The sequence below is a fragment of the Lagenorhynchus albirostris genome, chromosome 8, assembly GCF_949774975.1.
Source record: "Lagenorhynchus albirostris chromosome 8, mLagAlb1.1, whole genome shotgun sequence".
Taxonomy (NCBI): Eukaryota; Metazoa; Chordata; class Mammalia; order Artiodactyla; family Delphinidae; genus Lagenorhynchus; species Lagenorhynchus albirostris.
This window is the reverse complement of record NC_083102.1, coordinates 18165873-18310051: the sequence shown is the minus strand read 5'-3', so window position 1 is coordinate 18310051 and position 144179 is coordinate 18165873. Positions and strand designations below refer to the sequence as shown.

The following is a 144179-nucleotide window of genomic DNA, read 5'->3' as shown; positions in this document are numbered from 1 at the left end:
AGGATCAATTGTCTATAGGTGGGAGATAGTCATTCTTTAGGTGAAGAAACAGAGTAATCATTAATAATATCTATCTGTAAATAAGATTCTATTTGTCTCCTACCTGGAAACCAGAAGCAAGAGGAACACAGCTTTGACAGGGAGTCGTCATGGAACTTAGAGTCGAAATTCTTGGATGTTCTTATTCTTTTTCCATTTCCCTCATGCATCTGCTCACTCTGTAATGCAATAAGAAAACCACCACAGGGGTTAAAAATACAGCAGAACAATAGAAGTGTGCAAAGTGGCAGGCTTACGTCAAGCTAAATTTAACCAAACCAAGTCAAGTTAATGCAGTTCAACCAATGTGTTGAACGGTGCACCAACCACCTGCTTAGAGCAAATGTACAGAACTAACAGTGAGATGGCGGGGCAAGGGCAGGGATGCACACGAGGGAGGATGGGAAAGTTTTCACAGAGGGGGTCCTATTTGTACTAGGTAAGTTGGGCAGCATGATACAGAGAGTTTGGGAAGGGCATTCTAAGAAGTGGTTACCTTGACATGAATGAAGATGCTGAATCCAGGAAATGGCAAGTATCTTGGCATCAGTGGTCAGGAAGGCATTGGGGAAAGAGAAGGGACAGAGAATGTGGCCAGAAAGGCAGACTGGTCCAGACTGCATAGGTCTTGAGTGCCAAGCAAAGGAGCTTTAACTTCATCTTGTGGATGTGCACTATTATGGGAATTGTCTCAGAAAATCAGAGTGTGTCCATTGCTAAGCAGTGATTAAAGTGCTATCAGCAATGCTGCCTTGAGGAAACAACCATGGAATTTTCACCAAGTGAGTGGATGGTTCTGTTTACTCAGCACTGATTGGTGTGAGTGGACATACCATTGGTTATTATAGGTGTCATTCTTTTGTTTGAATGTTAGGGTTATTTCTTTGTTCACGTCTCTCAATGTTTTCTTAGTATCTAACAATTTCTAAAATTCTTGCCTAACTTAGCTATGCCAAGGGAATTCAGAAGAAAGTATATTTTTGTTCTTTATTGGCTGGAATTGTAAACTGTACTCAGGGAAATCTGGGCATGGTGGTGACAAAGACATTAAATATTAGAACTTACGGAGGAAGGAGAAACTTGGGGGACTGAATCAGGCTGCTTGGTCAGTTTCTCCTCCCTACCTAGAGTTTTCATTCATTCATTCACTAAATACATATTTATAAATATATTTCTTTTAATAATGTATATTATTTATACATATAATACATATTTAAAATACAAAATTTATTTAAAATATTTATATACTAGGCATCCTCTTCTCCACAAAAATTTTGTGGTCCTCTGTTTTCTTTAAATGAGAATCACACTGAGAACTGAAACCATCTATGACACACAGCTTACTGTCTATGTCTACATTAACATGAATTTACTTTATTCATCAGCCTACTCTTCCAGGAGATTCTTGCCCAGGAAAATTAAAATTGAAGATAACATTATTGTTCATGTCAGGAAAATAAAAGACCCATCAACTCTTAATTAATACACAACATTAAATGACAGTTTATACCCTGAAAATCTTTAAATCCTATCCTCAAAACCTTTACCTTTCTGGATCCACCAATTCTAGTCTATTACATTCTGATTCTTCCCCAGTTCGAATCAAGCTCCACCTCTGCCCCCTCCTCCTTCAAAAGACCAGACTTCAAAAGTCTCAATAAGGGACTTCCCTGGTGGTCCAGTAGTTAAGAATCAGTCTTGCAATGCAGGGGATGCCGGTTCGAACTAAGATCCCACATGCCATGGGGCAACTAAGCCTGCGCACCACAACTAGAGAGCCCATGTGCCACAACTACAGAGCCCACGTGCTCTGGAGCCATCACGACAACTAGAGCCAAAATGAAAGATCCCACATGCCGCAACTAAGACCTGACGCAGCCAAAAGATAAACAAATAAATATATATTTTTAAAAGTCTCAATAAATATTCCAACTTTGCCTGTCCCCCCTGAGATACTAATGAGACTCCATAGAGGCAGCATTCTCCCTTACCTCGGTCAGGTCAGCATCCTCTTATCAGCAGGTTGTTTTGGTCTTATTTTGGGAACCTAGCATTCCAAAGAAGCCTTTCTCTTAAATTAGTAGAAATATGAATGTTTGAGCTGGAAAAGTGTATGTGGGAAAAGGTTTTAAGCGATTGAATTGATTGATGTGCAGCCTTGCCTAGAAATCAGATCGCAAGAGTAGGAAAAATCAGATGACTAGGTAAAAAAAAGAATTTGAGAGATGCATGGAAATTGTTAGCAACAAATGAGAAGAAGCAAAAGGAGTGTAGGAAGTTAGATCCTTTTGGAAAATGATTAGACAACTTCATCTTTTACTAAACAAATATTGTGATTATTATCTAATTATTAAGAATAAGCTGTGGACTAGGCCATAAACTTGGATTGTTTTGAGAATAATCTAAATATTATAGCAGTACTAAAAAGTAGAGAAATGGAATTTGTTTTGTTATTGGGCTTTTGTAATATGGTACCACAAAAGCAAATATTTAGACTGGTCAGTTTAATACTTTCAGTGGAAATAAGCTTTTATTGTTTGTAAATTAGCACATTTTCATCTCAATCTGCCAGAGGTTTAACACATATTGTGTAAGTACATGTTTTTACAAATTTATAAAAATATAAATTTTGTCATGCATAAACAAGTGCATTCTCGTAAATATGATCTGAAAATTTTTAGTGTTGTGGAAACATGTAAGTTTAAATTTAGCTTAAAAATTTTAGTACAAGACGGAGTGTTCTTCAGTTGTAATTTAACTTCGTATTTATCCCAACACGTTCACAGAATAATTGTAATAAAGTTTATGTGGAACTGAGGAAACGGAAAATTACTTGTAAATTGAAAATCCACTTTGCTTTTAGATTTGTGAATCAAGAAATTACTTTTTGGACAACTTCAAATTTAAATTTCCTCATAAATGTGTCAACTTTGACATGACCCAGTTGTAACATTTTTTCAAGATAGTTTCTTTACAGGTGAATCATTTGAATTTATAACAGCCAATGATATGATGCTGTCAAGAGGATTGAACTTCTGGTTGAAGGTTGATACATCTCGATTGTGGCAAAATCAATCATCAATCAATAAACAATCCTTTTATATTTTGATGAATTCACATGTGGATGCTTTCTTCCAAAGTATTGATAGAATCCTCTCAGTCCTGCACTGAAAGAGGAGAGCCTGGCTTATTCATGTAGTATTATTTGTTTGATAAAGTGGGTTGATGTTATTAGACAATAAAAGGGTTAAAATGTGGCTGGTATGTGCAAGATGTTTTTAGGGGGTTCCTGAAGCCAAAACTATTTCATAGTACTTCTAAGACAGCATTTTCCTTTTTGACTGTCATTCTCTTACAAGCATACAGTGGAGTTTTCAGAGGTTACATGGCATGCAATGTTGCAACAGAGTTAAATGCAGAAGATATGGGAATTTGGCTGTCTTCTCTTAAACCACACATTAAAGAGTTTGTAAAAATGCAAAATAATGCCAGTCTTCTCACTCAATTTTTGTATTTGAAAATAGTCATTTTTGCCTAAAAATATGTTATTTGTATAATATGTCATGGTTTTATTATTGCTATTTTTAATGAACTAATACATCAAGATTTCTTAATTTTCTCAGTTTTAATTTCTAACATAGCAAATATTAGTTAATATAGCACACATTAAACTAAAGCCCTTCAGGGTCCTCAATAATTTTTAAGCATATAAAGGGGTTCTGAAACCAAAAAGTATGAGAACTACAGCCACAAAGTTCTATTACTGTTCCCCATTCAATGAGGAATCATTTCCAGCATCCCACACTGTTGGCCACCCAACCCAAGAAAAGATGACGAGTTCAGAGGTTTGGGAGGTAGCTTGCCAGTTTGTTGGACAATCATAACGTCATAATGTCTCTATTTTGTGCCCCATTGAACTCCTGGAAACATCTTCTTTTTGGTCTTAGTGCTTGCAGTCATAAAAGTTTCATATTGTATGATAGTTCTTCAATTTCTGAAGACAGTATCATCTCTTGTGCAGTTTATTCTCCAAGCATATTATTCCTATTTCTTTAGTGTATTCTCTGTCTGACATGATTTCTAACCTTCTCATCAGCACACTTCAGTTTTTCATGGTCTCAGCACACATAGGAAGAAAAGAGAATTTCTCTGGAAAGGGATCTTACCAGAGCCAAGTGTAATGAGGCAATAGCTTTCTTGACTGGTCATTCTATTTTTTTATACTATTATTTTTCTTACTGAATTGCTGGTAGCCAATCGTTATCTCTTTTTATTATGAATTTCTCCAAGAATTAGGTCCCTCCATCTCTCCTATTCTGTGTTTGTGCAATAGAGTCTTTAAACCCTAACCCTGATTCAAATATCATTGTGTTGGGTTTGGTCCCAAATTTTAGCATAGCACATTTTTTATCTTCTCTTAGATGAAAAATGGCAAAACTTTATTCCATTATTAATCTTCTTCCATTCTTGGAATAAGAAATTGTAATAAGAAATTTTAAAGCAAGTAAACCAGCAAAAAACTGATGTTGTATTAGAAATAGAAAAGTTAAATAATACTGATAATTATGACCTACCTATTCAGTGTCTGTGGAAAGGGTAAAAACTGGAGTGGGAGCGGTTTCACATCTTTTTAGGATTACCCGAAATAATCTTATCTTTTAGGCAAATTGCCTGAAATGACTGTACCAGGAAAAAGTGCATTACTGGCTTTTATCTCCAAAGGGAATGCTAAACAAATCATCTTACTTCACCCTCCTTCCTAGATCTAATTTTAAGCACTGAATGTACTGTGTATTTATAGTTATCTTGACCCCCAGATGAATTTGTCTAACAGGAATTATTAAATTAACCTTTGAATCTCATTGGCTTTGTTGTGGGGCAAGTGAAAGTTATTTGGCATTCACCTGTCAAAGGCAAAGTGTACAAACCCTTCAGAGTGTCTCGCAAGGGCCAGGTAGGAGAGCATAACTCTGTTTGTTCCGTTCAGGTGACTTTAATAACTCAACTTAATAACTCAAGCTTTTAAGTTGAAAATCCAAAATCAATATCTATAGTATCAACTTAAAGAAAAATGCACAACATAAGAGTTGTGAATTTAAGTTTTATTCAGGGACTTACTGAGGACTATAGCCCAGGAGACAGCTTCTAGTAGCTCTGAGGGAACTGCTCCAAAGAGGTAGGGGAGAAGTCAGTTTATATATGAATTTTTTTCACTAGGAAATACATGCAGTCAAGTATATATCTTGGTAAAAGATCACAAAGAACAGATATCTCAAGTTAAGGATTTTAGTGCTTTTCTATGTATAGGAAGATGCAAGAATCTGGGGTCATTGAGATTCTTCCTGAGATACATCCAACTAAGGGCCTGTTTATCCAAAGCACAGAGGCCCTCATCCAGTGTTTCTTCCTCTCAGGGTGCACTGTCTGGCAGTTGCAGTGGGTTACAATTTAACCCTTGTAGAACTGGTGGGTTAAAGCTGGCATGTTTTAACTGGTGGGTTAAAACAACACTCTTTGGTGTTTTTTTTTTTTTTTTGGTTCACAATAGTAACATTCAATACAACTTTTAACAAAGCTAGCTAGTGCGCTATACTCTTCACATTTGGATAAATTGCTCTGAAGAATAATCTCAAATTAAAACTAACATTGGTAAATTTCAGTGAACATGAAACCTTTTTTAACAGTTGCATTGAGGGCCTTCCCTGGTGGTCCAGTGGTTAAGAATCCGCCTTCCAATTCAGGGGACACGGGCTCAATCTCTGATGGGGGAACTAAGATCCCACATGCCCCAGGGCAACTAAGCCTGTGTGCCGAAACTAGAGAGAAGCCTGTGGCTGCAACGAAGATCCCACCTGCTGCAACTAAGACCCAATGCAGCCCCCCCAAAAAAAAAAAGTTGCATTGAGACTGTGTAGGTTAAAAATGTATACTTTAAATCCTAAAGCTACCACTAAAAAACAAAGCAAAGAGTTTTAACTAATAATCTCACGAAAGAGATAGACTGAAATCATAAAAGATACTCAGTTCATCTAAAAGATACAGAAAAAGAAAAAAGAGAACAAAGAACAGCTGAGACAAATAGACAATAAATAGCAATGTAACAGATTTAAACCTAACTACCTCAATAATCACATTAAATGAAAATGGTCTAAACACCCCTATTAAAAGGCAAAGATCATCAGATTGGATAAAAAGCACAATACAACTATATACTGTTTATAAGAAGCATTTTAATTATAAGGAAGCAATTAGGTGAAAAGAAAAAGGGTGAGAATTATATTCCATGCTAACACTAATCAAAAGAAAGCTTGAGGGACTATATTAACATCAAACAAACTTACCTTCAGAGCAGATGATATTTCATGGATAAAGAAGGTTATTTCATAATGATAAAGAGTTCAATTAATCAGGGAGGTATAACAACACTGAACTTTTATGTACCCAATAATAGACCTTTAAAATATATGCAGCAAAAACTGATAGAACTGAAAAGAAAACTGCAACTATAAGAGATTTCAATATTCCTTTTGTAATAATTGATAGAACAAGTAGTCAGAAAATCAGTAAGGATATATAAAACTTAAACAACACAATCAACTTGATCAAATAAAAATTTATAGAATACCCCACCCAACAACAGGATAATATATATTATTTTAAAATGCATATGGAATATTTACCAAGATAAACAATAATCTTGTCCATAAAACAGGTCTCAATAAATTTAGAAATATTCAAGTCATACAAAGTATGTTCTATGACCAAACCAGAATTAAGCAGGCTCATGAAAAGATGCTTAACATTGCTGATCATCAGGGAAATGCAAACAAAAACCACAATGAGATATCACCTCACACCTGTCAGAATGGTTATCATCCAAAAGGATGCAAATAATAAATGTCGGTGAGGATGTGGAGAAAAGGGAGCTCTCCTACATTGTTGGTGGGAATGTAGCTACTGTGGAAAAAAGTATGGAGGTTTCTCAAAAAAACTAAAAATAGTAACTACCATATGCCCCAGTAATTCTACTCCTGAGCATATATCCAAAAGAAACAAAAACACCAATTCGAAAAAATACATGACCCCAATGTTCATAGCAGCAGTATTTACAATTGCCAAGGTATGGATGCAACATAAATGTCCTTCAACAGATGAATGGATAAAGAAGATATGGCATATATATATACAATGGAATATTACTCAGCCATAAAAAGGAATGAAAGTTTGTCATTTGCAGCAACATGGATGAACCTGGAGGGTATTATGCTAAGTGAAATAAGTCAGACAGAGAAAGACAAATATCATATGGTATCACTTATATGTGGAATCTTAAAAATACAACAAACTAGTGAATAAAACAAAAAAGAAGCACACTCACAGATATAGAGAACAAACTAGCTGTTACCAGGGGAGGGGGAGGGACAACACAGGTGTGGGGGAAAAAGGGTTATTATTGGCTTTTATGGAATCATGTATGTGAAACTTTTGAAAATTGTGAAGCACTACAGAATTTAAAGAATCTTTCATTCAATTAAAAAAAATTAAAAAATTTAAAAAAACCCTTACAACATAACCAGTCCTGCAAACCTATAGTAGATGCCATAATATTGTATTATTTGTCAGTTAAAATATACTTATATTCCATCTGATACAGACACAAAGGTGATGTATTATTTAACTGGCAAAATAAATCCTATGAGAGTGCAGAAAGGAAGGAAGCAAGGAAGGAAGGAAGGAAGCAAGGAAGGAAGGAAAGAAGGAAAGAGAGAGGGGGGAGAAAGAAAGAAAGAAAGAAAGAAAGAAAGAAAGAAAGAAAGAAAGAAAGAAAGAAAGAAAGAAAGAGAGAGAGAGAGGAAGGAAGGAAGGAAGGAAGGAAGAAAGAAAGAAAGAAAAAGAAAGGAAGGAAGAAAAAAAAAGAAAGGAAGGAAGGAAAGAATGGAGGGAGGGAGGGAGGAAGGAAGAAAGAAAACAGAAATATTTCTGGAGAAACCTCAAATAAATATTTGGAAACTAAATAATGCATTTCTAAATAACTCATGGGTTAAAGAAGAAATCAAAGGTAAATTAGAAGGTATTTAGAACTGAATGAAAATGAAAACATACCATGCTAAAATTTATAGGATCCTGTTAAAGCAGTACTTAGGAAGGAAATTTAAAAGGCTAATACCTATATTAAACAGAATAAAGGTCTCAAACAAATAAACTTAATTTCTACCATGTAAAACTAGGGGAAAAAACAAACCCTGAAACTTGAGGTGAGAAGAAAGGAAATAATAAAGGTCAGAGCAGAAATAAATTAAATGGATTACAGAAAAATAATAGAGAAAATCAAATGAATCCAAAATATGTGTTTTTTTTTAACATAGATCAATAAGATTGCTTAATCTCTAACCAGATTAATCAGGTTTAAAAAGAGAGAGAGAGAGAGAGAAGACACAGATTACCAATATCAGGAAGGAGAGATGTGATACCACCACACATTCTACAGATATTAAAAGGTAATAGTGTATTATGAACAATATTTTGATAATAAATACGATGATTTAGATAAAATGAACAAATTCTGAAAAAGGAACAAACTCTCAAATCTCACAAAAGAAGATATAGTTACCTGAATAGCCCCATATTTATTAAGGAAATTGAATCTACCTCTCTCTGCCAAAAAACCCTCCAGGTCCATTGATGAATTTCACCAAACATTTAAGGAAAAAATAATATCCACTTTACACAAATTCATTCAGAAAACTGAAGAAGAGAATACTTCCCAACTCATTTTATGAATTATGCTTTTCTCTGGGTATATGCCCAGTGTGGGATTGCTGGGTCATATGGTAATTCTGCTTTTAATTTTTTAAGGAACCTCCATACTGTTCTCCATAGTGGCTGTATCAATTTACATTCCCACCAACAGTGCAAGAGGGCTCCCTTTTCTCCACACCCTTTCCAGCATTTGTTGTTTGTAGATTTTCTGATGATGGCCATTCTAACTGGTGTGAGGTGATACCTCATTGTAGTTTTTTTTTTTGTTGTTTTTTTTTTTTTACATCTTTATTGGGGTATAATTGCTTTACAATGGTGTGTTAGTTTCTGCTTTATAACAAAGTGAATCAGTCATACATAAACATATGTTCCCATATGTCTTCCCTGTTGCGTCTCCCTCCCTCCCACCCTCCCCATCCCACCCCTCCAGGCTGTCACAAAGCACCGAGCCAATATCCCTGTGGCATGCGGCTGCTTCCCACTAGCTATCTACCTTACTGCGTTTGTTAGTGTGTATATGCCCATGAGTCTCTCTCGCCCTGTCACAGCTCACCCTTCCCCCTCCCCATAACCTCAAGTCCGTTCTCTAAGAGGTCTCAGCCATAAAAAGAAACGAAATTGAGCTATTTGTAATGAGGTGGATAGACCTAGAGTCTGTCATACAGAGTGAAGTAAGTCAGAAAGAGAGAGACAAATACCGTATGCTAACACATATATATGGAATTTAAGAAAAAAAAATGTCATGAAAAACCTAGGGGTAAAGCAGGAATAAAGACTCATTGTAGTTTTGATTTGCATTTCTCTAATAATTAGTGATGTTGAGCAGCTTTTCATGTGCTTCTTGGCCATCTGGATGTCTTCTTTGGAGAAATTTCTATTTAGGTCTTCTGCCCATTTTTGGATTGGGTTGTTTGTTTCTTTAATATTGAGCTGCATGAGTGGTTTATATATTTTGGAGATTAATCCTTTGTCCGTTGATTCATTTGCAAATATTTTCTCCCATTCTGAGGGTTGTCTTTTCGTCTTGTTTATGGTTTCATTTGCTGTGCAAAAGCTTTGAAGTTTCATTGGTCCCATTTGTTTATTTTTGTTTTTATTTCCATTACTCTATGAGGTGGATCAAAAAATCTCTTGCTGTGATTTATGTCAAAGAGTGTTCTTCCTATGTTTTCCTCTACGAGTTTTATAGCGTCCGGTCTTACATTTAGGTCTCTAATCCATTTTGAGTTTATTTTTGTGTATGGTGTTAGGGAGTGTTCTAATTTCATTCTTTTACATGTAGCTGTCCAGTTTTCCCAGCACCACTTATTGAAGAGACTGTCTTTTCTCCATTGTATATCTTTGCCTCCTTTGTCATAGATTAGTTGACCATAGGTGTGTGGGTTTATCTCTGGGCTTTCTGTCTTGTTCCATTGCTCTATGTTTCTGTTTCTGTGCCAGTACCATATTGTCTTGATTACTGTAGCTTTGTAGTATAGTCTGAAGTCAGGGAGTCTGATTCCTCCAGCTCCGTTTTTTTCCCTCAAGACTGCTTTGGCTATTAGGGGTCTTTTGTGTCTCCATACAAATTTTAAGATTTTTTTGTTCTAGTTCCATAAAAAATGCCATTGGTACTTTGATAGGGATTACACTGAATCTGTAGATTGCTTTGGGTAGTATAGTCATTTTCACAATATTGATTCTTCCAATCCAAGAACATTTATTTACATGACACTGCAAGATATGAAATTCCACATAGAAATAAGAAACCCATTGAGAGGAGAAGCTTCATACAGTATGTACAGTTTGGAACTGTTCAAGTAGAGTTTCGTTGTAAAAAGTGCTACAATGACAAACCGCATTTAGAAAGAGTTCTTAGTAGAGAAACAGTGAGACAAACTTATACCAAACATAGTACACAACAAACAACTTTTTTTGTGTGTGTGTGTGGTACGCGGGCCTCTCACTGTTGTGGCCTCTCCCATTGCGGAGCACAGGCTCTGGGCACGCAGGCTCAGCGGCCATGGCTCACGGGCCTAGCCACTCCGCGGCATGTGGGATCTTCCCGGACCGGGGCACGAACCCGCGTCCCCTGCATCGGCAGGCGGACTCTCAACCACTGCACCACCAGGGAAACCCCATAACAAAGAACTTTATGCCTCAGATGTGCAATCTAAAAGTTGAAGGTCCCAGCAGTGCCATCCTGAACTTGGAATGTAATACTCTCTTAGCAATAGCCCATGAAATACAACTTTCCTGATCCCCAGACAAAATAAGCAAACCCTACTCTCCTCTTCCTTCAACTCAACACAGAAAGGCATTTACTCTTAGAATTGTTAAAATGTGCCTAATAATCTTAGGGTTTGTTTAAGCTCTTGATTTGCCTTGGTAAACTATCATACATATTATATGCCTGGCTGGGCTTTTGGAAGCATGCTCCCTGAATAATACAATATCTATTTCTTTCTCCTTTTATTTTCACACCCAATTATTCTCTAAGAGTCATAGATTTGTTGTTCAGGTGTGCTTTTTCCTTCTTTAGTGCAGTGTTATCTTTCTATTAAGTGTGCTTTCTTACAAGAACACACATCCTTCATTTATCAAATTCCGATTTATTTGTATTAAACTACCTAGTTCTCATTCCTATGTTTACTCCATGCAATATTATTTTGGGGGCATCTGAGGTCCTAAGTAGGGTGGCTAATTCATCTTGGTTTACCTGGGACTTTTCCGATTTTAAAACTGAAAGTCCTGGGACTTCCCTGGTGGTGCAGTGGTTAAGACCCTGCCTGCCAATGCAGGGAACACAGGTCCGATCCCTGGTCCGGGAAGATCCCACATGCCGTGGAGTAACTAAGCCCGTGCGCCACAATTACTGAGCCTGCGCTCTAGAGCCTTTGAGCAGCAACTACTGAGCCCTCGAGCCACAACTACTGAGCCCACGTGCCACAACTACTGAAGCCCGCGTGCCTAGAGCCTATGCTCCGCAACAAGAGAAGCCACCACAATGAGAAGCCCATGCACCGCAACGAAGAGTAGCCCCAGCTCACCGCAACTAGAGAAAGCCTGCGCACAGCAACAAAAATCCAATGCAGCCAAAAATAAATAAATAAATAAAATTTTGAAAAACAAAAAAACCTGAAAGTCCTGTGATCAGGAACTCTCCATGGTCCCAGGCAAACAGAGATAGTTTGGACACTTTAGTAAGAATTATTCCTGACAAGTGACCTTATCATATTTATTTAAGAAGTTTAAGCTCACTTCTCCTTTGCTGCCTCTTGTCATGTTTTTTTCATTGGATCCAATTTTACTGAGTTTCCTTCCTTTCCAAACTCTAAGCATCATAATCTATTAGAGTTGCAAGGAAACAGATATTGTCCGGTCAAACTCATTGATCTACAGATGATCAAACTAAGCCTAGAGAGAAGTGAGCAGCTAAATTTACACCTTGAAATCCTGTGGCAGTTATGCCTTACAACCATAGTATCTATAATAGTCATAGTGGCTAATACTTCTATGTCCTCAAGTCTTCCTGCTTGGTGGGGACAACTTGTCCTTTAAGATTAAACAAAAGCTTTCTCAGATTCAGATCCCATCTAATGACAAGTACCCTGGCGTCTCTCCCAACGTCCCCAGGATTCCTGGTGTTCTCTGTTTTGCTGGGACCTCTAGGTCAGTCCCTGGCTCTGCTGATTTTCTGATGCTGGACATGTGCTCACCTTCTGTGTGGGGTGTTCTTTTCCACACAGTGTTGCTGTGGCTCCACTGCCTGTGACTTCAGCAGTTGTGGGCCTACTTTCCCTTCCAGTGTCCTTCCTTCCAAAGTCGTCATCATTGTGTTGACCAGGTCACTCTATGGCCATGCTCACCGAGGGTCCTCTTCCTGCCATCGCTAAAATCCTTATTGGGCTTTCCCTTTTAGTGTCTTTTTTTTTTGGCCATGCCGCGTGGCATGCCGGATTGGCATGTGGGATATTAGTTCCCCAACCAGGGATCGAACCTGTGTCCCCTACATTGGGAGCGCAGAGTCTTAACTGCTGGACTGCCAGGGAAGTCCCCCTTTTAGTTTCTTAAAATGATTTTTCTTTAGCTCATCCCTCAGTGTCAGACAAGCACATCTCTTCTAAAACTTGGAGTTAGTTTTGTTGGTCCAGATGGAGGACAACTCGAGAGTACATTTCTCCCACCCCAGTCATTCTTTGAATACATAATCAAGTCAGCATCCCTAAGCCTTGACACCTCAACTTGCTTCTACCCCAGGAAAGTTCCCTGCCCACCCCATACACTGCCCCTCAAAAGTGAGGCCGGGTCTTTCCTTCTCTTTTTACACCTGATTATTGGTTCCAAAATGTCCCCTTATGGCTTTACCCAGCAAATGGATCATAACCCCATGCAGAGGCTCTTGAGGCCCCCTCAGCATTTACCTGGGTCCCCACAGGTGCAGACCATGCTTTCTCAGGATCCCACTGCATTTAATGATCTCTAATAATAATATCTATAATAATTCCCAAGACCCAGCTTAGTTGCACCGATAACAATGTTCACGGTGTTACTATAAGAATAAAGCGATTTCTACCCCAAGCCCTAATCTAGTTTTGCTCATCTAATTTATGTGATTATATGCTGAAGAGAGATGCTAGAATTACAGAAACACCCTGCACTGATTAGTTGCTTACTCTTCTGAGGGAGCAGGGGTGAGCTGCTTCTTTATCCTACAGTAGACACAGGACTGTTTTCATTTCTCGACTCTTTTCTGTTAACCTATATCAGTTTGGGGATAATAAGAAACTATGTTCAGGCCTCTCAGATTGGTCCTACCCTGACCCGAGGAGCAGACTCGGTGGGCTGTGGAGGGCTGCTGGGGGGGACACTTCCTCTTCCCTGTGCCCTTATCACTCAGAGTCGGCTTCGGCTCAAGCTTTGAACCTTTATTCTACACCTCAAACAATCCCCCATGAATAAAACACATCAATCTCTTTGGGGACAGTGTCTCCCTAGGCCAACTTGTCTTTCCCTAGGAGCTGGCCATCAGGCACTCCTAGGGGTGTCCTGAAGTTCCCATCAGAAAGGCCTGCTCAGCCTCTTGCATTCTGGCAATGAGAGCGTCAGCCTCTAGCCTGGCTGCAGGTCAATGCCCCTCCCAAGAGGGCTCTCACACCCAGCCAACACTGGGTAACACCGGCAACAAGGCAGAGTCATCCAGGAAAGGTCTGGTCCTAAGTCAGCTCCCAGCCACAGGTCACTCTGTCTCTCTCTGAAGAGCTGATAGCTGGTCTGGGTGCATCTACTTGGAGGTAGGCGCTGGCAAGGGAAGCAGAGCTGCTCTTATACATGATGTGCTGCGCCTGCCTATGAACATGACTTTGAACGTGGTGTACTAGGTCTGACCCAGGAGATGAATGTGATAAAAGTCAGAGTGAGTAGGAGAGCCATGGAGATGTAGAACAGAAATTCAGACCCAGCCTGGGTCCATAAAGGTGCACAGATTTTACTCAAAAGCACAGGTTGTACCTACCTCAAGCGCTTCTGCGGTTGAAGAATGATCCGTTATGTGCCTTGCCAGCATCTCCCCGGTTTCCTTCTGTAAAGCCTTTAAAGATCATCTGGAAAGGTGTCCCCGGTCGCTTTCCCACTGTGCCCACCATGGATACTGTATCTCCTCAGTTCTTAACTCGTTCATTTACCCATCGGGTAACGCTGACTGTCTTCATTGGAGCGAGCGCTGAGCTGAGAGAATGCAAATGCGCGTGGCTCCTGATCTCAGGAAGCTTCGGGCCAGTGGAAGAGGCTAAAGCTCATACGCTTAGCAAGGTGCAGGTGGTCTGAGCAAAATGCTGAGAAAGCACAGAGGATTTAGTGATTGACTCCCGGCTGCTGCCCGGAGGGGTCAGGAAGGGCCTCACAGGGGAGGAGACGTGGTGTCTACACCTAGCGGAGGAGAGACCCTTGCCAGGTAGGGAAGGTGAAGACAGGTGTCACTGGGGATCTCACCAATGGTATAGGACTGTCACCACCGCGGCCCAGGCAGTCTCTGACCTCAAAGTCGACAGGTGGCTTCATCACCCTGGGGCCGCCCAGTGATGCCTCCTCCTCCCCTGCTCGTAGGCATTTTTCACCCCACACAGGCCGTTTTCTTTTTCTTTTTAAATATTTTAAAAATTTTATTTTATTCATTTATCTAATTTTTGGCTGAATTGGGTCTTCCCTGCTGCATGCAGGTTTTCTCTAGTTGCTGAGAGCGGGGGTTACTTTTTATTGCAGTGCGTGGGCTCTAGGCATGCGGGCTCAGTATTTGTGGGGCATGGGCTTCAGTAGTTGTGGCTTGCGGGCTCAGTAGTTGTGGCACACTGACTTCAGTAGTTGTGGCACACGGGCTCAGTAGCTGTGGCACACGGGCTCTAGAGCACAGGCTCTGTAGTTGTGGCACAGGGGCTTAGTGGCTCTGCAGCATGTGGTATCTTCCTGGACCAGGGCTGGAACCCGTGTCCCCTGCATTGGCAGGCAGATTCTCAACCACTGTGCCACCAGGGAAGTCCCCACAGGCCGTTATCTATCCTCACCCAGGAAGCAGAAGACTCTGGGCCCATTCATTCCTCAAGGACTGCACTCACTCTATGTGAGGCCCTGTCCCAGGCCCTCTGCAGGGGGAGCAAAGAACACGAGGCCTTGGGCCTGCACTGAAGAGCTGCAGTCATGTTAGGGGCTGTGCAAGGCCATGCAAAGGCGTCAGTGTGAGTCACAGAAGCAAAGGCCATGGGTTTGTCATGAGGGTGCAGGGCCTTCCACATGTCATGGAACACAGTACTGAATATCACAAACACTAAAACTAGCTTTCTCAACTTTTCTCTGATTGTTTACAAGTAATGTGTTTACCCTGACAAATCTTGTTAGACTCAGAGGTTCAATGGCCAGGGTTGCTATGTTGATGGCAATGCACATCATCCATCTCTGATGTCATATCAATGATTCAGTGTTCACGACGTCAGTTTTTTCAATGGACATTATTTACCCAAGAACTCACCATCACCACCGTGACTATAGTTTTGTTGCCACTATATACTCCATTCTATTTTTCATTTGAAATATTGGTTGAATGCCTACCCTAGGTCCAGCCCTTTTCCAGGTGCTAAAATTCAAAAGCAGGGGCCATAGGAAGAGGCAAATACCCTTGAGATGAGTGACGTACTCAGCGCCTTCTCCCCATATACTCTCCCTTGGAATCCAGCCTTCTCTGCAGATGGAATAACAGACCTGCCTCATCCCTCAGACCTTCTCTACCAACTCACCCTCAAGATTTCAACTCAGCTCCAGGCTTTTTTTTTTTTTTAAATTTTTGGCTGTGCTGCTTGGCAGGTGGGATCTTAGTTCCCTGACCAAGGATCAAACCTCCTCTCCTCCCCAACACCCCCTGCAGTGGAAGCCCAGAGTCCCAATCACTGGACCACCAGGGAAGTCCCATCAGCTCCAGGCTTTTAAATGCAAATAGCCGGAAAGACGTAGCTCAAGGATCCATGGATCATTTATGGCTCAAGGTGGATACATTTCCAGTGGGTGTGATTACGAAGAAGAGAGCAGAGCACCCATGGGGTCTGGGCTTGAGAGACCTGGAGCATTCAGGTGAGTTGTAGGGAGGAGGGATTGGGGAAAACGACACACGAAGGCATGCCCTGTTGACAAGATGAGTTCATGTTATAATTGCTTCTTAGTGTAGAGGAAACGGGGAAGAAAGTGCCCAGCGTGAGGGAACAGGGACACAGAAGGGAGGGAAGGGAGGAGGGAAGGGAGGAAGGGAGGGAGGGAGGGAGAAAGCAAGTGCTCCTATTTCACAGATACCTCCAAGTCTGGGCCTGGAGCAGGCCTGTTATCAGTTCCTCCCCTTCTCCTGCGTGTACTTCCTGAAGGAAGGGAATTCGGGAATTCATACGGTGACTTTCTTCCTGTCTTGTATTCTTTTTCTAACCCCCTGCCCCATCCCCCCACCCCACCCCGTCTCCCCGCAAAAGGGAGAGGGAAGGAAGGCAAAGACTAAAGGCAGGGCTGAGAGGAATGCGGGGGAAGATGCCTGGGGAGGTGTCAGCAGGCTCCTGCCTCTGTTGTCTGAGCACAGAGCGTCTCGCACCTGTGGGAGCATCCTTCATCCCACACTGCCTTCGGAGAGGCCGAGCTCTTCCCAGGCCAGCGCCCTGCATTCACACAGTATCAGCAGCAGCTCCCACAGTGACAGCCATTCTTCCCAAAGGGTCTCTCCCACAGTCCCGGGGCCGGGCATCCATCTCCAAGGACCCATTTGACAGTCCTGGGGAAACACTCTCTCACCAAAGTAACTATGAGGCTACAACTTAAAACCCCTTATTCTGCAGAAAGACAAATCTCCCCTGAAGAAGCTCCTGACAAGTACTCACCCCACAAAAGGAATTTGCTTCCATCTGCTTTCTCCTCCACAGCAAGCCAAAGACAACTTCTTTGGACAGGGAGAGGAACTCTCCAGACAGAGCTCCTTCCTCAAAGATGCACTGAGCAACTGGGGGGGAAAGCACAAGGTGTGGGACGTGCTCCCTGTGGTGACATAAGGAAGAAAAAGGGGCTGGCTTGTTTCTTTCCACTATTTTAAGGAATAAAGTTCCAAGTGGTAATACACAAAGCAATCATTTTGGACTCCTAAGCCATTGATTTCTGTATTTATGCAAACCAGCTCTGGACTGTGGGCTGTGGACAGGCTTTCAACGTCTTTGGGGATCTGGCCCCAGTGTTCCCCTGCTCAGCAGTTACCTAAAGACAAACGTAGCTGGATGGGTGGAAACACTCTGAGGTCCTGAAGAGGGAATCTCACAGCTGTTATCCCCAGGCCACACCACCGGCCCTCTTCCAGCCTGAAAGCAGCAGGAAAGCCTGTGTGGTGCTGTAGGGTGCGCGGGTGAGGGTGCGGAGGGAGGCTGGGGTCTGGGTGGCTTTCTGGGTGGGGGGGCGTATGCAGAGAAGGGGTGTTTATCCTAGTGCTTTTCAAACTTCCACATGAACGCAAATCACCTGGGAATCTTGTGAAAATGCAGATCCTGACTCAGTGGATCTGGGGTGGGGCCTGAAATTCTGCATTTCTGACAAACTCCTAGTTCAGGCTGATGCTGCCAGGCCCCCAACCATACTTCGAGAAGCAAAAGAGGGACAAAACAGGAGGTGGTGAGGATTCAAAGACAAGATTTTCCCGGTTCCGAAAATGGCCTTGGTCTAGCTCTGGGCCTGGGCCTGAGTTCCCGACTGTGTTCTAAATGGCTTTTAAGTGATACACCCAAGTAGGCTTCGTTAAAGCTAGTTTGTCTCTCCCCAGAAACGATACCTGAGGGCCAGTTTTGTGTTAGATTTGTCTGGAAAGCCAGGTATGTAGGTATGTGCTGGCCTCTGCTGGTCAAAGTCTGGCATGCACATTCAGCTGGATGGGGCAATTTGGGGTCCACGTCCAAAGTCACTAGATTCAGTCCTTCAAAGGCGTAGGTTCACTCTGTATCAAGCCTTTAGATAGCCACATTTTCAAGCTTTAACACAGGTTACTATTGCAGAGTTGGTTCTCCAGACTACATGTTAGATTTGTTAGGAACCCTTCATAGCCTTTTAGTACTGGATGGTGGGTATGTCAGAATGACTTTGAAGTTTTTTTCCCCAAGAGACAAGAATACCATTCCAAGCTGTTCTGGCAGGCAGCCCCTTCTCTCTGCTGAGAATCACCACAGCACTGTTATTTTTCACATGAAGAAACTGAGGGCTCACAGAGGCTAAGTGATAGGGCACGTTGACAGTGGAAAAGCTGGCCCTAGAACCTCTCATGGCATCTGCCCACTCACATTTGAGTCCAGGTCATGGCTCTGTGTGAGGAGCTGGTCAATCCCCTTCAAGACTAGCATGGAGCTCCCCTTCAGAGCTACACCGACCCCTCCTGCCCAATAAATCTGTTTGGTCAGAAGGAGGGAAGAACGGGCAGCGGGCAGCCTCTCTTAATTTTTTTTTTTTTTGCGGTACGCGGGCCTCTCACTGTTGTGGCCTCTCCCGTTGCGGAGCACAGGCTCCGGACGTGCAGGCTCAGCGGCCATGGCTCACGGGCCCAGCCGCTCCGCGGCATGTGGGATCTTCCTGGACCGGGGCACGAACCCATGTCCCCTGCATTGGCAGGCAGACTCTCAACCACTGCGCCACCAGGGAAGCCCTCTTCTAATTATTTTTAATGCAACAGCTCAGCTGTGGCTGTCTCCAGGCTTCCCTTGTCAAGGACAATGCTAGTAATGACCACTGAGAAACCCTAGAACTGGGAATTTAAGCCCCAGGACTTGCCTTTAAAGATTACCATGAAAGACAGGGGTGGAAGGGATCATGAGAAACCCCTCTTCTTGTAAATAAAAACAAGATCCTTCAATTTCCATCTTACGATGAAGGGCAACTTCAGCTGTGATCTGAAGCTTTGTGCACGTAACCCAGTTAATAGAGATTCACCAGCAGGCCACAAGGGACCTGTTGACCGACTGTGGGGAAATGGGCCAAAAAGAAAAGCACGGGACAGTACGGCTTCCAGCAGCCAAAGAGAAAAGAGGCAAAAGACAATTGACTGGTGGGAAAAAAAAATCCAAGAGGCCAATTCGGCTCTCTGTCTTTTACTGCTTACCCCCCTTCAAAACTGTTTTATGCCTTCTCCTTTCTCCTAAAATCACCAACACTTTTCCTTTCAAATTTAGCGGATGATCTCCATGCATGTTTAGAGACACTGATACATGGAGAAAATAGACAAGCACCACCTCCTTCACCCTACTGTCATGTCCACCACCTCCCCGCTCTGCTGTCCTACACCCAAGAAAAGCTTCCTTCCCGTTGCAAAAGGAGACATGACTGTGGTCCTAATGAGGACTTTCTAAGGGAGGAGAAAACAAGAATAGTTTAAGGGAATCAGTTCCCAGATTCTCATGGAGCCCCAGCATTGCCTAAGCGGGTCATGGAGACATTCTTGCTATGTAACCAGCCCCCGTGCCATACTCCTCTGGGGGCCTCACCAATACCAGGGGCAAATCATGCATATAACCACGGAGCTGCATTTCTTATTTCGTAAGACTGTTCAGGCTAATTCCAGGCCTGGTGGAATTAACCCTAACAGCACAGTCCACCCCCAATCTGCAGTCAAAGGCCTTTTTATGATAAAACAAACACTCTTAGTTTGACAGTACTTATTTGCCTTGTAACATTGCCTAATCAGATAGACATCAAACAGTACATACAGATTCCAAACATTTTCAATAGCCGGTGAGGGGTTCTTTTTAGATTTAAACAAATAGGTGAAGCATTCAGGGATTCTAGCATAAACTATCTCACATTTTTGTAGTTAACTGTACAAATTTTTACCTCCCTGATCTTTAGCTATTTGCCCTTTATGCTATACGTCTGTTGAATGGTTAAGAACTGTAATCAATCATTAATTAAATCTAAATCTTCAGACCAATTCTCCTCCATAGAGATAATGTCCTTCAGGGGCTTTAATTCAATTTCCCAGTAAATGTGATTATCATCATCAGTATTATCATAAGTATCATTAGCTTCAATGACATTAATTTTATCTATGCTTCCTGAATTATAGGAAGTAGTACTCTGGATATAAGGTTACAATTTGAATCAGATATAAGCACATTATAATTATTCTTTTCCCTCTCAACAAAATCTCTCTTTGCATATGGTATATGAATTACTTTCCTAATGCTGCTGTACTACAAACTTAATGGCTTACAGCAATGCAAATTTGTTATCTTACCCTTCTATGGGTCAGAAGTCTGACATTGTTCTCACTGGGCTGAGAGCGAGGTGTTGGCAGGGCTGCTTTCTAGTCTGGCGGCTCTAGGGGAGATTCTGTTTCCTTGCCTTTTCTAGCTTCTAGAGGCTGCCTGCACCCTTGGCTCGTGGCCTCCTTCCTCCATTTGCAAAAGCCAGCAATGTTGGGCTGAGCCCTTCTCATGCTGCCATCTCTCGGATTCTCTTCTCATCTCTCTTCCTAAGCTCTTCTACTTATAAGGACCCATGTGATGACATTGGGCCCACCTGAATAACCGAGGGTAGTCTCCCCATCTCAAAGTCAGCATATTAGCAAACTTAATTTCATCTGCAACCTTAATTCCCATGTGCCGTGTAACCTAACATATTCACAGGTTCCAGGGATTAGGGCGTGAATACCTTTGGGGGTTTCATTATTTCACCTACCATTCCTTATGTATTATTTCTCCACAGAGTACGAACTTGAGGCCATGTCTTTGTTATTCCAGGATTCAAAATGTCTGAGTAAAAAAATAGAAAGTCTTGAGTACACAGCCAAATTCCCTTCCTCTGGGTATATGGCTTAAATAAATACTCCTGCCCAATAAGAAAGGTCCACAACAGGATCTATGGGAAACATTCTTGTCCTGTGTAGAATGTGTCCAGTGGAAAGAGTAATAAAACAACTACCTATAAAAAGGGCACCAGGTCCAGACAATGTTAAGGATGAGTTTTAGAAACTTTCAAGGAACAGATCATTGTCATGTCATATAAGTTGTTCCAAAATATAGGGAAGAAAAAAAGAGAGATTGAAAGAAGCCAGCCAATTGTTTTATCAGACTAGAAAACCCAATAACAAATAACTATTATTCAGTGCACAGCATGTTCCCTCCGGTGCACGCAAGGCCCCTCAATTTGTCATCTGTTCTCACTTCCATTTTTTTCCCTTTGCCCTTCAACCCTACTGCCAGCACCGTGTCGCCTTCCCAGACCTTGTCACGGGCCAGCACTCTAGTATATTTGCAACCTTGTAAAATGGGTTTTGATGCCTGTGTTTTTAAATTCCATAAACAACATGCTGTTAAAAAAAGTGTAGGGCAAGAAAAGAAAACTATTGGCTAATCTCATATGAATTTAGACACAAAATTCTAACTACTTTTCCAGTACACACCTTGTTATATTACATGTACTATTATGATCACATGTCCAAGATATTGTTCAGCAAAAAAGTTGTCAAGAAGGTGCATGATATTATCCAAAAATAAATAAAGAAGTAAATAAAATGTGTCCAATTACCATGAGTTGCACGATGGGGGAAAGAATTGTTAGCACTCAGTCATGGTGCTGACTCTCGGAAAGAGGGTCTCAATGGGCTGCATTCCCCAATTAAACATTTTCATGGACTGGGGAGCCTGTAAGTCCCTCACAAGCATTCACTTCGGCTTCTGCTCTGAGCACCCCTGGCCATGGTGCCTGGGATACCTCAGACTCCATTCGCATGAAGACATCTAATAACCCAGCTTGTGTGGACCTGCCAGCTTGTTTTCATTGCTGGGTTTGGGCATGTTGTCTTAATATCTGCCCTAATTACAGGGCCCATTTTATCAGTGCTGTGTTATCATCCCAGGTGACTTGCTATGTTTGTCCTCCTCCCTGGAATAGGATGCCTTCCAGGTGCCCTATCTATGTTATAAGGTCTTTTTCTGCAATACGTCTTTCCTCATGAAAAATGAATTCTGCCTGGCCCATTTCTCCTAGCCCACCTCCTAATTCTCTTAAGGTCTCTTATTTTGAGTGGGCTGAATGCTGTTTGATCCTCCAGACATGTTGTTGCTGGTGAGTACTAACTGTTTTAATACAGTTAGGAAATAAAGTGAAGACCCCGAAAGATTGAGTTCCTCAGGCTAAGATCAAATGGGTAGCAATGACCCCTAAGTGACCTCATGTTTGTAAAAGGCCTTGGGTTTACATGGCCAGATGGGGTTCAAATGCTAAATTAGACTCACAGGATCCAAAATGGCAATGCACAAATCTACAGGTTATTGTAGGAAAAGGACACAGTATAGAACAGCATCAAAGTAAGAATATCCATCACAGCCGAAGCCTGCCTCACAGCAGAGGGTCTGCAGAGACTCCTGAGCTCCCATTTTTCTCCCACTATCAGGGCTGTGCCAGGACATACTTTGTCTCCTGAATCAAGAACCACCAACTTATGTACAGAATCCCTTGGAATGAGGGTGTCCAAATGGGATCTCAGACAATGCTTCTTATACCTTACTGGCTTAATCAGCATTTTCTCGCTGACATAACTGGCAGTAAAGGAAAATTTACACTGAGGTGTAAAACCGTCGATTTCATTGTTGTCAGCAAACAATGCTGACATACTGGTATGAACTGTCTTGAAAGTCCTCAGACCCAAGGTTACAAAGCAACACTATTAAATCATCATTTTCATGCCCAGTGACACACAGCCACATGCCACGTAGCCACATTTATCATTTTATGTCATTCAGGCCTACGGAGTTAACTCTCACAGCACACATGGATACAGAAACTGCTTTTTAAATAATCTCCATTTGTCTTTTTTAGAGATGAATTTCCAGTGAAATTTTACAGATTTTAATGATTTATAAAAATTTTAAATTATATTTATGTTTCTTTAAAAAAATCATTTTTGTGCTAATAGTAATGCTAATGATAACTCAATTCAGAAGAAAAATTTCCTAATCTTTCAAATTTCATGGTCACAGGAAATAAAATATATTAAAATTTTAAATCTCTATTTTTGTTGGAGAGAAACATGATCTAGTGAACAAGAAAAATGCTTCGAGCATAAAAAGGTGCTAATTAGGATAAAATTCCGTGAGGGTGGAAGCCTGGAATTATGAGTTAAAGGAGCAAGAGGCAAGATGAAAAGTTTCTAAATGTTAAAGAAAATCTTACATTTAGGAGTGAAGTTTTTGTTTTAAAATGTCGATATTGATAATCAACTGGGATTATGTCCTTTGCAACTCTTTCAAAAATTATATATTTTGCAACATTTCTTTGGACAAAAACATTAGATTTCAACATAAAGAGTGTGAGAAGGTTCATATTTTTTTCCAAATCCTCTTTGGAAAAGTGTGAAACATTGGAAGGTGTTGCCCTAAAGAAATTTACTCAGGTGTATTAGAAGAACTGTCAAAATTTTTCACAGTAGCATTTTCAAAATAGCCAAAAAAAAATTTTTTGTTAAGTGTAACAAACCAAATGGCCATTAAGAGGATTGACCCTTGGCATGAGCAAAATATGCCAAAGGGCAGGTGTACCCAGGCACTCCAGAACTGGTCTAGTGCAGTGGTTGGCACACTACAGCCCATGGCCCAAATTTAGCCTGTCACCTGCTTTTTTGTTTTTTAAGATTTATTTATTACTTTATTTATTTTTGGCTGCATCAGGTCTTAGTTGCGGCACACGGGATCTTCGTTGCGGCACGTGGGCTTCTCTCAAGTTGTGGCACGGGGTCCGGGATGCGTGGGCTCTGTGGTTGGCGGCAAGCAGGCTCTAGGGGAGGCGCGCGAGCTCAGTAGCAGCGGCGCGCAGGCTTAGCTGCCCCGCGGCCTGTGGGATCTTAGCTCCCTAAGCAGGGATGGAACCCGCGTCCCCTGCATTGGAAAGCGGATTCTTTACCACTGGACCACCAGGGAAGCCCCTGTCACCTGTTTTGTAACTAACATTTTCTTGCAACATGCCAATTCATTTACGTACGGTTCATAGCTGCTCTCATGCTACACAGCAGAGTTGAATATGTGGACACCACGTGGGCCAAGCTAATTTGCTCATTGGATAAGTTTTGGCTTTTTACAGAAAAAGTTTTCTGCCCCCTGGTTTAGTTCATCAAACTGGGGGTGTGGAGGCGAGGCGGCAGACACAAGCATCCTTTATTTTATTCTTTTTAAAAAATTCTTTAAAAAATTGAAGTCTAGTTGATTTACAATGTCATGTTAGTTTCAGGTATACAGCACAGTGATTCAGTTCTCTGTATATATGTTATTCTATATATATATATATTCTTCTTCATATTTTTATACATACATTATACGTTATTATAAAATATTGAACATAGTTCCCTGTGCTGTACCGTAGGTCTTTGTGGGTTATCTAGTCTTTATAGCTTATTCATACTTTATGTTTATTTTTTTGTAGGTACGAAATGTGGTATGTATTTTTTATTTATTATAAAATATCAAAGAATACCTTCTATTTCCATACAACACAAAATTCTAAGGAGGTCGTAAGAGCACCCTGGACTATTAGAGCATAATATTTGAGGAGTAAGTTTTCTTTAGTATTGTTTCTCATTGTGTGCTCTGCAGTTCACTCGCGTCAAGGATGATCTACTAACAAAAGTACGTAGAAATGGGAGGATGGTGTTCCAGGATCAAAAAAGTTTAGAAAAACCACATCTATACCTCCACTTCAAGATTCACAATGCACATGATTAGTGTATTAAAGGCTCTGACAAGTCCTGTGCAAAAGTGACCTGTTTATACTTGTTTAACCCTGAATTTTCAAAAAAATTTTGAATACATCCTTTTTTTTTTTTCACACAACATCTATTCCCTGGGACACACTTTTGGCAACTCTAATAGCAGTGGGAGGAAGAGAGGTCCGGAGAGGAGCAAAGGGCAATGACAGTGGTTTTGGGTGATTCTATATGGTTCTGTTTCTGTGGAACAGAAAGGTATGGATTGAGATAGGAAACACTTTAAAGAAAGAATCAATAATACTAGAACTATATTTGAACATGAGGAAGGAGGCAGGGAGATAGAACATGACCATTCTACACATTTGCGTATCGGAATGAATGGGGACAACTGAAGGGGAGAAGATTGTGGTGGCAGAGGCTGGACCAGTCCCTCTGTGGCGCAGACTAAGTGCCTGCTGCCAGATCTGATGAGGCTGCTGCCTGTGCTCCTGCCGGTCAGGGAAAGGCAGAGAGGGAGCTGAACAAAGACTCTAGTAGATCAGCATGAATTTATTGCTGGATAAACCCACCTTCGCTCTCTTCTCCCAGGAGAGAGGGCAAAGCTCACCGGCTCTGCTGATGAGGTCTTCAAGAAACCTATCAGCAAGCACACTCTGCTTTGGTTCAGAAAGTTTCCAGTTATTTCTTGTTATTACAGAATGGGACAGCCAACAGATTTCCCTTCAGTGTGCTCATGTACTGTGGCCTGAGCCAAGGTCAGGGTTGGTGTTTGTGGAAAATGTTGTAAGAGGGCTTTGCATCCGCTGCTGTTTGTGCTTTTTTTCTGAGCAGAATGTTGGAAAGGAGGGAAGATTCTCTGATTATTGGACTTCAGCCTTATATGTCAAGTGGGCCAGAAACTCTGAGCAAAGTGGAGGAATGAGGTAAGGACGAAACTGTGAGAGAAAAAAAACGAACACAAAAAAGTGCACTTGTCTGTCTTTGATCCTGGCGAGTGAGAAGAGCTGGAGAGCTGGCGAGCTCGTGGGGATGGCCCTTGGAAATGTCCTTATCAGCTGCTCTTCCTCGGGTCCAGGCCCCACTCCTGCCCTCAGGACCATCACCATCAAAACCCCACGGCTGATCCCTGTCCCGTGGAGCCGTCTAATCTTCCCTAAATACAGCCTTTTCCCTTATTTTCTTCTGACCTTAAGATTGTCCCTGAACCATTTATGAAGAATACCTGTTTTTGAGCTTCTGAACAAAATAACAGCTTAAAGCCATGCTTTCTCTTAGAGTGCACTAAGTCACGTAGGCTCAACTTCAAGGCTCACCAGCCTGAGCCTGGGCCTGCTCAGGCACCTGGGGGCCCTCGGCCTCCTGCCCTGGCCTCCCTGGCCTGTCCAGGCTATCTGCCTTGTTCTGTGAGAACACTGTCCTGACGCCACAGCTCTGCTCTTGGTGGCCCCCAGCCCTTGAGGGGCCAAAGCCATGCTGTGGCCTGTGGGGAGGGATGGGCCCGAGCCCTTCATACCCCTCCACTACCTGTGTGGGGAACCACGACCTCCGGGAGGGCTGGGTCTGCAGTCTGGCATTGAGTGGCTGGCCCATGGTGGACACTTAGTGGCTTAATAAATGTCGGGCAAAAAGTGAATTGATGAGAGTGGCAGCACCATCACCTGTGTGCCTGTTCCATCTTTCGCTAGGTGAGCAGGAAAGGACAGGAAGTGAGAGACTGAGGGAGGAGGGCCAGGGGCAGTGGGGAGTACGAAGGAACATGCACGCTTGCTGTTGGCCTTGTAGATTGCTTATAGTTTTGATCAAGCGACCTTTCTTCTGAAGTCGAAACAGTGGAGCCAGATTTCAATGGCAGTTTATCATGAAATTAGATCATCTGAAGGCTGGCAGGAAGAGATGGGGGCAGGAACAGAAGAAATGCCTGAACCACGAGACCAGTGATGGTTATAGAAAGCTCTAACACTCAGACATCTGTACTTCTGCACTATTTACAAGGCGATAATTATTTGTAAAGGGGGCAAGAGGACTGACATCTTGGAAGGGGTGGCCTTTGTGTCAAGTGCTCTACTTAATTTATTTAAGAGGAGACATCCCTTAATTGAACTCAGATACTCAGCAAAGGAAATGTTTGATCATTACCAAAAGTGTTGGGGGAGGGGGAGCAGCCTGATAGTAACATCCTGTTTCTCTGTCTGCTCCATTTCTCCCACCTGGGTCTTCTCCAGCCATCATACTACAACTATCGAGGCACCCTCTGACCTCTGACCATCTTGCCCCAGCTCCTGTGTTAACGCTATCAGGGTGGCAGGGTTTTTATGGAATATACTAAAAGCCATGGGCCACCAGCACCGGGGCATGGAGTTATCTTGCTTCTTCCGGGCTGGCGTTGTTCCCTAATTCTTTAGGCTGCAGCCAGTCTGAGAGAAGGTTTGGCTTCTCCCTACTTAATCCTTCAGTGTCCTCTGAGAGCTGTGGGAGCCTTGTGCTGGAACCCTGTCACTCTTCCTGGCCCCTCCACTCCCAGCCACCAGATCATACTGTTTTTCTCTCTTTTAACCTATTAAAACATGATCTAAGAATGGGACTCCTTTTGATCGTAAGGTAGATTTTTGAAAAAGTGTTGTTAGATTCTATATTTTAACACCGTTAAAATTCTATATTTTTACACCAATACCCATATGTGTATTGGCTTGTAGTTTTTTCTTTTCCTTCCAGTTTTACTGAGATATAACTGACATACAATGCAAAGTTCAAGGTGTGCAACATGATAGCTGGACATACGTATATCTTGTGGAATGATTACTGCAATAAGTTTAGTTAACATCCATCACCTCGCATATACTAAAAAAAATTTGTTCCTTGTGATGAGACCTTTTAGGATCTACTCTTTTAGCAACTTTCAAATATACCATATAGCAATGTTAGCTATAGTTATGGTGCTGTACATTACATCCCCAGGATTTATTTATCTGATAACTGGAAGTCTGTACCTTTTGACCCCCTTTACCAGTTCCCCCGACACCCACCCTCTGCCTCTAGCAACCAAAAATCTGATCTCTTTTTCTATGAGTTTTGTTTTTTGGGTTTTTTTAGAGTGCACATATAAGTGAGATCATACAGTATTTGTCTTTCTCTGTCTGACTTACTTCACTGAGCGTCATACCCTCAAGGTCCATCCATGTTGCCACAGAGCCTGTAGTTTTCTTTTGGTGAACTATCTTTGTGAAGTTTTGGTAACAGTGTCATGATGAATTCATAAGAGAAACTGTGAAGCTTTTCTTCTTTCTCTGGTAAAATCAAAACAGAGGAATTATTTGTTTGTTAAAGGTTAGAAGGGAATTGACCTCTAAACCCATTTGGACCTGTAATTTTTTAGGAGGTGGGAGGGAAAGAGATACTGCTCTTTGACAAATTTCTCATCTTCTCCATAGTTAGTTATAGGTTTAGATTTTCTACTTTTTTTAGTACGCTTTAGCAACTTATACATAAAAATATTTCACACTTTAAAATTTATGTGTATGGAATTATGTAAAATAATTTCAAAAAATTTTTAAATTTCCCCTGTATCTGTGGTGATTTTTATTTTTGGGGAGAAGTATTTGTGACTTCCTTGTTGTTTTCCTCATTAATCTAGTGGGAGGTGTTGCTCTTCCGCTATTGTAACTCATCCTTATTTATCTCTTAAGAACATGTTGCATAGATTTAGCTTTCTAACCCAGTTTGATAGGCTTTCATCATGTATGAATTAATCATATTAATTCAATAAATATTTATCATGCATAATCCTTAAAAGATACCAGAGGATTATTGTACAGATGAATTGTTTTACAAGCATTAGCACAATTCCAGAAGAATTGTAAGTGCTCAACAAGGGTTATTCTATGTAATAATAAATTGCGAATAAGACAGTGTCCCTGCCCATATAAAGATGACAGTTTTCTTTGACTCTTAATAGGTAACTTAAACGTATTCATATTATTGTAATGTCTTTTCAAATTTCTATTATCTAACCTTATTTTATTTTTGTCATGCTTTGCTGACTTTCTCCCTATTAAAAAAGTTTCCTTTAATCCTGATGGTTTCTTTCTATTGGTTTGGATGTTCTACAATCCATTCATTCATTTAGTTTTTTATTTGCTCTTTCTTGGATATTCCTTCCTTCACCTTTTATACCAAATTTATCTTCTGGGAACTTTCCACTATCAGCCATGCTGGGTGGTAGCAGCTGCATACAGAGAAGAAGTGGGAGCACCAGCTTCAGAGGGTAAATAGTTCCCTCTGATCATGGAAAAAAATGACAGATAACAGATACAGAGTAAAGCAGCAGGAAGACAGAGTTGTTGGCTATTTTTTAAAAATTGCACTGACTCAAAACTTTGAAGCAATATAGCAGGCTGTGTAGCCCACTCCCTTGAAGACCAAGACACTCACCAGCCACAATCGTTCATTCCTTCATTCATACACGAAGTATGTACTGAATACCTGCTATGTACCAGGTACTCTCCCAGGCAGTGATGGTGGTGAACAAGACAGATAAGATTTCTTCCACGTGGAGTTTACATTCTTGTGATGGGAGAAAGAAACAAGTAAACACACTAATTCAGATTGTAATGAGATGATGTGAGAAATAAACCTGATGGTAGAGACTAGCTGGGGGGGAGCGGGTAATCATGCCACTTTACGTGGGTTGGTCAAGGAAGGAAGCATCAGTTCAGGAGACAATTTTGCCGAGATAGGCAGAGAGCAGTCAGCTCTGCTAAGAGCCAGACAAGAAGATTTCAGGCAGAGGGAAAAGCAACTGCCTGTGCCCTGTGTTGACTAAACGAAAAACACACAATGTAAAAGTTATGAGTTAAATTTTATTCACGGAGCTTACTGAGGACTATAGCCTGGGAGAGGACCACTCAGAGAGCTCCGAGGAACTGCTCCAAAGAGGTAAGAGAGGAGCCAGGATGTCTCTGAACTCTTTTCTGCTTGGAAAAAAAATGTAGTCTGGCATCAAAAGATGACTGCTAATCATAGAGAACAGACATCTCAAGTTAATGATTTTAGTGCTTTTCTATGTATGGGGAAATGTAAGACTCTGGGGTCATTGGACATTTTTCCTTAGATATGTATCTTAACTATCTAGGGGCCGGTATATTCAAAGCACAGAATGCTTCCCGTTTTTCTCCATCCCTGAATTCCCCTGAAGGCGACTGAAGGGGCTAATGGTTTGATCTTTGTAGTACTGGAATGGCAGGCAACATTTTTTTCTTTACCCCTAGGACAGGAAAGAACTTGGAATCTTTAAGGAACAGCGAGGAAGCCTGCAAGTGGGACACATGATAAGCCAAGGGAGAGAGTCACAAGATGTGGGAGGAAAGGCAGTAAAGGGACAAAGTGCAGAGGCCTTGAAGGCTCTATTGGAAGTCTGTATTTCACTGTGAGTGCAGTGGGAACTCCTTGATGCATTTTTAAGCAGGGGGTAACATGATCCATTTTCATTGTTAAAAAGGTATAGTGAAGAGAATGGTTTGTAACAGTCGGTCTCAAGCTTTAGCATGAATCAGAACCACCTAGGGAAAACACAGATTGCTGGGCCCCACCTCCAGTGTTTCTGAATCAGTAGGTTTGGGGCGAGGCCTGAGAATTTGCATTTCTAACAAGTTCTAGGTACTACAGACTGAATTGTGTCCCTCACAAATTTGTATGTTGAAGCCCTAACCCCCAGTGTGGTGGCATTAGGACATGGGGCCTTTGGGAGGTAATTAGGTTTCAGTGAGGTCATGAAGGTGGGGTCCACATGAGGGGATTAGTGCCCTTATAAGAAGAGACATCGCTTTCACTTTCTGTGCCATGTAAGGACACAGTGAGAAGGCAGCTGTCTATAAGTCAGGAAGCAAGCCCTTATCAGAGCCCAACCATGCTGGTACCTTGATCTTGGGCTTCTAGGCTCTTGAATTGTGAGAAATAAACTTCTGTTGTTTAAGCCACCCAGTCTGTGATACTTTGTTATGGCAGCCTGACTAAGATACTAGGTGATGCTGATACTGGGCTGGGCCCACTCTGCTGAGAACTACTGCTCTGAGAGAGCCAAGAATAGGTCCATGGAGACCAGTTAGGAGCTATTTCAGGGATCCAGGTGAACATGGACATGGTGGTACAGTTTCAATGGAAAGGAGGTTGAGAGGGAATCAGTCAGTTGATCTATAAAAAGCATTTACAGTCATAAAAACAAGAAAAGTCGATGTAGTTCCTGACTAAAATTTACTCTAAAGTTTGCAAAGAAATTCTACAACCTTGTTTCAACATTATTCTATTCTTCTTTAAAAAAAGTCCCAAATAAAAAGGTTGAGATAAATCGGTAAAACTGAGAACTGAACGTTTTCTCTGACTTACATAATGTGTGGGCATCTTTTTAAAATTCTTATGTCAGCATAGGATGTCCCTCCCTTTCTGTCCCTTTTTAAAGCACCTAATTAGGCATCCATCCACGAATAAAAATGCCTTGTGGGAGTTGTGGGATCCGGCACTATACACCAAGGGACCCAAAAGGAGTCTGCCCATCTGTGCATCTGGTAATACACAGACCTCAGTAAGGGCCATGGGACCAGGGGAGCCAGCAATCCTGCCCCAAACGCTCTTGGCTGTGGCCAGGGAAGACCTGGAGAGTGCTGAGTTGGGAAAATACCCAAAGATGAGAGAGAATTTGTTGAAGTCCAACCTTCCCAAGAGGAGATTCCAGCATGCTGTTAGAAAAAAATATATATGAGTTTGTACACAGTGGCGAGGGTAAGAGGGAATTGGCCAGTGCTGCTTTTCCCCCCAGGACAACATAGTGAGGGGCTGAGCTATCCCTCGGGGACCTCTCCCACAGGGAAAGAGGAGTAGTGAGTGAGTGCCCAGCTACCCCCAGCTGTGAGGGACACAGCTGGAGAAGCCCATTTCTCTCCAGAAGTGCCCAGTGCACAGAGGCAGGACCTCCATGGTGGGTGGGAGGGAGGAGATCAGGAAAGGGGCAGATGAAAACATCAAAGGCCATTTAAGGGATGCAATTGCTGCTGACTGAGCTCAGGACTCCAGCAGGAAGCTCGCCCACAAGCCACTGGGAGCACCTCCCCTGAGGATCTCTCCACCAGCCACAGGCACCCCCAAGGCCCCAAGACTAAACACACACCTCCCCTCACTCTGTTGCTGGCTTGGCTCTGAGTGTGGTGGCGAGAGAGTCTGGTAAAAGCAGTGCCATCAGAAAAACAGACCAGGATCTGTGGGCAAGGGAGAAGCCACAAACTTGGGCTATAGCGCCACCTTCTGGAAAACAAGAGAGGTTTCAGCAGCCAGCCAGGTGAGTTTTCAGAACCAGAGAAGACAGAAAAGCTTAAGAATCCTGCCACAAAAGAAAGCAAGATGTGTGGAGCAGGTAGATCCATATCAAGGCAGACAGAAAACCCCAGATGTAATAGCACCAATGAAAAATACACCCCATCTGAAGGCAACTAGTAAAGCTTTGAGGAGAAGTCTGCTACTTCAAGTGCAAAAGCAGCAATGAAAAGCAATAAGGAACACGATGAATCAAGGAAATATTGCACCAAAAAATAACAATAATCCTCCAATAACCGAGCTCAAAGGCACAACATCTTGTGATCTAGCTGTTAAAGAATTAAAAATAGCTGTTCTGACAAAGTAAATGAGCTACAAGAAACAGAAAGACAATTCAGTGATGTCAGGAAAAAAATATATGAACAAAGTGAGAAATTTAACTAAGAGATATATATCATAAAAAAAGAACCAAACAGAAATTCTGGAGCTGAAGAGTTCAATGAGTGAAATGAAAAATGCAATAGAGTAGATCAAAAGGAAGACAGAGTAAGTTACCTAGAGAACAGGAACTTTGAAATAACCCAGAGAGGAACAAAGGGTGAATGAAAAAGAGTGAAGAAATCTTACATGATCTATGGGACTCAATGAAACAAACAAATAGCAGAATAATCAGGTTTCCAGAAGGAGAAGAGAGGGAGAAGGAAGCAGAAAGTTTATTTCAAGAAATAATTGCTGAAGAACTTCCCCACCCTGAGGAGAAACATGAACATCCAAGTTCAGGAAGCTAATAAATCACCCCTTATCTCAATGCAAAATGACCTTCTCTAAGACATATTATAATTAACCTATCAAAACTCAAAGATAAAGAGACCATGGCTATCATCAAGAAGACAGGACACAAGGTGAGCATGTGGAGGAAAGGGAACCCTTGTACACTGTTGGTGGGAATGTAAATAGGTTCAGACGAATAGAAAAGGAAATGGAGGCGCCTCAAAAATTAAAACTAGAACTATCATATAATCCAGCAATCTCACTTCTAGGTATAGATCCAAAGAAAATGGAAACAGGCTCTCAAAAGTATATCTGTACTCCCATGTTGATTGCAGCATTAATCACAATAGCCAACTTATGGAAACAACCTAAGTGTGTGTCAACAGATGAGCGGATAAAGATGTGGTACATACATGAAATGGAACACCATTCAGCTTTAAAAAGAAGGAAATCCTGCCATTTGCAACAACAAGGGTGGATCTTGAGGGCATTATGCTAAGTGAAATAAGACAGAGAAAGACAAATACTGCATGGTATCACTTATATATGGGGTCTATGAGAAAAGCCAAACTCATAGAAACAGAATAGAATGGTGGTTGCCAGAGACTGGGGCGGGGTGTGGGGGAATTAGGAAGAAGTTATTAAAAGGGTACAAATTTTCAGTTATAAGATGAATAAGGTCTGAATTTCTTAACATCATCAAATATCCATCATTGTTCAAATATCACTTATTGTCTCATCTTTCAAAATGCTTAGTTTGAACTTAAATCCAAACAAGATCCTTTTACTGCAATAGCTTAATATATCTCTCATGTCTCTTTTAATCTAAGATGTCTGCTCCCAACTTCTCTCTTTTTTTCCATGGATTTTATTTATTGAAAACTGTCTTGTTTTTCCTATACACCTCCCCATATTCTGGATTTTGATTATTGCATCCTTGTGAAAGACTTTAGCTCATTCCTTTGATTGCTTTGTTCTGATATATATTTTCCTATACTTTTATTTAGAACCTTTGTATATACAGTCTTATGTTCCAGGGTTGGCACTTTTAAACATGATATATCTGAGTTTTTTATACCAGTCATGATTATTTTAATAATGCTATTTTGGTTTTATTTTCATCATCTTATTTTTTGTTTTCTATTAGTTCCATTTTTTCTCTTTGGTCTTTCTTGCTCTCTTTTGAATTGATAGTAATTTTTTTTAATTCCTCCAATTAAAAATATCTGTAGGTTTACGTGATATGTAACAGCTCTTTGCCCCAGAATTGTCTATCCCAGAAACCTGTGCATTTCCAATTTAGCATTTATCACAAGCATTTTTAGCTTACTTAAAAATAACAATAAACATTCATTGAGCGAAAAAAAAGATGAATAGGGTCTGATGATCTAATGTATAACGTGGTGACTATAGTTGATAACACTTGTATAATTGAAATTTGCTAAGAGAATAGAACTTAAATGTTCTTTCTCTCTCTCTCTCTCTCTCACACACACACACACACACACACAAAGTATAAATATGTGAAATGATGGATATGTTAACTAACTCAATGAGCAGACTCCTTTCACAATGTATACATATACCAAACTGTCATGTTGTACAGTTTAAATATCTTACAATTGTGCTTGTCAATTATACCTCAATAAATCTGAAAAAATAATAAATAAAAATGTCTATTGAGAAAAAAGATAAGAGCAACTGAAACTTAAGTTTCATCATAAATCTACCTCTGTGAACATGACTTCGTGGCTCTGCACCATCTGGTTTCTTTATACTTCTCTGGCTTCATCCTTAGCTCTGCTCTTGGAGCGTCCACACACTGGCTTCCTCCGATGAATTTCAGTGTCTCTCATTGCAGGACCTTGGCTTATACTATTCCTCTGCCCAGAAACTTCTGTGTCTCACCATTCTTGGAACTGTTCCTTTCCTCCTTGTTTCTAACAGACACGTGAGTTGCTGCTTCCTCTCCCTCTTGGATACACTGATGTGGGACTATTACAGAGGGTGAAAAATGGTCACTGCCCCTCACTCATTCGTCTATAAAATAATTTTCTCTTAACTTGTATTTATTTTACACAAAGTAAAACTTATTATAAATACATATTCCTCAGACCAGATAAAAGAGAACTTCAGTTTCTTAAAAGTATAAAACCATGAAGCTGGAAAGTGCCTAATCAAAGCTCTTACTAAACCTCCTGGCGTTGATCAAAAATAGCCACAGATTCTCTGTAACTACTCTCAACAAGCAGTGGAGTTTGTGTTCCCACATCCTGAATCTGTGTTGGCCCCGTGACCTACTTTGACTGATAGAATGTGGCGGAATTAACACGGCAGATGTTCTAAGAATAGGTCCTAAAATGCTGCTGTCTTGTGAACAAGTGCAAGTTAGCCTCCTGGAGGATGACGGATGTGTGTGTGGGGGTCTCGGCCGTCATCGCTGGCAGCCCGCAGCCAAATGAAGCTGAACACGTGAGTGAGCCCAGCTGACACCACGTGGAGCAGAGACGGGATTGCTGACGGATTTCAGCCCAAGTTGCCAACCCACAATATCATGAGCAAATAAATGGCTGTTGTTATAACGAGCTCATATTTGACGAAGAAACAGCTGATACACCTTCCTAACCCCAGCTGTCCAATAAAGATCTCCTTTCTCACTGGCTCACAGTTTAAGTGGTTCTAGAAGAAATATTAGGAGGGATCACACACCTTTCTGTATTCTGTGAGTCACAAAGAATTTACTAATTCAATAATACTTGCATTGCCATGTCATCATTATGTGCTGGGACGGTAAGATGCCCCTACGTGGATTCACGAGATTTCACTAAAACCCAGTGGCCACAGTGGGTTTATGAGACATGCATATGTTACCTGATATTGAAGTAGATAATTTAACAAACATTAATGGAGTCTGAAGATTTTCCATTCATAGGTGCAAATATCATGCCAATTGACTCCAATGAGCTATGTCATAATCCACAGTCTAGAGGTTAATGTTCACTTCAAGAGTCAATCAAAGCCAACTCACAAACAAGTGAGAACACAAAGACAGAAGACCCCCCTACCTACAGGCTGAAATCTATGCTGTGCCGTGCCATGAGTCTCTGTCACGTCCTCTGTATTGCTGACTACCCAACTAGTCACAGCTGACTTAGATCACGATTTGGCCATCTCGCAACTAAGCCTGGAATCGCAACCTTCGGCACTGATGCACTGCTATTCCTCTCTCCTCTTCTAGACCCCATTTCACAGTGGAAACAATCACAAGGCAAGAAGAGTCCCTTCTCCCCTCCTTCCTTCCTTCCTCCCTCCCTCCCTTTCTCTCTCTCTCCTCTAGCTGAGATCCTTTTACACAAAAGAAGTCCACCTTTCCAACTTCCAGTTGTACTGACTTTGTTGCCTTACCATGAACAAATAGAAATTTCTATTGCACTTCTATGTGATCTAGGGCTCTGAAACTCAATTCAGGTCTGTTAGCAAAAACCTGACTGAACAGAAATGGGCCCTTTAGATCTTGTTTCTCCCCTGTTTTCATCAGTGAAATAGCATCCCCCAGACAGCAATAAAGAGGCCATATAGTTAGAAGCCCCATGGACTTGTCAGCAGGATGGAGTCGAAAAGGAATGCTGGGGCTGAGGGGAAAGCCTTCGCATTGTGGGAGCAAGCACACACTTTTCAGAGAAAATCACAGCGGGTGTTTTGATACCTTGGACAGGTGCGCTGGGTGTGTAAGAAGTAAATGCAAGGTTTCAGGAAAAAAAAATCATAAGAATAAAACCGAGCATACTATTTCCATATGACCCAGCAATTTTGCTCCTTGGTATTTGCCCAAATGAGCTGAAAACTTATGTCCACACAAAAACCTGCACATGAATGTTTACAGCAGCTTTATTCAGAATTGCCAAAACTTGGAAGCAACCAAGATGTCCTTCAATAGGTGAATGGGTAAGCAAACTGTGATATACCCATACGATGGATACTGGCAAAGAAAGAAATGAGCTATCAAGCCATGAAAAGACATGGGGGAAACTTAAATGAGTATTTCTAAGTGAAAGTAGCCAACCTGAAAAGGCTGCACACTGTATGATTCCTACCATATGACATTATGGAAGAGGTAAAACTATGGAGATAGTAAAGAGATCAGTGATTGTCAGGGGTTGGAGGGGAAAGGGGTAGGGATGAATGGGCAGAGCACAAATGAATTTTAGGGCAGTGAAAATACTTTGTATGGTATTTTAATGATGGATACGTGTCGTTATATATTTGTCAAAACCCATAGAACGTACAACGTAAAGAGTGAACCTTAATATAAACTATGGACTTTAGTTAATAATAATGTATGGATAATTTCTGTAAACCTAAAACTTCCCCCCAAAATGAACCCTATTAATGAAAAAAAAATGTCATAAGAAAAGGATGAGGCTGTCCCGTCTTGAAACGGGCTATGTGCAGGGCCCACATATCCATGAGGCCCAGCAGGCACAGGGTCTAGGGCCCATGATATTTTTTAGGGACCCACAAAGATGTTTTAATTTCTTTAAAACTCAGGAGGAAAACATGAATATAATAATACATATATTGGGCTGGGTTTTTCTGTAACATCTTCCCTTAAGATGTTACAGAAAAACCCGAACGAACTTTTCGGCCAGCCCAATATAACCATAAATCCAGGCTTTATACCACCTCAGTCATAAAATATACTTTAAAATATATGATGGGAGAAGGGGCTCATAAACGCACAAGTGTCCAGGGCCCACAAATGTTATACTAAGGGCCTTGCTGTGTGGGTGTGAAACATAATACCCAGTGAATTTGGGTGTGGGCCTGCTCTATGGCTGGGGCTCAGCTGGAAATGAGCTAAGACCTTCACACAGAGCTGGGATGTTAAGAAAAGGAGGGGCCTGGGGTTGTTCTTGAAGAAGCCTGGGCAAACAGCCTACTGGAAAAAAAGTAAAAAGCAAATTAGAAACTGCATGAGTGGGAGTGGAATGGGGCTGGTTGGGAAGCTACAGTATTTTCTGTGTAGGATAGGAAGCTGGGCTCAGAGGAACTAAGGCATTAAGTACCAATTACAAAGGAACCTCCAGGTGGGAGCTGGATTCCTGGAAGCAGAGACCAGCTGAGACAGAAGAGTCCTGTTCTCAGGGTGTGGGGATGCCAGAGGGAAAGACTCCTCTCTGGCTGGGTAGAGACTAAACAGGCCTGGAAAGCACTTCTGGTGGTTGTTTGTGTTTCACACATTCCTGGCAGAAAACCTGCGTGTGTTCTTTGTCCATCACAGATAAGATTGCTACGGCCTTGACTTAGACCCATCTCATGCCTCTCATTTTATGTGAGTAAATGAAGCCTATTTTATCAGCCCCAGAGATAAGCAATCCAACCAAAGAGTGCTTTCATGAGCGACAGAAGTTTATAAACGTTTTTATCTCCATTCTTTTGTTTGTTTGTTTTGCGGTAGCGCAGGCCTCTCACTGTTGTGGCCTCTCCCGTTGCGGAGCACAGGCTCTGGACGCACAGGCTCAGCGGCCATGGCTCACAGGCCCAGCCGCTCCGCGGCATGTGGGATCTTCCCGGACCAGGGCACGAACCCGTGTCCCCTGCATCGGCAGGCGGACTCTCAACCACTGCGCCACGAGGGAAGCCCTATCTCCATTCTTGTAGCAAACTTTCAAAATTAACAATGCCTGAGAGGAGTAGGTCTTACCCATAAATCCTCACTGAAGGCAATTAAAACCATCATTCCATTTAGTTGCTGCATTTTCATCAGTTTCAAAAGATCTTGGGTCGAGAAATACTACTGGGTCTGATCTGACTTCTTTGCAATATGATATAATACAGTGGTTCTCCAGCTTAGATGTGTGTAAGAATCACCTGGGGGGTTGTTAAAAAGGTAGATTCCCAACGACCACATCCCCCCTCCCCATTTTGGTTCAGTGGATGCAGGAATCTTCATTTTTAACAAGAATTTGAGTTGGTTTAGGTGCCAGTGACTGGTAGATCGTATTGTAAGAAATACAGTAAGTCCCCAACACACTAAGAAGTTCCATTCAGAGAGCGCGTTTGTAAGTCCAATTTGTTCGTAAGTCTAACTAAGTTAGCCTAGGCACCCAACTAACACAATCGGCTATACAGTACTGTACTGTACTAGGTTTATAATACTTTTCACCCAAATAATACACAAAAACAAACACAAAAAATAAAGAAAACATTGTTAATCTTCCAGTACAGTACCTTGAAAAGTACAGTAGTACAATATAACAGCTGGCATCCAGGGGCTGGCATCGAGTGAACAGGCAAGAAGAGTTACTGACTGGAGGAGGGAGAGGAGGTGGGAGATGGCAGAGCTGAAGGATCGTCAGCAATAGGAGACGGAGGGCAAGCTGCAATTTCACTCACGCCTGACGTGGATGGCACAGGCTCTGGTTCCTTGCTGGATTCAATTCTATCTACCCTCTTGAAAAAACGATCCAGTGATGTCTGGGTAGTAGCTGTTTTTTTCTCGCCACGGACAACACAGTAGCACCGCATTGCATTCTAAACAGCTGCTGCAACCTTCGTGTACTGTTCTATGTTCGGGTGCTGTGCCTCAGAAACTAACAGTGCCTCCTCAAATAAAGAAAATCCCCTTGCCATTTCCTGCGTTGGGAATCTCTTCGGTTCTTCAGTTACTTCTTTCTCTTGTCTCTCTTCATCCTTTCTCTGGGCCTCCAGTTCCATCAGGTCTTCATTAGTAAGCTCCACGTTTGCATCTTTGAAAGTTCACAGCTTGAAGGTTCGTATGTAGGGAACTTACTGTACCTTCATGGTGCTCAAGGTATAATCTCTAGCGGAGAGAAGGGTTTCTCCATTTTTTGGGCACCTTAGGATCCCCCAGGGAGCTTTTTACAATGCCAGTGTTTTACCCTCAGACTTAGCAATTCCAATCCCATGTAAATATCCACCAGAAATATTCACCAAAAGATATACACAAGACTGTTTAAAGCATCACTACTTCATAATATCCCCAAACTGGAAAAATCCTAATGCTTATCAATCGTGGAACAAGATGTCATAGAGTGGAATACGACACAACAATAGGAATAAACAAACTACAACTTCATCCAGCAACATGGGTGAATCTCACAAGCATACTTTTCAATGAAAGGGGCCAGACACACAAGAATGCACAACGTACGGTTCCATTGAAACATGTAAGTAAAGTTCAAAACGAGGCACAACTGCTCTGTGGTGTTAGAAGTTCAGAGAATGGTTGTCCTTGAGGGTCTGGGGAGGTGGCGTGAGGGGCTTCTGTGTCTGTAATGTTCAGTTGCTTGCTGTGGGTGTGGTTACGTGGGAGCATTCACTGTGTGAGATTCATCAGCCTATGCCCAGGTCCTGAGCACTCGTCTTGAAGGGTATGTTAAACTTCAACCAAATATCTATTAATACTTAAGGCTAAAAAAAAAGGCAGTGTCTGGGCTCTACCTGAGTCCAGTTAAATCTCAATGTCTTGGGTGAGTGTGGGCGCGTGTAGGTGGGAGGTCACAGGCGTCTGCAGTTAGAAGCTTCCAGGTGATGCTACTGTACAGCTAAGGTCGAGAAACACTGCTCTAGAAAAAGCCTAATCTGGGTCTATAGCAAAGATCTTTTACTTATTAATTGTGTGACTTTTAAGGTGACAAACTGTCCCCTCAGATAAACTGACTGACCTGAACGGTTTACCTAACCTCTCTGAGCCCCCTCCTCTATCATAGGAGGTTGATAATGGTGTCCACTCAGTAAAGTTACTTTGGATGTTAAATGGGAAAATTGCACAAAAGCACTCGGCATCATGCTGACCGCATCCCTCCTCTCCTTCTCTCCTTCTCCAGGGTGGTTCCTCTTCTATCTGATTTCTCCCTTGCCTGACAGACTTTCTCAGGGGATTGTCTACCATTTGGGCTGTCTTCCTCCTTGAGAAGAAAGGGTGTCTTTACCTGGATAAAGATGGAGTTTGCAGGCACAACGTGGTGAATGCACAGGGCGGAGCACCGTGTGGAGTATGTGGACTAAATGTGCATAACACAACACTGTTTATATAAACTCCAAACACAGGCACACTTCATACCAATAAGCATTATGAAAGCATTGACCAAATGTGTTAGCATGATGTCCTGCATGAGCACTATAAATAAAACAGGATAAATATGTAAATCCAACAGACAAATAGGACTTTGTATGAAAAAATGATGTTCATATTCCATGAGGTCAGTTCATGCACCTGACCCCCCAGGAACACACGAATGAGAAAACATAAACTGATATTTAGAAATGTGTATTTTTTATGGAAACAAAGACAAAAGCTCAGGAATCCAATACAGTTGGTTTCCTCCTACACTATTGGGAACCCCATGCCTGAGGACCCCTTCTCATGAGAACATGGTTTTCTGGGAAGCAGAAATGAAGCTTGAGAGCCTTCTCCTGTTCTGGCAATCTTTTCCCCAAATATGTTTTCTCTTATGCTCTCGATGACTCATTTTTCCTTAATTACAAAGTTGAATATGTGCTTGATCAGTTTGGACGTCTGGGTTGCTGGTCATGGATCATTGTAAGTCATCAACCTGCACAAACTATGAGAAAATAGATGTTTGTTGGTTTAAACCATTAGGTTTGGGGATAAGTTATCATGCAGCAGCAGATAACTAATACAGCAGAGAATGCCCTTCTCGTCATCTGCCGTCTGCCAGGAACCACCACTCCGTCCAATGAGTGTGTAAAGCCTGCACGCGTTGGCACCATTTCTGGGCATGTCAGCCACCTCCACTAGTTATCAGTGTCCCCGAGAATCCCCAGTGCCATCCCCCACCAGATGCTACAGTCTCTCTCCTTCTTTGGTATTTGTTTACAGGGGTAGCAATAAGTGGAATACAGGGGTTGGGGTGTGAGGGTAGCAGAATAGCACAAGAGTTAGTAGTGGAGCCTCTGGACTCTGAAGGCCCGTTTGCATCTTGGCTTTTCCAGTTGACCTTGTACCTCTTTAATTCTGTTTTCTCCTCGGTATAAAATGGGATTAATAATCTTATCTACCTTATAGCACGGTGACAATTGAATTGGAGAATGTGTGTGGCACTTAGCACAGCGCCTAACTATAAACAAACAAATAAATGGCTCTAGAGCCCAATAATCTGTATTCAAATCCCAGCTCCACCATTCACCTTGAACAAATTACTTAACATCTCGATGTGTCAGTTCCTCATCTATGAAATGGAGATAAGAAACGTATCTACCTCATGAGGCTACTGGAAGAGTAAATAAGCAAATGAGCAAATACATGTAATATTATGTAGCACAGGCCTGTTAACAGTAATAACAATAATAGCAAACCATAATCAGAATCACCTCTCTCCTCACCTGACAATGAAGGCTTTTTTTTGCTTGTTTGTTTTAAGCTAGGTAAGACTTGTGCCTGGGTCATTCTTCCTGTGAGATAAATTCTGAAGCAGATATTCCTCGGTTCGTCACGGAACTAAAACTTACTTTTTTTTTTTATAAATGAGTTTGAAATTAATTTTTGAGGGCATGAGCTAAAAAATGGGCTGCAAGCAACTGCTTCTGGATGATTATATCCACTTCTGAAAATTTTCTGTGTTACACCTCCAGCTTACACTGGCTTTCTCCTTTATGTCAAAGTCTTTACTTTGATTTCCTTGTATTTCAGCATTAAAATCTACTACATTTAGGATTCCTTCTCTGTAGGTATCAGCAGGGTTTAGGGGAGACTTGCAAAATCCCACAGAGTGGGAATGGTACCTGGTGTGGATCACCATCTATACACTGGCTTCCCCTGAGATGCGACTCATCTCTCTGGTGCTTAGGTGTGACCATCCATCCCTTTGTGCAGTCATCCAAGATGTCCTTATCTCCATCAAGCCCTAGCCATACAGCCCACTCTATAACCTCCATCCAGCTCCCCTGAATATAATGTGCAGGATGAACTTGTACACGTCACAACTTTCACAGTCTCAGCCTTGAGATGTTCAGGGGCTCACGCGCCCTTGGAAACCTTACCCTGTAACTTACACACTCAAGGCCTGTAAGGTAGCAACAAAATAATTAACAGAGACCCCCAAGCTTGTCTTGCAGAGTACCAGGGAAACCAGGTATGGAAACACTAACAGCCCCTGCCACTGAGCATCACACAGGCACACTGAGGGACTAGAATGATTGATCACGAACTTTGGACATCATATGCCGAAAATCTACCAAGCGTAACGTATGGAACTCTTCCGATATTGCACATGCCACTCATGAAGAGACATGAAGGACATTCACACCTGCACAGAGGACTCCTGAAACTTCCTCTTAACTTTCCACCAATCGTTTCCGAGCCCCCTCCCTGTCTTACTCCCTACTTCCACGATAAATACCCTACTCAAAAGCCCACTGGGGAGACAGAGCTGAGCTATGCCTTCTGTCTCCTCACTGGGCTGCCCTGCAATAAAGCCTTTCTCTTTCTGCAAAAGACCTTTGCCTCTTTTGGTCTTGCTATTACCCAGGGCAACAGCCCCACTTGCTCGGTTACACTTCCTTTCAGCCAACTTTGCCAGTGGACGTCAGTAACCCGGCTGTTCTCCCAATGGGACACCCTGAGACTACCTCAGGCCCACTCACCTGGACACCTTCTGTGGTCGTGGCGATCCAACAGCTTGGGGAACCAGGAGATTCCATCCTAGACTTGGTGTCTTCCCCACAGCCTCACCCCGGGAAACGAGGCACAGTTCTCCTCTACTTTATGATGTCCCAACTCAATAGGGTATCCACAGATGCCTGAAGATATTAACAATAATCACCTCTAAATGTGGGACTATGGATGGGTTTTATTTTCTTACTTAATCTATTCTTCATTCTCCACTGATTTTTTTTATATTTTACAAAGAACATAATATTAAAAAATGAAAGTTGTAAATAATTACTGAAACATCACAAACAGTAAGGTGTGTTATTCTATAAATGGTAATAAAAAAAAAACCTCTCAATTTTGAACCACATTTCACATGATAAACTAAAACAAATTTCCTTTGACCACATAATCCTGCTTCTGGAGAACAAGCCTAAAATTAATCAAAATGTGTCCAATGCTTTACTCACAATGCTATTCCTTGAAATATTATTTATAATAAAAACAAACTAGCAATAAACTAAATGTCTAAGAATAGGGAGAATGATTGAGTACTTTATAACCATAAAACAGAATTTTTTACAACAACTAAAAACAGTTGATGTAAACACAATTTTAAGAAGAGCATTTATGAATGTATAGAAAAGTGTATTTTGTGGTCCTAAGTTTAAAACTATATGTGTAACTGAGCAGGACCCTATGGGGCCTTCTTGGAACTGACCTCCCCGCAAGTCCTCTGCCTGTCCCTTGTCAGTAGAAGAACTTAGGCAAAGAATAAATTTAATCAGATAAGTGAGAAAATGCAGAAAGGAAAATAGTCAAGCAAGGAAAAATAATAGTAGTTTAACCATTTAACAAAGTCAAGGACCTTTAGTTCCTCCGCAAGGACTATAGATAATGTTCTGAGCCATGTCCTTCAAGCTCTATTCCAGATATTGAAACCCCCATCAAGTATAAGAAGTTAACTGTATGCTGCTCACAAGCATGGAGACCCCAGACCAGTTGGAACCAATAAGGTTGATGATGTTGACTCCCGATTTCCTCACCACCAACCTATCAGAAGAATGTCCACGACCTGATCACACATCCCACGAGCCTCAGCACGTAGCCCCTTCCTCTTTTCCCTGTATATATATGCACAGAAACAGCACTCTTGTAATGGTATCATGAGTGGTGAGAATATAGATGATTAATATTTCCTTGCTTATAATCTACATTTTCTAGTTTTACTATAATAAGCATATATCATTTGATTATCACAAAGCTTTTTTTCTTTAAGGAAGTGACAAGAATCACTAAATAAATATACGAAGAGTGTTAGCATCCTGTCCAGGTGGTTAACAGATAAACATATTCTTACACTTCTGTAATTTCCATGTTCTGAGGGAAAAAATTTGCAACTGTTGAGCGATTAGATAGGAACAAATTAAAATACATGCACCTTTTATATTTTCCATTTATTAAACTAGCAAAAGAAAAGAAAAATGGATAAAATCTCTAAGTGTCACTCTCATAAAATAATCCATGCATTTTGAATCAGGGAGAACTGGACACAAGGTTGCAATATTTGAAGTTCATTCACGTGAATCAATATTACAAAAGGCTGAAAGGGCTTTCCTGTTCTTTCCAGGGTTGGAAATGTCTGCCCACCCCCAGCCTCTAGCTCCTCCCTCTGCAGCCAGAGTCAGCACCATTAAGCGGGGCAGAAGACAACGAATCTGCTCACTCACGACTGTTTTGCACTCACCGTGGCCACCTTTGTGGAGCTCAGTACTAAGGCCAACTTGGGCCTGGGCACCTGGAAGGTATGTATGCAAGGATTTGGACACCTACTTCCCTCGAGGGGCTTTGGACATTTTCTCCTGTCAGTAGGGAAAGCTCAGAGGCAAGGGTTTGGAGAGGTAAATGTTGGGCCCTGGAGGCAGGACCGAGGTTGCTTTGCTTTCTCAGGGCTGATTCAGGCTGCAAAGCTCCAAGACCGGCTTTTTCCAGCAGTGGTGAGAGCTTTGCTAGCAAGTATCAAGTTTTAAGCAGTTTGGGGACTCAAAAACACACTTGCTTTCCTGGGCACTTTCTCTCTCAGCAGCCGTTCCCTCTCAACTCCCCCTGGCTCTGGGACACTTAGAGGGCCCTGGGTCGGCTGCTGTGGCCTGGGGGGTTGGGAGGAGGGGCTGGGAGGGCTCAGGAGGCTGCCCAGGCAGCATCAGCGGTCCCTGGGAGAGTGTTGAGAATCAGAAGCTGAGACCCCACCCCAGGCTACTGAGTTGGAACCTGCTCTTTAACGATCTCCAGAGCACAGTAGAGTCTGAGAAGGCTGTGACCACAGGGAGGGTGGTCCCAGAGAGAGAGGCGCCTGGGCTGGGAGTCGGGGAGCTCGGGCTCCCCAGGTGTTGCTAGAGTGAGCTGGCAGAACCCAGAAAGGCACTCCGAGGGCTCAGGGAAGCAGACTGCGGAGCCACTCTTAGGATAGGCTTAAAATGTCTTCCCATCACTTTCTAACTGCCTTCGCTCTCACTTCCGTCCGTGATGGCGCCATCCTAACTGGTTCCAGTTCTCTACTTACCTTCTTCCCTCTTGTCTCTCTGTTGAGTCTTTCTCCTCTGACTCCGTCCTTCTCTGCACCTGGTTTTCTCCTCTCCTCTCCTGGGTTAGAAGGTAGGCTCCCTCCTCGTCCCAGGACTGCGTCATTCTCAGGAAGCTCTCTCGGATAATCTGGGCGAGCAAGATTAATTCCAGCTTGATTCATCCCAGCTTCTCTTGCTTGAACAGGGCTGCTTTTCTCCAAATCAGAGCTTTGACTTTGACACAGATGTGACAAATAATTACTTCCACATCTCCAGTGAATCTGCTCACCTCGTCTAAATTTACCCAAAAAGGGGACTTCCCTGGTGACGCAGTGGTTAAGAACCCGCCTGCCAATGCAGGGGGAATGGGTTTGAGCCCTGGTCCCACATGCCACAGAGTAATTAAGCCCGTGCGCCACAACTACTGAGCCTGCGCTCTAGAGCCCGTGAGCCACAACTACGGAAGCCCGCGCGCCTAGAGCCCGTAAATCACCACGGTGAGAAGCCCACGCACCGCAATCAAGAGTAGCTTCAGCTCGCGGCAACTAGAGAAAGCCGGCGCACAGCGAGGAAGACCCAACACGGCCAAAAATAGAAGAATAAATAAATAAATTTATTTTAAAACCCCCACTAATCTCAAAAAATATAAAGCTAGATAAACTGGGAGATTGGGATTGACATATATACACTAATATGTATAAAATGGATAACTAATAAGAAACTGCTGTATAAAAAAATAAAATTGGAAAAAAAAAGAATATAGCACTCAAAGCAGTATTGTATAAAGATATAATCAATGTGATGCCAAGTATTTGATACTAAGTATTCATCAAAGATACCATATACTTTTGGTCTTTATTTTTGTACAATAATTACTTTTTAAAAGACAAAAGTTGGATTACTAGGTTCAACTATGCTTCGTCAATATTGCTTCTTCTAGCCCTACAAAGCAATACTGGATCTACTCTAATAAATGATTTTTCATTGGAATAAATAAAAAGTTTACCCAAAAAATTATGTTCAGAATTTCAGAATTAGATGTAAGGATTATGAAGTGAAACATTTTCAAGGTGTAGGGATGATGTAATTTTTAAGGCTTATGTGTTTACCAGTGAAGGTCAAGTAGGGTGTAGTGATTGGGAGGGGCATCCAGGGATGCTTCTTTCTTTTATTTTTATGTATTAATCTGGCTGCTTTGGGTCTTAGTTGGGGCGTGCAGGTCGTGGTGCGTGGGCTCTTGGTTCTGGAGCGTGGGCTCTAGAGTGCTTGGGCTTACCTGCCCCACAGCATGTGGGATCTTAATTCCCCAACCAGGGACGGAACTCACATCCCCTGCATTGGTAGGTGGATTCTTAACCACTGGACCACCAGGGAAGTGCCCAGGGATGCTTCTGAATGCGTTTATCATTTCATGATGAAAGAAGAGGTTTGAAAAAGATTTTGTGAAAGATCAGTATGAAGTGTTTTTCAGTTTGCCTTTGCTAGATTAGACAGAATGTGGTATTTTTAATGCCCTTCCTCCCTCCCTTCCTTCCTCCCCTCCCTCCTTTCTCTTTCTTTCTTTTCTTCCTTCCTTCCTTTCTTTCTTTTTCTTCCTTCCTTTCTCTCTTTCTTCCTCTCTTCCTCTCTTTCTTTCTTGCCTTGCGGGGGTCGGGGGGAGGAATAAACCCCATTCTTACAAGGATTTCTATTTCTCCTTTTTCTGAAACAACAGCTATATAATGCCTTGCATCCATTGACTCTTAGGTGTGTGCCCAGTGCTGTGCTGCAAACTTGACATTCATTGTGGCCCTTAACACAGTGACCTCATGAGGCAGGTGCTATTGTTATTATTCCCATTTTGTAGACTAGGTTTAGAGAAGTTAAGTAATCTGCTCAGGCCACACACCTAGTATGCGATGAGCCTGGATTTATGCAGTAATGACCGTTTTCTCTCTCTGAAGATTCCTTTGAGTTACTTCAAAATCCAGTCTTCAGCCTGGTCATTAGAAAGAGGTTGCAGTCTCTTCCACACACCTGGAGACAGCTCCCGGCTGGAGGGTGAACCTGGATTAGAAGGGAGTGGGCTTGAGCTAGGATACGACATGAGGCTATAATCATAAAGTTAATTCACTTTCCTTCCTTCTCTTTTGAAAAGTTTTCCAAAGCACGTTTTCTTCCCAGGTGTCCCCTGGAAAAGGGGACCCCAGGTAAACCTTGGTTTGGAGAAGCTGGGCTGTATAGGAGAGCCTGTTGAAGGTGGTCTGGGGATAAGAGTCTATGATGGTCTTTTCTTTTTCCTTCCAGTCTACCCCAGGCAAAGTCAGAGAGGCTGTGAAAGTGGCCACTGACATAGGATGTCGCCACTTGGACTGTGCTTATGCCTACGAGAATGAGCATGAGGTGGGGGGAAGCCATCCAAGAGAAGATCTGAGAGAAGGTTGTGAAGCAGGAGGTGGGAGGACTGCACTTCAAGGCAGGCAGAGTATTGGATTTGGTCAGCACCCGGAACTCTGCCAGCCTTTGCTCTAAGTACTCTGGTCATTTCCCCCGCTGCCTTTATAACGTCCCTGGATACAAACATCCACACTCTAGCTCAGTATTGGTGTGCAGAGACGCTCCTCCTACCTTACCCATCTCGACTGGGTTTTCCCTTTGTGGGGATGGCTCCATTGAGCCATGGCAGTGCCCTTAGCATCCCCGTTCCCCATCAGTGGGCTCCATCTGCCCCGTGGCAGTTAAAAGCTAAGGCTGCAGTCAGAAATGGATCCTGAGGCTCCACCTTTTTTTTTTTTTTTTTGCGGTGCGTGGGCCTCTCACTGTTGTGGCCTCTGCCGTTGCGGAGAACAGGCTCTGGATGTGCAGCCTCAGTGGCCATGGCTCACGGGCCCAGCCGCTCCGCGGTATGTGGGATCTTCCCAGACTGGGGCACGAACCCGTGTCCCCTGCATCGGCAGGTGGACTCTCTACCACTGTGCCACCAGGGAAGCCCTAAAGCTCCACGTTTCAGCACTGTGGTCTCAATGGTTGTGGCCCAGATGTTCTCAGCCAGCAGGTATTTTGGAAAATGGTGGGAGCGTTTTTTATTGTCATATATGAATTTCATTTTAGTTCAGTCTAGTAAAAGGCAAGTTACAAAATGTTATTGAAAAGGCTTTCCTCCTGCTTTCCTCTCTCTCCGTGGGCTGAATGGAAAATTCCTCTTCACGCTTTGGTTAATCCTTACGACAGTGGATCCTGTACCAGGTACTCCTGTCCCAGAGAGGACTAAGCCAAGCCAGGATCCCTGGGGTCCCTCTAGCACTGCCCAAAGGTGTCCCTTTCTATGACAGGCCATGGAGGAACTGGTGGACAAGGGGCTGGTGAAAAACATTGGGATCTCCAACTTCAACCACTTCCAGATCGAAAGGCTCTTGAACAAACCCAGACTGAAATACAAACCAGTGCTTACCAGGTAAATTCTGTTTAGTAAAGGGTAAGGGTCCTGCGCTATTACTTCTTAAACATTTGGAGGCAAGTTCAGTGCTTTGCACTGAGTCTCATTTGAAGGTCAGTCATCAGGTACTTCGTTGGTCATGTGAGACGGCTCTTGGAGTCTGGTTTAGCCAGGCTAGCAGTGGGCAGTGTTTGGCTTCTGCTTGACAGTCTTTTATTGTGTGTAGAACTCCCTATGAGCAGCTCAAAAAGCAGGTGCACTTTCCTAGTGATGAGGATTGTTCCCCTTTACAGATTGAGTGTCACCTATACCTCAGGCAGGAGAAACTGATCCAGTACTGCCAGTCTAAGGGCATCACTGTCATGGCTTACAGCCCTCTGGGCTCTCCAGATAGACCTGGGCGAGGCATTTGATCTTTCTCTTGACATTCTTTAAGAAAAGCCATCAGATGGCTAGTGGGAAGCTGTTGCTTAGCACAGGGAGATCAGCTCAATGTTTTGTGATGACCTAGAGGGGTGGGATAGGGAGGGTGGGAGGGAGGCTCAAGAGGGAGGGGATATAGGGATATATGTATACATATAGCTGATTCACTTTGTTGTACAGCAGAAACTAACACAACACTATACACCAATAAAGAGTATAAAATTATACTCCAATAAAGATTTTGGAAAAAATAATACTCCAAAAAATTATACTCCAATAAAGATATATATTTTTTAAAAAGCCATCAGAAAGAAAAATACATGTAATGCAATGTGCCTGGCATACTCAAACAGTGGGGAAAATATGGTAACTTTACAAAAAACAGCAACATGCCTGACCCTCTGGAATTACTCCAGTTCAGCCACCCAGCACTGGATCAACCTTTGCAAAATTACTGACACTTCAAAGCCCATGGGTAAGACATGAAGCTTTCAAATCCTGCTGCCTTGTCTCCCACATGGAGAAGACTGATGATCAGCCTTGGGACCATCGCTGGAGTAATATTTATTTACATATGGTAGCCATGGTGATTATTCACACCAGCCATCTTTCTCCCTCTAGGGCCAAGGGTCCTTAATCTAGGACTCGTCCCTACTGGAGGATCCCAAGATTAAGGAGATTGCTGCAAAGCACAAAAAATCCATAGCCCAGGTACAAGGTATATAGTTTCTTTTCCGTCCAGCAGATCAGTCTTGTGTTTTATTCCTTGTGCTGTCTTCATTTAACTCCTTGAAGGCGAAAAAAACAGGAAAGGAAGCCCACTGAGGCCCTTCCTTGAAAGCCTGTTTGTTTGGAACTCCAGGAAATCCCATGGTTATCACTGAAACAAGGATGGCATCTAACGGCTTCTGTTGAGTCCTGTTGTCCAGGAAGAAGAGCATGGCTATACAGCCAAAAGATCTGGGTTTAGATCCCAGTTCCACTACTTATCAGCCTCATGACCCCAAACACTGTCCCAAGCCACTTTCCTTATTTTTAAAAAAGGAAGGTTATGAGGGCCTCCCTGGTGGTGCAGTGGTTGAGAGTCCACTTGCCGATGCAGGGGACACAGGTTTGTACCCCGGTCTGGGAAGATCCCACATGCCGCAGAGCGGCTGGGCCCGTGAGCCATGGCCGCTGAGCCTGCGCGTCTGGAGCCTGTGCTCCGCAACGGGAGAGGCCACAACAGTGAGAGGCCCGCGTACCGCAAAATAATAATAATAATAATAAATAAATAAAATAAAAAAGGAAGGTTATGGAGTTGTTGTGAGGATTAAGGGAGATACTGGCAGAGGACTGACAAGCTTCTGATAGTTATATAAAGTGCTCAGTCAATACTAGCTGTTGTACTAAAGATACAGTGAGTGGCAGAGATGTTTTATTTTTCTGAAAAAAAGTAGAGGGAGCAGTCCTTGTAGATAAGTGGAAACACCACGTCCCCTTCTGCACGGGTTTTGGTCCGGTTCCATATCCGGAGGAACGTGGTCGTAATTCCCAAGTCTGTGATGCCAGCACGCATCGCTGAGAACTTTCAGGTAAGGTTCCAGCTGGTTGGCCCTGGTTTTCTCAGTGGAGGAGGCGACGGGAGAGATTCCCTCACCAGGCCTCTCATGCTGTCCCTGAGTTTTCTGTGGGCTTTTCCCCCTTCCCAGCACCTTGCAATCTCTCAGGCCAGGGAGCTGACCTCAGAGCTGAGATGAATGACTAAGGATGGGCTGGGGGAGCAGCCAGTGAGGTCCTGTCAGGTCTGAGCACAGCTGTACCTCTGATCTGATCACGGGGACTCTGCTATCTTGAGGATATGAAGATTTAAAAGGATAAAGAATAATAATAACCAACATGCATGGAGAATTTACCCCGTGCCAGCACTATTCGGAATGCTTTTTGTATGTGTTACTCACTGAATCCTGCAAGCACCCCTTGGAGGTAGATACTCTTACTCACATTTTACGGAAGATGAAATGCAGGAATGGGGAGGCCAAGGAACTTGCTCAAGGCCACCCAGGTTGTAAGTGGCTGAACCAAGTTTCAAAGGCTCTTGGGAGATCTTTGGTTTCTCTGGCAATCAAAACGTCATCTACATACTGAAGTAAGGTTCCTTCGTATAACTGTAGGTCCATTAGCTCTTTGGCTAGGGCTTTCCTGAAAATGGTGGGGGCGTTCTTGAATCCCGGGGGGAAGCATGATCCAGCAAAACTGCTGTTTCAGTTTGGTCTCTGGGTCATCCCATTCAAAAGCAAAAAATCCTGAGATTTGGGACTTAAGGGTGTGCAATAAAAGGTGCCTTGTAGGTCCCAAACCATAGGGCCAGCAGAAATCCCAGGATAAAGTTGTAAGGTATAGGGGTTGGCTACCACCAGATGAATGTCCTCAGCTATCTGATTTATTGCTCTCAGGTCCTGTACAAAGTGGTATTCGTGGGTCCCCGGCTTCTGGACTGGTAGGATGGGAGTGTTGTATGGTGACTGGCAGAGGCAGATGAGGTTATGTTCAAGGAAGGCAGATATCACTGGCTGGATTCCCTTTCTGGCATGTTCCCTTGAGGGCTATTGTTTTAAGTTCGGGATCTTAGACCCTGGATGGAGTTTCACCTGTACAGGTGTTACCATCTTTGCTCTTCTTGGCCTCCTATCTGCCCAAACATCCCATCTTACCTTCTGCAGGATCTCTTCGGGAAATTCCAGGCACTCAGTCTTTCCTAGCTATAGTAATGTTGCTTGAAGCGAGCAAGTTTGTTCTGGTGGCACCTTAATGTCCATCCTTTCTTAGGAGAAAGCGACTCTTGCATTTAGTTTACTCAAGAGGTCTCGTCCCAGCACAGGCATTGGACGCTCAGGCATGTACAGGGAAACTGCTTCAAATAAGTCTCTCCTATCTGACGCTCCAGTGGCTTCCAAAAGGGCTTTTGGAGAGGTTTTGGAGACAGTCACTATCTCTGAGGAGGCTTTGGCCAGTTTAGAGTTTAGCACGGAGAAAGTAGGTCCGGTATCAATCAAAAAATCAACAAGCTTATTTCCCACAGTCATTTTTACCCAGGGCTCCTTGTGGGAAATATCAGTGGAGCCAGTAGTTCCTAGGAGAGACCCTGGGCCCTGTCATTCTTGGTCACTATCAATCATCTGGGGCATCAGCAGAAGGGGCTGTGAGCAAATTATTTCCATATCTGCGGTTTCCCTGGCACTCTGAAAGGCAAGCTTGGGGGTCTCAGTTCATCATTTTGTTTCTACCTCATGGGCCTTGTAAATGACAGAGTATGGTGTCACACTTCCCATCCACATTTTTATATTTTTGCTATTTATTTATATACCCATAAATAATCTATGAGATTGTTTTGGGTGTTTTTTAAAATTAAAGAAAAATTTTCCTTCATGTGATTATGATTATGATTTCCTTAATTAAAAAGCTTAGGTATAGGATAAAAAGATTAGGTTCCTATTAATAAGTTATATGATGTTTTTTGTTTCACTTGAATTTAACCAAACAGAGGTGAATTAAAATGCTGATACAGAGAAATATTTTAAAAAACAACTTCCTAGTTTTTCCTGACTTCACTTTTCACGTTTACATCTCGAGTAATGAGAACTTTGCAGGCCTCAGACCCTTCAATCTCACAATTCTAACCAAGATAATGAATCCATCCTAAAATTTGTTCACTGATTTTGGATTGCTGGGAATAAAGCCACACTAGTCATCAGCTAAACCTGAATCCAGTCTAAGGTATACACTACAGGTGTGTGTTAAATTAACTCTTTCTATTCTATGATTACGTGATTATGTAGTGAACTTGCCTTTTCTTACGGGGAGAGAGGTTGGGGAGTGATGGGGAGGGGAGGATGGTGAGGCGGGGTGTGGAAAAGGAAGGCAGCTTGTCATGGGAAGTAGGGGACCAGGGAGTGGGTCCTCATGTGTTCCAGGTATGTCTCTCCCCCGGTATTTTTGGATTGAGCTGGAAAGATGGGTACCAGCTAACTGGAAATCTGAGAATCACTGCTGCTGTCCTACAAGTCCCAGGGAGTCTCAGGACTAGACTGGACCCATTAGTATTTAAGTCAGATCTGGTAAATGCCAGCCAGATGGTACCAAACTCCAACTGGGACCTGGAGGGATTTGACTTTCTCAATAAGACCCCATAATGCCCAACCTCTCAGGCCTGCTTTAGTCATTCATTAACTTGCAATAATTGCATTTTACATGACTAGAATTTTGTACCCTACTTATTGCATTATCATGAGATTTTGCTATACATTATAGAGTTAAAAGGGGTACAGATTAGAGAGAGGCTCCTGTAGAAAATAATTTCCAGTAAAATTTGAAAGGACCCTCATCAGTGAACATTGTTGGAAATAAGCATTTTTTTTGCTTTAATATTGAGTACACATGAGTATAAGAGTGAAACATAAAACTGAACGTAAAAACCATGCAAAAATAATAGGCTGTAAAGAATCTTGGAAAAAACCATTTGCCATGAATGTGACAGAAAATAGATGAGTAATTTTCTTACAATCAAACAAGCTTATTCAAATCAGTAAGAAAAATCTAAGATGTCAAAAGAAAAGTTGGTGAATGAAAATTGGCCAATAAACAACATGAAAAGTTATTCATACTAGTAACCAAAAATGCAAATTATAACAAGCTATCTACATTATCAAATCAATAAAGCCTAAAATAAAAGAAAAATCTATCTAGCAAAATAAACATGTAAGCAGGTTTTTTTTTCTATGTGGTAACCAGTGAATTTCATGTTTGTTATTCTCTTACATAATTTTCGTATTTTCTAAAATAGGAAATTCATGTTTACAGTCAGAGATGTAAACATTAAACATTTTTTAAGCATTAAAAAAAAATAACAAGGATCCAACTCAATCAGTTATTTCACACACCTATGGGGAAAGTCAAATTAAAGAAACATTTTTACTTGAAGTCATTTTCATTCAGTTGGTCTTTCAACTTTAGAAAACAAACACCCTGAGTGTACTACAGGGTAGAATGTGATTACATTGTATTTAAAATTCTATCCAGTTTGTTTTTTTCTCATTTGTTGTCAGTAGGGTAAATGTTTTCCCAGCAACTCCAGGGAAGTGCTGCCTTTCAGCACTTTTGTTGGTTCAAAATGGTCAGGCCCCACGTCAGTTAGGGAGAGATGGAAAGACCAAGGAGAAGACTATGACCATTGTTTAAAAGTTATGCACTGATAGGTGGTTGGAGGTTACCACTGTGTTTGTGGCCTAGGGCCTTTGCCCGGGTTATTCTCAATGCTTGGGATGCTTTATCTACCCTCAGATAGTGTGAGTGATTCTCTGCCTCATAGTCTTCAGGTCTTTGCTCATTTATCATCTTCTCAGGAAGCCCTTCTTTCCCCACCCTATTTAAGATTAATCCATCTTCTCTGGGGCTCCCTCTTTCTCCTCTCTGTTTTCCTTTTTTCCATAGCATGTATTTACCTAACATATTATGTGTTTTATTTATTTGTTGTTTGCTTGCTTGCTTGTTCTGTTTCTACCTAATGGAATGTAAGCTCTATGAGAGCAGGAATTTTTGTCTGTTTATTTTTATTTTTATTCTGATGTTTCAGATGAGAAAACTGAAACCAGGTCTCTTAACTGTTACAACCCATGGTGCCTACCTACCTACCTATGCTGAAGTGATTCTATGAAGGACTCTACAACTAATCATAAATTATATTAATTACTGTTATGGATTAAATGTTTGTTACGGAATTCACAGGTTGAAATTCTAACTCCTAATGTGATGGTATTAGGAGGTACGATTTTGGGGAGGGGATTAGGTCATGAGGGTAGAACCCTCATGAATGGGATTAGTGCCCTTATAAGAAGACACAGGAGATCTCCCTCCCCCCGGCGTCTCTCTCTCTCTGTCTCTCTCTGCTCGCTGCCATATGAAGATACAATGAGAAGATGGCCATCTGCAAATCAGGAAGTGCCAGATCTGCTGGCACCTTGATCTTGGCCTTTGCAGCCTCCAGAACTGTGAGAAATACATTCCTGTTGTTTAAGCTACCTCTAGCCCATGGTAACTTGTTATAGCAGCCCAAGCTGTCTAAAACAGTTACTAAGGGGAAAGAGTTTGTTTACGGTGGAGAAAGGTGGCAGATACCTCTGGTATTAGTTTTCTACTGCTGTGTAACAAATCATCACAAATGGCTTGAAACAACATCCACTTACGATTTCACAGCTCTGTAAGTCAGATCCAACTAGGTTCTGCGCTCAGGGTCTCCCAAGACTGAAATCAAGGTGTTGGCCAGGCTGGAATTTCATCAGGAGGCTTTGGGGAAGAATTTTCCTTCAAACTCATTCAGGTTGTTGGCAGAGTTCTGTTCCTTGTTGCTGTAGGACTGAGGTCCCCATTTCCCTGTGGCTGTCAGCTGGGGGCTGCTCTCAGATCCTGGAGGCCAATCACAGTTATTTGCCACAGGTTTTCTCCAACTCAACGAGGTAGACCTCCCTGGAGTTGAATCCCAGTCACACCTTGCATTTCTCTGACTTCCCCTTTTGCTACCAGCCAGAGAAAACTCTGCTTTGTAAGGGCTGATGTGATTAGACTAGGCCCACAGATAATCTTCCTTTTGCCATATAACTAAGCAAAATCATGGCAGCAACACCATGGGCCAAGGTCATAGGGCCATCCTAAAATTCTGCCTACCACCCCACCTTAATCAAGTGATCAGTTTAACATTATCAGTAATAGGACAAATTGAAATTATGTATCACCTGCTAGGAGGCAATAAGAAGAAGCTAGCATCACATCTCTGATATCCCTGCCAAAGTTGTATAACTTGAATATAAACATGAGGAAACATCAAACCATCCCATCAGGAGAGCTGTTCGACAAAATCAGTGGTCATGTATCAAAATGGCAAAGCTGAAGCTCAAAGGGATGGAAAAATAGAGTATTCCTTTCTACAGCATATTAAGAATGTAATTAATGTTTTTCAAAGTACACAGAAATGCCAAGGGTTTTGTCAAGGTCCCAGGCCACTCCTTTATATAGCAATATGCAGGGTTTTAAATAGTTTTTTTTTAATTTTAAAAGGAATTAATATTTACTGATTTTTTTTTTTACATATTTCTCCTAGAATTCAGCACGCAATAAATACATAGGACTACTTTTTAGTTTCTGTTTTTTAAAAAAAATCAGCCTTTTCTTTTTTATTGTCTTGGTGACCTTAGTCTCTAGGCATGACCAGAAACAAGGTCGTGAGGTTCCACTTTTTGAGCAGCCCCACTGCCTTCTATGTGTATTGTTTCTCTGCACTTTGCACTACCACGTCCAAACATCAATACAATCTTATCAATTGTTACATGGTTGGCCAAGTTCCCCACACCATGACTTTGCATATGCATCCTCCTCACCCTGTCTTTGGATCTGGGGCTTTGGCCTTCTGATTCAAGGCTGTCGCTCTCTCTCCCAGCAAGGCAAGGGCAGTGGAGTCAGAGGTGGCAGGACTCTGAAAAGCAAATTATCCACAAGCCCCAGCTCATTCTTTCTTTTCACAACCTCTTTTTCCTGATGTTAGTTATTGTAATAAAGCAACACACACATCACCCAAATATACTCTTCAGAGTAAATCAGATACCGAGTATTTTCTTATAAGTCCAGAAACAGGTTAGTAGATTGAAGTTAGAACCTACAACTCTTCCAAAAGTATTAATAATTGCACATGTGCCAAAATAAAGCTCCCTGTCTTCTGCCTGCCTCTCAGATGACGTAGCTCTTCTTGGACCCCACACTTCCCACTTCCTGGCAAAAATGTGAAACCAGCTAGTCCTAAGGGCCCTTGAACTCCTGAACTAATTCCTTAATTTCTGCTTGGGATTTCAGAGGAAAAAGAATGATCTCAGGAAAATACATCCCTCTACTTCTTTCTTCTCTGATTTCAGAACTTCAGATGTGCAGCTTCTTTCAGATTTGCTTGGTTTATTTCTAAACCAACAGGTGATATTCAAAAGCAGAAAATACTGCTGTAACTGTTGTGTACTAATGTTCCGTAACTTATTTCATTTCTACCTGTAAGCTGGAAGCCAAGCACCCAGACAAGGATTTAAATATTTGCTTCATCCTAACTATCAACCGTGTAACATCATCCAGTATGAATCTGTGAACTGAAAAAAACCCCGCACAATGTGAGGGTTGTGAGTTAAGTTATATTCATGTTCTTACTGAGGACTATAGCCCGGGAGACTATGGCCTCTTGGTAGCTCTGAGAAAGTACTCCGAAGAGGTAGGGGGGAAGGCTAGCTCATATATGATTTTTTTTGGGGGGGTGCTGGGGAATATGCGCAGTCAAGTATGCATCTTGGTAAAAGATTGCTGCTAGTCATGAAGAACAGGTAACTCAAGTCAATGATTTTAGTGCTTTACAATGTATGGGAAAATGCAAGAAGCTGGATTCATTAAAGTTCTTCCTGAGATATAATACATCTAACTATCTAAGGGGCCTGCTCGTCAGAAGCACAGAGCATCCTGTTATCATCTTCATTTCCTATGTCTGGAGCACAGAGTTCTTCACCCTGTTATCGCCTTAGTCTCTTCTGTCTGAAGTAAGGGATGCACTGTTGGTCAGCCACTGCAGTGGGTTCATATTCGTAGAACTGGATGGTGAGCAAAACACTCTTTGCTCTTCTTCTGCTTGCAAATCTACCAGTGGATAAGTGGCACATTCACAGCTGCATGCTCTACAAGCTCTGCTGAACAAATAGGTTTGTCTCCCTGGAGTTATGCCCTGCTTCTGTGTATGAGGTAGGCCAGAGCCAGCAGCTGAGGGAGCTCCAAGGCTAAAGGGCAGCTGTGCATTTTGGGCTGTGGCAGAAATGATAGGGCTGATTTAAGAGATTCACCTGGTACCAGCCAGGCTAGACTCACAGGCTATCAATGCTGGTGGGGCCTTAGAGGCACTGAAGGTCTTCCAGGTCTTCAAACATCACAGTCTGGCTAACGCCCAGCCTTCTCTAGTGGCCGGGAATTCACTTCTGCCAACTAGTATTCAGAAAAATCTTGTGTTGAGACAGGTCTTTCTTATGCTGAGGTAAAATGTGCCTTCCTATATCTTCCACCTATAGATCTCAATTCTGTATGCTGTGACCACACAGCATCCTGATCCTTGCGTAATAAGCAAGAACAAATCTGACTCCATATTGGATCTGTTTCTTTTACTTTAACCTTTGTATTCTATTGCTTTTGCTACAAGTTAATCACTAAAGGGATGTTGCCTATAGCCTAAAATATGCATAATGGCCTATCTCTGGGAACCCTGCCTCCCATGCAATGAGCATTAAGTTAAAATACCTTCGTTTAGGGCTTCCCTGGTGGCGCAGTGGTTGGGAGTCCGCCTGCCGATGCAGGGGGCGCAGGTTCGTGACCCAGTCCGGGAAGATCCCACGTGCCGCAGAGCGGCTGGGCCCGTGAGCCATGGCCGCTGGGCCTGCGTGTCCAGAGCCTGTGCTCCGGGGCGGGAGAGGCCACAACAGTGAGAGGCCTGCGTACCACAAAAACAAAAACCAAAAAAACCCCACCTTTGTTTAGCTCACAGGAAACATCCTGACCAGGCCCACCTGTGAATCACTGCAGGAAAGAAGAAATTAACATAACCCCTCTGGAGTCTGGCCAGAACCAGGAAATATCTGCAACAACTTATTGCCTTTTTTACTTTACCTCTTCACCTCCCCCTCTTTGTTCTATAAAAGAAACTAGCATCCAAACCTGGGTAAGACAGTTCTTTGGGACATTAATCCACCATCTTCTCAGTCTACTGGCATTCCAAATAAAGTCGCTATTTCTTGCTCCAGAAATTTGTCTCTCAATTTATTGGCTCGTCATGCAGCGAGCAGTACGAGTTTGGACTTGGTAATGCTGTGAAAGCCCTCCAAATATTTGATATAGCTGTTATAGTCCTATGTTATACCCAGTTGTTTTGGGTAAATATCACCAATTAATTGATACAGATGAATAGATAAAGAAGATTGACAAAAAAAACCACACACACACACACACACACACACACACACACACACAAAGAAGATTGACAGACGAATGGATAAAGAAGATGTGGTACATATATACAATGGAATATACTCAGCCATAAAAAGGAATGAAACTGGGTCATTTGTAGAGACGTAGATGGATCTAGAGACTGTCATACAGAGTGAAGTAAGTCAGAAAGAGAAAAACAAATATCGTATATTAACGCATATATGTGGAACCTAGAAGAATGGTACAGATGAACTGGCTTGCAGGGCAGAAATTGAGACACAGATGTAGAGAACAAACGTATGGACACCAAGGGGGGAAAGTGGCAGGGTGGTGGTGGTGGTGGGATGAACTGGGAGATTAGGATTGACATATATACACTAATATGTATAAAATGGATAACTAATAAGAACCTACTGTATAAAAATAAATAAATAAAATAAAATTCAAAAAATAAATTAAACGAATGAATTAATTTTAATAATTTAATTTCTTAATACATTTATTATCTCATAAATTAATTTTTAATATCAAATCAAAAGAGTAAATTAATTAATTAAATTCAATTAATACAGTTTAAATTGGACGTGTCTTTAATTTAGTACTGATAGCTTTAAGAGACAAGAAGGATCAAGCTGAACCTTCGAGGATGCCAGCCAGCGCATTGGTGAGGTCATTTTGAAGCCAAGGTCTAGTCTACAGTGTTGCAAATTTAAAAGTTCATCTTTGTTAGTTTACTCAGGAGTGATCTGAGTTGGGATAATCCATAATAATCTGGTTCATAACAAACAGATAAGTGGGGCAGGATTCTAAGTGACTGTTCTGAGAGAGGTACCCATCATGCAGTCTAGAACGTACATATATATGCTAGTCACACATTATCTTTTCATTAAATAGAAAGCCTTTGAAAACTACTTGAATATCGGGAGAGATTATAATAAAAACTTTATCCTGAGGCACTTACCTCTTGACTGAGCACCCAGCTGAGCACACTGGCCTATGCCTGTGGGCCAGTGAGTGGATTCTCTTTCCATAGTGCTGAAGGGGGAGTCTGACAAATTCTGGATGAATGATTCTTCCTGTTAAATATTCTTTATCTGCCACAAATGTGCTTCATTATCACATGTCTGTATTTGGCAGTACGTAGTAGTTAGGAGTCTTGGCTCAAGTCAGTTAAGTATTTACTAATTGAATGACTGAATAAATGAATCAGAAATCATTGCACAGGAAGAACAAGGTCAATTAAAATTGGACGGAATAGATTTTATGTTAGTTTGTGAATTTTTCAATGAAAAGTTTGAAAGCACTATCTTTGCAGATGAGATTTTTAAGAGGTGTCACCCCAGTCCTAAGTTAGGAAACACTCCAGCCATCAACATTTGTAACTGTTCTGGACTAAATATTTGTGTACCCCAAATTCATATGCTGAGACCCTAATCCCCAGTGTGATGGTTTTTGTAGGTGAGGCCACAGGAGTTAGATTAGATCATGAAGGTGAAGCACTCATGATGGGATTGGTGGCCTTATAAGAAGAGAAGAGAGAGAGAGAGATCTCTTTCTCGCTCTGTATGCACCCAAGGAAAAACCACGTAAGAACGTAAGGAGAAGGTGGCTGTCTACAAACCAGGAAGATGTTCACCAGGAACCGAATTGGCTGGCACCTTGACCTTGGACTTCCCGGCCTCCAGAACTGTGAGGATAAATGTCTATTGATTAAGCCACCCAGGCTGTGTTATTTTGTCAGCCCGAGCTGACTAAGAGAGTAACATATCATTCAGAGTAGTAAGTTGATTCTGAGATGAGATGTAGGCTAGCTGTTTTCTTACTTTGCCTTGAAAAGGATGAAATTTCTGATGTCTTTCCCATTCAGCTCAAGAAATGTACCATGGAGGACTCTGTAGGTCCTGTGCTCTGTCTACAGTGGAGAGGGCCTGCAGAGGAGGACTGGATGGATGGTCCCAGTCCTCCAGACAAAGGAGGATGTGAGGTCATCTGCTGTGGTCGAGGAGCTGAAATGCAGAAAGGGACTTCAGCGAGTGGAGAAGGCTTAGAATTGCTTCTATGAGCAATGCCCCAAGGAATTAACTAAGGATGAAAAGAGGAAACTTCAGCAGCCTTGAGGTTACCACTGAGGTTACATATTATGGATTCAGAGTTGATCCAATGTGTAGACTTTTGTAAGTTTCTGCAGGTGCACCTGGCCGCCTGGAAGGAGAGAGACAAGAGGGTCGACTCCATCTAGCACTGGGGATTGGCAAGGCAGTTAAGAGCAAAGGATTCCAGGAGGCTTGTTGACATTAAGTAACTAACCCTTAACTAGAAAGATCTTCAGAGCAGTTGGGCAAGGGATGTTTCAAAGCAGGAGGAGACTACCCAGGTGTATAGGTATGAAATGGTTACAGACAATGAACCTGGGAGAACCCTGCCATCTCCCCCATTGCTTGGGTCTAGCCACTTCTCTGGTTTATACTTACTTGAGGATCAAGATCTTCTTGTCCCCCTGCTGCCTGATCTCCCTGTATGCTCTATCCTTTGTTTAATTCCACTTCCCCTTCAAACTTGAGGCTCCCATTATAAATAACAGTGACCATACCTGACTTGGTGCCCAAGTTGGTGGACAGTTTAGTTGAGACTCTGCTGCCACCTGGTGGTCCTTGGTCACTTCAGATGTCCATGGTATCCTAGCTAGGAAGAGGCAAGTGAAACCAAGACAGAGCTGAATACTCATACCTGAATACTCGGGTATGAGCATTCAAGGGGTCTGGAGTTCATGATGAGGGTAAAGAAAAAATCAGTAGGTATGAGAAAGACAGAAAAATAAGAGTTTGTGGCCTAACAGAATTTCAGAGTTTGAAATCTTGATGACAGAGGAGTATTAAGTATCAATACCAAAGGAGTAGCCGTGGTTGTGTGCTTCTAAAAATGTCCTGAAGACAATAAAGTTGAAGGTCAAAGAATCCAGGGCCAGGCTGTTGCAAGCACCATTCACATTCTCCACTTGGAGATGAACGTCCCTGTGTTAGAGTCCATGTTTCAATAATATTTTTCATCTCCCACACTTCCCAACACATTATCTACAAAATGTTGGTTGAAGGTTGAAAAATCACTAATGGTGATTGCAGGGGGTGGAGTGGAGATGACAGCTGGGATCTGGCCGAGCTAGTTTCAAATACTTGGCTTTCTCAAGTTAAGTAGCTGCTTTCAACATTTCAGTGACTGCTCCAACACATGGCCATTGGGAAAAATCTCCCCTTAACGTGGTACTTTACAGTTTCACGTATATCCTCCTAGGGCAAGAAAGCTTCCATGATGTTGCTATGCGCTCATTGCCTGAAATGGGCAAACCACACTCAGAATTGCCCTTCTTACCTTCCCTGCCATTTATTTTCCACCGTGAACTTTCTGTAAGGAAGATTTTCATCCAGGAGTTCTTAACATAGTGCTCATGGATCCCAGGCGTTGGGGAGGCTCTGAAATCAAATGCAAAATTCTATGCTTGTGAATACTTGTTTACTTTCTCTCATTAAAAAAAAAAATAATTCTTAAAGGAATGTGTGGCCTATGAAAGAAGAGCCCTGGCTTTAGGCAATTTGACTTCCTTTGATCTCAGGCAAGTTTCTGTACCCTTCAAACTCCATCACCTCTTTCCTCCTTTCTGAGTTTGTAAAAGTTTTTGGAAGTTAATTACTCTACTTTCCCATCCTTCTCCTGGGAAGTTTGGAATTCCTGTACCTCTGCTTCCTGGGTAGCTCTGCTCTTGACCACACTGTTCTCAGTCAGTTGGGTCGTTGGCCGAACCAGAAGGGTTCCCTTCTCTACTCCCTGAAGGGTAGAGGATTTCTAGAGAATTTTTCATTCCTTACGTAGTGCATTCTACATTTCTTTTTTTTTTTTTTTTTTTTTGCGGTGCACAGGCCTCTCACTGCTGTGGCCTCTCCCACTGCGGGGCACAGGCTCTGTACGTGCAGGCTCAGCAGCCATGGCTCACAGGCCCAGCCGCTCCACGGCATGTGGGATCCTCCCAGACCAGGGCTCGAACCCGTGTCCCCTGCATGAGCAGGCAGATTCTCAACCACTGCGCCACCAGAGAAGCCCCTGATAAGAATTCTTAATACCACTTCCCAACTAAAAATTAGCAAAAAATTCCCAGAGTCATTCAGGGTTAAATAGTGGATGAGGGTAGTTTTTCTTGTTCAGAAAAATTTCAAGCTGAAAAAAAAAAAAACACAGTCAAACTTTACCATTGCTAAGCTATCAAACTGCTGTTTAGTTGAGCAAGTCAGGATATTCAGCCTCTATTGCTGACAAAAATTAATAGAACTGAAGTTGTGTAAGTATACAAGAGTGAATAAAGTTAATTTTTTTTACAGTATTGGTTCAATAACTCATGATACATTCAAATATTGCCTTTGAAGTATCTGCTGATGAATCACACAAAGAATAATCACGGTCTTTAATATCCTTCTTTTCCACAAGCTTTGTAAATTTGTCCAACTAAGCCTTTTCCTGCTCCACACCAATTTTTATCACCAGGAGTTGTATACATCTTAGCAGATTCCACTTCAGGTTGTACTAAATTCGAAATTTTCTCAACTTCTTTGAAAATATTCTTGCTTGTAGCTCAACACAGACTATTCATAGAAGCCAGTTGTTCAGTCACTTCAAACTTGGCATTGACACATCCAAGTAAACAACAGCTGACCAGCATCAGTACCATCTTGTCAATTCATGAAGATATAAGGAAGAATACTCAGAACCATTAACATTTTTTTTTTAAACTAACTATTGATGTTGCTACCAAGGTCCTCAACTCCGAACAATTGTTCATACCAAAAGGCTAATCATCTTAAACAGGTTTATTTTCTCTGGACACATTTATTCAGCTTCTATGATCAAACACAATTTAATTAACTTGCCATCGGTAAATGGCTTTCCTTGCTTGCTAACAAGTGAGCCACTCAGAAACTCACTTTCCTTGCAGCCTCATCTACATTTTTAATTCTTGTGAAGAAATTCTGCTATAATGAGGTATTCTATTTTAAATTTCCTAATTTTTCCGACTGTTGCTTTCCTGTGAGTTTGGGATATTGTGATGAGTACTTAACCTGGAAATGTTGACATATCTTGTGTTATTTTAGCACAGTTATAGTGTCATTGCCTAATAAATATAATTCAATAACTAACAAACCACCCTCCACCAGTGATTTAAAAGTGCAACATTTGAAGTCCACTTTTCTTGTTTAGACATGAAAACATGTCTGGTAACGTAAAATAGAACAAAATAAAATAAAATAAAATGGTATAACAAAATGCTTAGCATTTGTAACACTGTTTTGAGTGAGTTATGACTCATTGAGTGATAAGCATGAAGTGATGAGAGTTCCACCTATGGTCTCTGTTGCAACTTTTCAACTCTGCTGTTGAAACTCAAATGTATCCATAGATAATACATAAGTGAAAGAGTGTGACTGTGTTACAATAGAACTTCATTGACATATACTAGCCCTTAATTTCAAATATTTTTCACATCACAAAATATTCTTCTTTTGATTTTTAAAAACCACTTAAAAATGTAAAACCATTCTTAGCTTGTGGACCATACAAAATAGACAGATTTGGCCCACAGGCCATAGTTTGCCAACCACTGGTCTAGACCATTGTACCTCTAAAAGTTCCACAGATCTGTCAGGTTCCTGAATCTTTGTAGGGTTTATTTCCTATCACCTGAGGTGCACATTTCTTAATTAGGCATTCAAAGCTCTTGCCACTTTTTGTTACTGGGTCCAACTGGCATGGTGTCATCAATATAGTGGACAGTGACCAGAATGTCCAGGCAATCAAGGTCCATCATTATCATCCATGATCTATATACTTTAAGTGATGATCAAACTGGTGCACTGAATGGGGTACTATGGAGAGCATCACTCCTGCATCCTTGAAGTGGTTGAGGGTGACATGAATCACTGCAGGATGTCCTTTCAATTTACTATCTTTGCCCAGGGATGGGGATCAGGGAGGACTTTTAGGGGTTTCCACTTAGCCTTTCCTACTATAAAGATTCACTCCACAGAGTACCAATGTGAGGGTTCTTCCAGTTGCTAAATATACCACAGCCCCCTGACTTGGGGTAGGACTCCATATATCAATTGTTCTCTAATCATCCCCACTCTAATAAGGAGGCCGATGCTATTTTGGGTTGCTTGGTATTCATGTTGACTTATCCACAGCCTTCAAAATACATGAATATTCACTTTCCCCAGTGTGTAGTTAATCTGGTAAATGTCTGCAGGCCCTTTTGAGGAAGGATTGCTCATAGCTATGATAACTACTTGCTATGGCATTTCAGGGACTTTCTTCAAGGGGACATGGCTCTTCAATCAACGGATTCTGAGTCTGAAAACTGCCTCAACTCTTGAAACTAGACAAGAGATCATGATTTTCCATTGTGGTACTGACTGACTCAAGATCTTTCTTGGATATATAAATGAAGCAATTGCCTGCCTTTATAGCTTGTTCCTAGGATACCATGGTTTGTTAGTCTTTGGCACAGATTCCTGTGGTTCAAGTCCCCTTGCTCATCACTCTGACCTTGTTATCCATTAGGATAATCGCACCAACCTGTCTTCCTTTAGACTTATTGTATCAATTAACACAGCAAATTAATTCCACCAATCCTACCTTCGCTCTGACAATTATATGCTCTCAACTTGCTTCTTCTACTCCAGAGTTCTATCATTCCCCCTGACACCAGGGAGCCCAGTTTTCCCAGTAGTATTTCCTACTTGGCCTACAACCATGGCCTACAGAGGACAGAAAACACTGAGTTTGTTAAGATTCTAGTGTCTCCCTCATGAAGCATCACTTCTTTAGTGAAGAGAGTGTTCACTCACCTTCCTGAGAAACATAGTCATCTGGTGATTCTCTGGTGTTGCACAAATAAGTCAGTTCTAATAGGCCCGCCTTTCTGTGCCTTTGACCCCTTCCTCTGCCAAGGAATTTCCATCATCTCCACCTCATTTACTGTAGGCATCCTTTTTCCCCAAAGTTTGAGGAGATATTCCAGGAGTTTATTAGGAGTGGCTCCAGGTGCCCTTGCCAGGACAAGCTGGGAGAGGAGAAAGCAAAGAGCAAGGGGAGTGAAAGAACAGACCACATATCTTTTCCCACTGGTAAATCCTCAAACCCAAAATCAGTTCTAAGCTGAGGGAGGGGAAACACTTTGAAATGGATGACAATTTGAATTTTCTGGCTGGAGAGTACCTTTTAATACCTGAAAAATCAGACTATTTAATACCCAACAGTGAATAGAAAGTGAACGGGGAGCCATTGGATCTGCCCATGGTATCTCCAAGGAAGAGCGAAGGGAGAGCCAACAGTGTTTTTGAAGGCAAAGGTAAAAGAAAAATAGAGTGGTTCCCTCATTGTACATTATCAATTATAAATGGTTCAAACGACCAGTTGCAAAAGTGTTGAAGTGCAAAATTGTGTTGCTACCTTCTAGTTCTTTGAGTTGTTTTTTCCATTTAGGACATGGGCTACAAATGAGCCATTATGCAAGTGAAACCGCTAAGCATTCTGTTTTTATAAACACAGGTAACAAAATATATTAAATCTGCGTACCATAATATGTGAACTGGTCTTAGAAGTTGAGAAGTAGTGATATAAGGGCCATACAAAGGTCTTAGCCATGAAGTCTGGAGCTCAATGAAGGGAAAACCTCACCCATGATATGGGGGGTGCTGGTCAAAGAAGATTTCATGAAGCAGATGATATTTAAAAGGACTCGAAATGCTGAGTATGATTTTGAAAGATATATAAAAAGAAGTCTTTCCAAGTAGAACGACAGGAAAAGGCACAGTAGTGTGTTACTAGGGATGAGAAATTCAATTTAGATGAAACAAGGACTGTAACGGCAAACAGTACATTACATCCACGTAGGGATGTCATGGAAAACTAAGCCTGAAAAAAACATGTTTGACTTGTACCTGGAGAGTCCTGGACAGCATGGAGCAGGATTTATACTTAGTATGGAGGCACAGGAGTGACTGATTGAAATTCAAATACTTTCCCTAGTATTTTTCAAAGAATTTCCTGAATATGATTTTCAAGTTGTTTTTAAACCGAGTCTCAAGACAGAGCAAGTGGGAGTAAGAATCTGCTAAGGAGCCAGTGGGCAGGTAATTGCCGAAGCAGAGCAGTGAAGGGGGGGTGGGGTGGGGGGTGACTGGCTGTACCATACCACTCGGATGGGAACGACCTGGCAAACAGAGAGAGCCCTAAAGATCGGTCTCTGTCCACCAGCCAGCAACAGCTGAGGTGGAAGGAGGCGGGTGCCTCTTACTCAGGCACTGCTTCTGGATTTGGCATTCTCCAATAAATCCCTCTTTCCTTGAAGTCCATCTCCAGCCCTGCCCCAGTCTGCTCCTGGTCTGAGTACAGCAAGTGAATGGTACACCACTGTGTCAGATCCTGGGAGCAAAGGGACTTCTTCTGAAGTTGATTGCTTAACCTTCATGTTGAATACTGGAGCCCAATATCAAAAGACTATGCTTATATTAGCAAGCATATACTTGATCTTCAAATGGAAGAGAGTTATTAGAATGCTGCTAAGGTGTTGAAAACATATCGATAATTGTCTTAGAGAGTTGGTGCAGGGAAGTAATGTGACAGCACATGTAAAGTGGTTATCGCTTCCTGGCACAGAGTAGACACTCAATATTAAGTTCCCTTTCTATCATTTTTCTATAAAAGGGAGTGGCACAGAGTAAGTAATTTATCTCTTACACACTCCTTCCTTGAACCTCCCTGCCCAGCGCAGATATACCCATCACTATATTCGGCATTCCTGCGGACACGCTTCAGGTGGATGGTCTGAGCCTTGTACCTTCCCATCCCCTTCTTCTGGACCCCTGTGGCTTGATGCTGTTCCTCTATGATGCAATGCCTGAAGCAGTACTCAGTTCCCCAGGTATGGGCTGATTAGTGAAGGAGAAACAGAAACGTTTCTTCACCTTGGCCTAGATACTACAATTCTGTTTTTCCAAGCTAAGATTTCTTTAGGGTTTTGTTTTGCTATGTTTTGTTAAGAAGCCACAACTTGCCATTGACTCATTTTCAGCTTCTAGCCAACAGAAACCCCTGAGCCTTTTTTTTTTTTCCATGTGATACTGTTAAATCATCTCTCCCCCACCCAGATCTTGGACAGCTGTTTGTTGTTCTAGATCTGAGTAAAGGATGTCTGTTAAATTCCATCTTGTTAGATTAATTTTCTCCATTCTAGCCTATCACAATATAAAAATTCTTGTTAAGTGAAAAATTAAATGCATACATTGCATATTGGCATACATAAATTGGCATACAGATGTCAGACTAAGGCCCAAAACATCAAATCATGGAAACCCCTCTAGCAGCAGAGTATAGCAACAACAAAACACCATAGAAAAGACATACGCTGTAGTTTTCTTAACAAAAATGACCCACGAGCCATATAACTCACCAGTGTTAGTCTCTGTTAACTTCCCAACATGCTAGACTCAAAACTTTTTTTCAGAATATATTAATTAAATCTCCAGAACATATGATTTCTTATTACAGTCCAGTATTTATATATTTGTATTTATTTACTTTTTTTGAATGAAAGATTTTTACAATTCTATGGTGCTTCATAATTTTCTTTTTAAAAATATTTATTTATTTATTTGGCTGTGTCGGGTCTTGTTACAGCACACGGGATCTTTAGTTGTGGCATGTGGGATCTAATTCCTGACCAGGGATCGAACGCGGGCCCCCTGCATTGCGAGTGTGGAGTCCCAGCCAGTGGACCACCAGGGAAGTCCCTACAGTGCTTCATACTTTTCAAAAGCTTCACACAGATGATTTCAGATAATCCCATAATGACCCTTTTTTCTCCTACCCCATATTGTCCCCCCGCTTCCCTCTTCCCACCTATGTAAATAGTCTCACCTATGTAAATAGTCCTTTTTATTAAACTCTCCTCAAATTACAAATTTCCTTTGGGGACTGAAACTGATACAAGCTGTCAATCAGGATTCAATGGATAAAATAGAAATAGTTCTGAGTATTTTAAAAGAGAGAAATTTAATACAAAGAATTGGTTATATGGATATTGGAAGACCTGAGAGGCCAAATAAGTAAGAGTAAAGGAACCCAGAAATCAGCAACAGATGGAAGCCACTACCATTCCTATGACGGAGGGACAAAAAATACTGTGCTATCAGATCCTGGAGGCTGGAGTGCCCTGGAAGAAGTTAGAAGCTAGTTCAAAGGGAACTGGAGCCATAGGAGAGACACGCTGCTGCCTGGAGATGCAGGCTGAGACAGGAGAAAATATCCCTCCCTCTTCCCTCCTCCAACTCTCCAAGCTTGTGAGTTGACTGAATCTGACCAGAAGCCAGCTAACATAGGAGTCTGAGAAAAGCAGCATGCAGGAGAAAGCAGAGCTGAGCAAGGTCGTGATCAGAGAACATGCACCTCATACCACACAGAGAAGACCCTTCTAAATAAGGTGATATTTCAGTAGAGACTTTAAAGAAGTAAAGAAGCAAACCATGCAGATATTTGGAATAAAAATGTTCCAGGTTGCAGGAGAAAAAGTGCAAAGGCCCTAGGAAGAGCATGTCTAGGGGCACAGGCAACGAATGATCCTACAACAGAAACAGCATGGGAGTGGTAGGAGATGAGGTCAGAGGGAAAGACAGGCAGCAGACCATATAGGGCTTTATATGCCATACGATGGGCTTTGGCTTTTGCTCTGAGATGAAGTCATTGGCAAGTTTTGAGCAGAGGAGTGACATGATCTGACTATGGTTTAAGAGGATCCTTGTGGCTGCTGTGAGGAAAAGAAACTTTAATGGGGCAAGAGACCAAGAGAAAAAAGTTTAGAAATTATCTCAATAATTGAGGCAAGGTAGCTTGGGTGAGGGCCAACAGGTAGAGGAGAGGTAAGATTTGCACCTATGTTGAAGATGGAGCCAACAGACGTCGTTGTTGGGTTATACGTGCATGTGAAAGGAGTGGCGTCAAACTGACCTCAGCTTGAGAAGTGCAGGTTTGGAGGGGAAACCAGGAGCTCACTTAGGGACACATGAAGTGTGACACGGCTATTAGACACCCACACACAGCTGTGAGGGAAGGCTATTGAACAGTGATTCTGGAAGCTGGGAGATGTTTGGACCGGAGATGTAAGTGTGGTGGTCACGGGCATATAGACAGTCCTTGTCTTAGTTTGTCTACTTGTCTAGAAGCAGACCCTGACAAGAATTTGAGCGCGAGTAGTTTATCTGTGAGGAGAGTTCAAGAATTACCAGTAGAGAAGAAAAGTGAGACAGGAAAAGGAAGAGAATCAATAAAATGTACATTACGAAAGAAGTCATCTCTGTCAGCAACTGAAACTTGTCCCAGAATTTGTGGAATTCTGGGAGAGAATGTAGAACAGGCTTCCAAGGAATGTAATTGGGGCGGGGCAGGCTCGCGGCTGTTAGCGAGCGACGTTAGCAGTCCCGCTCAGCCATTGGTCGGCATCGCAGTGGGCCCCTCTCCCAAACGAGCGACCGTTAGTGAGCAACTGTTACGGAGCAACTGTTGGCAAGTGACCGTTAGCAGTCCCGCTCAGCCATTGGTTGGCATCTCGGTGGGCCCCGCCCCCCTTCCTCTGTATAAAAGGAGCCCGAATTCGGACTGAGAGAAGACGGTATTTTTGAGACACTAATCTGACATCTTCTTGGTCTGCGGGCTTTCTGACTCAAGTCGTTATTCCTTGCCCCAACAACTCGTCTCCCAATTTATTGGCCTGTTGTGCAGTGAGCAGAGCGAGCTTGGGCTCCGTAACAGGTATCCTAACTGAGGGATTGGAAAGCTAGGTTAATTATCCACCAAACTACCGTCCATCTTTGGTTGAGGGCTGCTCTGGGGGCATTAACTCTCCAGCACTTCCAGCTTCCTCACAGGAGAGCCCCTCACCCCGGGGGCCATTAACCCCTCCCCTAACCCAGGGAGACTCAGAAGAAAGGTTGCCAGCAAGCAGCCTTCTGTGTGTACAGGCGAGTCTTGAAGGGATACAGGTGGGGCGGCCACAGCATGAAATGATCTAGCATCACCCCAAAAGCGAGTGAGGTTAGAGAGAAAAGGTGTCCAAAGTTCTATAGCATTCCAACATTTAGAGGTCAAGGAAATGAGAAGAAACCAGGAAAGGAGACTTTGGAGAGGCTGGTGAAAAAGAGAGTGGAGTCATGGAAGGCAAGTTTAAAAAGTGCTCCTAGCAGGAGGAAGAGAGTAACTTTTTCAAACAGTTTTGTTGTGGAGAAACTGAACAGTGGCTGGAGGGAGATGTGGGGCTCAAAAGAGAGGGGTGTAAAAGAGAGAGAGAGAGAGAGAGTGTGTGTGTGTGTGTGTGCATGTGTGTGTGTGTGCATGTGTGTGTGTAAAGTGGGAAATGTTGCAGCACATTTGCATGTTGATGGGACTGATCCAGTCAAGAGGGAAAAACTGATGAGGCAGGAAAAAGCGGGAAAAGTACAGATATCCTTAGTAAATGAGAGGGAACATGGGATCAGTGCACAACTGGAGGGGCTTCCTTAAGAGCACACGTTCATCGAAGGTAAAAGAGAGAAGGCAGAAGCTATGGCCATGTAGAGAGTGGGGGAGTGTGTAGAAATTCTCTTCTGAATTGCAATATTTTTCACAGAAGCAAGGAAGTTAGCTGATATTTGAGAATTGAGGAGGAAGAGTTGTTGGAGGATTGAGAAGAGAGAAGTTATGGAACAGTCATTCAGGATTGGGAATAGATGAGAGAAATGGAGAGAGATGGCCAAGTAGCACCAAAGGCCCACTTGAGCTTAGTGATCATAATTTAAAGTGAGAGCAGCCAGCAAGGTTGGGTCTTTCTCCAGCCATGTTCAGCTGTTGCATGCAGGCATGGAGTAGGGGAAATTAGATTTGACCAAGGTTGAGCAGGCTTTATTTATTTTACTCCAGCACTTTTTACTCCAGGAAGACAATTTTACTCCAGGAAGACATTATATAGTAATTAGCTAAGAAATAAAATTTTCTTGGCAAAGTCATCCTGAATTCCAAGATTCTTGGGAATATGCTATAAGCAAAGAGAGAAAAGTGATTTGTGGGAAAGTAAGGTAGAAGTAGCTTTACTCAATCCATTTTGAAAGTTTGAAATTTTGTTGCTCTACCAAAACTGATCTGGGATTTTTCAGGAAGCAATTGGCTAACGCTTCTACCCTCAATAAATGTTGTGAACTAGTCCTCCTCGCTGAGCCTCTTGGCTCTGGTGGACCCTGCAGCTACCTATTAGCTAAGGGATCAGAACCCAACATTCCATTTAACTGTTAGTGTTGTAAATAATCTGTTCCCATTCACAAAAGGATGAACATATGACAACCACAGACTGTAAAAAGCAAAAAAGGTGTGTTTTAAGTAGCCCCACCTTTCTCTAGAAGAAATTTTTACTCTGGACCTTTTGCAGGTAGAGCTCACATCTTTGATGTGCCTCTGGTCAAAGAGTCTAGTAAGAAAACTCTGGATAATCTGGACCTTTGTTTTACTCCTCGCCAATGGGAGCTACGGTACTGTGTCTTTCCATCCCAGTATCCAGTTTCTGGACAAGGTCTAACGACCCAGCTACAAGCGCTCAGAAGCCACCGGATGTGGGCAACGAAAGGGGGGACATAGTGTGTTGAATACTGCTCCCCCAAAAGGTATGTCCAAGTTCTAATTCCTGGAACCTGTGAATATGACCTTGCTTGAAAATAGGATCTTTGCAGATGTAATTAAGAATCTTGGGATGAGATCATCCAGGATTTAGGATGGGCCCCAAAACTAATGACTAGTATCCATATAAAGAGAGGGGAGAAGGAGCTTTAAGACACACAGAGACACAGGGAAGGAGGCATTTTGAAGATGGAGGCAGAGGCTGGAGTGCTGCATCTATAAGGGCCAAGGATTGCTGGTAATTACCAGAAGCTAGGGGAGAGGCATGGAACAGATTCTCCCTCAGTGTCTTCAGAAGGAACCAATCCTGCTGACACCTTGATTTTCAGACCTCTGGCGTCCTGAACCGTGAGAGAATAAATTTCTGTTGTTTTCAGCCACGCCTGTGGTAACTTGTTATGGTAGCCCTAGGAAAACAATACAGGGAGTGAACTCATAGCTTAGTAAAGTGAAGAATACATGGTCAGGAAAACCACAAGGAGGCATTCCTGGGACCATGGAAGGAGGCTGGGACCACCTGAGGTTCTTAAAACCTTGTGGCATTTCCCTTAGATTCCTTCTAGAAGAGTATGGCTCCTCCTCCAGAAATCATGTTTCTGGACAGTCTGGAAAACCTGCAGTAATTTTGAGTCCATTGTCCCATTTCCATGAAAGTGTTTGCAAATATTTTGCTCCCCAGGAAGTCCTACCCTTATGATTTAACCAGCCTGATTCTGCAGCCGTGAAATTTCTGCTTGCAGCAGGGCTGAGCTGAGAAGACCATCCTTGAGGAGGGCAGCCTCCCAGATACTTGTCTCTCCCTGGATTCCTGACTTGTGTCATCTGGAATGAAAAGAAATAACAGCCAGCACTGCAGTTTGATGTACTGGTGCTTTTATTCATTCTCTTCTCTGCCTGAAGTGCTCTTACTCCACTTAGGGAGGCCCTGCTCACCCTTTGAGACTTGCCCAAATGCCTTCTGCTCTGTGAAGGCCACCCTGGAACCACGGAATTGTTCTCTTCAGCATTCCCACAGAACTTGTGCACTTCTGTTGAAGGACTTATTAAATTTAATTATAGCTTATTATGTATTTGTCTTACCTGAAACACTCCAGAGGAAGTGTTATTCATGTCTGAATCACCAGCACTTAGTCTAGAAGCTAGCTCAACAGATGTTTTTGGTATAAACTAAGGAAAGCAATATCTTAGAAAACGTCCAGTAACCAAACTCAAGAATTTCTTGAAAACATACAACTGCTCTTATTTAACTTCATCTATTTTGGATTTCAAGCCATTGGAATTTGGCAAGGAACAAAGTAACATAGAAATTAGTGTGTCCTCTATGAGTAAAGAGTTCAGTGAGTGTTTGCTGATTTGCTGTTATGGTCAGAGGAGAACTTCTCTCCAGGAGATGAAAAGGGCAATGTCACCCCCAGCACTGCAAGCTTCTTGAACACGAGGGAGGGAGAGTCTTCCTATTTTGGATTAAAATTTAGCAAAGGCTTTCCAGAATTAGCCACCGAAGAAGCACTCTGAGCCATCTTTCCTTTATCTGGTCACTGAAGAAAGCTAAAATGTTTACCACAGATGGTGTTCAAAGTGATGTTATCACTCCATGGTCTATCCAAATACCTCCTCCCATCATATTTGGTTTGGAGTTTTACCTGGAGTTTTTTTTTTTTTTTTTTTTTTTTTTTTGCGGTATGCGGGCCTCTCACTGCTGTGGCCTCTCCCACCGCTCCGGACGCGCAGGCTCAGCGGCCATGGCTCACGGGCCCAGCCGCTCCGCGGCACGTGGGATCCTCCCAGACCGGGACACGAACCCGCATCCCCCGCATCGGCAGGCGAACCCCCAACCACTGCGCCACCAGGGAAGCCTTACCTGGAGTTTTATACATTTGAAAATATTCAGAATGAATCCTCAGTTGCAAAAGAAAAATGGGCTGTGCTCTATGCTTATATGTGAATATGCTCCATAGAAAAGATGAAAACATCCAAGTGAACAGAAGCCGAGGGCATAAATAAAAGAGGAAGGTTTGGATAGGTAAGTATGTGTGTTCCCATGGGAACATACAGCTGCTGCCAACAAAAACCATGGGAAAAGGCTAGAGACTCTTCCTATGATTCAGGCTAAAAACAAATTTGTAAAGAAGTTAAAATACATATGAATCATTTCCTTTTTCATCCACCACAATCATTACTATCAAGTCAAAATCTATCCTAGCATCATAAGGAAAACCAGCCTGTTGTGACAACTGGAGATGTTTGCACTAAATAATCTCCCCACCAAGAAATCCAACAGCTTCTAATATCCACCACATAACATCGAAATGGCCTCCACCTATTAAGACCCTCACGATCTGGCAGTACAATCTCTAACCCACTTAATTCATGACTGCTTCCCCATTTTGATCAAGATGGTCTCCTCACTACCCCCTACAGACTACCCCATGTATCATGTTTATTTATAACTCCAAACTTTACTCATACTGTCTCCCAGTGCATTTTCCTTTTTCTTTATTCAAACCAACTTATTCAAGTCCAGTCCCAGTATCATCTGATCTACATGGTTTGTCATGACTGCAAACTATATTGGTATCTCTCTACTCTGAATTTCTATACTGTCCCTCGACAGCTAGAATCCCAAGCTAATGTTTCTTTTGAAATTAACTTATCATTTATAAACACTCATTGGCTTCACACACTGTGCTGGGAGCATAATGGAGATTTCTTGAAGATCTTCTAGCTGTTTTCTTTGCTGGGCTCACCATTTTAAACAATTCTTTCCTTCCCAAAGATGACCAAGATAACTAAGGACTTTTTGCTCCTTTTCAATCCTATGCAAGGGAAGCACTTTTTCCCCTCTCCTTGGGCTAAGAAAGATTAGTAGATACTAAACTGGTGAGAGCTGTTAGAATCTTCAACTTTAACCCCTTCCAAATTGAATAAACCTCAGTTAAAGTGCAAATTAGTCACTAATTAAGGAAAGCCTGTGTAGATAAGAAAATATTCATTTTGGATCCTTTTACCTCTTTTTGGCTATCCAGATTGTGGAATCACAAACGGATATTCAGTGAGATGTGCTGATTCTCAGCCCAGGATTCAGAATGAGAGTAATTCTTTTGGGATCTGAACGTTGCAAGAAAAAAAAAAAAATGGACAAGGCTAGATTCAGGTCTCAAGTCTGGCAATCCCAGTTTAGTCATGAACAGATAATGAAACCTCCATAACAATAACATTTGCTTAATATCTGAAACCTCCAAATGCCTCTATTTCTAGGGCAATATCATCTCTGTTAATAAGAAACTTTTTAGATGCCAAGAAATTTAGCCTATTTTAAAAAGTCACTCTAGTTCACCTTCGATGAATGAGAGGAAAACTGAAACCAAAATTCTCCTCCCTTTAACTGAACAAATTGTAGCCTGCCTTTGAGTGACTTTCCTGTAGTTTACCTGCTGTGGCAGATTATTGTCAAAAATATTTACACCTTCTCCCTTTCACCCCTTGACCTTGGGCTTGGCCATGTGACTTGCTTTGGCAGATGTGACATAAACAGGGACTTGAAATGTGCTTGAGTGGTTGGGCTTGCCTCTTGTACCTCTGTCTTCACCATAAGAAGAGCACGTCTTAATTAGTCATCCATCTAAGGAGGGTGAAGAGCCACTGCCCAGCTGACCTGCAGCTTTGTGAGATTAAATGATGATTATTCTCAGGTACTGAGCTTTGGGGTGGTTTGTCACACAGAATTTGGGGGGCCATAGCTAATTGATATATATACCAATAGCTACACAAATGACCAGATTTTCCCCAATTCTGTTTCAGTTCCCAGAAAATACCATTCTTGACCCTAAAAGATGCAAGTATATTTTTCTGTGAGCTTCTAGATCAAATGGCACAGTGTGCTTCAGACAAACATGTCTACTTTTCTTTTTTTTCCTAAATTTCTGACATCGTTTCCCTCTGAGCATTGGGAGTGGTCAGAGGGAAATGTGATGTCTCTGTCTGCACAGGTACTTACTTGATTCCAGGCTCAGAGAAATGATTGTGATCCCTAAATCTGTCACTGTGTCATGGACTGCTGAAAACTTGAAGGTCGGAGGCTATGTTAGCCAGGGGCTCAGCAAGAAATAGAGAGCATACCCAACTTTATTGTGTAGAGGCTTTTCAATAAAGGAACTATTTATAGAGATATAGGCACAGTTAGAGGAGCCAGCGAGGGATGTTGAGACTCCCCCAGGGACTAGGGACAGAGGGGGCTGTTGTAATCCCCAGCCTGAACAGCAGGGGAAGTCAACCCGATTTCCAGAGCCTGGTTGACAGCTGGAGTCAAGAGGGGACTGCCCAACCCAACCACAGTTGTAGTTCTGGTGATGAGGCCACTGATAGAACCACATTGAGGCAGTGAGTGAGTGGGAGGGAATAAACACCCTGGCATCTCTCTCCTCCCACAATCTGGTCTACTGCTGGTGCCTCCCACTGGTCAGAGGGTGACACAGTTCACAGAGGCCAGCGTCCCAGTACAAAGAACAGAGTAGAGGAGAACAGAGAATGGATCTGGGGAGGATCAAAGAATAACCAGAATAGACGTTTATTAACGCCTGCCCCAGTTTCCTCTGGAAAGAAAACATGGGTGGGGAAGGGAGGATGAGAAAGGTGTTATGTTTACAAGGATACCGGTTACAGAAAGTGTACAAAGTCTTTCATTGTGAATTGATGAGCAAAGAGATGGGGAATTAGAAAATCTGGGACTGGACTAGTAGGTATCTTTGCACTGCACTATGTTGACTCAAGGATTTCTTTGAAAGTATCATGACACAAACCTGTGGCACTAGGAGTTTTTTTCTTCTTCTTCTTCATATAAACCATAGAGTATATTTAATTCAATTAAACATGAAATTAGAATAAGGTTCAGTCCTTATCAGGTAGCAATTACACTGTTAAAAAAAACCAGTGAAATTAATATTAAATTACCTGGAAGGCAATTATTTGAAGCGGGCTACGGAACTAAACTTCAGGCCTGAATCTCTGGATTTGGGATTGGGATTGAAGAAGAAATATTTTAATGGCTGGAAAGTAAAATTTATCTTGGTGCTAGCATCTTGGGCCATGGGACCCTGATGTTGTTTCAATTTTGTGATACTCTTACGATTCTTGACCTATAAAAATATTAAGTGGAGCTGTTTACCAAACTTAACTCATGGCACATCCATAAACCTAAACTTGCCAGAATATTTTAGCTGTCATTGTGTTCATGTTTTTGAAGGAAGAGTGTGTGGAGGGCAAAGAATGCTGAGGACTCCTGGGTCCACACATACACACATGCCTGTACATACACCAGCGTCAGCCATCTCTCTTCCTTCAGCAAAGCTATCCTCACTTTCCATTTTTGTTTCCAAAAATGGGCAAAGGTGAGTAAAACCAAAATATCAATATTTTAAGAATGTCTTTTATTATACACAGAAGTATCTTAATATGCTGAGAAATAATATACATTATACGAATTTACTTTGAGAAAGCAAGTAGCTAACTATCCATCTGAACTCAAATATGTGGGACAGACTTCCTCAGTTTGGGGATTATTCCTTAAACTCGATCTTTACCTGAGAAGAATTCTCTAACAATAATACTTCAGGGATAACACCAGGTAAACTCGAAGCGAATTCTAGGTCTTTAGGATTGCTGGATGTGAAGTGAAGCATTTAAACTGTTAGAAGATTTATTAACAGTATGTTCATTATTTATTTATTTGGCTGTGTTGGGTCTTCGTTGCTGCGCACGGGCTTTTGCTAGTTGCGGCAAGCGGGGGCTACTCTTTTATTGCGGTGCGTGGGCTTCTCATTGAGGTGGCTTCTTTTGCTGAAGAGCACGGGCTCTAGGGCACGTGGGCGTCAGTAGTTATGCCTCGCGGGCTCTAGAGTGCAGGCTCAGTAGTTGTGGCGCACGGGCTTAGTTGCTCCGTGGCATGTGGAGTCTTCCCAGACCAGGGCTCGAACCCGTGTCTCCTGAATTGGCAGGCGGATTCTTTTTTTTTTTTTTTTTTGCGGTACGCGGGCCTCTCACTGCTGTGGCCTCTCCCGTTGCGGAGCACAGGCTCCAGACACGCAGGCTCAGCGGCCATGGCTCACGGGCCCAGCCGCTCCACGGCATGTGGGATCTTCCTGGACCGGGGCACGAACCCGTGTCCCCTGCATCAGCAGGCGGACTCTCAACCACTGCGCCACCAGGGAAGCCCGGCAGGCAGATTCTTAATCACTGCGTCACCAGGGAAGTCCCAATATGTTCATTCTAATATTTTATTAGTTTGCTTGATATTAAACTAACCTAGAATAGGTTTCTCCAGAACAGACCCTGAGACTAGGATTGAGGCTAGTTTATTTGGAAGATGATCTCCAGAAGCATTGGTAGGGGAGGGGACAGTGAGCCAGGGAAGGGAAGGTAGCCTGAGGAGGATGCATTCACAAGTATGTTACTACCATGGGGAACTGGGGCTCATTTCCAGTGCAACCCTGGGAGGTGGTGGAGAGCACACCTGAGAATTGTCCCACCCCAAGGATGAGAAAGATGGAGAATTTAGCTACTAACTCCCATCTGTCATGGGAGCTGTTCCCAAGGATGTTAACTCCCTGGCACTTCCAATCAGCCTGGCACCCAGCATGCTCCTGTGGTCAGAGAAGCTCTCAGGCTAAGGGATGCAGGTACTGGCAATAGAAAGCTATCAGTGTACAGGAATCAGTATCCTGTACAGTACAGGAATACTGAGTGCCAAGGGGATATGAGTGGTGCCAAAAGTATCTACTTCAGAGGCATAACTGATTATAAACACATTATTTAAGCTTCCTATTAATGGGAGGAAACCAGAAGGCCAGAGCAACCAAGGGTGGCAAGATAGGGAAAGCATAAACTGTAATCTTTGTGATAGCAGCCCTACTTTCTTCCCACACAGATCCTTGCATGCCTCTCCTCAACCCCCAGGCAGTCACTGAAGGTCAGGCTAAGAGAGGCTTGAGAAAATTTCTGCTTGTCTTCATAGAAGACATTGGAAACAGGTCAGAGGAGGAGCTTTACAGAGCACAGCCAGCAAGACAATGCAGTCCCTTTCTCGTCAATGGGAACTTCGTGCCTATATTCCAAGAAAATAATATTTCTTTCTCATGCTGTAAATTTTTTTATACATCTTTACTGGAGTATAATTGCTCTACTATGTTGTGTTAGTTTTTGCTGTACAACAAAGTGAATCAGCTATATGCATACATATATCCCCATATCCCCTCTCTCTTGAGCCTCCCTCCCACCCTCCCTATCCCAAAGGATATATTGGGGTATATATCCCGCCCCTCTAGGTCGTCACAAAGCACCAAGCTGGAGGAATCAGGCTCCCTGACTTCAGACGATACTACAAAGCTCCAGTAATCAAGACTGTATGGTACTGGCACAAAAACAGAAGGATAGATGAATGGAACAGCATAGAAAGCCCAGAGATAAACCCACACACATATGGTCACCTTATTTTTGATAAAGGAGGCAAGAATAAACAATGGAGAAAAGACAGCCTCTTCAATAAGTGGTGCTGGGAAAACTGGACAGCTACATGTAAAAGAATGAAATTAGAACACTCCCTAACACCATACACAAAAATAAACTCAAAATGGATTAAAGACCTAAATGTAAGGCCAGACACTATAAAACTCTTAGAGGAAAACATAGGCAGAACACTCTATGACGTAAATCACAGTAAAATCCTTTTTGACCCACCTCCTAGAGAAATGGAAATAAAAACAAAAATAAACAAATGGGACCCAATGAAACTTAAAAGCTTTTGCACAGCAAAAGAAAACATAAGAGGAAAAGACAACCGTCAGAATGGGAGAAAATATTTGCAAATGAAGCAACTGACAAAGGATTAATCTCCAAATTTACAAGCAGCTCATGCAGCTCAATGTCAAAAAACCAAACAACCCATTCCAAAAATGGGCAGAAGACCTAAACAGACATTTCTCCAAAGAAGATACACAGATTGCCAACAAACACATGAAGGAATGCTCAACATCACTAACCGTTAGAGAAATGCAAATCAAAACTACAATGAGGTATCACCTCACACCAGTCAGAATGGCCATCATCAAAAAATCTACAAACTATAAATGCTGGAGAGGGTGTGGAGAAAAGGGAGCCCTCTTGCACTGCTGGTGGGAATGTGAATTGGTTCAGCCACTATGGAGAACAGTATGGAGCTTCCTTAAAAAACTAAAAATAGAACTACCATATGATCCAGCAATCCCACTACTGGGCATATACCCTGAGAAAACGATTATTCAAAAAGAATCATGTACCACAATGTTCACTGCACCTCTATTTACAATAGCCAGGACGTGGAAGCAACCTAAGTGTCCATTGACAGATAAATGGATAAAGAAGATGTGGCACATATATACAATGGAATATTACTCAGCCATAAAAAGAAACGAAATTGAGTTATTTGTAGTGAGGTGGATGGACCTAGAGTCTGTCATACAGCGTGAAGCAAGTCAGAAAGAGAAAAACAAATACCGTATGCTAATGCATATATATGGAATCTAAAAAAAAAAAATGGTTATGGAAGGGTAAGCTGTGACAAAGTGAGAGAGTGGCATGGATATATATACACTACCAAACACAAAATAGATAGCTAGTGGGGAGCAGCCGCGTAGCACAGGGAGATCAGATCGGTGCTTTGTGACCACCTAGAGGGGTGGGATAGGGAGGGTGGGTGGGAGGGAGGGAGATGGAACAGGGAAGAGATATGGGAACATATGTATATGTATAACTGATTCACTTTGTTATAAAGCAGAAACTAACCATTGTAAGGCAATTATACTCCAATAAAGATGTAAAAAAAATGGTTATGAAGAACCTAGGGGCAGGACAGGAATAAAGATGCAGATGTAGAGAATGGACTTGAGGACACAGGGAGGGGGAAGGGTAAGCTGGGACGAAGTGAGAGAGTAGCATTGACATATATACACTACCAAATGTAAAATAGATAGCTAGTGGGAAGCAGCCGCATAGCACAGGGAGATCAGCTCGGTGCTTTGTGACCACCTAGAGGGGTGGGATAGGGAGGGTGGGAGGGAGACGCAAGAGGGAGGAGATATGGAGATATATGTATATGTATAGCTGATTCACTTTGTAATAAAGCAGAAACTAGCACACCACTGTAAAGCAATTATACTCCAATAAAGATGTTTAAAAAATATGCTTAATATATCATCATTTTCTATTTTAAAACAGATTACTGCCAATGCCATGGGTGGTTCCTAAGAGTTTACATTAAATTTCCTTCATCTCAATGCAATGCATTTGTGTGTATATGTGTTAAGTGTGTGAAGTCAGGGGTTTCCGTAGACTTAGAGTGAGTTACAGATTTCTGTTTTAGGAAAAAGTTTACAGATAAGGGAGCTGAAACCAGGAGACATGAAGTGACTTGTCCAAGGTAACAAGGTGTAAGACCACCACTCAGGGGCTTCCCTGGTGGCGCAGTGGTTGAGAATCTGCCTGCCAATGCAGGGGACACGGGTTCGAGCCCTGGTCTGGGAGAATCCCACATGCCGCGGAGCAACTGGGTCCGAGAGCCACAACTACTGAGCCTGCGCGTCTGGAGCCTGTGCTCCGCAACAAGAGAGGCCGCGACAGTGAGAGGCCCACGCACCACGATGAAGAGTGGCCTCCGCTTGCCACAACTAGAGAAAGCCCTTGCACAGAAACGAAGACCCAACACAGCAAAAATAAATTAATTAATAAACTCCTACCCCCAACATCTTCTTAAAAAAAAAAAAAAAAGGCCACCTCTCAGACCTGATTTCCTCAAATTGAAGTAGACTATTTGGCAATGTGCATGGATATGAAATGCTTTCCATTAGCTACATCCATACTGAATAACTCAAGATAACTTTATCTTGGCAATTCACTGAATACTACACAAATACACAACTGTTCAAAAGGTTCCCAGTGCACTAGTAGAAATATTTTGCCCCATGGAGATCCCAATACTTTAACAGGGTGATATCTTCAAAAGATTTTGAAAAATACTGCCAATTCACCACTTGCAGATGCTTGTGGATACAGTTATTAGAGTCCATATTGAACTGCTCAAGACCCTTTCTTCTCTTTATTTTCTCTTCTTACCCATATCTTTACTTGGGTGTCACCACATGCTCTTTACACTAGTTTTTTCAAGTGGTGGGTTATAATCCGTTTAGTGGGTCATGAAATCAACTTAAATGGGACACAATCAGCATTTTAAAAAATGAAATTAATTAGATTAGAAAATATCAGCGTATAACACAGCAAGCGTTATTTTATGAAATTTTTGTTTCAGTCATATACGTATGTGTGTGCACTGGGTGGCAATTTTCTAACTGTGGATTACAGTCAAAAGCACTTGAAAGTCAACGGCTCTCAGAGGGTCTCATAAGGACTTTAAAATGCTTTAACTCTGATTACCCCTTTCTCAACTCACATGTTGTGTTGGGTACTATTTTTATAGTAACACAAATAATCATTTATCACAATATACAATGCCTGGATTTACCCACGTTTGCTAATTACATCTGTGAACTTTTTTTATTACAGTAAAACTCACATAAAATTCACAGTTTTAACCATTTCACAGTGTACAATTCAGTGGCATTTAGTACATTCACAATGATGTGCAACCATCATCACTATCTGGTTCCAGAACACTTTCACTACCCCAAAAGGAAAATCCACGCCAGTTAAGCAGTTACTCTCCATTCCTTCCTCTCCCCAGCCTCTGGCAACCAGTAACCTGCTGTCTATGGATTTGCCTACTCTGGACATTTCAAATGGAATCATACAGTATGTGACCTTTTGTGTCTGCCTTCTTTCACTTAGCATGTGTTTGAGATTCATCCATATTGCAGCATCAGTACTTAATTCATTTTTTGTGAATAATATTTTATTGTATGGATACACCAGATCTATTTATCCATCATCCATTGATGGACATTTGGGTTGTTTTTACCTTTTGACTATTATGAATAATGTTGCTATGAACATTTGTGTCCAATTATCTGTTTGAATAGCTGTCTTCAGTTTTGGGGGTTATATACCTAGGAGTGGAATTGCTGGGTCATATGGTAATTCTTCGTTTAACTTTTTGAAGAACTACCAAACATTTTTCCACAGTGGCTGCACCATTTAAAATTTCCACCAGTAATGTACAAGGGTTCCAATGTATCCACATCCTCACCAATACTTGTTTTTTTTTTTTAATTTTTATTGGAGTCTAGTTGATTTACAACGTTGTGTTAGTTTCAGGTGTACAACAAAGTGAATCAGTTATATATATACATATATCCGCCCTTTTTAAGATTCTTTTCCCATATAGGTCATTACAGAGTATTAAGTAGAGTTTCCTGTGCTATACAGTAGGTCCTTATTAGTTATCTATTTTATATATAGTAGTGTGTATATGTCAATCCCAATCTCCCAATTTAACCCTCCCCGCTTTCCCCCTGATAACCATAAGTTTGTTTTCTATATTTGTGACGTTTATTTATTTATTTTTGGCTGCTTTGGGTCTTTGTTGCTGCACGCGGGCTTCTTCTAGTTGCAGCTAGCAGGGGCTACTCTTCATTGTGGTGCACGGGCTTCTAATCGCGGTGCCTTCTCTTGTTGCAGAGCATGGACTCTAGGCGTGCAGACTTCAGCAGTTGCAGCATGCAGGCTCAGTAGTTGTGGCATGTGGGTCCTAGAGTGTGTGGGCTTCAGTAGTTGCAGTGCATGGGCTCAGTAGCTGCGGCACACAGGCTCACTAGTTGCAGCACACAGGCTCGAGGGCTCAGTAGCTGTGGCGCATGGGCTTAGTTGCTCCGCAGCATGTAGGATCTTCCTGGACCAGGGATCAAACCTGTGCCTCCTGCATTGGCAGGTGGATTCTTAACCACTGTGCCACCAGGGGAGTCCCTGTGATATTTATTTTTATTTAAAAAATAACCATAGCCATTCTACTGGGCATGAAGTGGTATCTCATTGCAGTTTTGATTTGCATTTCCCTAATGACCAATGATGCCGAATATCTTTTCATGTGCTTGTAGGCCATTTGTACATCCTCTTTAGAAAAATATCTATTCAACTCATTTGCTCACTTTTTGATTGTCTTTTTGTTGTTGAGTTGTACAAGTTCTTTATAAATTCTGGATACTAGACACATCATTTATATAATTTGCAAATAATAGCTCCCACTCTGTGGTTGCCTTTTCACTTTCTTGATAATGTCCTTTGATGCACAAAAATTTTTAATTTTGATGAAGTCCAGTATATTTTCTCTTTTGTTGCTTGTGCGCTTGGTGTCATATCTAAGAAACCATTGCCAACTCCAAGATTATGAAGATTTACCCCTATGTTTTCTTCCAAAGGTGTTATGGTTTTAACTCTCACATTTAGGTCTTTGATCCATTTTGAGTTAATTTTTGTATGTGGTGTAAGATAAGGGTCCAACTTCATTCTTTTGCATGTGGGTATCCTGAACTTGATTTTAGAATCATTTTTCTTCTTTCTAAAGTGCATTCTTTTAAAAGTTCCTTTAGGGAAGGTTTCTTGGAGGTAAATTCAATCTATGTCAGTCTATGTCTTTGTTTCCCTTGTCCTTGAAAAAAGGTTTTGCTAAGCCTACAAATCTAGGTTGATGGTTATTTTCTCTTCAGAACTTTGAAGCTATCATTCTCCTGTGTTGTGGATTCCATAGCTGCTATTGAGAAACCTGATATCTACTTGTTGTCCTTTGTAAATTATCTACCTTTTTCCTCTGCCTGTTTTTAAGATCTTCTGTGTCTTTGATATTCTTTGGTTTTACTAAAATATATCTGGGTATGACTTTCTTTTTATGTATCTATTCTGTCTTGGACTCTATCTGTGGATTCATGTCCTTTCATCAGTTTTGGGAAATTCTCAGCCTTTGTGTCTACAAATATTGCCTTTTTTTTTTTTTCTGTTTTCTCCTTCTGGAACTCCAATTAGATGTGTTATATTTTCTCATTATATCTTCCATGTAGCTGACCTCTCTTTCAAATTTACTGCCTTGTCTCTATGCATTATAGTCTGAGCATTTCCTTCAGACTTAATTCTCTCTTCACCTGCATATATTCTGCTGTTTACTTCATCCACTGAGTTATTAATTTCAATAATTATATTTTATTTATAAAGGTTCTAATTTATTTTTTTGAAATATGCCTTTTTTAAATTTTATTTTTTTATACAGCAGGTTATTAGTTATCCATTTTATACATATTAGTGTATGTGTGTCAATCCCAATCTCCCAATTCAACCCACCACCATCCCCCCCCGCCCCCCACCACTTTCCCCCGTTGGTGTCCATACATTTGTTCTCTACATCTGTGTCTCTATTTCTCCACTTTGCAGAAATCCCAAGGCTTAATTTTCTAATCCCAGTGCTGGTATTGACATTTTTCCCTCAAGGCAATCCTAGCCTTTCCATTTGTTTAAACTGCTCATCATTCCAAATTTAGTTGTTTTCATTTTCCATTTTTGGCACATGGGGATACCACTTATTTCTTGTATGTCAGTGATGTATTAAAACTATGTGTTAAATTTATCCAGGTTCTAGTCATCTTGTAGTGGGAGAGTCATTCTGTCTAGTCCATCATAATCTTAGCTGTGAAAAGCATTAGAAAAATTTTAATCTATATCAGTTGAAGGTTGTAACTTTGGAAGAAAAAAGAAGTGAGAAACAAATAATAAGCCATGTAGATGTGCTGAATAATAGGATTTGGTTTCTTGGACCATGATTGTATCATGTGTCTTTTTCTAGAAAGAGAGACAGCAGAACAGATGAAGAAAAGTTAGTTATAAATGGGGCTAAAATGGCTTGAACCAAATTCACCCTAAAGAGCAAAAAAGAAAAATGTCATCTTATAACTGACTACTTAAAATAAGTCACATTTTCATGAGATGATATGCTTCTTGAGAATAAAGACTATATTTCTCCCATACTACTCAGGGCCCCAACATAGGATAAGTACTTATGTACTCCGTGGGATCCAAGAATGCTATATTAAAAAGATCTTTAAAGGTTATGTAGTTTAACATCTTAAATTTACAGACAAATAACTTGGATAACAGTTTTAAGCAATTTATCCTGAGGTCACACAGCTAGTATAGCAGATCGTGGGAGTAGACCCCAAATCTCCTGACTCCAGGCCATGCGTGTGTATTACACCACACTATATCATTGAATTGAGTCAATATGAATTGTTCAAGTGTGTGGCACTGCATACCAAAAAGAAGGGGGAAAATCCTCTCTTTGAACTAGTTGTTTGTCTTCTTTTCCTTTTACAGAACTGATGACTTCATACATAACCTTGTTTGCTGAAAGAAGCACATATTTTCTATGAATATAAATACTCTATTGTATATTTTTAAAAAATAGTTTGCACCGTAAGGGCAAATTTTTTTGGTAATAGTTCAACTCCTAATCTCAGTGGTTAAGGATACGGCCCAGGAGTAAGCAAGAAATAGAACTTCAGTTAGAGATCAGGAAAGAGCTGATTTGTGCATAAGAATCAAGGTGTCTCAGACAGAGACATAAATAGCAAAGAGGTGAAGAGGGAAAGAAAGAGCTGTACATGTGTGAGGCGGTCAGGTTGGGACCTAAAATTCTAAAAGATGGATATGCTTAGCTGATTTGGGGGAAGTTCTGAAGAGGTGAAGACTCAGTGTACACTGTCTTTGTCTATTTTCTACCTCCCTTCATGGTGAGGCTGAGTAGAACTGAACTGGAGTTTCCTTAGTGATTCTTTAGTAAAAGGCTGCCACATGGTCGAGGGTTTGCTTGTAGCACTATGAACTCTCATTTGACCATTAGGTACTCAGTTGTTTTACACAATACTAGGAATCCAAGAGAACATGTACAGGGCATCTTAATTTCCTTCCCCAGTAACAGAAATGAGCTATGGAGGCAGGGTAGGGAGGATGTATAGGATAGATGCAGCTGGGCTGAGTAGAGCAAGGACCCATGAAGGACAGGTGTATGTATATATAGGTGAGTAGAGCTAGAGATGTAAGTAACATAATGACAACTCTGGATGTCCAAGAATAGACATAAGACTTTCCCACAGCTCACAGCCAGGATTAGTAACAGATCATCTAGAAAGAAACTACCCCTGTTTTACTACTTAAATAGTCCCATTGGGCCACTGATGGACATAGCAGGGAATGATAAAAGATGGGGCAGATACACATAGAGGGTGTGGTCAGAGTGGATATGGGGGGACTAGTCAGGAGGTAACTGCAGCCAAAGTGAAATGATACCATCTTGAATAACAAAAGCGTTGTAAGTACAGTCAAAAGGATATCTGAATGTTCTAAGAGAACACTACATAAAATTTTGGTGCCATAAACTTGAAAGAAATGTCTGATTACATAGGAAACACAAATTACAAAAACTGACTTAAGAAGAAAAAGGAAACCTTAGTAGACTGGGTTGCACCAGGGGTGAGAGGTGGGATTGAAAGGGTAAAAAGTATGTAAAAATGTCTACCCTCTAAAAAGTTCCAAGCTAGAATGATTAATCAAAAGAATGCTATCAAACACTCAGGGGACTTCCCTAGTGGTCCAGTGGCTAAGACTCTGCACTCCCAATGCAGGGGGCCCGGGTTCTATCCCTGGTCGGGGAACTAGATCCCACATACCTTAACTAAAAGATCCCATATTCCGCAACTAAGACCCGACACAGCCAAATAAACTAATTTTTTTTTTAAAAAAAGAAAAAACATTCAGAGTGCAGGTAATATCTATGATATTCACATTATTCCAAAGCATCAGAAAAGAAGGCATTTTCCCAATTCATCTTACAAGGTTAGAATAACCTCAGGACCAAAATCTTCCCAAGATTCATTCAAAACTGTAGAACAGCCTCTTAAAAAATATAAACTAAAAATTATAAATAAAATATATAACAACTGATTCTAATGGCATATTTGTAAACCACAGTGCGCCCAAATATGCTTTACTTCAGAAATTAAAAGATAGTTAAATACTAGAATATCTATAAAGTGATCAACCAATAAATTTTATTAATAGAATAGAAGATTAAAAAGAGCAGAAGTTCAGGAGCCAGTCATTATAGCAGAAATCAGAGGCTGAAGAAGCAGCCAGGGGGTCCAGTCAAAACAGGTGAAGAGGGTTATTCCAAGCAAACAACAGGGACAGTGAGAAAACTAAAGTATACGGGTTGAGTCGGTAAATTAGACATTTGGTGATCTTTCCTGTTGTTTTTTCTTTTTCCCTTAGGGGTCCTTCGACTACAACAGGAAGCTCCTTCCTAGCACAAATAATTCAAGTTGTTTAGTATTCCCCATGAGGCTCCCATTGGTGTGCTACCAGTACAGCTGGAATTTAAAAAAAAAATAGTAATATCTAATAAAATCACAGATTTCTTTGTGAAGTTGGCTGGTGATGAGAAGTCATATTAGCCCAGAGATTATACCCATGAGATGTTAAGATCTCTAAGGAGAACTCAGTAGATCAACAGACATTTGGGTTAGATGTCGAGAGTGGGCTTTGGCTACAGGTGGCCCCGAGGAGGAAATCTGCCCTCGTCACTCACTCGGTGACCTTGAGTCATTTACTTCAACTCTCGAGTCTATATTCCCATCTGTAAAATGGAGATAACGTGACATATCTCTCAGGGTTGTTATGAGAATTAAATGAGATAATGAAAATGAAGAAGTTAGAACAAAGTCTGGCCCGTAGTAAGGCATAGTAGCCCTTATCTTACATTGATTATTATTGTATTTGTTGAAACTGAGGCCAATCGCCAACCCCTTCATCACACATGCTTTCTCCTCTGACCACCGGAGAGCACATCAACATTGCCCCTCCCAAGTGAGAAATGCCCTTAAGTTCTGCAGCCTGAGACCTCAGGAATGCTCTGGTTAAGCCACTCTTCGTGAATTTTGTCAGAAGAGCAAACCAACCTTCTTGAAAGGCATAAGCAAAGTGTCTGCTTTCCTCCTGATATGTTAGTTCAGCAAGGAGTGGGCAGGATATAAGTTAGTGATTGAATATAAAATTATATATAAATATCGAGATACACTAGGTTTCTGGCATTAGGAAGCAAGGTAATTTGAGGTATTAACTTTCTTTTCCTTTTATATTTTAGAATATTACTTCTTTGAAGTACTATTCCATACATATTTTCATTTTTTCCTGAAAATAACACTGTGAAGTACACAGGACAAAGTACATTTTACCTGTTTAACTGGTGTGAAAATTGAGGCTCTGGAAAGTTTAGTGACTCATTCAAAGCCAAAGAGATATTTGGTGTCAGAATCTGAACTGCCACCCAGATCTTAAGACATCATGTATAGGAATGCTCTTTTGTTTCTTTCTTTCCCTCCCTCCGTCCTTCCCTTTTTATTTCCTTCCCTCCCTTCTTTTCTTCCTTTCTTCTTTTCTCTTCTTTCCCTTCCCCCAGCTCCTCCCCCTTTTTCTTCATCATGCAATATTTCACATATATATATATCTGATCTAAATAAAATGAATGCCCATTAAGCCACCATTCAGCTTAAAAAATATACAACCAACACTTCTGAAGCCCCATGCATTCCACCCCCTACTGTAATCACTATCCTGGATTTTGTAGTTATCGTTACCCTTTCTTTCCAGTTTTATCATGTTATCACTTATGTTTCCCTACAAATATCGATATTGCTTTATTCTGCATATTGATGAACTTTCTGTAAATGGAATCATACTGTCTGTATTCTTTTTGGCTAATATGCATCTGAGATTCATTCCTGTTGATGTGTATAAATGTAGCTCATTTTCACTGCTTTAGAATATTCCATTGTATGAATGTACTGCACTTTATTCATCTGTTCTCCTACTGATGGGCGTTTGGGTTGTTTTCAGTTATGTGTTATTCTAAACAAAACTGCATACAACTCCAGTTGCACATGTGCAAGAGTTCTTCCAGTGAAATTACTGACTCATGGAATGTACCTACCTACGCTTTAGTGGCTAATGCCAAATTGTTTTCCAAACTGATTGTACCAATTCCCATAAGCATATGAATTCCAATTAGTCCCCATTTTCATCAACCTGGAATTGTGAGAAATCTTAGCCCATTTCACACCTTGTGCTCAGATCCTGGATTCTAAACACCACTCTCTAATAAAAGGAACCAGAGTTCCTTGGGGAAATAGTTGATTCCAGGGCCAAGGCAGGTAATATATGAGATGAGACTAGAACATCTTTTGCCAGAAAGTAAGAACATGCTCCAAAAACAAAACAAAACACAGGGGCAAAGTAACTCCTAAGTGCCAGAGCTGGAACAATTTGAGCAGCAAAACATATAATTATAGTATTAGATTATAATCCATAAATAAATGAGTCCACACTGATAAAAATAATAAATGAAATAAATAAATGGTAGAGATGGGACAACTCTTCCTTACAGTAGAACTTGAATTAATAAATGTAAAAGGAAAGAGAAAAATATAAAATCACCATGAAATACCACAATAATAACTGTTGTAGCCAAATTGCATCAATAGATGATAAAACTAGTGGGTAAAAGTTTGAGGAGAAATAAAGTTTCATGACTTCAAAAGATCTCCCCCAACATACTTATTAATTACAAAGGGAAAGATGTAATTTTATGGTGGAGAAACTTGGCAGAAACCACGTTAACCAAGTGATCAGGGTTAATACCACCAATAATAAAATATATCAACATCATGAACCCTGTGATATGATGCAGTGAAGAGAACACAATATTTCATGGTATTCTCACCTAAACTGCAGAACCTGAGTTCAATCATGAAAAAACATTAGGCAAACTCAAATTGAGAGACATTTGGCAAAATCATCTACACTCTTCAAGAATATCAAGGTCATGAAGGACAAGGAAAGACTGAGGACCTATTGCAGACCTCAGGGCACCAAGGATAACTAACAACTAAATGCAATGTGAGATCCTAGATAAGATGCTGGAATAGAAAAGGGACATTAGTGGGAGATTAGTGGCAAAATTTGTATAAGCTCTTCAGTTTAGCTAGTAGTACTGTACCAATGTTAATTTCCTGATTCTGACGATTGTAGTATGCTTATGTCAGATGTTAACATTAGGGGAAGCTGGGTGAAGGATACATGAAACTCTGTAATATTCCAGTAACTTTTCTATCAGTCTAAATTTAGTTCGACATAAATTTTTCACCAGTCCAAAGTTGTAAAATTGGTAACTAAGTATGGAAAGAAATAGGTGTCATAAAGGTAGGAAGTAGAATATCAGCTGTATGCCTGATAAAGTTGTTGGATAATGTGGCTCAAGTATGAGGCAACAATAAGCTTCTTAATACCATCCCCAGACCTAGACAGACTGACTATCCACCCAGACAGGCAGCACTAGACCCTGAGGTCTATCGGGCAAAGGCAGTGGCTTTACAAATAAGATCATTCATGCACTTTCTCTCTGAAACAAGCCAATTGCAGGAATCTGTCCACATGTGTCTGTTTCTAAAGCCAGTGTTCTTAAGAAAAAAAAAACAGTTTGAGATATAATTTATATACCATAAAAGTTACCCATTTTTAGCATATAATCCAAATGAGTTTCAGCGAGTTTAATACAATTGTGCAACTATCACCACAATCCAGTTTTGGATTCTTGCTGGAAGTCTACTCATTTCTTAACATTGCTCAGACTTTACCTCTTCCATTATGTATCTATAATTCTCACATCCCTGCCAACTCTTCTCACTCCCAGCCCCTCCCCACACACACTTAAGAACTCCCCCTCCCCCATCCAACCAAAACACCCTGTGAGTCCTCAATGATTGCACTTGCACATGTATTTGTTGGACCGTGATTCATAGTTCATGAGTTGGTTTTGCTCTTACTGGGCCATGCTCCTGGAGGATAAAGATCATGTTTCATGTATCTTAATATCTCTTGCTCCTGGCACAGCTTATGGTAGGCATTAATAATATTGTTAATTCTCTTCCTTCATTCAATGAATAATTGGTTACTTTTTGGATTGATTTGCTGGTTGGGACCAGACCTGTGCATTTCTGAAGGTTTTACTTATTTTCTCCTTCTTCCTTTTCCTTTTTTTGTCCTTTGTCACCCATTTTAGAGAAGGTAGAGAAGCAACAAAGCATAAAGAAATATATGTGTTTAGGCAAAGAGGAATATATATATAATATATATTATATATATATATTATATATATATATATAAAGCAACAGTTACCAGTTTTGGATAAAAAATGAAATATTTACCATAATATTTTGTTAAAAGTTGGTCTGTTATTAATATTTTGCCTAATATAACTAACTTTGAATCTGAGAACATAGGTTTTTTCCTAATGGTCCTAAAAATAATTTTCAACAGTAGGGAAGTTTTAGCAAGCTATAGATGCTTGGCCTTTATATAATTGCTTAAAGTTTCGAAGGTGAAGAAATGTAGGTCATTTGGCATTGCAGTTCTCTGCTCCAGCTGTCACTGAATAATCATGGATCACAACAACCAGAGTTTCAGCCCATCATCTCTCCAAGAACCATCAAGTGTTAGAGCCTCTGCCATTACTCGTAAGTCTAATAACAGTCTACAGAACACCACGTATGAGAATAGCCTTTCTTGCTAATTTTTATATCCTGTGGCTACTGACAGGAGACTTACCTGTTCCTCTTATCTGAGCTCACAGAGAGATGATGGCAGAGACTAGTTAGGAGACTCAACTGGCATAAAGAGACCAACACTCCAGTGGCCGGAAGTCACTGATGGTTACCAAACTGGTAACAAATTCTGTACTCTCATTATTCTTTACTTGAAAACTCACTAATAAGTGAAGGCAGTCAAACTATTTTCTAAATTTATTTAATAAGGATTCTGTAAGGATTTAAATGGGGAATATAAAGAACTTTGTCTCATTCAAGCTGGAGTAACAGTCTACAGGTAAAGTAGCTTCTCTCTTCTAGGTACAAAATAGTACCTAGAAGTAGCTAGAAATGACAGATCTCAAAGCTACCATAGAACATTCTGGTAAAAAAATTCTGGGACCTCAGGTAGCCTCCAAAATGTTTATTATACATGGAAAAGATATTTTATATGACAGGGCTTAGTTTAGAAGCTGAAAATGATTTCATCTGTAAACAGATTATCTTTTGTCCGCTATTGTGATTTTTTTATACTATTTTAGATTTAATTTATTTTTCCTTGTGTATTTTTTAAATCCCTTAGGCTTCATGTTAGCTCACTAGCATTTGTGGCCTGGTACCTGTTTTGACTACGTAATCATGTGTCTTTCCCTACATAGTGCAGACCCTGAAGCCTTATCTGCTAGGACCAGCCTTCCGCTGCCCTAGGAGGGCCTCCCAGTTGCTTGCTATATCTGTTTTTCCCCAGAAGAAAACAAGAGAAAATTAACAAGGTTGATTTTACTCTCTACATAAGAAATTATATTGGGCCCTTAATCTATTGTTGAGACTATTGTTAAAGTTAAAATTTACTGAGCTCTTTCCATGTGTTAACTTATTTAAACAATATAGCTTTATGAGGTAGATAACCTTACCATGGCCCATTATACAACAGAAGAAATAAGGCAAGGGTGTTAAAAAAAAAATTTGCCCAAGATCATATGGTTAGTACTGGACTGGAACCCAGGCGGACTGGCCCCAAAGCCCACACTCTTAACCCCTGCGCTACTGAATTTCCTTTGAACCTCCAAATCATGTTTTCCCCCTGCTGGACAACAACTAATCCCCAGGAACACACTTACATTAGAGATTCAGCCTGGGAATTAGGAAAATTGGGTTCTTATTCTGCGCTTTAACTACCTGGAAAGGAAGAGCATTCTAGGTAGGGAAAATGTTTGTGCCAAGGTCTAATGGCCATAGGGAAGAGGAAAGAAGGCCAATACCAGGGACAGTGGGAAGCTATTGCAGTGTTTCAAGCTGGGGGAAGGAGGGGGTTAGCTGTACCATGATCACAAAGATCACCCTGCCTGGCTAAAAGAGAGCAAAAGTGGATTCAGGAAGATTTGTTAGGAAGCTACTGAGAAAATCCATGCAAGAGGTGATGGTAGTTTGGGCTAGGGTACTGGTATAGTATGGGGGGTGGGGCAGGGAGGATGGAAAAAAGGTATCTTCTTGGGACTTCCCTGGTGGTCCAGTGGTTAAGAATCTGCCTTCCAGTGTAGGGGACACGGGTTCGATCCCTGGTTGGGGAACTAAGATCCCACATGCCTGGGACAACTAACTACTGAGACTTCACGCTCTGGAGCCCCCGTGCCACAACTAGAGAGAAGCCTGTGCACCGCAACAAAGATCCCGTGTGCTGCAACTAAGACCCAGCACAGCCAAATAAATAAATAAATACTAAAAAAAAAAAAAAAGAGAGAGCGAGAAAAGGTATCTTCTTGATTGAAACTGATTCTGATTAGATTATATATAGAGCCTTTAACAAAACATTCCAGAAATTACACTTCCAAATATGTGTTACTGCCTTAAAAGTGTCATATTGGTAGGTTATACACCCATTTTAATGATGCTGCATGGCTCTAAACAATTTTGTAAAGCCTCTTTTAGAAATTCCTTTAGAACCAGGTTATAACCAAACCAGAAGAACAGACTTATTGCTCTCTATATAGTCATACTTTATAAATCCCCAAAGCTAAGGAACTATGTGTAACATTGTTAACTTTATGCAGGCTTTATGAGAACTTCTTTTATGAGTTTGACTTTCCAAGGCATACAGTGAGGACACTTTGGCAAGAAAAGTAGCAAATGTTGGGCAGGGGTGAACAAAAGCTAAGTTGTCTGATTCTTTATCAAAGAATGAGGATATATTCTTTTGGCAAAGAGGGAGCCAACTTGGGAAATCCAGAGGCAGAAGAAATCCTTGGACAGTCAGGAGGGAATTTTTTTTTTTAAGGGAGCAGATAACCAATAAATCTTAGGAGACTGACAACAAATTTCTCACAGAAAAAAAAAAAGAATGAAGTTATAGCCATCCGTTTTTAGAAGAAGTAGGAAGCATGGTGGGGAGAGTTCAAATTTCAGAACCAAGTCTAACTCGGACTCTCTAAGTAGCTGTGCAGGTTTGCACAGATTGTCTCTGTGCCTTACTTTCCTCATCTGTAAATTGGAGACACATATGCCAGGAGTTTTGTGAGGTTTTATTAATTGAGCCCTGATTTCCAACCCCTCCCTCAATTTCTTTCACCTCAATACCTTTTCTTCAGGTTGACGAGCAGGAAACTCTGGGGGGAGCAGGGGTGAAGGGGCTACCCTACAGGAGCTTTCAGGCTTCCCTGGCTTCAGCTTTCTTAGCTCTGCAATTCCAGGCCACAGAGAAAAGAATGCCTGGCGACTTTATCAGCCTCTCTGCAGAGAAGGCCAGCAGCCAGTACCTTTGGTTCAACAGACATTCCCAGAGCACCCTGTCATTTAAGGAAAGCAGCAGCCCATTTACGTCCCTGAATCTTTCAAAGAAACTGAAACAACCTCAACGCCCAAGAGTAGGAAACTGGTTGAATTGTGAGACATAATACCCAAAGGCACAGTCACCTGATGGAATTTTAATCGAAGAAGAATATTAAATGACATGAGGAGATGTTCATAATGAATTAAGTAAATATTGCCATGAACCAGTATATATACTACGGATTCCTGTCTTTTTTTTTTTCCTTTCTCTTTCTTCCCTTTGCGGTACGAGGGCCTCTCGTTGTGGCCTCTCCCATTGCGGAGCACAGGCTCCAGACATGCAGGCTCAGCGGCCATGGCTCACAGGCCCAGCCACTCCACAGCATGTGGGATCCTCCCGGACCAGGGCACGAACCTGTGTGTCCCCTGCACCGGCAGGCGGACTCTCAACCACTGCGCCACCAGGGAAGCCCGGATTCCTGTCTTTTTAAAATAATTGATTTATAGGGAAAAAATAGAAGGAAATAAAAATTAACAATAAATTCTAAGTGGTAGGAATGTGGGTGTTTAAAATTTTTTCTTTTCTAAGCCTTATGCAATAAACATAATATTTTTAATATAAAGTATAATACATAAATCTGATATAGCATTTGAAAAACAACTCCACAAGGAGAAATTATGACAACTTCATTCACCCCTTGATGCTCCACGTTGTACAGTAGGGAAATTTCATATAGTTCAGACTTCCCAATACCAGAGGCTCCCAGCCCCGCAGTGCATCTGTACTCTCTTTGGCATTCACATCTTGACAGTCACCTCTCTGGGTGGCAGCAAGATAACTAAGGAAATTCCTGTCCTGTAATCTCTGCAGGAGGCCAGGTCTCCATGTGAGTAGAGAGCAGGGAAAGGGGAGGAAAGCACAAGGCCTAGACCTTCTTGAGTTCTTAAAACAAGAGTATGTGTAAGTAGTTAAAACACTTTACATTTATCATTACTGTAGTTGTTAAGAATAACTACCATTTACTGAACACTTTCCTTGTGTCAGGTACATCCTGCATTATCTCATTTAATTTTCACAATGGCCACTTAGATATTATCCCTATTTCACAGATAAAGACACAGGCTGAGGTCAGACAACGTGCCAAAGTTCCCAGTGCAAGGAAGTAGCAGACGTAAGGTGTTTCAGAGATTGCAAAACTATTTCAACATGGCCTCAGTTATTCTTTGCACTACTCTGTGAGATGAGCATTCTGTTTTAACTTGTAAAATGAAGGGACAGATGGCTTCAAAGTCTCTTCTAAGGTTCTACATGGCTGATCCCAAAGGGCATTTCCAGTTTTTGGTTGCAGTAGAGGGGTCGTGTACTGAATAGGTCAATAGGTGGGAGCCAAACACTTTGGGCCTGTTACACTAGATTACGGGGAGCATATTTTAATCTGACCCTGAAAGACGGTAGCGTGTGGTGGGAGACTAGATACTAGCAGCAAACAACCAGATCATGACGATAAGATTGTCAAGGAGACAATCTGTAAAGGGGATATAGGATCAACTACTTTCTGGAGTTTGCTGGAGGGAAGGAGAGAGCCAAGGCAGAATAGCCTAGGTCTCTGGATGATGTTTTGATGCAAGGTGGACCAGCTCAACCCCACCTGCAAAGGCCCTGTGTAAATAGCTGTGAAATTTAGGCTCAGTATGTAGGCTTTCATAAAATTGTATTTTATTCAGGTCCTGAATAAGACAATCTGCTACTAATCCTTAAAGTATTATATGTGTTAACATTGACTTTTTGATACACTCACATAACAGAAAGAAAGACAACATGGCTATAATACTTTACTGCATTTTCATTTTTTATTTGGATGAAAGTGGGACTACACCAAAAGTTGTTTGAAGTAGTGAACTGAGACCCTGAGTTATTTTCATACTATCTATACTGTTTGCTACATCAGAAGTAAATTTTCATGACTGGTCTCAATGGAAATAAGTTTTCAAATTAGTAATCTTGATTTAAAAAAATATTGCTTTTGTGTGTGTGTGTTAGGGGGGAGCAAGAGGCAGCAGGAGAGGAAGAATTTTCCCCAGAATTATGAATTAGCAACCTTGGATCCTTGCCCAGGCTCTGCCCCCAACCAGCTAAGTAATTCTGAATAAACTTCTTAAATTTCAGATTCCTCACCTGTACAAGGAGATTCTAAAAGGCAGGTGATGTTTGATGTTGTTAATGTTCTATGTGACAAACCAGCATTCCACAGGTATACATAACAGTAAAACAAAATCCAGTGAGCCCTTAAGTCCAGAAAAGTATCGCTAAATGCTATAAGACTGACACTTGTCTTTATCCTGTCTTTATCCTCCAGAGTATGGATGGTGGGCACTCTAAGTAGGAAGCTTTGATGTTACACTAGCAGAAAAGGTTTCCCTTCACTTTGTCCTCACCTGGTACAGAGAAAAGGAAGAGGAAGTGGGTACGAGTATAGGATTTGGAAGCTGCATTCTTGGGAGTCAAGACCGGAAGCCGCCTCCTCCAGTTGCTCTGACCTGACCTCTAGTTAATCCCACACAAGTTTAATTTGACTGTCCCTAGATGGTACCTATCACCTGCTGGGATCTGTCAGGCCTTGGATTTGTGCTCTCCCAGAAGTAAGGGTCTGTTCTTTGACATCCTAGGAGGAATTGTTATGCTCTAAGAAGGATAAAGGAGATACAGAACTAACTACCAATGCTTACATCTTAACGAATTCAATACATAATGTGTCACAGGGTTAAAAATGTGGAAATTAGCTTTTCAAATTTATGTTTAATTATTCTGAGGACCTGCTTGGCCGTCACGTATCTACTGGACTTGTTAAGAGGATGAAATAGGAAAAACTCGAAAGACGATACTAAACACTAGGTAGGACAGCTTTTAGAAATCAAGAAGCAGAATTTCCCGTGTGGTCAGGCAAACAAACCAATCCTTATTATTTTCACACCCACCCAAATGTTCTGACACTTTATGCTTCAAAGGCTTGTGTGGTAGTTCAATCCTACTTGAAGAAGCTTACGAGGCCCTGTGCCCAGCTTCGAGTATTTTCATAGATTTCCCTTGTTCAGTAACTGTGGCCCCCCAATTTATCATTCTCATATCACTCCATCCTCTCTTCGTCTGTTCTATAAGCTTTTAGTGCCTTCCATGTTCACTGTTCTTCCCCCAACCAAAATAATCTCGGGGGATTGCCTAAGGGGAAATCCCTATAAAAGTATCAACACTAGGAGAGAGTGAGGACGAGTTACTGCCCATAAATCGGGCACTTTAAAGGCTTTTGCTTTAATCAGCGTTTAGGACTTAAAACCATGAGGAAAGCAGGAGCTTTCCTCCGCGAGGAGTGCCCACCTTCATCCGCCGGCTGCAGTTTCCCAAGAGTAAAGGAAGGCATCACCTCATCACTTCCAAGATTCCGTCGACCCTTCTCTACGTTGGCAGGTATTTCCTTCACGACGCCAAACACTTCCTAACATCCAGACCGCTTAAGAGCTCCTGAAGTTTTCCAATTGCCGTGGCGACGCTCCCGGCTTTGTTTTTCTACTTCCCTAGGCAGAAGCCCGCCCACTAGCGTCAAAGCTAGCTCCTCACTGGCCCGAAAGTGTGCTCGTCTCCTCAGCAAGCCATTCAGAGCCTTACTTTCTACGCCGGGGATTTGAAAAACGGAAAAGACCTCGACCTGTTCCTGGGAGTAGGGTGGGGCTGTGAATGAGTGACAGCTTGACCCTCCAATAGTCAGAGCCATAGGACCTGCCCCTTGTGGCTCCGGGGCTAGAAAAGAGAGTCGATGCCGGCAGCAGTGATGAGTCTTGGGAGGTACTGGCAGCTTGGCGGTTCCGAGGAGCGGGTGCTGCTGGTGGCCTTTTTGCAAGTGAGTGGTTTTAATATTGCTGTTGCGAACGTTTCCATTTCTCAATGATGTGGTGGTTTATTTTGGCGTGCGGGAGGGCCAGTTCCTTTCCTCCCCGGGTTCAGTCTTTGATGGGAGTCTGGCACTCGCGCGTCCACCCCTCAAGCTCCGACCCTCACTTATCCCCCAGGTCCCGCTCAGCTGTCCCTTTGTCAGAATAAGACTCTCTGGTCTGATAGCCGAAAGGAGGATTCCGCTTGGTAGAGGTACCTTGACGGCAAGAATAAACAGGAATTGAAGGGAGTGATGAACTCAACTCCCCTGGACGTCTGAGGCACGGGGTGACAGAGCCCCGTAAATAGTAGGGCTCCCACTGGAAGGGAGCTCGGTGTGTTTTCAGGGCTGTGCCACTATATTGAGGGCCATGGCAGACCTGGCCCTAAAAGTCTCAGTAGACAGAAAAAACTTGAACGTCATGAAAGGAGAAAGGTGAATATCTGCAATGGTTTATGGAGGGTTCTAGTCTGGAGCTAAATCACACGTTCTTCGAACCACTACAAATGAAAAAATAAGTGTATTTCTTCTCCTTTCGAAGGGATGGGGGCCGTATTACTGGAGAAGGACAACAGAAATGTGTAATGGAAGTGAAGTTCACAGTTAACGTTTTAAGGATAATTGGTTGTTAGTTAACTTATTGTAACTCTCATTCCCCTACCACCTCCCTTCCAAATTATGGAGGCTTTATAGCTTGTGAGTGGTACCAGAATGTTAACTGACTGAATGCACACTTTTGGGGAAAAAAATCAAATGCTATCTTTCACCAGTAGCTATTAGGGTTTTCTATAATGAAAGCAGAACACATGTCATTTTGTCTTTTATTTTAAAACTGTCTTCCCTGAGGCCAGGGGACTAGGTTTGATCCATCTTTGTGTTCCTGTAGCACCTCACACACCACAGATGCTACTCAATTGTGGTGGGGTTGAGAGAAGCATAATTCAAACAAATGGTGTCGTGGAAGGAGCTCTGAGTTGGCAGTCAAGACACCTGGGTTTTAGTCTTGAAGCTATTTGTGTGATCTTAAATCATTTCAGTTCTCTGTCTCTTAATTTTCGCATCTTTAAAAAGTGGATGTCGCATTGGATTATTTCCAAGGTCCATGCCTGTGTTCAAAGTCTGTTTTAAACTAAAGATCCTTAGACGTTTTCCAACACAAGTACATCAGCAAAATCTCATTGCAGTAAATTCCTAACCAGTCTGTTAGCAAATAAAAGTTCCCAGCTACAACAGTAGTACCTGTTCTTTTGTGTCCATAGTTAAACCAAACCAAGTGGATCATTGTAGAAAATTTGGCTGCTGTCCAGAATGAACATTGTACAGAAGTATAATGTGGCAGAAAATGTCATCCTTTATTCCATCACTCAGAGGCAACCACTGTTGGTGTCCGGGTAGATCTTTCAGTCTCTCTTCCTCTTTTGCCTCCTATGGTTGGTTGAAATTAAGTGGCATGTTTCACTTTAAGTAATGACATCTAAATTCAGCCATGCCCTCATCTTTGTGTGTCTGGTGCCTAGAGCACAGAGGACACGCCAGTGTCTGAACTGTTAGGTCACTTGAACATCCTTGGAGTGAAATCTGGTGTGAAGGGATATTTATATGGGGAAATAGAACTAAAAGTATCACTTAATAACAAAACTCTTTAACTGAAACTTGGCCACAAATATGGATAAAATATAGTTTATAAAATGTAAAATAAATGTTAGCCACTTCACTAAAGCATTTGGATTGTAGAATATTGCTTAGTATTTGGTATGCTTCTAGGACTGTATCTTACTGGCAACGCCTCTTTCCTGAAACACAACATTTGATTGCATTCCTACTTCACTGTCTAATTTAACCTTTTCTCCTTACTGCCACCCTCATTTTGCTTTATTCCCAGCTTTTACTTCTGCACATACCATCAGCAAGTCAGGATCACTCTCAAGGGTCTGTGTCAGTGTTCATGTGTGAGTCAAAGTCTGCTCCATTCAACCCAGAATACCTCACACTCTTTGGTAGACCACTTCACCATAATCTCATTTAGTCTTCTTCATAGCCCCTTGAGAATAGTAATTGGATAGGAAGGAGGTGTCATGATTGGGTGTTGTGCACATGGGTGATGCCACGCAGGCTGGAACAGGCCACGTGCCCCAGGCACACACATATGTCATTACACATGTGTGTCCCTTTCCTGTGAAGAGGGGTCTACCTGCTATGGTTTGTTACCTTTGTAACAAGTGGTTAATAGGTATAAAATTGGAGAATGACAGGGTAATAGTGTCTGGAAAACACCTGTAAGTAATAGCGTTTGCTCCTGGTAAAGAGTTGTTCTTATAATGCAAACACAAATGGAACAGTTCCCATAAAGCTTTAGGAAAAGTAATAGATTATGGAACAATAGGTACTTTTGGATATAGTCATGTTTGAACTTTTCGTAATGAGCTGGGCTTGGGGAAAGGCATATTTTAAGACCCTAAGGAAATGAGCTCCAGATTTCATTTCCACTGTTCCTTTTTAATCTATCAGAAACACGGTTAACCTCTCTTTTTCCTATCCTCACATCTAGCCAGCCTATCTTTATAGAGTTAGATCCCTAATGCAGCGGAGGTTAAGAGTTGTTCAAAGGTATGTAGTGAGGATTTGGACCAGGGAAAACATCCAAGTGGTCTAGGGTAGGATTTGAATATTTAATATTTAAGGGTAAGCTTTGGCTCAAAGCAACTCTGGCTCTGCATGCCTTATTTTATATTACTTCAACATTATATCATTGATCACATTTCTTACTCAATTTTGGAAACAGTAAACAAACTAAGTGTTTAGACTGGACTTTATCCTATAATTTTCCCCACCTGTTCATGAGTTGCCATACTAGAGTATTAGACATTATTATTTTTCAAACACCTGAGGAAAGGAGGAAGCACTGTCCTAGGAGCATTGGTTTGGGAGAGAGGACGAGACTCAGTTATGGTGGGTGAGGGAGAGGTAAGTGAAATTATATGGTTTAATGAGGAGCAGGTGTAGGAGGCAGCAGCAAGATTTTTAGCTACATTTGTTGATACTACCTAGAGATTCTGGAAGTATTGTAGAAGTAACCTCAGTAAACGCAATGGCCTGATGTGTACCAGTCTCCTACCTACCTATCCACCCTCTCCATCCCTACCTTGCCAAAAGGATGCTAATCTTGAAACATAACTCGACTTTACGGTGACATTTATGGAAAGGATATTTTTTACCCTGTCGCCAATTTAGGTGGGAAAAAATGCATATACGTATATATATTTCAAAAGGTCTTTGAAAATATGAGTCACCTGCAAATTGTGTTTTCTTCAAATCGCCTATTTGTTTCTTTTTTGCCAAGGCAATTCCATAGCACCCATTCCTGAGCAGGTATACATTCACCTGAAGTGTGAAGCATTTATAAAGATGTCTAATGAAAGTAATGCATGTCAAAATGACAGATTATATTTTTGAAGTTGGTTAACAAGATGAATAATTTTTTCCCTCTTCTGTCTTGAACCCATTATTAAATTCGATGAAGCAAAATAAACTACTCAGACTGATTTAAATGTGCTCAGTACTATCTTCTGTGAGGGATAAAAACAGTTATGAATGGGATTCCATTATTCAAGGCACTTGCAGTTCTGGCTAAGAATGAAAGCAGGTGATTTAATAATGTTGGGATTATCCCATGACAGGATACTTAAAGGTTCAAAATGCTGATGTGATTAGTAGATCTGAATAATCCCAGCTAGGCCAGGGTTTGGCAAACTAAGGCCTTCTGACCCACTACCTGTTTTTGTACAGTCCACAAACTGTGAATGGTTTTTAATGGTTGAAATAAATCAAAGTATAACAATATTTCATGTGCATGAAAATTATATGAGATTCTAATTTCTTTGTCCATATGTAAAAGACAAAAAAGTTCCAATATGTTTATTGGAACACAGCCTTATTTATTCATACATGCATTGTTTATGGCTGCTTTCAGCAGAATTGAGTAATTGTAACAGAGACCACATAGCCCACAAAGCCTAAAAAATTTACTCTTTGGCCTTTTACAGAGAAAGTTGCCCCCACCTGAGCTAAGCTGGAGTGTCTTTCACATCATCGCCTTTACCCCTTTTCAAGAGCCATTATGCTTGTCCAGGTCTTCATTAAATGTTACCAGAATGGTTGCAAAAGCCTCACAAGTATTCACATCCCTGGTTTTCCCATCTCTCTTACTTGTAGGTGCTGCCTGATCCTCCTAAAATACACATTATTAACCCTTTAACGATGTCCCAATACTTACAGAAGAACCTGCGTTCTTTGGCACAAGGCCCTTTTTGGGGCCACTATTCAGTCTTATCTTTCTAGACTAGTCTCCTCCTACTTCCTTGTTATACCCTATACTTAGTTTAAGATGCTCATATAATTTTCCAGATGGGACCTTCAAGTGTGAAAGGGGCCCTATAATAAGTATGTTGGGAAAACAGGCCTAAAGCAAGACTGTTCTAGGCAAACCAGTTTGAATGGCTCACCATTTCTCCATAAACACCTATTCCCTTGCCCTCTACTCACTGTTCCCTTAGGCTGGAATTCCTTTTCTTTTTTCTATAAATCTGAATCTTAAACATCCTGGAATTCTTTTTCTTTTTTCTATAAATCTGAATCTTAAACATCTTTTCAAATTCAGCTTAAATAGTGCCATGTCCATGAAGCATTATTCAAGTAAAAAATCTCTCCTTGGGGCTTCCCTGGTGGCGCAGTGGTTGAAAGTCTGCCTGCTGATGCAGGGGACACAGGTTCGTGCCCTGGTCCGGGAAGATCCCACATGCCGCGGAGCAGCTGAGCCTGCGCGTCCGGAGCCTGTGCTCCGCAACGGGAGAGGCCACAACAGTGAGAGGCCCGCGTACAGCAAAAAAAAAAAAAACTCTCCTTTTCCATCTCCCATATACATGAACTGCTTTCTCATGATGTGGGTTAATTTCTGCTTTAGTGATACACACACATATCCTTTCCCCCATTAGTCACTTGGAGACATCATTCATGTTGGATTCTGTATTCCTCACAGGCCTAGCATTATGCCATGTTCAAATGGAGTTTGTAACACGTTTGAAGAATGAGTTAATTGACCAAACTTGGTAGACTGATGAGTATTTGGGAATGTCAATGTATAAATCATCCATTTTAACGTAATTTAAGTAGTGAGAAAAGTTGGGTTTCCAAGGGCTGAGGACAGAGCCTTGGGTGCCAATATGGCGGTGGAGCAGAGCGGGTCAAGGCATATGTATAGGCTTTGGGGTCCAGCCTGCCTGAGATTGAAATCCAGCTCTGCCAGTTACAGTCTTTGTCATCTTGGGCAAGTTAACCTCACCTCTTAGGTTTCTGCATCTGTAAAACAGGAGTAATCATAGTAACTTCTCTGCAGAATGGTGGTTGAGGATTTAAATAGTCCCAAGCACACGGTGAGCACTCTGAGAAAGGTAGCGGCTATGGTGTCATATGCTGTCTTCATCGTCATAGTACTGTTGCTGAGGGGCAGAAAATACAGATTCAGTAAGAAAGAGGAAAAAAACATCGTATATTAACGCATATATGTGGAATCTAGAAAAAGGTACAGATGAACTGGTTTGCAAGGCAGAAATAGAGACACAGATGTAGAGAACAAACATATGGACACCAACTGGGGAAAGTGGTAGGGCGGGGGTGTAGTTGTTGTTGTTGGTGGGATGAACTGGGAGATTGGGATTGACATATATACACTAATATGTATAAAATAGACAACTAATAAGAGCCTGCTGGGGCTTCCCTGATGACGCAGTGGTTGGGAATCCACCTGCCAATGCAGGAGACATGGGTTTGAGCCCTGGTCTGGGAAGATCCCACATGCCGCGGAGCAACCTAGGCGTGTGCACCACCACTACTGAGCCTGCGCCCTGGAGCCCGTGAGCCACAACTACTGAGACCCGTGCACCTAGAGCCCGTGTTCCACAACAGGAGAAGCCATCGCAATGAGAAGCCTGCACACCACAACAAAGAGTAGCCCCAGCTCGCCCCAACTAGAGAAAAGCCCATGTGCAGCAACGAAGACCCAATGCAGCCAAAAATAAATAAATAAATTTATTGGAAAAAAGAAAGACCTGCTGTATAAAAAATAAATAAATTAAAAAAAAAGAAAATATAGATTCAACACTGGGACATAACAATTGAAGAGCTGGGAGAAATGCAGCACCAAAATCTTGGAAGATTTTTTCTTCCCTTGATAGAAATAGTCAGCTTCAGAGGGGTCAAAGCCCTGTAAGTACTGAGTGAAGATGGTCTTCACTTAGTAAGAAGTAACCAATCAGCAGTCTTTTGAGAGAGCATTTCAGTAGAGTGGGCAAGGTATAAGTTAGGTGTCAGAGGACTAAAAAAGTAATGGCCAGAGGAAGGGAAAAACAGCCAAGAGGAAGCGGCAGGAAGATGAGATGCAGCGTCATGTAAAAGATATGTTTGTTTACTAAATTTTTCTCTTTGAGCACACCATACTTTAAAAAGGAAGGAACCCTGGGGTATGGTAATTCAGTGACCCGTGTGGCCCTTTGGGGGTATGAGATAAATCATTGACTAAAATTAATGCTTAATTCAAGTGCCAGTAACCCTTGCCAACGGATAAATGAGGACCCTTAAGAACCAACTCCAGCGTGGTGAGCTTTACCAAAAGCAACACAAAAAAACAAAGCTTGATTTTTAGAAAGGATAGTTTTTAATTCTTAGCCTGGCACCTTATTATAAGTTGGGGGTGACTATTGCCTGACTTGACCTTGTGATTTGAGGTTCTTCAGGCAGTCATACGCCGAGCCCTCCTTTATACTCACCTTGTTTGTGTGCATTTCATGAAATGTCTGCCTGGGTTGGGGAGACAAGCTGTGACTGGAGATTCTCCTGTGAAGGGAAGCCTAGTGAGCCTAGATGCTCACACCCAGACTCACAAATCTTCCGTGGTGAGGCAGAAAGAGTGCGGGTGTCAGAGGCACAGACCTGGATCGCAGTTCCAATTCCATTTAGTGGCTCTGTGTTTTTGGACAAGTCAATCAGTGTCTCTCTTTTCTCTGTGGAGATTATTATGGCCTTTCATGTTTAGTTGTCTAGTTGTTATACTAAACTGTAACAAAAGAAAAATATAATGGATGATTATTCTTGGCGCTGCCTTTGCCATCAAATACATTGGAATTCTTGAGTTAAAGCTTCCTAAAGTCTCGGGCCTGACTATTTTTGGTTTGGTAGTTACCACTAAAAATGTCAGGCCTTAGCCTTATTGGCACAAGCTAATCCTTTTTGCCTACCTTTGATTCAGTCAACACACCTACTAAGTACCTAGTATGTGTCAGGTGTCATGCTGGGTTCTAGAGATGGGGCGGTGAGTCAGACCAACCCTGATGCAGCTTACAGTCTAACAGGGCACACAGATGTGGAACAAGTGATCTGTCACAAGTGACCCATCACAACGGTACCTAGTGTCCTAAAGCAGGGGGCTGTGGAGGCACCTCACCACTTCCCAGTGGGTGGGAAAGAAGGGCAGAGAAGTCTGCAGAGGCTTTAAAAGCATTGTCCTCAGACCAGCCGCTTCAGCATCACCTGGAAGCTTGTTAGAAATACAGATTCTCAGGCCTGCCCCAGACCTACTCATTCAGGCTCTGGAAGTGGGGCCCAGCAGCCTGTTTGAACCAGTCCTCTTGGTGATTCTGATGCACATTAAAGTTTGAGGACGACTAGCCTAGAGGAAATAACATTTAAGCTAAGCACTAAAGCTACACCAGTCAATACAGTAGCCACTGGTCACGTGTGGCTGTGGAGCCCTTGAAATGTGGTTAGTCCAAATGGAGATGTGCTTTAGGTATAAAATACACATCAGGTTTCAAAGACTTACTAAGAAAAAAGAAAGTAAAATACCTCATTGAGAATTTTATATAGATCATATGTTAGAATGATAATCTTTTGAACCTAAAGGGTTAAATAAAATGTATTATTAAAATTTCACCTATTTTTGCTGCTTAGTACGGCTTTTAGAAAATTTTAAATTACAAATTTAAAAAAGCCAATTATATGTGGCTTGCGTTACATTTTGAATGGACACAGCTGATCGAAAGGATAACTAGCAGGCCCCCAAAGCAGGGAGGGACTGAAGTGGGGGTGGAGGGGAGGGGGTGTTGGGTGAGGGTTCTGTGTAGGAGACAGTGTGTGCAGAGGTCCCGAGGCCAGAAAGAACATGGCATGTTCAAGGAAATAAAAGAAAACCAAAGTCTTGCAGGTCACATTAAGGATTTTGAGCTTTGTCCTAAGATCAACAGGAAGTAATCTGAGGGTTTTAAATAGGGTACTCAGTTTTCAGGAAGTTTGTACCTAATACATGAGGGCAAGAGAGCTACAGCTGAATATTGCAAGGCTCAGAATCAAAGCTCCCCCCACCTGCCCAAAAGATGGTGGGGATGGAGGCATTTGGACAGGAAGTACTATTGAGAGGGAGGGAGCGGGACACTGCTTGTCAGCAGCCCCTGCCCCAGGATACAAGGCACGAACACCCCTGCTGAAGAGAGAAGCAGACACCTGGGAATAGCTTGGTGTTCAGTTCATTTTCAGCTTGGTTAAAGTTGAGAGCTAGGGGAAACATTCCAGAAGAGTCCAAAGTTGAGTAGGGGTTTGATTACAGCTGGGACTGCAGGGCATTGGCGAAGTTTTGGTGAAGAGAGGGTCAGGGAAAAGGAAGCCTGGCACACGTGGGGATTAGAGGGTCTGTCCTTTGAAAGAGTGTGCTGGACCACCACAGAGGAAGGCTGGGGTTAGGCTTGGGGTCTGACCAGCTCCAGGGGGCAGGAAGGCGGGGCTGGGGGGGGTGGTCCTCATTCACCTGTGGCCTGGAGGAGGTTTCTCTTTAAGTCACAGTCACACACTAGCAGACTCAATCTACCCTCAGAAATGTCTTGTTTAGCTCACATTTTTTAAATGTATTCAAATTAGTTGCTAGTATTTGTATTAGATATCACATAAAATTCACATTTGCAGTTCTTTTGAGAATTGGAAGATTGAGGACCCCAGTTCTCAGTCTCACAGAGAAATGGGCTGGAGCTAAGTAGCAGCTACTCCCTTCATTTTTCATTTGAGCTTCTAAGAGCTGAAATGATCACATTAAAAAAAAAGACATTTACCCTAAAAACAAAACAGAATCCACAGGTTCTGTCTGGTCTGAGTCTTGCATTCTCTCCAGTCTTTGTTTTCAGCAGCCCTGGCTTCTCCTTGTTCTCCAGAAAAGTTCTAGAATGGTACCCTTAGCTCAGCGAGACCAGATTATACAAATGCTTTGTCCATGCACACGAGTTGCTTCCATCAGAGAAGCGCGTGTTCCCTGCAGTTCAGCACTTTTCCTACCACCTTGCAGCCCCGCAGCACTGCTCCTCACAGATCAGCCTGAAACTTTAAATGAAACTGACTACAGTGTTATGTTTGTTGACACTTGACATACCAGCTCCCACAATGATTAAATTGTAAAGAATGCAAACTATAAACCTCAACAGCTCCTTTGTGAATATTCAGTAGTTAATTAAATGGCAAAGATCAGTTGATAGCAAGGAGGAGAGAGGGAAGGGACTTTCTGTTGACCTGAGGTAGATGCTCCAGTTTGGTCCCTTATCCTGTATTCGCCCTCTGTCCACCGGAGTAAAGCGCAGGTGTGTATTTATTTGTAGAGTCCTTGTGGCTGTAGCACTATTTCTCTGCTCCAATATATATATTTTGAGGGGAAGAAACAGAAATTGTTTTATTTCTTTAAGCAAATAGAGCAGATTAAAATACTGCAGAGCTTGGTGATAGTTGCCTCCGTGTTCACGATATTATTGCTACATTTTTTTTGTTGCCTCCATATAGTTTATAATCAAAAGATGATGGAGAAGTGCCTCTGCCTATAATATTTGTCTATCAAAACTTCTTCATTTGAAGGGAAAGTAGCTTCATCAGCCTAAGGAGCTTCTTGTTTGACAAGACACAGTAAGGGCTGAGGTAGAGAACAATTGATAACTTCTCTTTTCTCCATCCCCCTCCTCACCACCACCGAAAACAAAACAGTAAATGTTGCGTGGGCATGGATCCAGTTTTTGATGGGCCTGAAACTTCTAGTACTTAGTGGATTGGGGTGGGCCCTTTAAAAAAAAAGCAATACAGAAGTGTCTTTTGCTGATTAAACACACACACACACACACACACACACACATTCTCAACGATGTGAATTCATTATTTGGTCTCTCCCAGTGCCTTAGAAGGAGTTTGTTCAAGTGAGGAGCCCTGAAACTTGAGCTTCATTAGTTTCATGATTATTCCTCTTCCGGGCACCGGTAATCCCCTAGCCAAACACTGCCCAGTTCTTTCATCCCATTCTCTGTTCTGCCACCCGATGCCCATCTGGGCTGAGAATAGAGACATTGCTTTCCCTCTGGAAAGTCTTAGCTCTGCAAGGTACCTTCACCTGAGTCCTTAGCCCAGCTTCTTCCAGTGACCTGATGCTTCCCCACTTCACATGCACTAAATAAAGCGTCAAATTTTATTGATACCTGATGAGAAAGGGAAGTCATAAACCTAACCATTGTAGCCTTTCAGCCACTTGCAAATCACCTCAATCTGCTTCCTCCCTTGGGTCCTCTGTTGGCCCTCCACTGAAATTGGAAGCTTTGTTTTAAAGACATTTTTCCCCCTTGAGAATCTCTAGGAATTACTAAAGGAAGGAAGAAATTAGATCTAGATTCCAATTAACTTTGTCATTGACTGTTATATAACTGTGGGTGAATCACAGTTTAAGTGGGACAGAAAATCTCCAGTTAATGGAAGTTGCCAAGAACGGCAGAAGCCCAGGCCCTGATGTTCATATAATCTCTACTCTCCAGTGTGGAAAGTGCTGGGCCGGAGGTGGAAAGCGCTGGGCAAGTAAACTGAGCAGGGTTTGTCAGTGTAGATCTGTCCACTGCAAGGAGAGCGAGGCAGGCTGATGCAGCCAGCCCAAAGATTCTCCAGGGGACAGAGTGGGCCCAGCAGATCTTTGGGCCGGCAGCTTCACTTAGGAAGTTCAGAAACACTTCAGGGTTGCCTGTTCCTCTTTACTAGAGTCTTCGCCTGCTGAGATGTGGCTGGCATGTGTAGGACAGCTGAAGGGTTGGGAGAAGGAGAGGGGGGCCTCCTTATCAGTGTGCTTCCTCTCACTCCTACAGACCTGCTTCTGGTAATCTGTTTCTACAGGCAGCATCTCTCAGCTGCTTAATTTGATAGCTTGTTTTGCATCCAATTTACTCCTGCCAAAAACTCTATCTTGAGGCGGGTGAAAGATTATTTAGGTGAGTACCATATTGGGTGTTAATGTTGATTTAAATCATTTTAATGTTTAAATGTTGAACCTTAGATTTTCTTGTATGTGATGTAGCCTGTGGCATTGAAGAGCTAGTTGCCACCAATCAATGATTTACATACCAGATGAATGTGGTGGTTTATTGAATTAACATGTTTAATAACTTCGATAATAAGACGAGACTGGTAAATTATTTCTCCACCAGAGGGGGAAACAAAATGAGGAGGGTGCCTTCAGTCTCGAGTCAGCTTCTCAGACCTGGGAGTTCCCAACTACGAGTCATCCTTTTAGACACCTAAAACTCATTCTATTAAATCCTGTCTTCTGTAAGCAGAAACTGCCTTTTTATCTGGTGGAAATGTAGCATGCCAATAGAATGAAGTGTTCTGTTGTTTTATGTCATACAATTAACTTACTACCCAGCCATCAGAAAATTTGTCAACTAACTAGGTTCCCTGTAATTATCTGTAGACTCTGCCTGTATGTGCCACGGTATGTATGAGTTGCCAGATGTCTGATGTCAAAACTGTTCAAGGAATCATTCCAGTGTGTTTTAGAAACTGGCTGTTGAAAAGTTGTGCTTCCACCCCCAGGTAGTTAGTTGAATGAAGAATATAACTTATACTTTTTGTTTCTTCTCTTTCTAGATGTATTGCTGTCACTGAACACTGGCCCATTGGAAAGCACTAGAGAAGCTCAGCCATCAGTATGTCCAAGTACAAACTGATTATGTTAAGACATGGAGAGGGTGCTTGGAATAAAGAGAACCGTTTTTGTAGCTGGGTGGATCAGAAACTTAACAGTGAAGGAATGGAAGAAGCTCGGAACTGTGGGAAGCAACTCAAAGCGCTAAACTTTGAGTTTGATCTTGTATTCACATCCATCCTGAACCGGTCCATCCACACAGCCTGGCTGATCCTGGAAGAGCTGGGGCAGGAGTGGGTTCCCGTGGAAAGCTCCTGGCGTCTCAATGAGCGTCACTATGGAGCCTTGATCGGTCTCAACAGGGAGCAAATGGCTTTGAATCACGGCGAGGAACAAGTGAGGCTGTGGAGAAGGAGCTACAGTGTGACCCCACCGCCCATAGAGGAGTCCCATCCTTACTACCACGAAATCTACAACGACCGGAGATATAAAGTGTGCGACACTCCTTTGGATCAGCTGCCACGATCCGAGAGCTTAAAGGATGTTCTGGAGAGACTCCTTCCTTATTGGAATGAAAGGATTGCTCCTGAAGTATTAAGTGGTAAAACCATTCTGATATCTGCTCATGGAAATAGCAGCCGGGCACTCCTGAAACATCTGGAAGGTACCGTCTTTATGCTACTACTTACTGAAGGTTGCTACTGGGCCTTAATCTAGAAAGGAACTGGTTTCTAAGCTAATAATGCACAGTTTACGTAATAGACTTTCCTTCCCTATTACCTTTTGTCCTTTCAGTCTTTTCAGGATCCTTTTGTTCTATCAGTCAAAAATCCTGGGCCTTTTACATTCGTGTTATCTGAAGCAGTGATTCTCTAACGTCAGCAAGCATCAGAATCACCTGGTGGGAGGGAGCGCTGGGACCACCACTGGTTTCTGGCCGCACCCTTGGAGTTTCTCAGTCTGTAGGCCTGGGGTGTGGCCCAGTAATTTGCGTGTCTAAGGAATTTTCAGGTGGTGCTGATAATGATGCTTGGGCTTCTCCAAGTGCTTGAGAACCACCGATCTAAAAGATTCTGTGGCTTTTGTTGTAACAAGGTAAGAGGAGGCTAGGGAGGGAAGAAATTTTTGTAGAAATGGTATGCAAGGTAAGTTTTTTTTTCTTTTGAGTCTTTCAAGTTAAGTAAAATCATATAGACTTCAGTTTTGCTCCCGTTCTTCCAACTTTAAACAATCATTGCTGTGTTTTCAGACCTAGGTTTCCTGAATAATTGTTTTGTTCCAGTCTTCTCTTTGTTCCAGACCAGGCTTAGTCATCGACTGGGAGAAAGTTCAGTAGAAGGAAAATAAAAAGATGGCTTATTGGAGATAATTAGTAGCCTTAATTTTATTTTAACTCCTTGATGTTATGTTCTAGAAAGTACTGTGTTGTTAACCTTCCTCTTAAGTAACATGAACTAAATGAACTCCTCTGAGGACTTGAGCTCACCAGTTTTGGGCACCAGTGATTGCACAGTGACACCTTCAGGGGGTTTCTCCCTCCCCTCTCTCCCTTCACTAAATAATCCTGGACGGTTGTGCGTTTTGAGTGATCTGCTCTGTCTGGTGTTTTCCTGTCTATCGTCACTGTCAGCAGTCAGCCCACTGGCATTAGAATGCATTTCTCCAACATTCCCTTTTCATTCTGCTTTACTTTTCTATATGTGGCTGTGAAAAATGAAAAAGTTGACCTTGCACATGAAATAAGTGAAAATAGGTTATTGTTAACAAAATGAACTGATCTTTATAAGATTTTAATGTAAACCTTTTAGCATGTGTTTTTTTCCCCCTAGTTTTTATAACATGGCCAAGAGCCAAGTCATTACTCATATACCTGACCTCCATTCATTGTGCAGAGATCTAAAATCTACAGGCTTTATTGGCTATTTAAAACATCATTGGCCAGACATGGCACTTGATCTGTTTGTGTATGTGTATATACCTTATTTACTCAACTATATAAATGGTATTATTCTTCCTTATTCAGAATAGTCATGTATTTGATTAAATATCTATATATAACTTCATCATCACTGGATTTATTATAGTACTTTATTGTTTGAAGAAGAGTTGAAGCTCCTCTTAGGACAACAACAAACTGAAATTCAGAATTTCAAAGTTTCTGCCAGAAGATGTATTCTCTGTCTCCATGCCAATTCCTTTTTTCCAGAGATGGGACTTAGATCTCTTTGTGGCCAGATTCCCTTCCCTTAAGAAAAGGCCATCATCTCCTTCAGGATCCTCTTTTCTTCCCCATCGCAGCTAGGAAATCCTCCTTTTAAAGACAGTTTCCTGCTGGTTAGTACCATTTACCCATCTTCAGGTTTAGAGCACTAAGATTATTCTGCAGCCCCGACCATAGCATATTCTAGATACCCCCTTCCATTAGTGTGTTGGTAACTTAACCACTTGTTACTGTTATTTTTGAAAGAAAGAGGAAGGTTTAACAAATGGTGGTGAAGAAGACTGCCACCATTGTAGGGATGCAGGGAAAACTACCTGTCGAGGGCAAGGTAACACATAGAAAAGCTGACTATCTATATTTGAGGGAGGTTTTGAAACCATTAATAGTTTATTGAAGAACAATCAAATGGTATAGCTGCTTGGGAAAACAATCTGGCAGTTCCTTGACGGTGACACATAGAGGTACCATATGATCCAGCAGGTCCACTCCTAGGTACATACCTGTATTCATTTCCTAGTGCTACCGTAACAAAGTACCCAAAACTGGTTGGCTTAGAAAAACAGATAATTGTCTCACAGTTCTGGGAGCTGGAAGTCCTAAATCAAAGTATTGACAGGGTCCTGCTCTCTCTAATGACACTAGGAGAGAATCCTTTCTTGCCTCTTGTAGTTTCTGGTGTTTGCTAGAAATCTTTTTTTTTTATGGCCACGCTGTGCAGAATGTGGGATCTTAATTCCCTGACTGGTGATTGAACCTGTGCCCCCTGCAGTAGAACCACTGGACCGTGCTTAACCACTGGACTGCGAGGGAAGTCCAGAAATCTGTAACGTTTCTTGGTTTGTAGATGCATCAGTGCAACCCTCCATCTTCACTTGGTGTTCTCCCTGTGTGTCTCTTCTTCTTGTCCAAATTTTCCTATTTATAAGGACACCAATAATATTGGACTAGGGCCTACCCCAATGACCTCATTTTAACTTGATTACCTCTCTAAAGACCTGTTTCCAAGAAAGGTCACGTTCTGGGGTATTGGAGGTTAACTTCATATCTTTTGGGGGGGAATGCAGTTCAACTCATAACAATACCTAAGAGAAGTGAAAACATATGTCCACACAAAAACGTGTACACAAACCTTCAAAGCAGTATTACTCATAACAGCCACAGCCACAGTGTGGAAGCAACCCAAATGCCCATCAACAAGTGATTAGATAAGTTAAATGCAGTATGTCCATACAATTAAATATTATTCTGCATTAAAAAAAAATGAAGTACTGACACGTGCTATAACATGGATGAATCTTGAAATCATGATTACATGAAAGAAGCCAGGACTTCCCTGGTGGCGCAGTGGTTAAGAATCTGCCTGCCAGTGCAGGGGACACAGGTTCGATCCCTGGTCCAGGAAGATCCCACATGCTGTGGAGCACCTAAGCCCGTGTGCCACAACTGCTGAGCCTGTGCTCTAGAGCCCGTGAGCCACAACTACTGAGCCCATGAGCCACAACTGTTGAAGCCCACATGCCCAGAGCCCGTGCTCCATAACAAGAGAAACCACCACAATGAGAAGCCCGCACACCGTAACAAAGAGTATCCCCGCTCGCCGCGACTAGAGGAAGCCCTGTGCACAGCAAAGAGGACGCAACACAGCCAAAAATAAATAAATAAGTAAATTAATTTATTAAAAAAAGAAAAGAAAAGTCTGCCCTGTTTAAAAAAAAGAAAGAAAGAAAGAAGCCGGTCACAAAGGATCACGTATTGTAGGATTATATTTGTATAAAATCTCCAGAATAGGCAAATCTATATAGACAGAAAATAGATGATTTGTTTCCTAGGACTGGTGTGGAGGGGAAGAGGGTGGATTGAAGAGTGACTGCTAATATGTGCAGGGTTTCTTACTGGGGTGGCGAAAATGTTCTAAAGTTGACTGTGGCGATGGCTGTACGACTCTGAACATGCTAAAAGCCATTGTATACGTTAAATGGGTGAATTGTATGGTATGTGAATTATCTCATTAAAGCTGCAAAACAATTTAACCAATGAGATTTAAAGATGAAGGGATTTGACATTGGCCTAGAAAGCAATAGTTTAGGGCAAATACGTGGAAGTGACAGATAACAAAGGAGATATGCATGGATGTGGAGTATACAATAAAGAAAAGAATTAAAACACAGCTTTGACCAGAAATGTGTTTACAGGGATTACTGAGAAATAAGCAGGCATTTATCCTCAGGCTTCATTTAACTTTTCTTCTGAAGGTCTTCTTTTTTTTTTAATTTGGATGTACAGAACTAAATTAACTTTCAGAGATTAATGAAATAGAAGCGACCTTAAATTATAACTCCTATCCCTATCACTATAAATAGACTATGCGGTATGCGGGCCTCTCACTGTTGTGGCCTCTCCCATTGTGGAGCACAGGCTCTGGACGTGCAGGCTCAGTGGCCATGGCTCACGGGCCCAGCCGCTCCGTGGCATGTGGGATCCTCCCGGACCAGGGCACAAACCCGTGTCCCCTGCATTGGCAGGTGGACTCTCAACCACTGCGCCACCACGGAAGCCCCTAGAAAATGTTTTTACTTGGGGGATAATTGATTTAAAGCAGTGGTGTTTATGCTGGAAGAGGTAAATTGTACAAAGAGTAGGAAGTATGTGTAGAGAAAGGTGTGAGGCTGGCAGATGCCTGAAGGAGAGGAGAAGGGAGGTGAATGGGAGGGAGAGAAGGAATAGAAATGGTAGGGCTGGTGGCCAGGGAGGATGGCAGACATTCAGGGAAAAAAACTGGCAGAAAAGTCAGAATATACCACTAGGCACAAGCGAATAGCTGGGGAAGCAAATGAAGTGGAGTGAGGATTGCGGTTTGTCCATAGGAAGACATAAGAGTGGTTTGTAGTCTCAGCTCAGCCATCCTGGGGAGGAGAACAACTTTGTTCCCTTTTGGCCTATAGTACCCCAGGTGGTACTGTTGTTAAGATTCATCAAATTCTTTGATGTTGCTAAGATTCCCTGTACTAACTTCCATGCCTCACATGGAAGAATTACTTCATGTGCCTGAAATAGACTGGACTAGATTGTAGGATCACATCATACATTAGTTGTCATCTTTTGTTTTAGGGGTCCTCTAAAGGCCAATCTCCACTAATAGAATTCTCTTGCAGTGTGTACTGAAAAATTAGATCCAACTATTCTATGTCACAGCTCTAAGAATTAAGCATAAGTCACTTTCCCAAAGATCAGAAGAAATAGTGTATGTTATTTCTCCCATCATTTCTGTTAATTTAGTGAGATTTCAGCCCTTTTAAAATTTATTGTAGATGTATATGCTCACTGGAATAAGAATACTAGCATCTGTCCTCTTTTCTTGCCTGTCTAACTTTTTTTAATGTTTATTTTTTATTTATTTATTTTTCTTATTAGTCATCAATTGTATACACATTAGTGTATACATGTCAATCCCAATCTCCCAATTCAGCTGACTACCACCACCACCACCACCACCGCTTTCCCCCCTTGGTGTCCATACGTGTGTTCTCTACATCTGTGTCTCTATTTCTGCCCTGCAAACCGGTTCATCTGTACCATTTTTCTAGGTTCCACCTATATGCGTTAATATACGATATTTGTTTTTCTCTTTCTGACTTACTTCACTCTGTATGACACTCTCTAGATCCATCCACGTCTCTACAAATGACCCAGTTTCGTTCCTTTTTATGACTGAGTAATATTCCATTGTATATATGTACCACATCCTCTTTATCCATTTGTCTGTCGATGGGCATTTAAGTTGCTTCCATGACTTGGCTATTGTAAACAGTGCTGCAATGAACATTGGGGTGAATGTGTCTTTTTGAATTATGGTTTTCTCTGGGTATAAGCCCAGTAGGTGGATTGCTGGGTCATATGGTAATTCTATTTTTAGTTCTTTAAGGAACTGCCATACTGTTCTCCATAGTGGCTGTATCAATTTACATTCCCACCAACAGTGCAAGAGGGTTCCCTTTTCTCCACACCCTCTCCAGCATTTGTTCTTTGTAGATTTTCTGATGATGCCCATTCTAACTGGTGTGAGATGATACCTCATTGTAGTTTTGATTTGCATTTCTCTAATACTTAGTGATGTTGAGCAGCTTTTCATGTGTTTCTTGGCCATCTGTATGTCTTCTTTGGAGAAATGTCTATTTAGGTCTTCTGCCCATTTTTGGATTGGGTTGTTTGTTTTTTTAATATTGAGCTGCATGAGCTGTTTATATATTTTGGAGATTAATCCTTTGTCCGATGATTCATTTGCAAATATATTCTCCCATTCTGAGGGTTGTCTTTTCGTCTTGTTTATGGTTTCCTTTGCTGTACAAAAGCTTTTAAGTTTCATTAGGTCCCATTTGTTTATTTTTGGTTTTATTTCCATTACTCTAGGAGTTAGATCAAAAAAGATCTTGCTGTGATTTATGTCAAAGAGTGTTCTCCCTATATTTTCCTCTAAGAGTTTTCTAGTGTCTGGTCTTACATTTATTTGAGATCGTTCTTGTTTCTTGATGTAGGCTTGTATAGCTGTAAACTTCCTTCTTAGAACTGCTTTTGCTACATCCCATAGGTTTTGGATCATCAAGTTTTCATTGTCATTTGTCTCTAGGTATTTTTTGATTTCCTCTTTGATTTCAGTGATCTCTTGGTTATTTAGTAATGTATTGTTTAGCTTCCATCTGTTTGTGTATTTTACGTTTTTTTCCCTGTAATTGATTTCGAATCTCATAGCATTGTGGTCAGAAAAGATGCTTGATATGATTTCAATTTTCTTAAATTTACTGAGGCTTGATTTGTGACCCAAGATGTGATCTATCCTGGAGAATGTTCCATGCACACTTGAGAAGAAAGTGTAATCTGCTGTTTTTGGATGGAATGTCCTATAAATATCAGTTAAATATATCTGGTCTATTGTGTCATTTAAAGCTTCTGTTTCCTTATTTATTTTCATTTTGGATGATCTGTCCCTTGGTGTAAGTGAGGTGTTAAAGTCTCCCACTATTATTGTGTTACTGTCAATTTCCTCTTTTACAGCTGTTAACATTTGCCTTATGTATTGAGGTGCACCTATGTTGGGTGCATATATATTTATAATTGTTATATCTTCTTGGATTGATCCCTTGATCATTATGTAGTGTCCTTCCTTGTCTCTTGTAACATTCTTTATTTTAAAATCTATTTTATCTGATATGAGTATTGCTACTCTAGCTTTCTTTTTGTTGTTGTTGTTCTTGTTGTTGTTGTTTTGTTTTTTTGCAGTACGCGGGCCTCTCACTGTTGCGGCCTCTCCCGTTGTGGAGCACAGGCTCCGGACGCGCAGGTTCAGCGGCCATGGCTCACAGGCCCAGCCGCTCCGTGGCATGTGGGATCTTCCCGGACCGGGACATGAAGCCGTGTCCCCTGCATCGGCAGGCGGACTCTCAACCACTACGCCACCAGGGAAGCCCTCCAGCTTTCTTTTGATTTCCTTTTGCATGGAATATTTTTTTCCATCCCCTAACTTTCAGTCTGTATGTGTCCCTAGGTCTGAAGTGGGTCTCTTGTAGACAGCATATATATGGGTCTTGTTTTTGCATCCATTCAGCAAGCCTTTGTCTTTTGGTTGGAGGATTTAATCCATTCATGTTTAAGGTAATCATTGATATGTATGTTCCTATGACCATTTTCTTAATTGTTTTGGGTTTGTTTTTGTAGGTCCTTTTCTTCTCTTGTGTTTTCCACTTAGAGAAGTTCCTTTAGCATTTGTTGTAGAGCTGGTTTGGTGGTGCCGAATTCTCTTAGCTTTGCTTGTCTGTAAAGCTTTTGATTTCTCCATCGAATCTGAATGAGATCCTTGCCGGGTAGAGTAATCTTGGTTGTAGGCTCTTCCCTTTCATCACTTTAAGTGTATCATGCCACTCCCTTGTGGCTTGTAGAGTTTCTGCTGAGAAATCAGCTGTTAACCTTATGGGAGTTCCCTTGTATGTTATTTGTTGTTTTTCCCTTGCTGCTTTCAGTAATTTTTCTTTGTCTTTAATTTTTGCCAATTCGATTACTATGTGTCTCGGCGTATTTCTCCTTGGGTTTATCCTGTATGGGACTCGCTGCGCTTCCTCGACTTAGGTTGCTAGTTCCTTTCCCATGTTAGGGAATTTTTCTAGTATAATCTCTTCAAATATTTTCTCGGGTCCTTTCTCTCTCTTCTCCTTCTGGGACTCCTATAATGCGAATGTTGTTGCATTTAATGTTGTCCCAGAGGTCTCTTAGGCTGTCTTCATTTCTTTTCATTCTTTTTTCTTTAGTCTGTTCCGCAGCAGTGAATTCCACTGTTCTGTCACTTATCCATTCTTCTGCCTCAGTTATTCTACTATTGATTCCTTCTAGTGTTTTTTCATTTCATTTATTGTATTGTTCATCTCTGTTTGTTCTTTAATTCTTCTAGATCTTTGTTAAACATTCCTTGCATCTTCTCGATCTTTGCCTCCATTCTTTTTCCAAGGTCCTGGATCATCTTCACTATCGTTATTCTGAATTCTTTTTCTGGAAGATTGCCTATCTCCATTTCATTTAGTTGTTTCTCTAGGGTTTTATATTGTTCCTTCATCTGGAACATAGCCCTCTGCCTTTTCATCTTGTCTATCTCTCTGTGAATGTGGTTTTTGTTCCACAGGCTGCAGGATTTTAGTTCTTCTTGCTTCTGCTTGCATGTCTAACTTTCAAGAGTTCATGTATGAAGGCTTCCTGTGGTACTTGACAAATTCTTAACCTAAAAGAAAACAACCTATTGAATTTGGATACTGACTTTCCAAGACTCCAAATATTAAGTGAATCTCCCTTACTTTAAGGGGAAAATATAGATTTTTGTTTTATAGGAAAGATTACTGGCTAATTTATTTGTGTGTATGTGTTTATTGTGTTAAAAAATGTCATAAAATGTAACATTTTAATTGCCAATTTATTTTTATAGTGAATTTATATGACTACACACCCCCCTATTTTCTGGTTAATACCTGTTATCCGTTGCAATTATTAACAGCATCTCCTTTCACTTTCAAAAGTGCCCAGCTTGGAGGATTATATGGTCACGTTATAAGAAAGTTAGCTTTCATCTGTATTAAGAATGAATCTTTGAAATGGGTGTGACCAGATTGCATATTCCCTATAAATATGAAAGTTGCTAAATTCTTTGCATTGATTACAAAAGTAAAAATGCATGTCGTTGTAGACTGATCTGATTCCTAGTCATGTTTTCTAGATATGTTTATGTAAGATTCTCCCATATAAACAGGATCTTTCAAGGAAGTGGGCAATTTTTCCCCATATTGTCCTTAAAATGCTTGATAGACTTCAAGCATCTTACCTTCTGCTAGGGAGGAGTGTGATAACTGATAGAATCAATGACAGCATACTGTCCTATCATAAAAATACTTTATTGTAACTTTGAAGGAAGAGTGATGACCCAGTCACATAGCTAATTAAGAAATTGGTCTACCCTGAAGTCTCCAAGTGCCTTAAGATCTTTGACTAAGAGTATACTAGTGTTACTAATTTACTCTAGATTGTATGTACCTCAGCAGTGGAGAGTGTTGTTAGTTCCTTAGATGTTATTTTGTTTCTCAAATATTTGGTGCTATGATTTTATCCTATAGTCAGTCAAGTCCTGCCTGACACTTCTTCCATTTGTGGGAAAGAAGACAGATGCTGTTGAAGGAAAATGAAACCCAGACAGACCTCAGATGGCTTAGCCATGATCACGATAAGTATTTGGAGTCATGAACTCCGCCTAAACCCAGTTCACTGAGTCTCCACACACAATTACCGCCTGGGCTGTTTTGTTTTAAATTTTTTCTAAAAAGTAGCCCTTCTGTTGATCTATTCTGTTCGGAATAGTATGTTGTGAGAAGCTGAGTCAAGAGTATCTTTGGCAAGTAAACCATAAAAAGGTAATTTCATGCGACTAATTGAGTCTTACATTATTATTGCTTTTACCTTAACATTGTGGTCTGTGAATGACACTTCCTAGTATAGCTATACCAGGTGGCCCTTTTTTGAGTGCACACTGTGTGCTAAATGCAGTTCTAGGCATTTTGCATATGTATCTTGTTTCTTGTAGGAACTAGAACAAGTCTCTGAACTCATTGGAAAGCTATGGTTCAATATTTTGACTTTGTTCAATACTTTGTTTTACTCTGCTATTTAATGTAGCTAAGTCATGTTTTTTAAATTTCATTTGAGCAATTGTTGACTGTTTGCATTTTATTTTGTTTGTTTTGTTTTTTAGATTCCATATATAAGTGAGATCGTACAGTATTTGCCTTTCTCTGATTTCACTTAGCATAATGCCCTCTAGATCCATCCATGTTGTCACAAATGGCAAGCTTTCTTTTTTTTAATGGCTGAGTAATATTGTATATATGCACCACATCTTCTTTATCCATTCATCAATGAACACTTAGGTTGCTTCCATATCTTGGCTATTATAAATAATGCTACAGTGAACATCGGTGTGTGTGTATCTTTTTGAAAAAAATTTTTCTTTTCTTGGCTGCAACCATATGGCTTGTGGGACCTTAGTTCCCTGACCAGGGACCGAACCCGGGCCCTTGACAGTGAAAGTGCAGAGTCCTAACCAGTGGACCACCAGGGAATTACATGTATCTTTTTGAATTAGTGTTTTTGTTTTCTTTGGATAAATATCCAGAAGTGAAATTGCTAGATAATATGGTAGTTCTATTTTTAATTTTTTGAAGAACCTCCATACTGCTTTCTATAATGGCTACACCAATTTACAATCCTACCAGCATTGCACAGGGTTCCCTTTTCTGCACATTCTTGCCAACAGTTGTTATTTGTTGTCTTTTTGATGATAGCCATTCTGACAGGTGTGGGGTGATATATCACTGTGGTTTTAATTTGCATTTCCCTGATGATTAGTACTGTTGAGCATCTTTTTTATGTGTCTGTTGGCCATCTGTATTTCCTCTTTGGAAAATGTCTATTCAGGTCCTCTGCACATTTTTTAATCAGGTTGTTTGGTTTTTTGATGTTGAGGTATATTAGTTCCTTGTATATTTTGGATATGAACCCCTTATCGGATATATCATTTGCAAATATGTTCTCCTATCCAGAATGCTGCCTTTTGGTTTGTTGATAGCTTCCTTGTCTGTGCCAAAGCTTTTTAGTTTGGTGTAGTCCCATGGAATGCTTTACTTTTAACTTGATAGTAGTTCTTAATCCCTTCAGAATAAAGAAGACTTAAAACAGACATAAGAAATATTATATAGTGAGAAAATTCCTGCTTAAGGGACTGCTTTACTGATTTGTGGCAGCATAAACAATTGCCTAACAAGTCCGGATTACACCAGGGCCCACCTCTTGCCAAGCACCACCACGAACACTCCTAACCCAGGTGTAGTGTCTAACAACACCCTGTTCCTTAGCACTCCAGACAGGTGTGTGTTTCTTTCTCTGCGTAGTCACTTCGTGTTTGTTTGCTGCCGGCCCACATTGAAGGAGAAGCCAGGTACTGAACTGAAGCACTGGATGTAGTCTGCATCTTGCCAGCAGAAGTGGATTGTTTAGTCTGGGTTCAAGAAAGGACTAGGCAGGGCTTCCCTGGTGGCGCAGTGGTTGAGAGTACGCCTGCCGATGCAGGGGACACGGGTTTGTGCCCCGGTCCAGGAAGATCCCACATGCCGCTGAGCGGCTGGGCCCGTGAGCCATGGCCGCTGAGCCTGCACGTCCGGAGCCTGTGCTCCGCAATGGGAGAGGCCACAACAGTGAGAGGCCCGCGTACTGCAAAAAAAAGGAAAGGACTAGGCAGTTTCAAGTTTGGAGTAAGAGTGGCATGCAAGACAGACTTGACCCCTGAAGAACGGTGTGCAGCTGCACATATAACAAGGCAAAGAAGTGACAAAGTGAAATTAGAGACTCGAGGAAAGGTCAGCTGGGACTTGTTGTGGGGATGGGGACTGACCAGTCAGTCACCTTTGGTATTCTGTAGTGGGATATTTTCAGAAGTAGCAGTCAGGCCTGTCTTCTGTGAAGCAAATGCTTATCTAGTGGTGTGGCTAAGCTTTCTCTTATTATAAGTATAATTGATTTATAGAAACCTTCATTTTTAAAAGTTGTAGGCCACTTAACTATAAAATTAGATGTAGAATGGATTCTTCTCTCTACCTTATTCTAAATTAGAGGCCGTTATACTGTCATCATGTTACATGATTCAAATAACCCATTTCCAGTTGTTCCCCAGCCAATCTTTAAGTTGTACATGGATACCATTCAAACCTAAAAGAATTATAATTAAAAATAGGTAAGCCATATATGAAATTCAGAATCTCTTCTGTCAGCTCTTATTTTGGCAATAGAAGAATACAGTACTCTTATCACAGATCACCCATCAGTGGGGTTTGGATTGTGACTAACTCAATTGGGAAAGGGAAGCGGGGCATGGGTGAAACCTCACAGCTGAATGATTTGATCGGAGCTATTTTCCTCTCTCTCTGTCATCCTCAAAAATAAGCATTATGGAATTGGGGTTTCCTCTTGTCCTGTAACAGATGTCTCCCTGAACATCTTTCCTCCTGTTTCCTGATATTCAAAGATTTTGAGCACACAGTTTGGAGAACACCAAAGAAAATATATAGAAGACAAATTTAATTTGACTTTTTTTCTTAATAAGGTAATAAAGGAAACACAATCTTTAACCAAAGCTTCAACAGTAAAGGACTAGATTTAATTTGAAAGCTCAGAGAGTTCAGATTCATTCATTTCAGCTATGTGCCAAGGGTCCATTAAATCAGGTACTGTACTATTCTTGGTACAGGGATACAGCACCTAGAATTGGACATACAAAGTCCTTACTTTTGAGGAGCATACATCTCCCTTTTGATTTCCTTCTGAAACTTAGCTGGTACTGTACCTCCGAGAAAGTCCTCAGAGTGCTTTCACATATAGGCTTTAGGCATTAGCGTTTCTAGTTAACATTTTATTCCTAATAGCCTTTATTTGTAAGAAGTAGATTCATATAATACATATAGTTGTGATATTGGATCATAAAGCTAAATCATTTCTGGATCCTAGCAGCAACACATGATAGAATTCCTTACAGTAGAACAAACATTTACTAAAGTCTTGCAGCATATAAGGCACTGTTTTGAGAGCATGGGTGACACAAGGATGTATAAAACATGGTCCCTTATAATCCCGGTGGGAGAAGTGAGCATTTGCTCAGCCACTTCTAACAGAAGGCGAGTGGGAGTGCTGTATATATGTGCAGTGATCTTAATTACTGTCTGTGGTTCCTGTTCCTGCTACAGTGACTCAGGGGAGTCGTCGAAGGTACAGATTTGACTTTCTGAAGTTAGTCCTGTATGCAGAAAATGAAGTTGTTTGAACTTCTTCCTATTTTGGCTTTGAGCTACTCCTTTGACTTACCACCAAATTTTCATTATTATTTAAAATATCCCAATCAATTAAATGGATAGCAGTTAACTCCCAGACGCTCCTACATGAAGATTCAAGAATTAAAGACAATGGTTGGGGGTTGGTGAAGGGGCAGTGATAGAGATGGGTTGATGCAGGATTAGATGTTTCCCTTCAGAACGTTCTTGGATGCTGTATCAGACAATCTAAGCCATTATCAGAGGATGTGATATCTGGCCATGCGTTTTAACTTTCATATGATGTTCCAGTTAATGAATTTGTAATACGATATTACATAATATAGTATCGATTCAGTGTGGTTTAATCCAATGCAGATGCATTTTTCTAGCCTTAGGAGTTCTGCTTGCTTAACTCTCTTAGGACAAAGAATGTGGCTTATGCCAAAACTGAGTAATGAGTAATGGCTTCATTGTGGTTTTTCCTCATTTGCTATTTTAAAAAGCCAGTCGCTTAAGTCTCATTGACTGATTATTAACCAGTCTAAGTATTTTAAATATTTGGAAGTAATTAGTCTGCTGTGTGAATGGCTTGAGTAGTCATTAAAGTGGAATGTCAACTTTATTTATTGGAAACATTTCTATTTTTGTTGAGCCCTCCTTTCTTTGTAAGTGAAACATTATAGTTCTCGTGGCCTTTGTTAGTTGGCTCTTCCATTTGGTCCCACACAAAAGTGGGTTTTTATCTAAGCCATAGGCATGAGCTTGAGAGTGGTGCTCTTAAAGAAAGGGCTTGTTAGATCTGGTTGGATCTGAGGCCATGGTCAGATGAGTTCCATGTGTGCCCCTCTCCCCCTGCCAAAGACCCAGAACTTTTTTCTGAGGTCACAGACTGCAAACCCTCAACCTGGCCCATCATGATCCCAGTGTGTTAGGTATTTCAAGGGGATCAGACAAATCTGTTGATCCCTTTACTAGTCTTGAAAACATGAGAACACTTGGTGCTGGTGTCCAGTTAGCACCCAGCCCTTCACAAGTGCAGAGCATGAACACAAACATTCTCCTCTCTCCTTGTGCTGTGGTGGACATAGCCATAGACAAGTCAGACGACCAGAGTTGAAGTCCTGGAATTTGGGAATTTAAAAAAAAGGTCTAATTCTACTACCTTAACAGTCTGGTGACTCGAAGAGTTTTATTTAACTTCTCTGGATCTGTTTAGTAGTTTTTTAAACAGCTTTCTTGAGGTATAATTCACATGACATACAGTTCACCCATTTAAAGTGTTCAGTTCAGTGGCTTTTCACAGAGCTGTATTTTCACAGAGTTGTATATTCACAGAGTTACCCATCTATTACCACAGTCAATTTCAGAACATTTTCATTACCCTCAAAAGAAACTCCATACCTAGCTATTACTGCCCAGTCCTCCCATTCCCTCTGGCCCTAAGCAACCCCAGATCTATTTATGTCACTATAGATTTGCCTATTCTGGACATTTCATAGAAATGGACTCATACAATATGTCCTCTGTGACTGGCTGCTTTCACTTAGCATAATGTTTTCAAGGGTTGTCAATGTTTAGCATGCATCAGCACTTCTTTCCTTTTTATTGCCAAATAATATTCCATTGCATGGATCTGCCACATTTAATTTACCCACTCATCAGTTGATGGACATTTAGACTGTTTCCATCTTCTATTATGAATAATGCTGCTGTGAGGGTTCGTGTACGGGTTTTTGTGTGGACGTGTGTTTTCATTTCTCTTGGGTATATATATATATATATATATATATATATATATATACCTAGGAGTGAAATTGCAGGGTCCCATGGTAATTCTGTGCTTACCTGTTTGAGGAATTGCCAGACTTGTTATCCAAAGATTCCACAGGATTTTATACTCTTAATTTTACAGTGTATTAGGATTTCAGTTTCTCTATATCCTTAGCGGTCACCTGGCTCTAAACCATGTGCTGTTGCATTCCTCTCTGGCTATCTCCAGGGGATGTGGGTGGCAGCTACTATGCAGCCAGCTGACAGATCTGACTCGGGAGGGTCCGAGGGCTTCTAGAATCCCAGGCAGTCATCTCCCAGCTAAACAGCTGGCTGTCTGGTCTGAATTTATCTGTTCTTGCCAGCTTTAGTTTGGGATGGTAATCTTGTGTAGGGTTGCAGTGTGGGGATGGGGGCTTGGCAGGGCAAAGGAGTGTTTTAGTAGCCTACCCTTTAAATCTTCTACCTAGAAGAGAATTCGTAGTACAGAAAGAAGAAACACTTGTTGGGCTATACTTTCTCATGTATGTTCTCTTTTAAGTCCATTCCTCCTGCCCCACAGGGTTTGTAATAGTGGTAGAGAAGAGTGTGTGTTTCTCTTTTTAATTAGACAGAGGCAGTGGAGGCCCAGAGAGGTTACTTACCTAAAGTTATATATTATACTTGTTAGTATTTGGAAGGGGACTAGCAAAGGAGGAGATGGGATGTGTACTTAGAATAGACCCTGACTTCCAAGTTATGATCCTTTCCATTGTTTCATAGCTGTTTGAGTATACAGCTTGTGCATAAGAGTTCTTAGGCAGCTCTTCTGAACCTAGAAATGAGATTCTAATAAAGAACCACCCCAGCGGCTGAGATCCAGTGCTCTGATTCTGTGACTGGTGCTCATAGTTATGACCAAAGTTAAAATGACACAGGGCATTGATAACTAACTGCTACTAACTTATTCTGCCATTCTCACCTTCCAAGATGGACCCTTGCACTCCCCTCAGAACTTGCTCTACCCTGGGTCCTTTCTATTAATAAAGAACAGAAGTATATGGTTAGAATTTAGAAGTCTATATAATAAAAGTGTGTTTTTAAAGTAGATAATTTGAATACTTTCAGTCACCTTTTAATTGGCTTAACTCCATCTTTTTAGGTCTCCTCTCTTCTCTTTGCCCATTTTGAACTCAGAGGAACTTGAAAGACATTGTGCACTAGTTACAAACACCTGGGTTTCAATCTAGGCTTTGCTATTTACTGCCTGTGTGACCTTGAGTTGTTTGCTTAACCTCTGTGTGTCAGAAATTGTTACATGGAAAAATAATGGTGCATATCTTCCTAGGATTGCAACGGTGATTAAATAAGTTAATACACATAAAGTGCTTAGAAGAGTACCTGGCATGCGGAATGTACTCAGTACATGTTAGCTGTTTATTGTTTTTTAAAAACACTCATAATAATAGAAACCTTATCACGACCACTGCTGCTACCATCCTTGCTACAACTCTAGCTCTTCTGGTCAAATTGAACAACCTATGATTCAGGTTATCTATTTATTAAAAAAAATTTTGTGGGAGCGCACTGTACGGCATGTGGGATCTTAGCTCCCCGACCAGGGATCGAACCTGGGCCCTTGGCAGTGAGAGCGCGGAGTCCTAACCCCTGGACCACCAGGGAATTCCCTGATTCAGGCTATTTAAAAAAGAACTGAGGGAATTGCCTGGTGGTCCAGGGGTTAGGACTCCACGCTTTCACTGCCTCGGGCGTGGGTTCAATCCCTGGTCAGGGAACTAAGATCTGGCAGGATGCACAGCATGCCGAAAATAAGTAAGTAAGTAAATAAATAAATAAATAAATAAGTAAAATTTTTAAAAAATAAAAAAAGAATTGAAGGTGATTTGTCCATTACGCATACCTTTCTCTCCTAGCAGTTGGGCTGTTAAGGGACAGCAGGAGAACGAGACCTGTTTACAAGGCATGTCGATCAACCTTCTTTTGATTCCTCCTGATTGTATTTCCTGAGCACCTAGGGGAGAGTTCCTCCTTGACTGGGTCTAGCCCAGGGCATCCCATGCTCACTCAGTGTTGGAAAACCAGCCACTTTCTAATCAATTGAACTAGATTTTGAGGTTAATTTTAGCCAGCCTGGGGACAACATATAAAAGGAAAAAAACCAGAAAACCCCCCTAGTTCACTTTCAGATTTTTCAAGATTGATTTCTGCGGAAAACCAGTAACACACATGTGAGCATGGAGAGAATAATTTTCATTTCTTTAAGATTTAGATAGGAAACAACCAGGAACAGTTTGCCCCAAAAGGTATTTACTGTCCCAAGATTTAATGTAATTTGAATTTCTGTCTTAGCTTTTTTTAAAAAAAAAAAAAAACTTCTGAGGGACTTCCTTGGTGGTGCAGTGTATAAGACTCTGCGCTCCCAATGCAGGGGGCCCAGGGTTTGATCCCTGTTCAGGGGACTAGATCCCACATACTGCAACTAAGAGTTCGCATGCCGCAACTAAGGAGCCTGCCTGCCGCAACTAAGACCTGGCACAACCAAATAAATAAGTAAGTAAATAAATAAAACTTCTGGAACGCCCTTGGCTTCCAGCAACTGTAGCTGGAATCCCTCACAGTACCTGGTGTGGTTCCAAACATGCAGTTAATATGGGACTAAGTGAATGTGTAATTAATTAAGTAAACACAGTTTCCTCCTGGGTTGTCTTTAACGCCTTGCTCCTCCCTGTCTTAATCTCCAGGTATCTCAGATGAAGACATTATCAACATTACTCTTCCTACTGGAGTCCCCATTCTCCTGGAACTGGATGAGAACCTGCATGCCGTTGGACCTCACCAGTTCCTGGGCAACCAAGAGGCTATCCAAGCAGCCATTAAGAAAGTAGAGGATCAAGGAAAAGTGAAACGCGCTGACAAATAAAATCTTTCCCACGTGCTGGCTAGGGATAGCTGCAGAAGGAGTGGTATGCGGTGTGTTATGGGTGCTGAGCTCACTTTTTTTTTTTTTCTCCCCCGCTGATTTTTCCTGATTTTTCCAGATCTAGGCTGTGGGGTAGAGTTTGTATAAGTAACTAGGTAACTTACGTTGGCCCAGATAAAGGCTTTAGGATGCCTGAGTGCTAATGTCATAAGCCTTATGCGTTAGCCCCTGCCAGCCCCGTTTGAATTAGTCACTAAGTTAGTCACCAGTGGGGCTTAATCAATGTCATAAGTTTCCAAGATGGGGGAGCAACAAGTGGAGGTCAAGTTCAAGGTATTCCTCATTCAGTAAATCAGTATAGAGTGACCACTGACAGGCACTACTTACTCCAATAAGTAGTTCACAGTTATATTTACTGAGACTTTCTAGGATGATAATAAAGGGCATTAGATAACACACTATACTTAAGTATTTATTACTAGTCTTTTCCTCTAGGGAGAGGGATGCTTTGATAGGTTAAGACCAGAGGCCCATTAAATGGGAGAGTCATGGATGGATTCCTCCAAGACAGCCAACAACAAACACCAAGGCCCTTTGCCTCATGACATTTGGTGGAATTCCTCTCTGGCTGCTAGAATTAGCAGCATATAGACAGCTATAGCTGTTCGTGTTCTCTTTTTGTTTTATTTTTGTTTTTTAAACTTTAATTTTGGGGTCTTTAAAATTAATTTAAAAATAAGTTCTGTGACTGAAAATGGTACCATCCCAAGAATTTCCATATGATTCATAAATATTAAGTATAGGCTGCTGAATTATTCTCTGCTCTTATCTTCCTATAACACAAAGAGTTGTACTTGTTTCAACACATAGACATGCCTAATTCTCTAAAAATTGAAGGTCAGGTCGGGGGAAGGTAGAATATAGTGGGTGTAATTTTATTCACTTGAACAGGGGAAATGGTATATTCGCACTTGTCATGTACATTTGTTCTTTATCTGCTGAGGGCAAAACATTATGGTACGTAGTCTATAGTATTCAGGGTAGGCCACAGACAGAATTGACTGCTTATCAATCTTAATGATATAGGATGTTTTTAGATGCTGGAGATAGGTAAGTGATCATTTCTTTAAGCTACTGCCTTATTTCAGAGCAAGTGACATATATTTCAGTGATAAAGTCATGTAAACAATTTACAACTATAAAAGCTGTTACAGATATCACCAGTTTTTCATGGTTTTCCATTGGTGGATTGGTTTATTTGTATCCATTTTATAGTAATACTGTCATTAGAAGGAAACTAATTCTAAAACCCTTGCTACTGCTTGCTTGGTCTCTACTGATCCTTAAATCAAGACTTAGAGCATCAGCTGAAAAGAAGAAATGAACCTAGTTTGCTCACAGCTGGTTGCATCTGTGATGCATAAGGACATGGAACGTGGATGCTTGACGTTCCTGACCAACTACTGGCTTTTCTGCCGTAGTCCTTCTTTTCACAGTTCTGTTGCCTAACCACATAACACTGTTTATAATTCAGAGATCAGGGCCAAGAATACAACTACCAGATCTTCCTAGAATTCCAAACCTATGGCTAAGCTTCAACTCAGACCATTTTTGAACAGCTTCATCTCTGGAATTGGCATCTGAATTTTCCAGCCCAAGAAGTGACCATGTCTTAACACAGCTTAAGAGCCTAGAGTTGGATTCTTCCCTTGTCCTGCATCTAGATATCCACCTCCAGTGGACACCTGGCAGCATGATGTGCTCCTGCACACAGAGCTGTGCTCACACCCAGTCACTTTGGAATCTTACAGACTTCCTAAGAGAGGGATAATTTTTGCTGACACTTTCTGGTACAGTTTGGTTTTTGAGATCTTGGCTGAAATAAATGAAGAGATATTTATGAAAAATTGCTGTAAAATTATTTTTAACGACTCCAGCACTTCAACCTTGAGACCACCTAGTGAATCTGTTTTCTTTGCATGGCTTACAAGGGATCCAGAATTTTTTTTTTTTTTTTTTGTGGTACGCGGGCCTCTCACTGTTGTGGCCTCTCCCGTTGCGGAGCACAGGCTCTGGACGCACAGGCTCAGTGGCCATGGCTCATGGGCCCAGCCGCTCCGCGGCATGTGGGATCTTCCCGGACTGGGGCACGAACCCACGTCCCCCGCATCGGCAGCATCGGCAGGCAGACTCTCAACCACTGCGCCACCAGGGAAGCCCGGATCCAGAATTTTTGATGTAGGTATCTTGAAATCTGCCTAACCTGCATCCTCATCTTGGCATCCTTCTGTACCACGTCAAGCTGGGACCAAAAAAATGGCGATTTTTTTAAATTTAAAAAATGATAGATAGCTTATCCAGAAATTTGGTCCTTGGAGAGGGCAGCCCATCCTGCTGCCAGGTTGGGCTTGCCCTGGAGCCAGTTAGACACGTCTCTTTTGCCCAGGCTGTAATGATTGTTTCATGCAGGTCCAGTGTGGTAAGATAAGAGCCATAGCAAGATGCTACTCCTAGAGTTTTAATTTTTAAATATCTCAGATGAGTAGTGCATCCCAGTACACTCAGACTTTGTTTTTCTGAAAGAACAGAAATTCTGCCTCAGAAAATGGAAGTTCTTGCATCATCCAGTACTAATTTGAGCACTGAATTAACAAAGCATCCTCGGTTAGAGTACATAATGTCGTGTATGTTTCCTTGATAAGATGTATGAGGCAAATTTCTTAACATGATCTGGCTATTTCCAAGCTCAACCAGATTCTTTTGCTCCAGATTTGCAGACTATTTCTCATCTTGGGTCATGACCACTTTTATTAAAATGCAGTCCCTCCATGTGCACATTAATGGCAGTGGTTATTTGTCTTCTGGCCTGGGAAGCCTGCCCAGGCTCTATAGTTTTTGTGAAAATGCTTTTTTTTGGTCAGTGTGTGAGCTGGTTAACCCAACTGCCCCATCGGACAGCAGTTGGGCAACTTGGTGGCCAGAAGCAGAAGTCCTCCTGATCGTGATGACAGTCTCAGGAAAGAGAAGCCAGAGGTCATGTACATTTCCCCCCATTCCTACTATGTAGTTATAGTTTTTTATTTTTCTAGCTCCTTTGTGTTTATGACAGAATGAGGTAGGGGAACCAGCTTTACTAGACAGAAGATTCATCATCCCCAGTGTCATTTTTAATTTATTTTTATGCTTTTACATAAAGTGGCAAGCCTCTTTTCAAAGTTCAGCTTTCCTCTTACCTGGAAAGTCTTTCATACGTTCAAATTGCCTCAACATTGCAGACCCTGATCGTTTCTCCTGTTTTTGTCTTCTGCATGGTTGGATTTTGCAAGTTTGGGGCTCACTTACGTAACACTGTTCGTTGTATTAAATCATGCCTGGCCTCTCAGAAGATCTGGCCGTGACAGATGCCATGTTATGCTGTAGCCTGATGGTTTCCACATCGGTCTGTGAGGGGACTTTGATCCCAAGGGGAATATGAAGCATCCGTTCTATAAGAATATTTTAATCATACAATCTCCCTCTAGTGACAAAGCTATTTGGCAAAATGATAGGCAGAATTTAAGTCAATCTTTTTCCACAATTGGTGAAGTTTTATTTATTGGAGGATAATCTAGCTATGTAGACTAACCTTTAAAACATGGAACTTAAGTCCAAAAAAAATGAAAGTTCCTTAGACAGTTTTTTAAAGATAAGCTAGATTGTCATCAATACTTCCTATTTTCACATAATAGAGCCACATCTTATTTGCCATTTATTTGAGTTGGGGCTAGCCATTTAAGCAATGCTTACTCTGATTTGACAGGAATATATATTTTTAAATCTTTTTATTATAAAAAAATTTAAACATCCCCAAAAGCTGAGAGTATAAATAACACAAAGAACACTCACCCATCAGCCACTATTACCTCATTAACCATTATGTGTATCTTCTCACACTGTCCACTGGATTGCTTTGAAACAAATGCCAAACGTCAAACAGGATAAATTTTGAAAAGGAAAACACCTCAAATAGTCTCAACCAATTAAAGCAGAAGCCACCGTAATCTGTTCTAAATTTGTCCTCTTTGGTCCTCTCAAGGAACAACCATTGCTAAGTTGTCTAATTCGAGTCCTATATATAGGTGCATTATCTCTTGTTGCTATTTAAAGAGCTGTTAGTCTGTTCTGTGCGACTTCTGCGGGATAATTTGGGATGATATGGTAACGCTGATGTTAAATTCAAGTGTTTAAAGGTGAAAATGTTCCTGAGACTGTTTTTAGGATGTAATTCTGAATCTCATAGATTTAAAAAATTGAGCAAATTTGTTGATGTCATTGTAAATTAGGTTACTCACAGTGGGAGAAGGGAGATAGAAAGTGGAGGAAGATAAAGAAGACCCCCGTGTTACTAGTTTTGAGCTGGAGATACCTGTAGGAATGTGTGTGCATTTTCCTCTCTCTTTCTTCGCAAGGCCACCCCACCTTTCCCCCACCCCCCAACCCCAGCTCTGGCTCTGTGCTCTGAAAGGGCCTAGAAGCCATAACCTAGTAATAGCACACGTAGTTCCCTTGATCTTGTTTTCTAAATACTGTTCCACAGACCCAGGCATGTTTGGGAAAATCGGTGATTCCAGGTTGGAGGCAGATAAAGTATAAGGTGAGTTTACAACATCTTGAGTCAGAAAAGAAAAAAATGCCCAAAGACTGGTGGGACACAAAAATTGGCTTCAAATGCCAAATCTGGGACCGTTTGAGATGAAAGAAAAGAATAACAAGAATGGATTATAGAACAATTTGTCTCAGTCTGTTCAGGCTGTTGTGACAAAACACCACAGACTGGGTGGCTTAAATAACAAACATTTCTCACAGTTCTGGAGGCTGGGAAGTCCAAGATCCAGGCACTGGCAGATTTAGTGTCTGATAAGAACCCTCTTTCTGGTGCTCAGAAAGACGCCTTCTCGCTGTGTCCTCACATGGTAGAGAGGGAGGGGGTTCTGGTCTCTTCCTCTTAGAAGGACACTGTTCTCATCATGAAGGATCCACCCTCACGACCTCATCTAAATCTGCTCACCTCCCAAAGGCCCCACCTCCAAATACCATCACACCGGGGATTAGGGTTTTAACATTTGAACCTTAATTCAATATTTTAATTAAAAGTTATAAAGGATATTTTGGGGGCCTGAAAAATTTAAGGGTGAGGTGTCATTATGTCTGCAGCTCACATTAAAATGTTTGAGCCAACACAATTGCTCCTATATATTTAAAGAGACGCAGAAAGCAAATATAGTAAATGTTATAATTGATGACAAAAGAGTTAATAATGTCCTATTCTTCCAGCTTTTCTGTAGGTTTGACATTTTCCAAAATAAACCCCCCCCAAATAAATAAAGTGACAGGAGAAAAAAAATTGGCAAAGAAGCAACTAAAACAACCTTGTATTAAGTACAGTCACTAAAACATGTTTCGCTATATGCAGTGACTGGATAAAGGTGCCTGGTTTCTATACTTTTTATTCTTGAAATCTCAGTTTTTGTTAGTAAAGGAAAAACTTCTTTGTATTGTCAAGAAACAAGTTGTACACTCATTTTTTCCTACTAGGTCTAGTGCTACAGTTATGTATCAGACAATTAGCTTCTCTGCTAATACAAGTCAAAAATAGGATTATGATTGCCATCACCTTGTAGCTGAACAAATAGAATTTCTCCTGATACAAACCCTTCTACTTTAATCTTTTAGTACCTTAGGATGGCATCCCTTCTTAATGCCACCGTTTGGCTCCTAAACTCTACTTAATCTCTGGGCCTCCGTTTCCTTCGATTTTAGCTCCTTGCAGTGGCCACCTCCCGTGTCCCTTGTGTCACTCAACTCAGTGTCATCGCCCAGCTTGAATCCATGTGACCTCAAAGCAGCCATGATTTCTACTGCTGCTCCATGCTTCCTTCTACTAAGACTGCTGAGGGTCAATAGCCTGTAATGAATGCTTCTCATTGCCCAAAGCAGAAGCCAAATAGGTTCCATTGGCACTAAAGATTGGCCTTTTATTTATGTTGTGGTTGACCACTTAAGCCTGAAGTCTATTCTTACTTTAAAAACAGCGTTCACGAAAACGATCCTGTTTTCATGAAGGAAACTCTACCTTTTCAAGACGGCTTCATTTAATTCTCTGCAAAGCCAAGTTCTTAAAAACGTCAGCATAGACCAGAATGTGACATAAGCTTGTCTCCAAACAGCCAGTGCCTCATTTCCAGTTGCAAAAAACAGATGCCATTTGACAGCAACTGCAGCTGAAGGAGCTATTTTTTTCTTCTTTTTATAAATTTATTTATTTATTTTGGCTGTGTTGGGTCTTCGTTGCTGTGCGCAGGCTTTCTCTAGCTGCAGCGTGCGGGGGCTACACTTCGTTGCGGTATGCAGGCTTCTCATTGCGGTGGCTTTTCTTGTTGCAGAGCACGGTCTCTAGGCGTGCGGGCTTCAGTAGTTGTGGGCCATGGGCTCTAGAGCGCAGGCTCAGTAGTTGTGGTGCACGGGCTTAGTTGCTCCGCAGCATGTGGCATCTTCCTGGACCAGGGCTCAAACCCATGTCCCCTGCATTGGCAGACGGATTCTTAACCACTGCACCACCAGGGAAGTCCAGAAGGAGCTATTTTGCTGCAGAGAGTTTACTCAAGAATTTCTCATGAATTCACTCTAGCCACACAGATACTGAAAAGGGCACATCCACCAACCACACTGTCCTGCATCCACTTGAGAGGAATCTTCATTTGATGTAATGCTGACCTAGGTGGGGATTAAGACAGAGCTGGAGTTTGTATCAGTCAAATTAATTGCATAAAAATCTACTCTTTTAGTGAGAAGACTCTTTGGAGTAGTTAAACCTGGACGTTGGAGCAGAAAGGGCCAAGACCATCACATAGTTACACACCCATGATTGAGACCAAATCCATTCTGACACTTATTCTATAGAACATTCACTAGAGTTCTCCTGGCAGCCACTAGCCATCGGTATAGTAAAATACTAGTCAGTATTTCTGTTTCTGAAGCGCCCCAGGATTCTGAATTGGATTGCAGGGAACATTATTTGTAGCTGGAATTCCAGGTACTCTCCTAAGAGTCTTGGTGTTTTATCTTTATTTTTAATCTTTATTTCTGCACTTAGACACTGGGGGTCAGTATTTATTCATAAATGCCTCTGGGTTTGACTGCAAACCTAGCTCTTGCTATTTACAAAAGGTAATGTCTAAAGGGTCCTGGAATTGATTGTGGGATTTCCTTCTCTGATTATGTAACTACAGAGCTCAGCCTAGGTAAACATAAAATGTAAATATAAACATCGTGGATCCCCATGGGATTGTAACCTGGGAAAGATGCAGACAGTTTTCAATCTAAAATACAAACTAATACCAAGTCCTTGTTGGTTTCTGGAGACTTGTCTGGCAACGTTGTTCCTACGGATGCACTCAGATGTTTGGCAGGATTTGGCCGTCATCCTTGACCTTCCTTCTTCTGATTACTTATTGAGTCCTGCTGGTTCTCCTCATACCTTTCAAATTCATCTCCTCTCTGTCCTCATTGCTCAGGCCTTGAGTCACATCCTCATCTTTTCTCTCTTTAAACATTTCAACAGTCTTCTAGACGATCTTCCTGCCTCCGCTTTTGCTCTTCTTCAATCCTCTCCAAGATTTGTCAGGGTGACTTTTCACGAGATCTACCACACAGAACTTCACGCAGACTTTCAGAGACATGATCATTTTTTAAGGCTCTGCTTTGGCATTCATCTCCCCTCCATTGCCTGCCCCACTTTGCCTTCTTTTTATTTCCTGCCTAACATCTGCTTATCCCTCAGAGCTGTTAGCCTCCCATGGATGCCTGTGATTTACCTGTGCTGGATCTCACCTGTTCCTTTTTCTTTTCACTGGCAGAAGAATTGAATGAATTCAAGTTCTCTGCCTCATGAAGCTGGGTACCAGACAAGGTCATGCAAACTTACTCTTCAGAATCCCCCAGGGACTTCCCTGGTGGTCCAGTGGTGAAGAATCTGCCTTCCAATGCAGGGGATGTGGGTTTGATCCCTGGTAGAGGAACTAATATCCCACATGCCGCAGGGCAACTAAGCCTGCGTGCCGCAACTACTGAGCCTGTGCGCTCTGGAGCCCATGCACTACAACTAGAAAGAAGCCTGCCAGCGCACCATGGAGCCTGCATGCCACAATGAAGATCCCACGTGCCGCAACTAAGACCCAGCACAACTAAATAAATAAATAAATACTTTAAAAAAATTTCAAAAAAGAATCCCCCAAATTTATCTCACTTGAGCATTAAACTGTCCATTTATTGTAGATTTATTTTAAAATATTTCTTGTCTAGAGATATTTGGTCTTAATCTGTACTGTGCTTTGTGCCTGTCTTCCCACTGTGAATCCATGGAAGCAAAGATGGAAACCCTGCTGCTAGTGGATAGGAAGGCAAGTGAGGCTGAGTAGTCCTTCATCTCAGAGCATTTCTCCATAGGCAGCTGCTATAATGGTGTGGAAACAGGTTATTTAATGAGTTGTGTTCTTGCCTTTTATTCAAATTATAGAGTTAAATGTAGCAATATAAATATTTTGAAAATAACTACAGAAAACTCCTTAATCCTACAATCCTGAAAACTATTTCATTTTTTTCTTATATGCATTTTCATATAGATATATTCTTAATTTATATTTGATTTTGTATGCTTTTCTTCATCATAAGCATTTCTCCATGCTTCATGGGCTTCAAACAGTCTTACTATATGGATAAATACCATTCCATTATTTGGATAGAATTTAAATGTCCCAAAGGGAAACAATGAGATGCTTTCAATGCTCTCCTATAATAACTAATTCTGTTCATATAACTTCTCGCCAGGCCCTTCCTGAGTGTTTATGAGGCCCGATACTATTTGTCCAAATATTTTAAAATATCAATCAAGCTAACATTTTATGTACCTTTACAAATATATCTTCATAACAAAAATCTTGAATGAGGTGTGTATGTGTGTGTATGTACACATGCATGTGTGTGTGCACATGCATGCATGTGTGGGTGCTGAGGCAGAAAAAGGTGTTTAAGAAACAGATAACAGATAATATCAGGATAGCTCGAGAATAGTTATGAGCAATGAAGCATCATGATATAGGATTGGAGAAGTAGACAGAAGCCAGACAGGGCCATGGTGGGATGTATGGAAGATATAGAAGGTCTTCTAAACAGAAGAGTGGTCCAGTGGCCCAAGCCCTCGCTGCCACTGAAGAGCTTCAGCTACATGAACACACTTTCTCCCCAAGGCAACATTTACATTCCACTATTGAGAAGTATGATCCCTATAAGAATCATAAATCCTATATTATTTAAAGAGAGATTAAGGCTCCCAAATGTATGAATCATTGACATAACTGAAGGAAGAAAGGGACAGCAACATAATAATAATAGGAGACTTTAATCCCTCCTTTCAGCTATGGATAGAACAGCCAGACAGAAGATCAATAAGGAAACAGAGGGCTTGAACAACACAGTTAGACCAATTAGACTTAACAGACACATACAGAACACTCCACCCCAAACAGCAGAATACGTTCTCAAGTGCACATGAAACATTCTCCATGATAGACCACACGTTAATCCACAAAACAAGTCTTAACAAATTTAAGAAGTTGAAATCATGTAAAATATCTTCTTTGACCATATGGAATGGAACTAGAAATCAATAGCAGGAAGAAAACAGGAAAATCCACTAAAACGTGGAAATAAATAATTGATTCAAACAACCAGCAAGTCAAAGAAGAAATCACAAGGGAATTTAGAAGCTATCTGGAGATAAAATGAGAACACAACATACCAAAATGTATGGAATACAGTGAAAGCAGTAATAAGAGGAAAGTTTTAGTGGCAAATGCTTACATTAAAAAGAAGAAGTCTCAAATCAACAACCTAATTTTACACCTCAAGGAACTAGAAAAGAACAAACTAAACCAGAAGTTAGTAGAAAGAAGGGAATAAAAAAGATCAGAGCAGAGATAAATTGAGAATAGAAAACAATAGAAAAAATTAAAATCAAGAGCTTTTTGAAAAATTTTTATTGGAGTATAGTTGATTTAAAATGTTGTGTTAGTTTCTGCCATACAGCAAAGTGAATCAGTTATACATACACATATATCCACTCTTTTTACGATTCTTTTCCCATATAGGTCACTGAAGAGTATTGAGAAGAGTTCCCTGTGCTATACAGTAAGTCCTTATTAGTTATCTACTTTATATATATATGGTAGAATGTATATGTCAATCCCAGCCTCCCAATTTATCCCTCCCCCACTTGCCCCACAGTAATCATAAGTTTGTTTTCTACATCTGTGACTCTATTTCTGTTTTGTAAATAAGTTCATTTGTACCATTTTTAGATCCCACTTATAAGCACTATCATATGATATTTGTCTTTCTCTGTCTGACTTCACTCAGTATGACAATCTCTAGGTCCATCCATGTTGATGTAAATGACATTATTTTGTTCGTTTTTTATGGCTGAGTAATATTCCATTATATATATGTACCACATCTTCTTTATCCACTCATCTGTTGATGGACATTTAGGTTGCTTCCATGTCCTGGCTATTGTAAATAGTGCTGCAATGAATATTAGGGTGCATGTATCCTTTCAAATTAGGTGGAATAACTAAGAAAAAAATGAGACTCAAATAACTAAAATTGGAAATGAAATGGGGGACATTGCAACTCAGAATGTCTCAGAAATAAAAAGGATTATAACAGAGTACTATGAACAATTATTTGCCAACAAATTGAATAACCTGGAAGAAAAAGATATATTCCTAGAAACATACAACTTACCAACACAGAATCATAAGAAATTTAAAAATCTGAAGAGATATATAACTAGTAAGGAGATTAAATCAATAATCAAAAGCCTCCCAACAAAGAAAAGTCCAGGACCAGATGCCTTCACTGGAGAACTCTATCAGACATTTAAAGAAGAATTAATACCAATTCTTCTTAAACTCTTCCAAAGAATTTCAAATGAGGGAACACTCCAAATTCATTCTATGAGGGCAGCATTACTCTGATATCAAAAAAGAAATAAAAGCCACCCAAATTGGAAAGGAAGAAGTAAAATTATCTCTGTTCACAGATGACATGATCTTATATGTGGAAAACCCTAAAGATTCCACAAAAAAATGGTTAAAATTAAGAAATTATTTCAACAAAGTTGCACGATACAAAATCAACACATAAAAATCACTTGTGTTTCTATACACTAATAATGACCAATCTGAAAAAGAAATTAAAACAATCTCTGTTTACTATAACATCAAAAACAGTAAAATACTTGGGAATAAATGTAACTAAAGAGAAGAAAGACTTGTGTACTGAATACTACAAAATATTGCTAAAAGAAATTAAAGAAGATACAAATAAATGGAAAGTTATCAGTGCTCATGGATGGGAAGACTTAATGTTGTGAAAATGTTCATAGTACCAAAAGAGATCTATAGGTTCAGTGCAATCTCTATCAAAATCCCAATGGCACTCTTCGCAGAAGTAGGGGAAAAAAATCTTAAAGCTGAATCTCATAGGACCCTCAATAGCTAAAACAATCTTGAAAAAGAAGAGCAAATTTGGAGGCCTCGCACTTTCTGATTTCAAAACATACTACAAAGCAACAGTAATCAAGACCATTGGGACTGGCAAAGAGACAGATGTTGAGACCAATGGAACAGAATAGAGAGTCAAGAAATAAGCCTTTACACATATGGCCAAATGATTTTTGATAGTGGTGCCAAGACTACACAGTGGGGAAAAACAGTCTCTTCTCAAATGGCACTGGGAAAACTGGATATCCACATGCAAAATAATGAAGTCGGACACTTACACCATTTATAAAAATTCACTCAAAAATGGATTAAATGCCTAACCATAAGACGTAAAACTATAAAGCTGGCCAAAGAATAAGGTTGTCCAACGAAGCTATTTTCATCCTTTTACAAACAAATATGGTGCCACATAGTTCATCGGGACACTGAGTGGAGCTAGTGAGCTTAGATTTTTCAAACAAAATTGAAGTGTTTGCTTTTCTAAATGGGAGAAAATGGAGTTTGCTTTCCTTCTTTTCTCAAACCATCTTCGATTTTTGGGGAGTCCAGAGCTGGTGTATGAACGCCTAATTGTATTATATGAATGCATACCTAGGAGTAGGTAAACTAAACATTTTATTTGCAAAAAAATAAAATATTGTGCCTTCTTCAGCATAGGGTATTTAAAGCCATAGAGCCCCAGCCTTAGAAAACTATCAGTGTCAGGATCCTTAGTTAGTTAGAAACAGTAGAAACCACTCCAGCTAGTCTAAACAAAAAAGGAATTTATTAAAAGAGATCAGATGCCTCACAGACTCTTTGGGAAGGCCAGAGAGTTAAGCTTGGAAGGCCACTCAGCTGAGAATAATACACAAAGCACAGTGTGGGATGGCTCCAGCAAGGACTCCAATGCCCCTGCCACTTGGATTCAAATACTGCAGCTCCCACCAATGATGTTGGAATAGTATAGAGATTCCTTAAAAATTTAAAAATAAAATTACCATCAATTCTGCTGTTGTAGTGTGAGAGCAGCCATATACTATATGAAAATGAATGGGTGTGGCCGTGTTCCAGTAAAACTTTATTTACAATAAAA

The 144179-nt window shown here is 41.4% G+C and overlaps 1 protein-coding gene, 2 long non-coding RNA genes and 1 pseudogene across 4 annotated transcripts in view; 2 read left to right on the top strand and 2 right to left on the bottom strand.

The window, feature by feature from the left end:
• Nucleotides 1-14542, bottom strand: part of LOC132524549 (uncharacterized) — a 24097-nt gene extending 9555 nt beyond the window's left edge. The window contains exons 1-2 of the long non-coding RNA XR_009541911.1: nucleotides 14463-14542; nucleotides 104-218 (exon numbers count right to left, since the gene is read on the bottom strand). This is a non-coding gene — a long non-coding RNA (uncharacterized LOC132524549). The remainder of the gene's footprint in view (nucleotides 1-103; nucleotides 219-14462) is intronic.
• Nucleotides 14543-35494: 20952 nt separating this feature from the next.
• Nucleotides 35495-51868, top strand: LOC132524972 (aldo-keto reductase family 1 member B1-like; annotated as a pseudogene).
• A 12625-nt stretch (nucleotides 51869-64493) lies between these two features.
• On the bottom strand, nucleotides 64494-100824 carry LOC132524120 (uncharacterized). The gene is made up of 3 exons (XR_009541798.1): nucleotides 100686-100824; nucleotides 67043-67257; nucleotides 64494-64869 (listed from the first exon to the last, which is right to left on the bottom strand). It is a non-coding gene; the product is annotated as an uncharacterized LOC132524120 (long non-coding RNA).
• Nucleotides 100825-101077: 253 nt separating this feature from the next.
• BPGM (bisphosphoglycerate mutase) lies at nucleotides 101078-133411 on the top strand. Of its 2 annotated transcripts, none has more exons than XM_060155963.1 (3): nucleotides 101078-101205; nucleotides 113215-113876; nucleotides 131326-133411. In XM_060155963.1, exons 2-3 carry the CDS (start codon nucleotides 113276-113278, stop codon nucleotides 131502-131504), a joined length of 780 nt encoding a protein of 259 aa, XP_060011946.1. In that variant the 5' UTR covers nucleotides 101078-101205; nucleotides 113215-113275; the 3' UTR covers nucleotides 131505-133411. The 2 variants fall into 2 exon arrangements, with proteins under 2 accessions (XP_060011946.1, XP_060011945.1); XM_060155962.1 differs by lacking the exon at nucleotides 101078-101205 and adding an exon at nucleotides 112431-112556.
• Nucleotides 133412-144179: the final 10768 nt, after the last annotated feature.

Coding starts and splice junctions, on each gene's coding strand:
- BPGM (XM_060155963.1), top strand. CDS start 113,276: ATGTCCAAGTACAAACTGATTATGTTAAGACATGGAGAGGGTGCTTGG. Junction 113,877..131,325: donor ACTCCTGAAACATCTGGAAG/GTACCGTCTTTA, acceptor CTTAATCTCCAG/GTATCTCAGATGAAGACATT.